The sequence below is a fragment of the Lethenteron reissneri genome, chromosome 50, assembly GCF_015708825.2.
Source record: "Lethenteron reissneri isolate LAM-NWPU_2019-01 chromosome 50, ASM1570882v1, whole genome shotgun sequence".
Lineage (NCBI taxonomy): Eukaryota > Metazoa > Chordata > Hyperoartia > Petromyzontiformes > Petromyzontidae > Lethenteron > Lethenteron reissneri.
The window spans coordinates 665,907-810,085 of record NC_083828.1 but is presented as its reverse complement, the minus strand read 5'-3'; the positions used below and the strand labels follow the sequence as shown (position 1 = coordinate 810,085).

The window sequence follows — 144,179 nt, the reverse complement described above, 5'->3', positions numbered from 1 at the left end:
GCAACCCAAGGGATTGTAAGTGTTGGCAACCCAAGGGATTGTAAGTGTTGACAACCCAAGGGAGTGTAAGTGTTGGCAACCCAAGGGATTGTAAATGTTGACAACCCACGGGAGTGTAAGTGTCGGCAACCCAAGGGATTGTAAGTGTTGGCAACCCAAGGGATTTTAAGTGTTGACAACCCAAGGGAGTGTAAGTGTTTCCAGCCCAAGGGATTGTAAGTGTCGGCAGCACAAGGGAGTGTAAGTGTTGCCAGCCCAAGGGATTGTAAGTGTCGGCAGCCCAAGGGAGTGTAAGTGTCGGCAACCCAAGGGATTGTAAATGTTGGCAACCCAGGGGATTGTAAGTGTCGGCAGCCCAAGGGAGTGTAAGTGTTTCCAGCCCAAGGGATTGTAAGTGTCGGCAGCCCAAGGGATTGTAGGTGTTATATTATCTGGGGACATCCAGCAACGAGCAGGTCGAGGCGGAGCGGCGGGGGGAGAGGGGGCTGCATGCCGAGTCCACGCTGTGCGGCGCAGAGAGTCGAGATTGGACTTTCTCAATGTTGTTTTCATTACGCAGCCGGAACGTGCATGGAATAATCCATTGCGTGCGAGTACGTGTTAAGAAAGTGAATAATAAAGAAACATACGCTTGTGTGTGTTGTTTTATTTGGTATCTGTATGTATATAGTAGATATTTAATGTGTGTATTTTTGTAAAACTGAATTGGATCATGGAAGAGCAGGACGCCGCTGTGCCTGAAGGTGGGGGAGCCAGGAACGCCATCAGCTATCACTCGCCACTGATGTTGGCCGTTGCTCCACGTTGGCAGGATGTTAACTACTACTACGCCTGGTATGCAGGAGGTCGTGGATTCAATCCCAACCCTGACGCCTGTATATTTGGAGTTTGCATGTTCTCCCCATGGTCGCGTGGATTTTTCCTCAACATTTAGAATCAACATCACGCGTGTCGCGAGTATTTGGCTATTTTACTGCTACGAATCTCCACGTGATGATGATGATGAGTCACTTCATGGTGCTTTGCGGGGTTTGCTTTGCAATGGACCACTAAGATCCCGTGATGTAATTGGCAAGTCGCGTGCCGACGTCACGGACCAAATCTGACAAATTTTCCAAGACGGCAGCCCGCATGAGTTCTAGTCAACATCGCAGGCATCGCAGCCCCCTTTGTTTGACAACTTGGCAGGGACCTGCTGAAGAAGTCACGAGACTCGGTGAGGATTCCCCGGGTAAACAAGTCTAACAATAACTAATATATAAATACTGATGGAATGTTCACCTGATGAATCACATCACTATTTGAAATGTCCGAAACACAGTTAATTATAACACGACTACTTGCCTGCTTCTAATCCGTCACAAGCACTCCGTATATTTGTGTGCCATTTGAGAGCTCCTGCCGACCTATCCATCCATCACCACATGCCAGTGACAAGTGCAATTCTGTTCTCAGAGTTGATGCCCATGATAATTGCTTCTCGTCTCTCGTAATCTTCAGCGTCTCTCATGGAGAGTCCCGTCCAGTCTTGTATTGTCCATACTATAGACTAACACAGAGACATCTAGACTCATCTAGAGGCCCACAGACTCACATAGAGGCCCGGATACTCACATAGAGGATCTGAGACTCAGTGTGCGTTTATAGGTATCTGTGCGAGTCTGTGTCCCCGTGTGAATCTCTGTGTGAGTCGATGGGTCTCTAATATCCACGTTGCCAGGCTTGTGAGGCCAGCAGGGAAACAAAACATCGTCTGGATCAACAGCGCCTGGGGTGGAGGAGTTTCCCTCCATCACTCAGAGAGGCCGCTCGATGTGCTTGCTGCTGTCTGCCAGCCCGTCGCAAGCCAACTCTTTTGGCCATTGGAGATGTTTTCCCGGCAGCCTCCACGCTGCCACGACGTGAACCGGAGCCGGTGCACGGCTCCTGTCCCGAGTCTGGGGCGCCCCGTAATGCTAAACCCGGGCCCAGGTCTCCGCGTGTTTATGTCTGCGTCGTGGCACTGGGGAGGTGGGGTGCAGCGGTGGGGGACTGGGGGGGGTGGGGAAGTTTTGATTGGCAAACGCTTCTGACAGTTCATTCGTGGCCTTGCCAATCGTTCAGTCGAATTTTTTTTTTTGCGCGGACTATATAAAAGTCTAGCGTGTGCATTTTAATCACAGAGCATCCGGAGTGCGGAGCCCCCACTCACAAATCCACAGAGGAACCTCGCAGCCCCCCACATTCTCTCCCGGCCCTCTGCTCTTTAGAGGGAACAGCTGGAGGAGTTGGCCGGCCGCACTTTTGTTTAGTGGCTTTTTTCCCCTTTCCTCCCACCCCCAACCTCTCTCCTCTATTTAGACTGCAATATTAAAGCGGGGGGGGGGGGGGAGGATGAAAAGTCATTGTGTGCACACACCAAGCGATGCCGACTTGCTTCAGCATCAAGCGGTTCGCTGCATTTGGTTTGCTGCCTTTGCCAGCAGTTGTTGAAGTCAATTTGGATCCTTCCTCTTTGCACTGCTTATTGAACATTCCCGCCTCCCGCATCTGCACGTGATACATTATATGACTATTATTACATTGCAAAGGTTATGTATGTATTTATTTAATACATTATGTATTTGGTGATACTGCTGTTGCTGCTGCGTTGGCAGTAGTGGTACGAGCACAATTAACAACAAAAATGTTACTCAACGAGTTTGTCAGTAACAGTGTGTGGCCTTAAAAGAATGAAACAAAGTAGGCAACTCATATTATTTTGTTATTTCGGTAAAGTCACGTAGATAGAAGAAAAATCATAATAAAAAGAAAGTTGATAAAAATAAAAAAACACTAATGTAGACTGTAGCCTGGTTCTTAATCGGAGTGAGTGTACTGGCAGTCTAATGTAGACTGTAGCCTGGTTATTAAGCTGGGTGAGTGTATTGGCAGTCTATAATGTAGACTGTAGCCTGGTTCTTAATCGGAGTGAGTGTACTGGCAGTCTATAATGTAGACTTATTCTTGTTTTTTTCGGTAATAAAAATAAAAAACAAAAACCACGACGTTTCGATCACAACACAAGCAATCGTCTTCATGAGGGAAGATGGGGAAACGATAACTGAAGGCAATCGTTTTTAAGGTTTCAAAAAATTAACCCGTAAAAACAAAGTTTTTCACTATATATCTCCGACAGCTATCGGGCCAGTTTGTAGGTGGGTGAGCCAGTGGTGGAGACGATGGGACGAGGGGGTGTACCTTCTTCATAGATTTTTGGTCAGCCATATAATCTGGGTGGTCTAGCAGCAGAAGATTTTAAGGAAACCCGTTTGGTCTGTTCAATTAATGAAGCTGAATCAGCGATGATACTGTTCGTTTTTGTGACGAGGCTGTTGTTGGGATCTCTTAAATTTTTTTAGTTTTTGTGTAACTACCATCATTAAGTAGGTCCTGAATTTATGTTATTGTACACGGTTTTGTCCATGATGACCGTGGCATTGCCCTTGTGGGCTGAGAGGATGACGATATCCCTCTTTTTCAATAGAGATAACTCAAAACGCTCATCCTTACTGATGTTTCTGACTGGTATCTTCGCACGTTTGAGGGTTGCAGCTATTTCAGATCTTGTCACGTCTGCAGCGATGTGTCCCAAACCCTTAAGAGTACCTGGTGTAGTCTGTAAACATCGCCACTGGGGAGACAAAGGTGGTCGGGTCACCCACCCCCTCGTGTGCCATGCCGACCTTCATCGGTGCTACTTGCTAACAGTACTTGCCGCTACAGGCTATAAAGGCTATACGGGGGATCTTTGTCTGTGTATATTCTTCTCCGGTCCGTCCACCCCATCCTCCACCCCTCGTCTCTCCCGGTCGCACACCAGATGCTGCTAACGCGACGCGATGCGTTGCCCGTGTTTACCGTGGCACGGCTGAGTCTCGTGGCTGCCACAATGGATGTAGGGCGGCATTACCTCTGTTCGCGGCAAACTGAATGATACAAGCGGAACATTGTGAAATTACATTAGTTGGCGGGGACTTAAGGCAATGTTTGCGGATGGTTTCAGAGTGGAAATGTGTGCTGAGTGCCGTTAGGATGGTTGGAGGATGGAGGCGGGGTGATGATGTGTAATACGCACAGCCCAACTGACCCTCTCCCACTTCCCACGTCTAAAATGGAATTTCTTTGTTTCTTGGGAAATTCCCTCGGGGTAGGGTGGGGGGGATTGTTTATGAACCAAACTGGATTGAACTGCAGTAAAAACACTGTTGTTCCAAGGCGAAGACGAGAACGATGCTTATGAAACACAATGAAGAATTGTATGTGAGAGGAGACGTTGATGAGACTAAAATGAATCAAGTGGAAATCATGCTGGGGCAGGTCGATTCGTGAGAACAGCTGACGAGAGACGGAGGGTCAATGACGGAGCGGAGGCCGAGAGAGATTTGGGAAGAGACGCAGTGGGAGACGGTGCAAGAAGCGACTTCACATAGTTCGGAGGTCACGGCTGGAGCGACTGGGGAATGAGGATGTCGTTGTCCAGCAGTGGGACGTTACGGGTCGTCAACAACAGCAACAGCAGCAGCTAAAGATGATGAAAGGATGCAGCGGCAGAGTGTTTGGCCGCTATACATTTCCACACGATAAGCCACTTTGTTGAGCTATCATTTATGGCCTGGTCGCTCCTGAAAGAGAGCTACATAGCTTAGTGGCCCTCACCTGGTCGCGAAAGCCTCCGTGTTCAACTGCATGCAGCGCTTAGCGCCTTGCTCCATAAACCTGGCAGCCTGAGTTAGATTCCCGGCCACGGCTAACACCAGTGGCGAGTCATGTGTTACTTGGTCCTGGGGCCTTCCTTTTGCCAACTACACAGTCTAAGTATGGGGAAGCCATTGACCCCTACCGCCAAGACTTGGCAGGACCTTCGTGAAAAAGAGTCACGGGACTCGGTGAGGCTTTTTTCGGGTAAAATGAGCGGAATGAGTGATGCAAACATCGTTATAACAATGATTGTCAAACAATGATTGTCAAACAACCACCATAACCGACACGAGGTGGGAAGGCCTTCATCCAGAAGTGGATTCACAAATGGCTGCAAATGTATTTTTTAAAATAAAAACCGTTATAATGACCAGGACTGGTAGAACAGTCATTCATAATCGTGGTTGCTTAAACAAAAAATAAAAAAAACACTGCACATTTTTGTTCTTGAGCCCAATGAGAATTGTGTATGTGCTCTGACCAGTGCTCTGCATCTGCTGATGCTTATTGTCTTAAATAAAATGTTTAAGCACTTTGCCAAATTATCTACTCATGGCTTATTATTATTTTTTATAATTTACATTAGCTCATATATACAAACATTTAGACGGTCCTTTCTGCGCAGTTTAAAGACTAAAGGCGTGCACAGATTCGCCTTCCTCGCAATTCGATTCAATTGTCAGGATTCACGCTCACGATTCACGCTCACGATTCCATCAAAAACAATCCTTGACTTTTGGTTCGCGATTATGGTGCAAAGCAGCAGCCTCTAGTGGCTGTAGGGTTTACATGAACCTGATTAGCAATAATCAGCCATGCTCTCTCCACTGCTGGATGAAGGCCTCCCGACTAGGTATTCAAGGCCTCTATGAATACATCTAGTGTGGCGTGTAAGCATGTTTTTTCATACTTTCCTGTACATTTGTAATGACAAGGTGTCACCTGTCGGCCTAAAGGGGTAATCGCAGTTATGGGCAAGTGACGTAATGTCTCATTATGAGGGGGGCGTGTCTGGGGTAAAGATGAGAGGCGGAGTCAGTCGGGAAGCTGCTCGAAGGTTCTGGAAGGGGTGTGGCCAGGGGCATGGCTGGAGGCGGGGCTTGGCCGCGCCGGGGTGTATATAAGGGAGACCGAACCAGAGGTTCGGTGCTGTTGCGGGTCCTGGGTCCTGGCTGGGTCGCTGCTCGCCGTCATCTCTCTTCGTCGTCCGCCACGTGGTCGATCTCCTGCAAGGCTCTCATCGTCATCGTCGCTGCGCTAGGTGGACAGCTCAGTAGTTGGACGCCGACGATGGGGTTGTGTGATAGGGTCGGCGATGTGCAGCTGTGTTACATAAATGTATCGCCCAGTGTGTTCCTAATAAATAAGAAGCCTTCTACACGACGTGTCTCGGAAGTCGCTCGCTCCACATTTATTTATTTATTCAGGAAAACCACACCGAGTCACGGGACTCTTTTGCAGCAGGGTCCCACCGCGTTGGGTTTTTATTTAAAAATATTTGCAGCCAATTAATGATGTGTGTGTGTTTATACACGTGGGACGATACCGGAGGACTCGGAGAAAATCCCATGCCTGGCACAAGGGGGCAATGCTCTATCCCCGTACAGATGGAAACAGGTGGCGATAAGTGCACTTGCTGTATTGCTTTCTCCTGGCGAGCCGGGGTATGGCACCTCCTCGGCGCCGACACGAAGGGAGTCTCACGACATCTGCGTGTGAGCCACCAAACCTCGCCTCCACAGTGCTGCGGTGTGGGGGGCAATACATGCAATGTGTAACTCCAAAAGAGTACTTTAAGTTTGGATGTAAATTTTTCTTAAAATTAGGAAAATTTTGGTCCATTACACTAGCACACAATAGCCTACTCTTTTGAATTAAACAGGTTTCTGTTGCGGTGAGCAAACATCAGCACTTGGGAGACAAAAGCGGCCGGGGGTAGTTCCCGCCACAACACCACCTCGTGCGTGTTCCAGCCTTCAGAGGTGGTCGCTAACAGCGCTAGGCCCCAACATCCTACAAAGACTATAGGGGTATCTTTGTCTTTGTGATATTTTGTTGTTGCAGTGGTTCGTGCCCTGCGCTATAGACCCAAGGAAACATATTCCCGGAGTCATGTTTCACTTTGCTACGAGCTGCCTGTTTGCCGGGCGGCAGTGGCTATGCACGTGGCAGTCTGTAACCCAACGCTGTGGAGGCAGCAGCAGCAGCGAAGATTGGTGGATCACACACAGATGTTGTGAAACACCCTCCCCGTGGGCGTCGAGGATGTTTCCATACCCGTGCCTCTCAGGAGAATGCGGTAAAGCAAATGTTGACTCCACCTCGCATGCGTGGGTCTTCTCCGCGTACTCTGGTTTCTTCCCACTCATTAATTGGCCGATAACATCTTCATATGTAGAGCACCGCAGAGCTTGGGCAATTGTTGGCACTGGCTCATCACGTGGCTGCAGTTCTTCTGTGAGTGAATACTGTGGTGCACGTTATTAGTTGGAATTAAGATACTATTATATGATTCTTACCTGGTGCTAACTTCACATCAGCACCCCGAAGTCACGCTTCCGTACGCTTTTTCAACTTGGATGAATGCACGGGTCAACTCAGACCGGAAGCTCACTAGTGTGGGTAAATGAGGCGATGGAATTATAGTCATGTTTCGAAACAAGTTGACAGGGCTATCGAGAAGAATGTTTATATTTTTGTTTCATTGATTGTCTGTTATTTTCCTTTTTTTTGTACTGAGAGCGCCGACGTCATTGAATCTCTCACAAAGATGTTAGGCTGCGGCCACAGATGGTGCGTCCGAAATACCAACAATTGCCCAATCTCTGCAGTCCTCTATATATTGAGATGTTTTAAATTAGTGCTTATACGCGTGGGAGGAAACATGAGCACCTGGGAAAACCTAAACCCAGACTGATGGCCACTTGCAGGCCAGGCGCTGAGCCACCTTGCACCGCACAGGGACAGCTGCCACTGGGGGTGCCCTTCGAATGTTTGCGATGCGATGTAATGCGCTTGTAATTTGACGAGGCATTGAAAGTGCACGTCGTAGAAATGCAAAGCCTACAATTTTTATAATTTAATTCCCCCCCCCGCCCCTTCTATCCCCTAACTTGTGTCCCCCCCGCCCCCCATATAAAGACGCCGTCGTCTTTACCTGGGTGGAGCAGTGAGCCCAATGTCCTTCCCTCCCATAAACCCAGGAGCACTGAGCTCGGCCTTTAGCCCGCCGAGTATCTGTGCCCCATCCCCTTGTCACAGTTTGTGCCGGGCTCTTATTAAGTAAATAAATATAGCATTGTTAACGAAACAACACCGTTCACGAGTCGTGTGCATGCGACGGGGCTTGTTTCACAATCACTGCCGTGGGTGCGCAGGAACTCTGAGCTTGCCGTGGATCCGCATGTGTCGTTACGGGGATGGCTTCTTCCACCTCCAGAGGTGAGGTGCCGGCAGCGAGCACAAAGCCGCGAGATTCCGTCTCAAATTCCAGCATTCCCCGTCGTTACGCCAGCCCCTCTTGTTTACGAGGCAGTATAAATAACTCCAGGGGTGAATGTCAGTCGTGTTGATCAGAAACGTTGTACGAGTTTGACCTCACGATCGTTTAGAATCGGTGGCGCCGCTCATGACGCTGCCATGGGACGGCCATCCGTCATTCTCCGCATTACCGTAATGGCCAATGGGCCATCATCCATCTTTATCAATACCCCTGGCAGAAAGTGTTGTGATCACATATCTTATAATGTTACTTGGTTAAATGCCACACTTGGTTGTCCGTTCTGCGCTGGGCTTTTATTCTCAGACGTTTTCAGCCAATCAATGTTGAGTGCGTTTATTATACAAGTGGGAGGAAACAAACGCCCTTGTGCAAAGGGGCAACACGCGATCCCAGTACAGATGGAAACTTGTGACGATTAGTCCACGCGGTGTTCCACCTTCTCCTGGTGAGCCAAGGGGATGATGGCTCCTTCTTGACGCCCTCGGGAAGGGAGTTTCACATCATCTGTGCGCGGTGATCCACCAACCCTCGCTACTGCCTCCACAGTGCCTGACTACAGGCCACGTGCAGCCTCGCCATCACTTGTCTGCACTCCGTTATCAGTGAGCATTTGTGCTCAAATAGGTGGTGGGGAGGGGGGTGGCGCTTAATGTCAAATAAAAAGCTCAGCAAGCTTGTTTGAGGTACGTCTTCATGGACTAGTAAGGAGAGTGGCAGCCACGGGATGGAACGCAGCTGAGAACACGCGCACCTAGGAAATGGAGCGACGAATTCATCTCTTGGTGCCGGTGCTTCGGTGGATTGTTATATCGCAAGTATCGTGAGAGATGGTGGTGGCGTCGGCTTGGGGATGTCTTCATCCAGCAATAGACTGGCCATGGCCGCTGCTGCTGCTGCTGATGATTATGCGGCATCGATGAGGAAACCCAGTGAAAGCAGCGCCGCCCACACGGTCTCGTTACCCAAAGGAAACAAGAACGCGTTTTGGTAAAGGTGCAGCCCAGCAATTACCGGCTCATGCCCCTGCTGGCGGAAGGGGCCTTAACTAGAGAGAGTTCCAGAGAGCCCATCTCTAGAGGGTATTTGGCCTACTCTTCCACCCTAGGTAGTACGGCTTGGAAGAGGTGGAAGTACCCACGCTTTATCCCACCATGCACGACCTGACGATCGACTCACAGTGGTGTATCGATTTATACTGCAGGGTGGACAGAGGCAATAGTGGGGGATTTAAGAGAGGAGGGGAGTTTCAGAGTGTCTGTGCCATGATCCAACCACCCCCTGCCATGCCGGGAGAGTGAATGGAACTGACGAACTCCGTTAATACTTGTCGCAATTTGTCTGGAAGCGACGCATGAAGGCCACCCAGCCACCTCCCGCGGCTGTGAAATCTTTAACAAATGGTAGACGTCGCCTGAGGGATGGGATCCCGACAGGCGAACTCGGCGGACTTTCAGATTTGGCGGGCTCTCTGTCCCGCTCCGTGCACAAAATGGCGGCCGCATGCGCGTGCTGCGCCACGGAGCTTCCCCGCTGGCGGGAAACAGTGACGGAAGACTCGGCTCCGCGCAGCTCCGGTGCTTTCTCCTCCACCGCTGGCTCCCCGCGGTCGAGCTCGGCGACCATCGCGGCCACGGCCTCGAGCAATTCACTCATTCTGTTTGACTTGGTTGTCCTTCAGTAGGACCGAGGTCACCTTCTTGGATGTCTGGTCTGCTCAACTGCCACTTGCTGCACACTTGGAGTGTCACAAGGTACTCGTTTTTCCAGCGACGCCAGAACGTGTTGGCGAAGCTCTGCACTTGTCTCCATTGACATCTGCAGAGGTCTGCAGTGCTGACCTCCTCGGTAGGTGCTGTGAGCACGTCTATCTTCTGGGTAAGAAGTGTAGCAGGAGTCAAGATGAATGATGACTCCGGGTCGGTTGAGACGGGGATCAGGGGTCTTGAGATAATTATGGCTGAGACCTCGGCCATGAGAGTGGTCAAGACCTCGTGAGAGAGCCGTGTGGACCCGACATCACACAGCATGGAGTCAAAAATGCGTTGAGCAATCCCGATAATGCGTTCCCAGGCTCCACCCATATGCGAAGAGTGAGGAGGATTGAAGATCCACGTGCAGCCTTGGTCACTAAGGTATTTCCCTAACGTGATTCAAGCTCCATCAGAAGATCTCCAAGCTCTCGTAACCGTTTATTGTCTCGACCAGAGATTTTTGGAAAGTTCTGCAACTTCTTGAATAGAGCCTTCTCAATGTTTTCTGGGCTACCATAGCACTCCTCGAGCCTCTCCCACACAGCATGCAGGCTGGAGGCAGAGTCGTCTATGTTTGCCGACCGGATCCTGCTTGCGTACTCTGGAGATTCGTTTCCTAACCATTTCACCAACAGGTCGAGTTCTTCATTTGCAGAGATGTCTGCATTTCTGATTGCATTCCTGAAGTTAGATCTCCAGGTTCTCAAAGTGGTCTTCAAACTTTACGAGCCCTGTGTTGATTAGTTTGCGGCGAGCCAGTTATCTAGCAACGTCCCCAATGCTGATCCAGGGTGTGTCCATACTGGCGCTTGTGAGGTGCCATAATTGGCTGTATTGCCTTGCATGCCGTCATTTATGATGGCGTTGGAGTGTGGGCCCAACAGGTTTCTGTCACGTTGGTTTGATCCCTTTATGTGACTGTCTGCAATGTGGGTCTGAGTTGATGCATCCTTGTTTGACCCCACGTGTCCGACGCTGAGTCGGTGACTAACTGCCAGAGCAGGATATGCATTTTCACCATTCCCGTAGACAGCATTCATGTTCACTCGGCATGGAGGCGGCGATGCCTCAACATCCACCTTTTGTTCAGTATCGGTTGGAGGAGGAGCATTGGTGCGTTTTTCAGACCAGTCCAAAATATTTTTTCTGGTAAGTTGATCATGGTCCTTGACAGGCATCTGAGTGCCAAACTCACTCCAATTCTCTTCCTTATCCAGATTGGCTGCTGCTTTGAGCACCTCTGCCTCGGCCTTTGCAGCAGCTGCTTCTTTTTTGAGCTGTAGCGTGCTTAACTTAGCATCCAGCTCAATTTTCTTCCATGTGGCAGTGGCTACTAATATACTATCTTGCTCTTCAAGCTCTACATTCTTACATGCGGTAGCAGTTGCTATGTTCTCTTGCTCTGCTTTCTTCCGTGTGGCAGCAGTTGCTATGCTTGCTTCTTCTTGTATGCGGGCCTTTTCAATTAGCATGGCTTCCACTTCAGCCATGTAGGATATACGAGCATTTGCTGATTCTGCTGCTGCCCATGCCTGAGCCACTGCCATACTGGCAGATGATACCCGTGAGTGTGCTGAGCCTTTAGATCTTGTGGTGGACTTCGGTGAGGTCGAGTGCTGAGATCGTGTCTCTATTAAGCCCTCCACATGGTCCATTGCGTCTTGTATCACTGCCTTCACATTATCAATCATCGAGCAGTTCAACGAAGTGCTCTTGAATGTGCACTCCCTCGATACCCTTATCTGTCTTCACCTTCTTCAGGAGGGAGATGTATTTATTTTCCAGCAGCTTGTAGCTTGAACTGCTGACCTTCACATGATGTATGGACACCGTGTCTGAGGCGTTTTGAGCTTCAGATATGTCTGCTTCAACCCGGTCCCATGCCCTTTTTATCCTGGCCTCAAAGTCTTTCAATACAATTAATGAACACTGCAGCATCATAACATTATCTTAGATAACATGAATCTCAAAAATAGGTCCTGGATGGACCAGGTACCTCCATTACACTGAATTAGCTATACAACAAGAGAATAAGCTGCTGTGTTAAATAACGTCACTTTGTGCAATCACCATACTGCAGCCCAAATGTACATCACTGCACATAACACTGAACTGTGGATGAGATACTTCTTCATCCTTGCTCTCAAGAACGCATTAAAGATACATGGGCACAAGTCTGGCTTGACTTATCCAACTACAAATAACATTCACAATAATGCAAGGGGCAGGCTTTGTTGTTAACTAGGCCTCATATTTATCATAACAATTTAACAGCATTATAAATGCATTTATAGCATTACAACGGCAATCCTAACATTATAACAGCATTCCCAGTATTATAAGAACATAAACGAACTTACAGACAATGCTTCTTCAAGTCCCACAATGAACAGATGCACCCGTCTTCACTGAGACGCTAATTGTGCCTCCATTTTGTGCTCTTTGTAATGGCTGACACCCCTGCCTTGCCTCATGGCTTCGAGACCCTTACCTCGTAACTTCCTGGTGACCAAACTCAACACCATCATATCAGGAAGTTCCTGTGTAAACACACCCCCATATCTGCCGTGGGGCAGAACACCCTCCTGTGGTTGGTCAACCTATCGTAGGGGTCGGCAACCTATAAGAGACATTTATTAGAATTAGGTAAAAAATCCTCAATATATCAAGAGTCGCAATGCACTGTGGGAAATACGAGACGGTGGTGCGTCCTTAATAAATGACATCACGAAGCTGTCCTTAAGGTTGCCGACCCCTCCCTGAGCTATTGGATACATATGAAACGTCGGTCAAGCTATCGAACGCCACGTGTACTGTGGGGATTCCCTGCTTCACGCTGTGAGAGCTGCCGCCTCCTCCTCATCCTCCATCGAGCGAGAGATTCACAACTCCATTGGGAGAAAGACATTAACGTCGCAGCTTCGGCATTGGATGGGTGTGTCACTTGAATCGCACTGTTTGCTCGCTCAGACAATAATGCTATTTTTGAAAGTTGATTTAAGTTTTAATTCTCCTCTCTCCGTCAGCTTCCAAGTGAAGTTGCGAATTTATTGCAGCAGCAGAGGTGCTCACAACATTCGTTGTGTAGCTGGACCGGCATGGCGTCAGTGTCGGTCATCCCGACACTGACCATGCCATTTAGTTCTTCATTGAGATTTACCGGTGAAAATGCATTACGTGTTTTTATTTTACTTATCCAGACTCTCACCGGTCCAGGCTCTCACCTGTCCATGCACTTAGCTGTCCAGACTATCACCTGTTCCGGTTTGGCGTACAAGGGACTTTGAGCTCTGCCTCACCTCCTCCGAGTTGTCTATCGAACATTGCGTCCAATTTGCGACATATGAGCGCTATAATTGTAATTATTATTATTGCTACTGCAAAGAGGGGAGGGGGAGCGGTAACCACTAATAGCAATGGATTGTGTTCTTTAGAAAATCTGTGAACACACTGAGCCTGGGTCTACCTGCCTTCACGGGGCACCTGGGCTGTGTTCCAAATGCAAATTCACTCGTATGAATTAGTGACCCGTTCGGAGGTCTGCGGAGAGCAATTTATTAGCGTGCAGCTGAGGCTTTATAATGAGGGGGAGGGCCGAAGACAGATGGTCCAAGCCAAAATAGAGCAGACAAAACAATGTGTGCCAGTGCACCGAGAGCTTCAGCGGCGCGCTGACGCGCGTTTCAGCTGTCAAACCGCTTTATCGACCAACTCAGTCAAAACCCCAACCACGCCCACCGTCATTGTTACTTATTTCTGTCTCAGTGTCGTCGGCAATCTCATCATAATCATCATCAGCAGCAGCCATGCTCAATCCACTGCTGGACGAAGGCCTCCCCAAGCCGACGCCATCATGTCTCATGACGCTGCGGTGTTAACGATCCAGCTCGCACCGCACACGGAGCCCATTTAACGACTCCGTCTCATGAATGGACGTACCTACTTCCCAACACGCTCTCCACATTGGCTGCCTCCCTGTCACGAAGTGTGACCATCGACCCTCGTCCCTTTTCTGGCGACGTTTCCTGCCTAAGCACGCTCACTGTTCTGAGCAGTTTGAATGATGAATGTAACCTGCCTACGTTTCTGTATGTATGTGCGTTGGACTTCTTTCGCACCGTACGTAGCCAACCGTGATAATCGGAGGTGCGGGGAAAGACCAAAACAAACTAAGCACAAAAAGCAGTTCTAAAGAAATTAGTTTTTAATCTATGTTATTTAAAAGTGGATAGCTCCAGTGGCTTCCGAATATCGGAAGAGCGTTCCAGACGGCCGCAGAAGCGCGTCTGAAAGCGCCCCGCCATGCTGTGGCCGTCTTTGTTCGACGGCTGGCAGCCAGAAGCCGCTACGGCGAGGATGAGCGGAGTTCGCGTGATGGTTTATGCTCTATGACGAGATCAGCAAGGTGTTGTGGTTCATTTGTGGCAAGCACTTTGTGTGCAATGAGTGTGTTCCTCGTTCTCTCGGTCTCAGAAATAACAAAACATATAACGAGTTACAAGGCTGGTTGGGGGGCACAACCAGGGCTAGGCTTGTTCACGTTACCATGTCCGAGGATGAGAGGGAGGACTGACTCTCGAAACGTGACAGAACCTGAGGTTAATTTAAACAATGGTCGACCAACACCGCCATTGCTTTCCATTTGTAGCATCAAATTGTGGCATGTCGGGCGGGTGGCTGTGGGCGTGGGATTCAGTCCAAAATAAAGTTTTCTATTTTCGTACCGCGGCGGTACCGAAAATCTACAGTAAAACATTGACGACCTTCACTATTTTAAACAAAGCCAGCGGTAAGCTCTTGGCGCTACGCACCTGCAGGCCCAAACTTGATTCCCAGCCATGGCTTGAATTGGGTGGCGAGTCCTATCAGAGGCAGTCCTGCCATGCCCCACCAACAGCAGCTCACACTGACCAGCGTGGTGAAGTATGGTCAAAACCCCTCCCATTAGTATTACGGTGTCGGTAGGACTTTATCCATTAGAAATGTCTTGGCTTTCATACAACAGCAGCATTGGGCTTTGCTTGACGTGGTTTGGACGTACAATATGTCTCTCTCAGCACAAACCGCACCTCCAATAATCACGGTTGACAATGTAGGATGCGAAAGAAGTTCAACACTCATACACACATATACTTTATTTTTCCTTTTTTCAGTTCTGAAAATTGTTGGTCTCCGAAACGCCACGTGGCCGACGGTGACTCAGCAAGCCGGTGCTCGGTGGGAGGGACTGCGTCTTATCAGCTCCCGACAGAGCTGCCTGTGCGGTACAAACGCTTTGGCCGTACGCCACCACCGCCGCTGCTGCCGCACACAGATGGCCAGTGGAAATCCGGGAGGGTCGGAGCGAAAATCTGTGGAAGCCTCGTCAAGCGGTTACTGGAAGAGCGCCCGAGGCCCTGACTCCGTTGCTGATCCTCGTTCCTAACCCTCAAATCGAAAGTGGTTCTCTACCGGGGGTACGCGAACCCCTGGGGGTACGTCAGGTGATTCATAAATGTGCCTTCGTCTATCTCATTCATTGTGTTTAATATGTTGACATTATTAATGTTCAATATTCGTACATTTATTTCCTAGAACCGTGTTGGGCCAGGCAAGGGGGCACTCGGTTGAAACAGAAGGTTGAGAGCCACCGCTGTCGAGCGAGGCCTGCCGTGGAGGCCCGGCCACTGGCAGAGTCAGCAACCGCAGGGCCCGGGACCGCTGGAGCAGCGTCAGCAGAGTGCGGTCCTGAAACGTATCTTCATCACCATTCGTACGCCAAGCATTTGCTTAAGCCACGTGTTATCCCCGCCGGAGGACATTCAGCTCGGCACTGCGAGTCCCCGAGTCAGAAGGCACTGAACGAAGGGGCGATTTGGCATTTGTAAGTGATCATGGCGCAACCCTCGGAATCTGACCACAGGGCTCACACGCCACGGCTCACGCTCACGTCAAAGAAGCCCCTCAAATTACTCATCACGCATGATGCATAATTAGTTGATTTTGGCTTGGATCGTCCCAGTATAATGTTTGCTCTTTCATTTAATATTATATACCTACACGACTATCTAACCCAAAGTAAACTAATTTTAAATCATAATATTGGCCGTGAAAGCCGACGAACAAGATGGCTCCTCTGTTCCTAACGCCTGAAAGCGATGTTGATAAGTAAGTGCATTGACTTGGTGTATTTAAGCTAACCTGGCATGTTTGTGATTCGTTCATTATTTTGACTGAAGCAAGATCTAGATCAAAGAAATCTCTTCGCTAAATTGCCTCTGACTGATGCAAGTCAAATAAAAATGATGCCCTTTAATTCAGAACCAGAATCTTAATTTATCCTGGAGAAATCCGATGAGGTATGGAGCTATTTTCACCGATGTCCAATAGGGACGGGTCAGAAAGGTAACAATAAGCAATACAAATTGCCCAGGAAAGCCTCACTGAGTCTCAACACTCTCTTTCGGGAGGGCCCTGCTAGTTTGGGATCTTTGGCTAATTTAATTGACGAGTCATTCACTTGGTGTAGGTTGAAAGCGCAGTGCGTGCAGACAATTCCAGACGTCTGAGCTCCACACAGATAGAGGCAATAATCATTGAGGATACTGCTTACCTGCTGGGTACCTCGCAGCGCAAGCGTAGGCGAGAGGAAACGAGTCCCTGTAAAAGAGGATGACGTGAAAAGTTCTACACAGATATATTATGGGACCTCCTTTGCCTGTACCAAATATGAGAATAGGGTTTCCACTTTTTCTGGCAACAAAACAGGTGTTAAGATGTTAAAACACCAAACTGAAACCTTTTACAAGGAATCATGTCTGCATTAACCACATTACTTGTGGTCAGAAGGCAAAAAAAACATCCTCTGGTAATATATGCATTGTCTTTGAAACTGATTGGTCTAACACCGGCGGTGAGACAAGACCATGAAGAAGGCTGTCTCTGGTGTAGACCACACAGTACAGAGACAACGTATACGCAGTGTCATTATCAGAGCGTGTTTGTCTGCATGTTTTGTCACAAGTGTGTGTGCTCAATGCAGACTTGAGGCCTTGCAAGAGGTGTCCATTTGGTGTTTGGAACATCTCCTCCTGTGTTATTGCCAGGAATGGTAAAGAGGAGTCATATTTTATTTCATCACTGGGATATTGTCCAGGTGCAGCTCCTTGTCCTCGCATTCTGTCTTGGACCTGTGAGCGTGCTCTCTAACCCGCGTGTTCCTCTTCCTGTGCCTCAGTCTAATTGTAAGCACGCACATCTCTCAGTGCTTCTTTGTGCACTGGTTCTCAGGGTCCTCCGGTTTTGCTCAGTGGGCCCTCCTACCTGGTAAAATAAAACATAGTTTTGTTTAATAATTTTGAATGATATGTTTTAGTGTTCTATCTTCTTCTGCTCATCTTGAGCCATGCCACTCTTTGTCCATCTTGGGGACTTCCATCCCGGCATCCTTTCCCATTGCCGATCGATTTTCCTTTTACCATTCATTCATTCATACTCTTGACTCGCCTTGCATCGGGGTGAGTGAATAAGACGGAGGGCGGAATGTAAATACTGACATCGGTTACGCACAGCAAAGTAAATTGACGTTCATGGCAGTATATTTAATGCGCCATTTCCCCTCTTCATTCCCAAATCTCCGCCAATTACACGGTGAAACTTAGAGTTTAGTTTATGTTTTAAATGCAAGTGGGCTTTGGCAAGGACACGTCGCTTTACGGGAATGATGGGCGATGGTCGAGGATTGCCAAGGAGCGGTAGCCAACGAATGGGACGCGTCTGAGGGGACATCCTCTGAAGGTACGGGATGTCAGACAAAAAGGCCAGGAAGGTTGCTTTAGAATGAAATAAATAAATAAATAACCAAAACAACTTTTCCAAAAAAAATCCATGAAAATAATAATGGAAAGGGGAACGAATCCGAGTGCAGGGCCAGCCGAGGGGGAGATGGAGCGGTGAAATCAGCGCGAGTGCACGGGCTCTGTGGATCGCTACATCGCTGGATCGCCGGAGACCTACATCCAGCGTGTGTGTACGTGCACGTCGAACTTCTTCCGCACCGTACGTAGCCGAGCGTGCCAATCAAAGGTGGATTGACCCTCTTCTTGGTTCTTTCGGTAAAGTCACGTAGAAGGGAAATAATAAAATAATAAACATAAAAACATAATAAAATACAAATTTTATTTAATAAAATACAAATTGTATTTTATTATGTGACTTTGTATTTTATTATGTGACTTTACCGAAAGAACCAAGAAGATGAATCCCTGCAGTCACGAAAGCTTTAAATGGATTGACCCTGGCTGGCGATCAAACCGAGCGTCCCGCAGCAAGAGCAGCTCCGTGGAGTTTCGATCTCCCCTCGTGCCACCCTGACGCCTCTCTGGGGTCGTCAAGCACGCTGGGACCGTTGATGCGTTTCCTTTGTGTATTTTCAACAGTTCGGCATTTGCATGTTGGCAATCAGCTGCCTGCTGGTGGGAGCAGGTGGTCTTCATTTTGTGTTACATCATTCAAAACTTGGCTCGGTTATCCGAGCGGTATGCGAGCGCATTGCATTCCTCGTTTATCCGCGAAATGTAAAGGAGCCTTGATATGTTTACATAATGTATATATATGTGTAATCTGCGACCTTCATATAACAAACCCTCGCTGGTGCTGACCTCGCTCGAGCGAGACAGCTGTGCTTCCTCTGTTGTATCGTGACAACGCGAACCCAACGCTGTTCGCAAGCATCGTAGACGGCGCAGCGGATCGTCAAGCCGCGATTCGTAGTCTACTCCCTTCTCTCGTCATTCGGCGTCTGCAGATCGCGAGCTTTCCGCATACAGGGCACTGGAGTGGCAGAGTGACGAAGGCAGAAACTTGAAGCTTGAGGGTGCCGTACTTCAGTGCCTCTGAGCAATATCAAATTGGTGACCCGCACAGCAAACATTTTGAGCAGTGAAGTGGTGATGCGGTGGATCGCACACCACACCATGAACCCAGGGAACGGAGGTCTGATTTGTAGCAATTGCGCCCCCTTCACCAACCTGCACTGACCAGCATGGTGAAGTATGGTCAAACAACGCTGAGGGAGGCCTTCTGGTAGTGGGTTGACAAACATCAGTACATTATTATGATTATTAACGTATCATAGTTGTGTTGATACTGTTGCGTTGACGGTGGTGCACAAGCCAGGTAACAACTAAAACTCAACACTTTGTCAATAAGTCTGTGGCCTTAAAAAGAGAGATCATATCATAGGCGACATTTTGCGCAATGGCCTTCTTTACAGCACACATTTAACACCACCGAGACTGGGCACACAGAGGCCAGAGAGGTTTAGTAAAATGTAATATATTGTATTTATTATGATCAATCGTCCATCGTTAGGGTGCTAATTATTGACTTTAATAATTAAAACTCATTGTCATGCCACTGGTGGATGATGGTCTGTATGCATGTTGCACTTCTTTCGCAGCGTACGTAACCAATGGGAGGTGCGGTCTGAGCCATGGGAGTTGTGTTGGCTATACTTCACCACGCTGCTCACTGTAGGTCGGTGCAGGGTGTGGGGCGGGCTGGAATGAAGCTCGTGGCCATGCCGCGCTAACCGGTGCACCGCAGCTCTTGGCACGTGAACCGATAAGAACGCAACAATTTATATGAATGGCTTCATAAATACAGCACTTTGTTTATCTCGGAGAGCTTCAACTATCTCTCTAATAGTCTTTGTCAAGAAGCACTTACTTAGGATATCGTACTAATCCCTCCCTAAATACTTGTCTTCGTATTATTTTGTACGATTATTTTCATTATTTTGCAAGTGCAGCAGTAGCATTTGAAGCGCTGATTTTTTCCAGGGCACAATGTATATAAATATATAAATGTGTTGCTGTGATTGATGGGGACTTCCAGCTGCTCATAGTCAGCGTCGTGACCAGAACTCAGAGACGTGTGATTGTGCAGGTGGCCGTGTTGCTTGCCTGAGAGCCAAGCCCAGGTGCGCGCACGCAGACGTTGACTCTTCTTACAAACGGGACCACGGCTTCTTGTGGGATGTTTAACGTCCGCCACTTAAGCGTGCGTTTTTAAGTTCACTGCTTAACCACGGAGGTGCTTGGGTTTGGGATTTGAATCTTGGCAAAACTATTCGTGCAAATTAAAGGCCCCTTTCTCTGAGCCGTGTGCCCCACCCCCCACCGCTCTGCCACCGCAGCTTTCAACGCAGTTTTTAGAGAGTCCGGGAAGAAAAAAAACCCATTAGCGCTGTGGGTGAAGTGCGAACTTTAATGAAACCGTCAAATTCACATCAAGGTCCCGTTTCTCATTCCAGATGATTCCCCTGATGAAATATTCCGGCTGGGTCGCTGTCACGGGCCGCGACTGCAGCGAGCGGGAACTTTCTTCTGCGAATACTTGAAACACGTGGGCCCTTTTCACATCTTTCAAGGGATCACCGTCTTCTCTCTCTCCCTCCGTCTCTGGCTTTGCTCTCGCAGGCAAGTCACCTCAGATGGCACGGCCAGCTCTGAGGTTGGCTTCTGTTCGGGGGTCGGCTGACGGCACGCATGGGCGCGCCACGGTGGCTCGGAGATGTTAACTACCTCGCCTGCTATACAGGAGACCGTGGGTTCGATCCCGAGCCTGACGTCTGCTGCTGTATATTTGGAGTTTGCGTGTCTGTCTCCCCGTGGTTGCGTGGATTTTTCTTCGGGTCCTCCGGATTTTCCCTCCACATTTACAATCAACATCACGCGTTTAGAGTGTTTGGCTGCTGCTCTACATTTCCACGTGATAAGCCACTTCGTTGACCTATCATTTGTGGCCCGGTCGCTTCTGGAAAAGAGCTATGCAGTTCAGTGGGCATTACCTGATCAAATACAAATATGTTAATAGTTTTTAATATAAATCTGCTGCTTTGAATCGTATTATTAATTATTAATACTATTGCATGATAAATATTGACTTAAAGCTTTCGTGACTGCTGAAACTACGACGTTATAGTTTTTTCTTTACTTTATTTTTTTATTAATTAGAACCTATCTACGTGAATTTACCGAAAGAGCAATTTTTCCATCCTGATGACGATCGCTTGTGTTGTGATCGAAACGTCGTAGTTTTTTGCTTATTTTATTTCATTAATTTGAACCTATCTACGTGATTTTACCGAAAGACCCCAAAAATATTGCATGATCTTGAATCCTCAAGAGAGAGAGAGGTAAGAAGACGAAAAAGCAAGGTTGATTTAATTATTAATATTCCCAGCTCGCTGTCAGGCCGCGTCACAGTGACAGGCACAGTGTGTGCGCTTGCAGCACCGCACAAGGACATCTTCTTATGTCACACCGCCTAATGGACAACGCGGGCTATAATTATATCCTGCCCGTGCGTGTGAGTGGGTTACAGTGACGAGCCGTGCGCGGCGCCCTGCCGGTGTGTGAGTGCGCGCGCGCGCGTGTGTGTGTGTGCACGTGAGTGTGTATGCACGTGTATGTGTGTGCACGTGTGCATGTGTGTGTGTGCACGTATGTGTGTGTGTGCACGTGTGTGTGCGCACGCGTGTGTGTGTGCACGTGTGTGTGTGTGTGCACGTGTGTGTGCACGTGTGTGTGCACTGCGTGTGTGTGCACGTGTGTGTGTGTGCACGTGTGTGTGTGCACGTGTGTGTGTGCGGTAGTGTAGCAGTTAGCGCACTGCGCTATGAACCGGTGTACCGAGTTCGATCCCCGCTCACGACAAACACGAGTAATAATTATATGAACCGGTCCTTGGTCTTCCCTAGGTTGACTCAGCCTCAAATGAGTACCTGGTGCGGTGTGTAAACATTGTCACTAGAGAGACAAAGGCGTGGTGTTAACCACCCATCCCCTCGTGTGCCGTGATAGCCTTAATAGGTTCTAGCTAACAGCACTTTCCCAAACACTTTGATAAGGCTGTAGGGGAATCTTTGTGTGTGTGTGTGTGTACTGTCCACGTGTTTTTGTGTGTACGTGTGCATCAGGCGGCGGCAGCGGTGGGGAGCGGTGGCGCAGTGGTTAGCGCGCTGCGCTACGATCCCGACGACCCGAGTTCGATTCCCACTCGCGCTTAACATTCTTGAGACACGTTTGCACCGGTCCGTTCTGGGCCTCTTCTCGGCCTTGCGGGCCACGCCGAGACATTGAGCCCCGTGCCGGTCTCAGTCGGTGGTCAGTAAAATCACTCGCCCAACCAAAAGTCTGTGCGGGAGAACCCGTTTGCCTTTGTGCTACCCGCGGTGAGTTCGTGCCATTGCGAGACAGCGAGCGAGCGAGCCAGCGAGCGCGTCCTCTCATTAACGCTCGTTCTATTTGTTTTTTTTTATAAATAATCTCCCTCGTGCCAAATTCTGCGCACAGGTGGTGGACTGCCCCCCCCCCCCACCGCAACCATCAACGCGTTCGCCGCTGTTTATTGCGTTGCGTGGGAGGTGACAGGCTGCGTGGGCGCGCAGACGGCTGTCTGTCAAACCGTGGCCTCGTCCGTGGCTCGCCCCCCGCCAGCAGCCTCCGTTGACGGCCGCGGGTGTTCAAAGGGGCGGGCGCGAGCGGGATTCACGCCCAGGGTCACCCCGCGCCAGCTGCTGGGCGCGCCTCGCATCACTTCGGCAGCCCCCCGGTTTTAACGCGACCTAAGCCCCCCCCCCCCCCGGAATAACAATGTTACAGAATGTACGATGTGGATCTGTAACGCCGCGCCGCCACCGCACGGCATTTGCTCGCTGTCGTCGAGAGAGGACGACTCGGGGGAGCGAGGTGGAACCACGGACGGAGCAGGAGAGGCAGCAGCAGCCAGGCGGTGTGAGCCGGCATAAAATTCTGCCACTCCCCCCTCAAAGCTCTGCAGTCCTCTACATATCAAGGGGTTATTGGTCAGCGAATGAGTGTTTAGACATGTAGGAGGCAATACTTTATCCCACGCCGAGAGGACAAGCTGGAGTCCACACTTTGCTGTGATTCGTTCTCCTGGCGAGCCATGGTACGGCTCCTCCTCGACGCCCACGGGGGCAGCATCAGGCAACGTCCGTGTGTGACCCACCAGCCCTCGCTGCTGCCCCCGCGGTGCCGGCTTACAGGCGCGTGGAGCTACCACCGCACGTCGATCAAAACTGAAGTTTGGCCAAATAAAAAAAACAACATTCCACGAGAAATGATTCCCTGCATAACATCATTATCATCATATACATAACGTCCCGTGCTGAGTCGATCAATCGTGCATTAGGGCGGTGGGGTGGTACAGTGGTTACACTTGTGCCTCGCAACGAGAAGAGCCTGGGGTTGACTTCTGACTGGGGCGTCTTTCGACGTGGAGTGTGTGTGTTTGATCTCGCCCCGTCCTGCACGGGCTCCCTCTGGCTTCTCGGGGTCCCTCCCGTAGCTATAAACAACCTGTCACGAGGTGTGTCTGTTGAACTTCTTTCGCACCCTACGTAGCCAATCGTGCTCATCGGAGGCGCGGTGGAAGGACAACAAACTGAACACAAGAAGCAGTTGTAAAGAAATGAGTTTTACATTTAGAAATTAGTTTTCAATTCAGAATGAGTTTTCAAAGAAAGTCATGTAATGTATTTTCTATGGTAAATAACAATAAAACACCAATTTGTGAGGTCCGGTGTCGGCTAAACCCGGGCATGCAGGACAGTGTCCCGGGTAAAGTCAAGTATATGCATGTACTGTACACAGGGTGGCACAGAAGTCAGGACAAATAGGGTTATTTCATTTATTTTAACACTGCCTGTTTATTGTGTAAGTTACAATTGTATGTATTGTCATTATTAATATAAATCGTGTTCTTCTTATTCTTCCTGTGGGGTCACCTCAGATCAGTGGTTTACAAAACTCCACCAAAAAACCCCGAATAAATTGAGACAAATTATAATTGATGAATGTTTTCAAAGATTACACTTGTAAGCGTTTTTTAAAGTCCTGAATTAATGAAACAGATAAATCATGCATGCAGTAATCTTAATGGACGTCAGCTTGAACATTTCTTTAAAATACATTAATTACATAACCCTATGTGATTCGTTAAAATAACTCTAATCACCCTATGGGTCCTCCCTTTTGGGCCACCCTCTTTATAAAGTAGCGGGCAGCTTCCGCAGGCTCGTGGTAGGGGAAGGGCACGCTGCTCGAGTCGCCACGATCGCTGTCCGAGCTGAGACGCACGTGACTTGCTATTCTGGCCCCCAGCGGACGACACCGGCTCCCTTCTCACAACAGCAGCGGCAGCAGCAGCGGCAGCAGTAGCAGCAGCAGCAGTTGCAGCAGCAGCGGCAGCAGCGAGCAGCAGTGAGCAGCAGCAGCGAGTGGCCGGGCCCGTGTCCGGCAGGAGGCCGGTGAACGGTGGCGAACCAAGCACCTCCACCCTCCACCCTCCACCACCTCCAACCCTCCACCCTCCACCACCTCCAACCCTCCACCCTCCACCACCTCCACCCTCCACCCCTCCACCCCTCCAACCCTCCACCCTCCACCACCTCCACCCTCCACCCCTCCAACCCTCCACCCTCCACCACCTCCACCCTCCACCCCTCCACCACCTCCACCCTCCACCCTCCACCCCTCCAACCCTCCACCCTCCACCACCTCCAACCCTCCACCCTCCACCACCTCCACCCTCCACCCCTCCACCCTCCACCCTCCACCACCTCCACCCTCCACCCCTCCACCCCTCCACCACCGCCGCCGCCTCAAGGCGGGGGGCAGAGCTTGAAGCGCTGCCCAGCCACTCCGAAAGAGCTTGGCGGCAAAGTCTTGACGTGCGAGGGGGTGGGGTGCTCGGTTTCCTTCAATAGTCTATGTGTATGGGCCACCCCTAGGTCGACTCGGCCTCAAACGAGTACCTGGTGCGATGTGTATACATCGCCACTGGGGAGAGACAAAGGCGGCCGGGCGTGGTGCTGTCCACTCCACCCCCTCTCGTGCCGTTCCGGCCATCATAGGTGTAACATCACTGGCTTCAACAGTCTGTTGAGGCTATAGGGGCAACCTTTGTGGTGCCGTGTTTGTTGTGTGATGATTTACCGCTCCATGTCGATCCACTGCTGGATGAAGGCCTTCTTCCCCCTCCTCCCCTCACCTGTGCCACGCGGGTGAGTGCGGGGTTGTGTTTAACGAGAATAGTCAGTTCCGGTTGATCAAAGAACTCGCCACTGATAACAATCATCGCCAGGAGTCGAAAAGAGGTCAATAGGTTGAGAGCGCGGTGTGCTAACCACTGCGCCACCCACCGCTCCACCCTGGTGTGTATTTGTCGTAGAATCATCATTTAGAGCTCCTCTCCAAATCCACTGCTGGATGAATGGCTCCCCCAGCCCGTGTCGGCCACGGGGGGTTGTTTGACCGTCGCTAACCACGCTGGCCAGCGCGGTTTGTTGAAGCGGTGGGGGGTGGGGAGACCCGGGCAGACAGACCCGCCTCTCACGTCGCTCGCCACTCGGCCTGGGAACCCAACTCAAGTTGGGTCAGGCTCACGGCGCAGTGCGCTAACCCCCGCGCCACCGCTCCGCCCGATAAATATTGTATGCAGCGCAATTAACGCCGTGCATGCTTATTAAAACAATTCAAATGATTGCATTAATTGGCAGCGACAAGCCGCTCATGATATGCGCTGCAGATGCCAATGAGCGCATGTGGTGAACGTGGGCGTGTGTGTGACTCGCAACCACCACCACCACGATTGCGAACGAACTCTGTGCAAATGCGAAACAGCGTTCGGTGTGTTTAGCTCGGCAGCTCTTTGTCCTTGTTACCGCAGTGCAGTACTGCGCATGAGACTCGGGGATTTTGCACATTTATTTGTTTAAATATCAAGGGAGCGGGTTTTTTTTTATTTCGGCAGGAGGCTGTCGAAGCGAAAGAAATCCACTCGCAAGGAGGCGCGAGGGCGGCTGAGGTTACCGACCGCCGCCTAATTCTACCCCCGTCCCCCGCCCCCACCGCCGTGCAGCAGCAGCTCCTCTGCCCGCCACAACCCCACGCAGCTCTCGCTACCCCCCCACCACCACCACTCCCCCTCCGTCGGACCCCATCTTGCTCCCATCGTCTCAACCCCCCCGCCCCACCCATCAGCACGACCACTACGACCATCACCCTCAACTCCAACCCCTGCGAACCCAACCCCAACCCTCGCAGGCTCCCACTGCTACAGGCATCCACCACCCCACCTTCCTCCGCTGCTCCCCGTCAGCCCCGAGCCCGCCGCGTCTGAGCCCACGTTCGCTGCTCGTTAATGGAAGCCAGATGAGGCCGGTAACACGCAATCGTTAGCGGGGCTCTCCTGCGCTTTCTGAGGTTAATTAGAGCCGAGGAATGGGCCCCATCCTGTCTCGCACTGCTGAGAGGGTACCTGCGGATGCTGTCCTCTTGTGTAATGGAAAACGACGTCCTAGTTAACAACGGCGCTCGCGTGTCCACAGTCCGAGTTGTCATAACGCACAGCCGGCGCGCTGTGGAAACACAGAGGCTCATTTTCGGTTTTGCACCATGCCGCCTATAAATATTCTATTTTTTTTTACCACAACCGTTAAGCACACAAGGTTATTTATGAAAACGCAATTTACATTAGCAGTGGTCCAAAGCTGATGACTCGGTAACCTGAATTTTGGACTGTTGGATTCTCTTAACAGCATTTCCTTTGGCCCGGTTGTTGTCCCTTTAAATGACGGGCTCTGCCATCTGAATGTTTTGGAAAATTCGCAGTGTTCGGATAATTAAATTGAACAACGAGATTCAGAACCCAGCAGTAAACGTGCAGGACTAACTTTTATCCATGCATATTTAATAGAATGTATAATACGTTTGTTGTGAGCAACAGCGTTTTTGGCATTGGGTGAGGGTTTGAAACGGTCGTTTGAATTTTAAACAAGTGCTCTCCTTTTGAGCACATGCACATAACAAAGACAACGACCCCCGTGTAGCCTTCACCAGACTGTTGGGGAAAGTGTTGTGAGCGATTAGCTGTGAAGACTGTCAAGGCAGACGAGGGGGTGGGTGGCCAACACTCCACCTGGCCGTCTTTTTTCACCCCAGTGCTGATGTCTGTACACCGCACCACGTGTTCATTTCAGGCAGAGTAGACCTCGGGGAGACCCAGGAACGTTTCAGATATTCGTGACTGATGTTAGCCCGTGAGTGGGAATTGAATTCGGGTTACTGGGTCGGTAGTGCAGTGCGCTAACTGGTACACTACCGCTCGCCATAAAACACAACACACATAGACATAAGCGCAGCGCGAAATAGGCCATGCCTCTTACGCAGCATGCGTAACTAACGCGCCCGTGTGAACACACCAGGCGCACGCGCGCTAATACGAACGTGAATATCGTACTCGACAGAAACTCTGGGTGCAATTGCACGGACAATGTGAACACACAGAGCCGTGTACATACCGGTGCATGTAAGCAGTTGAAGGTGCATACATAAAACATATATGGTAATGCATTGCGCATATTTTCAGAGTTAACCTGCTGTGCTTGTGCTTTGTGTGGCTTGGAGAGAAAGCGTGAGATGGCCCAGACGTGACTCTAAATCATCGGGCCCTGCTCCCGCCCTCTCCACCACCACCACCACTGCCACCACCCAGCCACACAGCACCCCACTCACACCCTTCCTCCCAGCCTCTCTCAGTGCGCAGCCAGCCCCTCCAAGCACCACAACCACTCCTCCTCCTGCTCTCACCCAACAACTACCCCCAACCCCACCCGAATCCTGTCTCCCTGCCAAGATCAATCCAGCGACAGAAAGTGCTGCGTCTAGACACAACCCGACAAAGAAAAGAAGAAAAAAAGGAGTTGGGGGATGGGGGGCGGTCTGGGGTGTGGGATCGGGGAGAGCGCCACTCCGCATCAACATCCAAGCCGAGCGACTCCTCCAGCCTCAATGTCAGCGCCCCTGGCGGAGCGCAGGGCCTGCCCCCCCCGTTCAGGCATCCGCTTCTGATACAGCCAGAGAGACTGTGAGCCACACACCAGAGAATCTGTGAGCCACACACCAGAGAGTCTGTGAGTCACACACCAGAGAATCTGTGAGCCACACGCCAGAGAGACTGTGAGTCACACACCAGCGAGGCTGTGAGTCACACACCAGAGACTGTGAGTCACACACCAGAGACTGTGAGCCACACACCAGAGACTGAGTCACACACCAGAGAGTCTGTGAGTCACACACCAGAGACTGTGAGCCACACACCAGAGACTGTGAGCCACACGCCAGAGAATCTGTGAGCCACACACCAGAGAGTCTGTGAGCAACACACCAGCGAGTCTGTGAGTCACACACCAGAGAGACTGTGAGCCACACACCAGAGACTGTGAGCCACACGCCAGAGAATCTGTGAGCCACACACCAGAGACTGTGAGCCACACACCAGAGAGACTGTGAGCCACACACCAGAGACTGTGGGCCACACGCCAGAAATTGTGAGCCACACACACCAGAGACTGTGAGTCACACACCAGAGACTGTGAGCCACACACCAGAGAGTCTGTGAGCCACACACCAGCGAGGCTGTGAGCCACACACCAGAGACTGTGAGCCACACACCAGAGAGTCTGTGAGTCACACACCAGAGAGACTGTGAGCCACACATCAGAGACTGTGAGCCACACACCAGAGGCTGTGAGTCACACGCCAGAGACTGTGAGTCACACGCCAGAGACTGTGAGTCACACACCAGAGAGACTGTGAGTCACACACCAGAGACTGTGAGTCACACACCAGAGAGACTGTGAGCCACCCATCAGAGACTGTGAGCCACACACCAGAGACTGTGAGTCACACGCCAGAGACTGTGAGTCACACACACCAGAGACTGTGAGTCACACGCACCAGAGACTGTGAGTCACACACACCAGAGACTGTGAGTCACACACCAGAGACTGTGAGTCACACACCAGAGAGACTGTGAGCCACCCATCAGAGACTGTGAGCCACACACCAGAGACTGTGAGTCACACGCCAGAGACTGTGAGTCACACACACCAGAGACTGTGAGTCACACACCAGAGTCTGTGAGTCACACACACCAGAGACTGTGAGTCACACCCCAGAGACTGTGAGCCACACACCAGAGACTGTGAGTCACACACCAGAGAGACTGTGAGTCACACCCCAGAGACTGTGAGCCACACACCAGAGACTGTGAGCCACACACCAGAGTCTGTGAGTCACACGCCAGAGACTGTGAGTCACACACCAGAGAGACTGTGAGCCACACATCAGAGACTGTGAGTCACACACACCAGAGACTGTGAGTCACACGCACCAGAGACTGTGAGTCACACACACCAGAGACTGTGAGTCACACCCCAGAGACTGTGAGCCACCCATCAGAGACTGTGAGCCACACACCAGAGACTGTGAGTCACACGCCAGAGACTGTGAGTCACACACCAGCGAGTCTGTGAGTCACACACCAGAGTCTGTGAGTCACACACCAGAGACTGTGAGTCACACACCAGAGACTGTGAGCCACACACCAGAGAGACTGTGAGTCACACACCAGAGACTGTGAGTCACACACACCAGAGACTGTGAGTCACACGCACCAGAGACTGTGAGTCACACGCCAGAGACTGTGAGTCACACACACCAGAGACTGTGAGCCACACACCAGAGACTGTGAGTCACACACCAGAGACTGTGAGTCACACCCCAGAGACTGTGAGCCACACACCAGAGACTGTGAGCCACACACCAGAGACTGTGAGTCACACCCCAGAGACTGTGAGTCACACACCAGAGACTGTGAGTCACACACCAGAGACTGTGAGTCACACCCCAGAGACTGTGAGTCACACCCCAGAGTCTGTGAGTCACACACCAGAGACTGTGAGTCACACACCAGAGACTGTGAGTCACACACCAGAGACTGTGAGCCACACACCAGAGACTGTGAGTCACACCCCAGAGTCTGTGAGTCACACACCAGCGACTGTGAGTCACACCCCAGAGACTGTGAGTCACACACCAGAGACTGTGAGTCACACACCAGCGAGTCTGTGAGTCACACACCAGAGTCTGTGAGTCACACACCAGAGACTGTGAGTCACACACCAGAGACTGTGAGCCACACACCAGAGAGACTGTGAGTCACACACCAGAGTCTGTGAGTCACACACCAGAGACTGTGAGTCACACACCAGCGAGTCTGTGAGTCACACACCAGAGTCTGTGAGTCACACACCAGAGACTGTGAGTCACACACCAGAGACTGTGAGCCACACACCAGAGAGACTGTGAGTCACACACCAGAGGCTGTGAGTCACACACCAGCGAGGCTGTGAGTCACACACCAGAGACTGTGAGTCACACACCAGAGTCTGTGAGTCACACACCAGAGTCTGTGAGTCACACACCAGAGTCTGTGAGTCACACACCAGAGACTGTGAGTCACACACCAGAGACTGTGAGTCACACACCAGAGTCTGTGAGTCACACACCAGAGTCTGTGAGTCACACACCAGAGTCTGTGAGTCACACACCAGAGTCTGTGAGTCACACACCAGAGACTGTGAGTCACACACCAGAGACTGTGAGCCACACACCAGCGAGGCTGTGAGTCACACACCAGAGTCTGTGAGTCACACACCAGAGACTGTGAGTCACACACCAGCGAGACTATGAGTCACACACCAGAGACTGTGAGCCACACACCAGCGAGGCTGTGAGTCACACACCAGAGACTGTGAGTCACACACCAGAGATACTGTGAGTCACACACCAGAGACTGTGAGCCACACACCAGAGAGACTGTGAGTCACACACCAGAGGCTGTGAGTCACACACCAGCGAGGCTGTGAGTCACACACCAGAGGCTGTGAGTCACACACCAGAGGCTGTGAGTCACACACCAGAGACTTTGAGTCACACACCAGCGAGGCTGTGTGTCACACACCAGAGGCTGTGAGTCACACACCAGAGACTTTGAGTCACACACCAGAGATTGTGAGTCACACACCAGAGACTGTGAGCCACACACCAGCGAGGCTGTGAGTCACACACCAGAGACTGTGAGTCACACACCAGAGACTGTGAGTCACACACCAGAGACTTTGAGTCACACACCAGAGACTTTGAGTCACACACCAGAGTCTGTGAGTCACACACCAGAGTCTGTGAGTCACACACCAGAGTCTGTGAGTCACACACCAGAGACTGTGAGTCACACACCAGAGACTTTGAGTCACACACCAGAGTCTGTGAGTCACACACCAGAGTCTGTGAGTCACACACCAGAGTCTGTGAGTCACACACCAGAGACTGTGAGTCACACACCAGAGACTGTGAGTCACACACCAGAGACTTTGAGTCACACACCAGCGAGGCTGTGAGTCACACACCAGAGACTGTGAGTCACACACCAGAGACTGTGAGCCACACACCAGAGACTTTGAGTCACACACCAGAGACTTTGAGTCACACACCAGAGACTTTGAGTCACACACCAGCGAGGCTGTGAGTCACACACCAGAGACTGTGAGTCACACACCAGAGACTTTGAGTCACACACCAGAGACTTTGAGTCACACACCAGCGAGTCTGTGAGTCACACACCAGAGACTGTGAGTCACACACCAGCGAGGCTGCGATGGTCTCAGCTTGGCCACCGCTCCGTGTAGCTCGGCGTCACGTGACCCTGCCTGTGTTGCAGGTTACAAAGCCATCCTGATGAGTAATATTTGACTTTTGGGGAAGGCCATGTAATTATCTGGCCGAATTATCTATTGCAAGGCCCTCCGCTCAATTCCAGTCGGATAAATTTAATTGTCACGTGGTGTACTCCAGATCATTTAACTGGCCAAACCCAAAAATCCGTGATAAATAATAAATATTGGTTGAGAAAACCGACGTGTCTGTGAAATAATCATCATCATCGTTTGTGACTCGTCGCACTGCTTCGCAAGAATAATGAACACGAGAAGTCCCGAAGTTGTCACCGGATTTGCGAGTCACAACCAAGAGGGAGGGCCTTGCTCGCGGCGCCTCGTGATGGCACTCAGCAGCTGAAAGTCGCGCCGCGTTGCCACGACAAGCGGTGACGCTGCGCACGGCGGAGTGACGCATCACCCCGCAGCGCTGCGCTCAGCTCGTGCAGAGTGACAGCGACACTCCCGAGCTCGCCAGTCGCACTGCCGTACTAAAGAAAAGGGGGGAGGGGGGAGAGGAATATATCTCTAAATATGTGGTGACGTTTCGGGCAATGTCTCTTCGTCAGAACAGAGAGCAGTGTTATCATCGAATGTGTTGAGTGTTTTGTGTTTTTTGCACAAACACGACTGCCAATATAATGTATGACAACACAAACAGCTCGGCACAACTCCCCGTCTGCGTAGTATTGAAAGCAGACAGGCAGCTCGGTGGCAGAGCGAGCGGCTCGGGCGGTCGGCTACGTACATACATATGTTGTGTCGTAGAACCACGCGGAGACGAGGCATACTACAAGGGCTGTTGCCGTTTATTAAAACACTCTCACACTCGGCATCCTACACACCAGTGTAGGTACACTCTCTCTCTGTCCTTCACACGGACACTGACTCACTAATTGGACCCTACCCCGGCTATCTCCTTGGCTCTCTCACTCGTCTGCCCGGAGCAGGGGATCAGCCAACACCGCCCCGCAACGAGCAGAGAGACCCTAGTCCAGCCGCTCCTTACCCTGACCCCCAAACGACGACCATGCCTCCGTCACGGGGTCTCCCTTAAGAACCCTTTGAGGGGCTCCTCCCCCAAGCTCGGCCCCGCCCACTTTCCCGAAAGTGCTTTCTGGAAGCCCCTTGCGTAACCCGTGATGTGACATCATCATTGGCCCCGCATAACTCTCAACCCGCTCGCTCCTCCTTCCGCTCGCCCCCTCACTGGTTACTCACAATACTCTACATCACCCCCCCCCCCATGAAAAAAAATCAGCCATCCTGGCTGCTAATCAGCAAGAACAACAGCAATAATATCAATAACAACAACACGGGAAATGAGGAGGCAGGGCCGTCTGCAAGAGAATAACAAGGGCAATAAGGCTGAACGGTAAGTGCAAAAGAAGGCCTCCATCCCTCGGTCCATTGTGCCGACACACCGTCGGCGACGACGGACGTCTGCGGATAGGGGCCCAGAAGGAGGTGCTCAGCGGAACAGCGCGCCTCTGGACTGTGTCCGTGACGCCGGTCCACTCCCACGAGCAGTATCTTGCTTGTGCAAGGGCGGTGCGTCCTCGTGTGCCGGTTCTCCTCCTGACGACGGTGCGGGCGGCTCCCCGGGAGCTCAGTGGTGGGGTCCTGTGGGCGGAGAGATAGAAACCCTTTGACGCGCCGCTTCCCGGCCTTGGTGGTCCGGCTCGTTGGACGCATCAGTTACCGGCCACTCCGGACTTGGAGATGAATCGTCGGGACAGGGCAACACAACATGGACGTGAGGGTGCGATGTAAGCGCTCCACCATTCCATCGGTTTGAGGGTGGTCGGGTTAAGTTCTAATCTTCCTTGTGCCCAGGAGGTCACAGATCTCTTTGAGCAGTTTCTGAATTTTTTTTTTTTACCCCGGTCCGTAAGGAGTTGCTCAGGGCCCCCTTGTCGAATACATATCCGTGCAAAAAGGCATCGGCTATGGACGTGGCCGACTGATCAGGCAGAGGCCACGCCATGGGCCAGCGGGTGAGGTACTCCACCCCGACCAAGAGATACCTGTGGCCCCTTTGAGAAATTGGAAATGAGCCCAACATGTCAGGGGCCACAAGTTTGTTAACGTGTGATACCTTGATCGATTGCAGTGGGGGCTGATCATGTAGAACCTGGGGGCTTCTGGCGGGCACAATCCTGACAGCCCTTGATGAGCAGTGCCACATCGTCCTCCATGCACGGTCAATAATAGTTACGTTTGAAAGTTAACAAAGTTTTCCGAACACCCAAGTACGTAAATTTCTCGTGCATTAAGTCAATTTTTATCGGAGGTCTGTGGGCACCACACGACAGTAGCCCTGTAACTCAGCGTCCCACCGCATGAGGAGGCCATCATGAAGGGCAATGTCTGCAGCGGTCCTATGGTCGGCCGGTTTAATGCGGCACCGTGATTTCAACAGAGAAGTCTCCTCCATGTGTAGGCGGGACCATTCACTGTGAGCGAGGCCCAGTCCGCAATCTGCGGTCATTGGCGCTCCCTGAAGAGGAGCTGCGCTGGCAGTCGCCACCAACGGAGGCGCGCTCCCAGCCTGCAGCGACTCGCGCCCATCGCCCATGTACATCCGCCGTGTCGCTGGCGTCAGTATCCAGGACGAAGGGCGGTGAGAAGTCGTGGTAGCCCATGGGAGGCGCGTCAGCAAGGGAATCCCGAAGCACGACAAACGCTTCCTCCTCCTCCTTGCCCCAACTCAATTTTTGGCCCTGAGCGGTCAGCACGTGGAGTGGCTTGGCAATGGTCGCCAGAATCTCGGACATAACGGCGGTAGTACGAGGCAAACCCGACAAAACTGCGAACCTCAGCCACTGATGTAGGGGTTGGCCATGCACGAACACACGCAGTTTTGTCAGGGTTGGTAGAAACACCCGATGCGTTCACCACGTGATCCAAATACTTTACGGACGACTGCAACAAGTGGAACCTTTGGGGTTTAAGTTTGAGGTTAGCAGCGGGCACCTTAACGAAAACTGATCTCAGGCGTTGCAAATGCTCTTCAAATGTGCGTGTCTATATGATGAGACAACAGGGAAGTTCGGCCTATGTAAACATTTTTCCTGACTAAAAACGTCGCCAAATGTATTTAAAAGGCCCCGAAGCCGATTCCGCTCATCAAAAAATAATTGCTGATTCCCCGAGCATAGCCTGTCAATCCACGCTCCGTCCGAATCATCAGCCGCAACTACGCCACCCACAAGACCGTCAACAGGCGCGGCGTCCTCTGCAGAATGAGCAGGGGTCGCGTGCGCCAAAACTTGTAAAAAGGGCTCCTGGTTTTCCGCCACAATGTCAGGGCCCCGGGCGTTCAACTCAAGAAACTTGAATTTCCACGGTCGCTGGCTCTGCGAGGCTGTAACCAGGGCATGAGCAGCCATGCCTCGAATCACTTCGACTTTTGTGCAAGGTTTGAAAACGGCGATGTTCTCAAACTTGCCTTAAACTCACCCAGGGGTCGGTAACCCGTGGCTCCGCAGCCGCAGGCGGCTCTTCAAGGACCGCTTCGTGATGTTCTTTATTAAAGACTGTCTCATATTCACAAGCAATGCGGCTCTTGAAATACAGTATTGAGTTTTTGTTTTTACCAAATTAGATTTTTTGTTTAATCTTCTTGTTATTTTGGTTGTCGACCTCTGAACTAGCGGCTGCGAGTGAGTCATGCGGAGGTTGTCGCGAGCAGCGGGGGAATTGCCGGTAACCCCGCACGAGTTTCTGCCACGAAAGCGCTGCCGTGAGTGCGGCGCGAGAGACGCAGGAGGGTGCGAACATTGACTTTGTTTTTTATTGCTCGTGGCGGGCAAATTGCTTTGGTTTTCTTTCTCTCTCTCTCGCTGGGTTCAAATGTATTTTAAATATTTAGTTTCGGGAAAAAAAGACCAACATTTATTTATTTAATAGCCTCTACTCGTACGATAATTGTTAAAAGAGACGGCGTGCACTTCATGCGGAGATTCGGTTTCGTCTAATTGCGCGCCGCAGAACAAAAAGCAAAGCGGAGCAACGAGAAGTGCCTCGACACATTTGGAGGGGATTAGCGGCGCTTGCGGAAGCCTTTCGGTGCGAATATTAGAGCCGCGGTGCTGTTTAGACGATCGCGCAAAAGCGGCTCCGGTTCACTGGAACGCGCGAGCGACGCGGCACAAGACAGCGCGACTCGGCGGGGCTTGGGGCGCATTGAGGCGCCCAGCGCCTTCTCTTTCATGCGCGGTCGGTCGACGCCTCGTCTATAACCCGGAGACAGTCCACCGAAGGGGATTGAAGAAAAGCTACAAATTCAGCAAAGAAGCATGGAGACAGAGAGAGAGATCCACGCTCGGGATTCGACTGAGGGACAGGGCGGAGGAGCACGTGGCGCATTGTAGGACGCCACGCAAGCTGCGGACACCCTCCTGACTGATGGGCGAGGCCACGTGGGTGCTGGTGGGACGCGTCGCTATGGGCGAGAGGGACCCTCACGCGCGTCACGGGGAGAGGGAGCGGTGCCGAGGTGGCTCGCGAGCCGGCGCTGGGGGGGGGGGGGGGCAACGCGCGACCGTGAGGGGCGGGGCGCCTCGGCCCCCACCGGTGGCCAAAGCTACGAGTTGGGGTCCCCTTGACAACCATTATGAGATCTGTTTTCAACAGCAGTGTGAAAGAACAGCAGCAACACTAATTTTGCGAAGACGGAGCGCCCCTACAGCGTGACTTGTTCGAAACCGTGAGCGTAATGACGATGTGATTAGGTAAGAGGAGATATAGAATAGCCTAAGCTGAGAATGTCGTCACTACGCCACGGATAATGTCGTCATTGATTATGTCGTCACTACGCCACTAATAATGTCGTCACTGATAATGTCGTCATTGATAATGTCGTCATTGATTATGTCGTCACTACGCCACTGATGATGTCACTACGCCACTGGTGAAGGGTGACAGAGGCTTGGGGAAGCCGTGACACAGTCGTGGATTGACCACGGCCGATGCGCCTGCTGCTGATGAAGAGGGCCCGTTGAGACTAAATATCTTTTTATATATTTTTGTCCAGGGAGACCTGGGTTAGAAACATGTGCAGCGTGAACAGCCCAGTGTAGAGCACAATGCAAACTAAAGTAGAGCTTGCACACATTGAAACGTGGAAGTAACTTAGTGTGTGCGGGGGGGGGGGATATTCGGGGTGACCAGGAGAGATGACATCACGGCAATTGATTGGTGGGTCTGTCCGAGTCCATCTGTGTGGAGCTCTGAGTGTTTACCGCCTCGTGTGCACGGGGGTTGTCCGATTACTCCAGTTTTCTCCACAATGCCACATGCTCGTGACTGGAATTGGCCAACCATCCCAATACAGGGACCCTCCTTGAAAGATACCCTAAGACTCAGTGAGGTTTTCCTTGGGATACATGAAAGGATATTTTAGTTGGACAAAAATGCGCAGCTCGTCCTTGAGTCTATTAAGATTGTCACGTCGGAACCCTTGCTTTGCATGTCCCCTCTGAGTGAACCATCAGGCACAATAATCACGGTGGATCGAGATGCACCCATAAGCCACTACGGGTGGGCGAAAACGTAAAATTTGAGGACCTGTTAATGGCATTGCCACTCAAAAAAATAAATAACAACTTAAAAATAAAGTACAGCAAGCGTGGACTAACGAGACCGGCCCCGTCTGTTTGGGATAGAGGGTTTCCCTCTCGAACTCGTTGGCTTTCTCCTCCCACTTGTATGAACACTCAATATTTGCCCATAACTCCTTCATATATCGAGGACCGCAGAGCTTTGGGCGATGGGGTTTGGCGCTGGCTCCTCGCCACCTCGCGGCAGCTGCTGCCTTCCCGCTCGTCTCGCGACTCTGAGTCGTCCTCTCTGGATCTCTCTCGAACAGCGAGCGGATACTGTTCGGTGACAGCGGTGCGTTACAAGTTGACATCATCATCATCGCTATTATAATCATTTCAAGGTGTCACCATTTAGCCAAGCAAACGTGTTTTTCTTGTAGCTCTCTGACGTGATGTTTGAGTCGTACCACGTGATATTCTGGATGATGTCCGACGTTTCGTTCCACATGCCGGGAGCGTCCTCATCGTGTCGCATCACACGCGGTGCGAACTGAAAAAAAACCCATCGGAGAGTTGTACAGCACGGCCACAAAAACCCCCACAGTCGTTCTTATCCGAAAGTGCTTTGAAGAAGGGCCTTTGCCCGAAACGTCGCCGACTTTGTTCTGTCGATACTTTCAGAGCCGTGTTAATGATGTTGAGTGTGTTTTAATATTATGAATTGTTCCTACGCAGTAGTAGATCGGGCTTCCTTGTGAAGAGTCTCCTGCATGGGGCTGCGCCGTGTCAACATATTTAACAACTGTGGCGAGGGAGGGCAGCCGGGCGGCTGGCTAATGCCCTGGATAGATGTGACCCCGATGTGCATTGGACGCGTAAATAAATAACAGGGGTTCCGTGCTATCGCCGCCGATCTGACGCCCTTTTCCTCCTCCTCGTCGTCTCGACAGAGCGTCCCCCGGAGAGGCAGGGAGGCAAGGGGCCTGATGTATGGAGACACAGCGCGGCTGTTTCGAAGCCCAATTTATCAGCACGCTGCAAAGCCGAGCGGATTGAATGCAAGCTAAATTGCAGAAAGCAATAACTGCATTCCGCAGACGTTCAGTGTTTAAAACACTGAAGATGCATGACGCCTTGGCTCAGGCTAATGTCCCCACTGTTGTCAGGTTGAAGTATATTACTTGAATCTGTACGAATTAAAAACAACGAGGAAATCATCGACAGACCTCTGTCATTCTACTGCAGGATGAAGGCCCCTACGCGACCACGGGGAGAACACGCAAACTCAACATATACAGCGGCAGGCGCCAGGGATTGTATGGAAACTCTCGACCTCCTGCACACCGGGCGAGGTAGTTGACATCTCCTAGCCACCGTGGCGCCCCCAGGCTCGCGAGCTGTGAGTGTGCCCACCGCTCCTATCGCCCTGGCGCCCGGCAGAGCAGAAGCGGCGGCGTGGCAGCACTCGGCGTGCGAGGTGGCCCCGAAGTGGCTGCTCCTCGCTCGAGCCACCGATACACATCGTGGGAGAGGCTTCACGTGACACTTTCAAACATTCCACGGTTCGGCGGACAAAACGGGCAGCAAAACCGTCTTGACAGGTTGAGCCGGGCAGTGAGTTACATGAAACAAAAACACGAACAAACTCCACCCCCCCCCCCCACCATCACTGAAACCTATCCTTAAAACAAACATAAAAAATAAGTAACGTAATGCAATGATGGCTTGGCAAGTGGAGCTGTAAGTGACCGCTGTGGGTCTTTTGGAGTGTGATGTAAGCTGGAAGGCATCCGGACTGCAGGAGCTTGGGAGGGGGTCCATGCAGGGGGGTAATGGGGTAGAGATCGTGTTTAGGGGCGCACGTGTTCCTATCTGCGGTGTACGCACAGGGTCAGATTAGGTTTGAGGGGGGCCCCAGGGCTGGTATAGTGTTGCCCCCTCCCCCCTTTGTAAATTAAATTCCATTTCGTTGACTGTTCACCGCCACCCGTGCCCGATGCCAGGTTATTTTCAGCTCTGTTTTTTTAGATGCTATACACAAACCGCGAATCTAAACCAACGTTAAAACGAACAACACTTTTAATTTCGGTATGTAATTGGCAGTGAGTGATACACATATGGTAATGCTGTGTGTTTAATTGCCAAATTACCCAGAGCGTTTATTATAGAGCTACAGTATTGGGTTTCAATCATTAGAGTAGGTGAGTGGGTGGGTGAATGAGTGGTTAAATTAGTAAATGGGTGAGTGGGTAGGCAGAAGAGTGAGTGAGTGAGTGAATGAAGGGGTGAGCGAGTGAGTCGTAAGTGAATGAGTGAGTAGCTGTATGGGTGAGTGTATGAGTGAACGAGAGTATTAACTGGTAATACAAAAAATAGTGATGCTTTACTATTAATTGCCAAATTACCAATGGCATTTACCACAGTGCTACAGTATTGTGTTTCAACCATGATGAGGCAGAAGTCATCTTGAGGGCCCTTAAAATCCGAGGAGGCTCCGAGCGGCAGCCTCTAAGGCCCCTGCACAAGTCGGGCCATGTGCAGGTGTCTGTCCACGTGTTCGTGTTGACGTGGGCAGCGGCAGTGTAGCGGTTAGCCCGTTGCGCTATCGCCACCAACACCGGTGACGATTATCTGAACCGGTTATGGGCTTCCCCTAGGTCGACTTAGCCTCAAATGAGTATCTGTTATGGTGTGTAAACATCGCCACTGGGGAGACAAAGGCGGCCGGGCGTGGTGCTGGCCATCCACCCCCTCGTGTGGAGTGCCGGCCCTTCGTAGGTGTTGCGAACAGCACTTGCCCCAACAGCCTGTTGACGCTACACTGGGGCCCTTTGTCTTTGTGTGGGGGTGTGAGCTGCTGGTGGAGGGGCTTCCATGCGAGACGCGATCTCAAATGTCAGCAGCGGAGCGCGCGCAGGGCGGAGTGGCACAAGGCGGAGTGGCACAAGGCTCTGCTGACACGGCGCGCTCACAGGCCGCGATTTACCGCTAAAGTGACAACGCTCGTTTCCTTCTTAACACGACATAAACACTAGTTCCTGTTCTTTCAAACCTAAGCGTTTGAAAGAACGTTTCAAATCGTGTGCCTGGCGGCCCGGGTTCATTGTCAGCCCTTGTCGGCTGTGTGCCTCTGCAGGTTTTCTGCGTCTTACAAAAGCGTCGCCGTGGATTTCCACCGTCGCCCCGCGCCAAACATCTGCCCAGCCGCCCGCCTTCTCTTCAATTCACCTCCTGTTCTCACGTTTTGTCGAGCGGGTCGCCTAATATCATATATCCCCCTCTCCTCCCTCCCCCCAGGAAGGTTATACACATGTGCCCCTTTTGTGCCGATGCAAAGCAACTCAAAAATGAAGTCTGTTTGGAGTGTGCCGTCACTCACTGCCCGCGTTCCACTTTACAGCGCTGTTACATTTTTATTGTGTAAGTGTACTTTCGTGAGTGGCTGTAACTCGAGATTGTGCCACTCTGCCAGTGCTTCCATCGCGGGCGGTGACATGAAGGGAGCATCCGTGAGGGTGCGCTTGGCGGTGGTGGATGGGCTGTGAGCGTACAGTGTTCGCTGGAAACGGATTATTCCGTCTTGATTTGAAGCTTTCGTGACTGCAGCAATCCATACTCTTTGGTTCCTTCGGTAAAGTCACGTGGGTAGAAACATAGTAGATCACACGACGTTTCGATCGCAACGCAAGCAATCGTCACCTTCCGCCTGATGACGCCTGATGTCGATGGCTTGCGTTGCGATCGAAACGTCGTGATCTATTCATTTTTTCTACCCACGTGACTTTACCGAAAGATTATTACGTGTCAATATGTGCAAAGAGTTTTGTTTTCATCTGTTGGACATTTTGACTTGAATTATTAAAGCAGTAAGATTACAAAAACGTGTTACTCGTGAGCTGTAACAATAATAATTGGCGCGTTGTCAAAAAAATTGCACACTACGTGACACGTTCATTTGTTTGGCTGAGTCGGGTGGTGGAGGGGCATTACGTGAACTAACCCCCCTCCCCACAATAAATAAATTAATAATCATATTGGCCGCGAAAATCTACGCGTTCATATCGTGAAAAAGTGCTTTTGCACTCAGACATTTGTAATACTAACTATTCTGCAGCCTTCAAGCAGCGATGGAAAGTCCACATTGTTGTCGTGTGTCTGTCCGACAGCTGTCACCAAGCGGCAATCTTTGCGAGTGACCCGACTCGCGGGCGGTCAGCTGATTTAGAAGTCAGAGCCTGGCAGTGAATACAGGCAGGCCAGCTGGCCGTGCGTGAACTGCCGTGAGCTCATGGCCTCAGCCTGATCACTCGAGAGCTGCACACGATCACCACCGCATAGCACGTGGGCCTGCACTGTAGTCTGCGCTCAACTCCGGCTTCTAAGGATACACACATGGGATTGACTCACACGTGGTGGATATTCACTCCGTGCGGCAGCGATCGCCAAGGTGGCTCTGTGAGATCGTGACGTGCCGTCGATAGTACAACGGGGATCAAGTTTGACACCCCTCCCGTAACAATACGAATGACGTCATACAACGAGTGACCTGAATCCACGTAGCATCTCGCGACACGGAGTGAACGAGTCTCACTGCAGTGCTCATCGTAGCCGCACCTGTGCCTCGCGTGTTTGTATAAACCCACCGCTGTTTTCAGAGATCTGCGCTGCTCAACAACAGAGCACGGGTCCTTGCAGTCACCCCCCCCCCACCACGCTTCACTAACTCGCACTTACCAGCATGGAGAAGTATGGTCAAATAACCCCCACAACCAACACGGTGCGGTGCGAACTCCGTCCCACCGTGGATGGACGAAGCTCTACGAATTGTTATCATCAACAATGCTCTCGCCGCTTTGTGGACATGAATACGAAGTCGATTTGTTCGATTGCGATTGCGTCGATTGTGGCCATCGCTCTGATGCATTTCGCGTCGTCCCGCGTGTTGCTTCGTGCGATGTCCGAAGTTTCGCTCCACGTGCCCCGGTGCTTCTTCGGGATATAAATTTCTACTAAAACGTCGAACATCGCACCGAACAGCACGCGATAGAACCCGGAAACACATTGTTAGACACGAATACACAAATCCGCGTGTTCTGTATCAACTTCTACATTACATTTGCCATCATTCGACGGGAGTGCCCCAAGGTCGACCACGAGCTCGCACGCGGTCTCCAGGAGGGCATTGCGACCCATGCCCCAGCGTCGTCTGCCACCTGTTCAGCGCCTTCGAATGTGTAACAATGGTAACGAGTGTGTAACAATGGTAACGAGTGTTTAAAAATGGTAATGAGTGTGTAACAATGGTAACGAGTGTTTAACAATGATAACGAGTGATTAACAATGGTAACGAGTGGTTAACAATGGTAACGGGTGTGTAACAATGGTAACGAGTGGTTAACAATGGTAACGAGTGTTTAACAATCGCCACGTGAACGTCAGGATTGATGCGGGACGAGTTTCGGGGGCCCTGGCTGTCGATGCCCTAGAGGAGTTGCACGCCCCGAGCTGCCACTGCTATTCAGTGGCCTAAAACCAAATGTTTTCCTTCCGGATGACAGCTGCAACGTATGATCTTGTGTTTGTATTTAGTGTGCTGATCTTTAAAGGTGCATTTGAAAAATGTTGATACTCCTACTGATGCTCCTGCTGTTGTGGAGTGACTCATGCAGCCAGCTATGGCTGCAGGGTTTGGTGGTACATGTTGTTTATGTCGTTTATTGTGAAAATTCTGTCACAGTTCCTATGATCACTGTTACGTTGCTTTTATGGCTTTATTTTGGTGATTTCGAAAGTTTTTTGGTTTGGCCATGTGTGTTTGTTGTAGTACAGAGTTAGAATGATGGCTTTAATCTAAGTTGTTTTGTGGTTGTTGTTGTTGTTGTTTGACTTGCATCCCACTGGGATTTTTGCACAGCGTTTGCACAGCGTTTTCTGTTTGCGCATAGTCACTTTAATATGTTTTCTTGGTCATGTTTTTGTTTTTTGTTTGTTGCGGTTGCACCCAATTCAAGAGCCGAATGGCTCACAGAGCGATACCTCATACATGAAACTGATGAAGATCGCCATCTCACAGGTGTCGACAATTCGTAGCCGTGCCAATACGATGTTTTAACTATTTTTTTCCCCAGGTAAGGCCCAATGAGCTGTAGAGCTCTTTTTTCATAAGCGACCTGGCCACAGATGATAGCTCGACAAAGCGGCGAATCACGTGGACATGCATCGCAGCAGCCATTTACTCTAAACGCGTGTTTCTGCATGTGGAGGGGAAACCCGAAGAAAAATCCACGCGATCACGGGGAGAGAGACACGCAAACTCCAACTATACAGCAGGCGTCAGGGTCGCGATCGAGCCGACGACTTCGTGTGTAGCAGGCGAGGGAGATGACATCTGGCCCTTATCACAGCGCCCTCCCCTCTGCGGAGTGGCGGGGACGTGGCACGGCGCGCAGCGTCGCCCCCGCGGGTGTCCACGCGGCGCGGCGAGGGACCAGAAGGGCCGACACGATCCTGCAGACTCCATTGGGGGTGGGGGGGGGCGTCGCCTTCTGTGCGAGAAGAGGTGAAGGAACCAAGTCAAGCCGCGGGTGCCGAATGATTCAATAAGAAAGTTGTCGCCTCGGCAGTCGACGTGGCGAGCGTTACGAGCGGGTCCCCGCGTGTCCCGCACCTGTCCAGACGTCACGTGCCGGACCGCCGCGGTGTCTGGATCATAAAACTCAGACGACGGGGGAAGGAAACGTTTTCGAACTAAATAAACAGGCGCGCGGCTCGCGCTCGCGATCCGCTGCAATGCAGAGGGGGGGGGGGGGGGTTAGATGCAGGGCCCGGGTCACAAACAAGATAAAGAGCAGCGCCAATGTCGCGTCCCGTCGGGTTTGGCCCGAGCCTTGAGCGCAAAACGATGGGCGGCCGCCTTTGTTTGCCTGCCAAGAATGTGCAAATGCCGTGACCTCATTCCAACTACGCCACTCGTTGTCTCTTACATGACTGCAGGATTTGAAAAGTTCATGTTTTTACTTTCCTAATGGTTAAGGGATGCGGCCTTGGTGTGAACTCGTTGCTTTAGAGCTGCTTTTGTGGTTGCGTCGTTGTCCCTCCCGCCTTTGGCAACCATTCCGAGCAAATTGATGATAACTTATTTATAAATAACGCGATCTAACCCAACAACATTTATTATGAAGAATAATGGTTGCGAAAGCCTTCGTGCTAAATTGCCAGCATAGCCAGACAATTCCTCTTCACGTTCGCGACGTCGCCGGGACTTCTACGGCCAACTGTGGCTCAGCACAATCTCACCGCCTCCTCCTCGTCAGTCGTCAAGTATTCCTCACATTCTGTCGGACCTCCGCTGAGCACGGTTGGCTACGTACGGTGCAAACGAAGTTCAGCATACATACGTAACAGTCAGCGCACCGGACTTGCATTCCAGACGGTCGCTAATTCGATCTCCTGGCGCGGCAGTGTAAACAGCAGCGCTGTCCACCCAGTAGTGTGCCTGGGTACAACGGTGGGGTAAAGTGTGACGTCTGGCCAACTTGGAAGAGTAGGCCAAAGCACCCTCTAGAACCCCCTTTAGTCGAAATCCTTCTGCTAGCGTTGGCATGGGCAAAACATTGCAGGGCTGCACATTTATTTAGTTTATTTCACTTCGGGTCTTTAGTCTCGGGGGGCGCACGCCGAGTTCTACAGCTCACGCGGGGCTGCAGTGCGGCTCTCGGAATTCAAGTGAGACGTCTCTGCTTGTGACGCATTCCGTCTCTGCTTGTGACGCATTCCGTCTCTGCTTGTGACACATTGATTCCATCCATGTGGAGCGAGTCATTCAGAGACACTATTTAGGAGGCAACAACGTTTATTCTACACTTGATACAACACCGTTACACATAGGACCACAATCCACACATCTCTCTCGCATACGGGATAACTATAATCGGGTCAGAGCAGCCAACTGCTGCCTGACCCACGATGTCGAAAACGGAGATGAAGACGTGGCACTTGGGTTCCACTTCACCTGCAGACAGCCCCGATATTCGATCGGAGCTTCCCTTTTATCCTCATCGGCGCGGCCTGGCTCCAGCCTCGGCTGCTCCCACCTCTGGAACATTCCCGACGGCCCCAGGCGACACTTCACACCGGTTCCCTCTCTGGCTCCGCCCTTAGCCACGCCTCCTTGGGGAACTCTCCAGACGTTTCTCAGCGACTCGTCCCGTGTCCCCTCGTTCACCTTTGCCCCACATTCCTCACCCGCCAGCCGCCCCCACCGCACTCCCCCAGTGACCGACTCTGTGGCGAGTACCTGCGGCGCTGGCGGAGGCTGCAATCCCCGACTCTGCTGGTGGACTCATCTGGCTCTCTTCTGCCAGCACCCAGCACCATGCCCCGAGTGGCCCACCGCGTGGTGCTGCACGGCGTGTTCGCCTCTGCGCACACCTCTATGGCACTTGGCGCTCGGCGCCGTCGTGATCCATGTAACATCACCCCACTTGAATGCTCATATGTAAGTGGGGGGCGGTCGTGTAGCGGTTAGCACGCTGCGCTACGAACCCAACGACCCGAGTTCAATTCCCGCTCACAACCAATTACAGTGGCGAATATTCCAACCGGTCCTGGGCCTCCTCTAGGTCGACTCAGCCTACAATGAGTGTGGTGTGTAAACATCGCCACTTGGGAGCCAAAGGCGACCAGGCGTGGTGCTGGCCACCCAGCCCATCGTGCGCCGTGCCGGCCTCCATAGGTGCTCGCTAACAGCACTTGCCCCAACAGTCTGTTAAGGATATACGGGGAATCTTTGTCTTTTCATAATAAAGGTTTGTGTGATTGGCCGTGTCGCAACCCGATTCACAAAACGCCAATGAGTTACTTCTTCAGCGCACTGTTGTGTTTGAAGAGTCAATCCACTACATTTAGAATTTGAGTCCTGTGACGTGTCGCTGGTAATTACATCCAGCATCGTCGGGCGATTTGCCAGAACAGTGAAGCCCTCCACCTACGTCCGGTCTTAAGTAGTGCAGGATGACGTCATCATTGTTTTACTGATTGGCCGTGTCGGGTGGTGGAGGGTTGTGACACATCTATAATAACGAGATCTAACCCAGAAACCTTTATTATGAATAATACTGGTCGCGAAAGCCTTTGTGTTGATCTTTGTCTTTGTTATGTAAGTGGGCATTGACGGCCCACGTGATTAGAAGTCATGGTTGCCGATGGTGTCACGGCTCACGATGGAGTGGCAGCCCAAGGGGGCAACTTGCCCGAGAGGACGACGACCCTGAGAGAATCTGACCGGTAGGGGCAATTATCATTTGTACCGTCGCAATTCTAGGAGGGATGCCGACGACTTTGGAAAACCTTCATCCAGCAGTGGATAGATCAAGAGAATGATTGATTAATGTTCACGGTACAAAAGGCCATGTAGGGTTTCCCACCTGTTTGTCCCAGACCGAGATGTGGTACCAATATTGCATAGACAATGACCACAGGACAACGCCCAGTTCTGATCGCCTGTTACCCAGCACCTTGGAGGCAGCAGGGAGGGTTGCTGGGGTTTGTGGATCGCACAGATGTTGCGAAAACTCCCTTCCCGTGGGACTCAGTGCTATAAAAATATACCCTGGCGTGCCACGAGAAGGCGGTACAGCAGATGTGGACTAACCGCATCTCTCCTATTTGTCGGGAATAGAGCGTTGCCCCCTCGCATGCGTGCGTTTTCTCCGGGTGCTACAATTTCCTCCCACACGTAATTGGCTGAAAACATTTGAATCTATGTGCCTCCATGTGTCGTGGAATGCACAGCGTCGCGTGATGCAGTCGCATAAATGACAATAGAAATGTAATATTGGTGTCAATATTTATAGGCCTCGTTTGGCTGAGCAATTCTGTCCGGGTTTGGTCCACAGTGGCAAAGGCGGCGACCCTCACGCTGCGTGCGAGACGGTCGACCTGGGGGCGTGACGCCGAACAGCTGCTGCCGTGTTTAATCTCGGGCAAAATAAACATAATTTATAAAATAGAATAATTATCAAACAAATCATAGCACTGCCGAGTAAAGAGCGAGTTCGCCTAGTCGCACCGGAATCTGGACAGATGAACAAACCTTTGTAATTTGTAGGTCATTCTTTGACTGTCTCCACTCTGCTAACGCGAGAATCTCAATCGCTCCAGTCACGCGGTGATCGTCCTCGGTAAAGGTTCACGCAGCAGAGGCAGCAGTTGTCACATCGGTGAAGTTGTTTTCACATTCACAGGCAGAGAGAGCTTGTGGAGCCCAGATGATATCTTTCGCTGCTCGGCGGTCGTGTGTTTCTCTCTCTCTCCTGTTCACTTGCCAATCGCAAACCGATTTGGCCAACGGACGTCGCCGCATCGAGCGCGTCAGCGCGTCGGCCGATACTCTCCTTCTCGTCCTCGTCAGCGTCTCCTGCGGCCCCCAGAGAAGCGGCGCTCTGAGTTGAAAGACGACGCCGCTGAGACGTCGTCACGCGGCTCCCCAACAAGCACGGCCTTCCGTCGGTAGCATCCGGGGAAGCTGAATGTTGCTTCGAAGGTCAAACTAGTTGTAGTGTCTTCTCGGCGGTCTTCCTCGCGAATCAGGAAAGGACAATCCACATTCCGATGGTAATGTCAAGGGACCAGTTTCTTCATCGGACAACGCCGTTGAATGTCCGTTTAACAAGAATCATTGCCTCTGGCAATCAACGGCTGGATGAGGGCCTTTCCACACCGTGTTGGCCACACGGGAATGGTTGTTCTGGCATTGCTGTTAATTATTAGCTCAGTCGGTCAACGCATGGCACCTGCTTGCGTCCCGTATCAGCAAGCCGTCCACGATTCACGTGGCCTCCGAGTGCATCTAGCCTGGTACAAGCGCAATGGTGACGTCACCACCACTTCGTGGCGAATGTCGGCTGCTGGTGTTCATTACCATGATTAAAGAACACGGGAGCACACAACGATTGACTGAACTTGAGCTTCGATGTAAAGCTTCTTTCGTGACTGCAGGGATTCATCTTCTTGGTTATTACGGTAAAGTCACGTAGAAGGGAAGTAATACAATAATACAAATAAAACATAATATTACTTCCCTTCTACGTGACTTTACCGAAAGAACCAAGAAGATGAACTTGAGCTTTTAATCACCGTTGTGGCCAATAAACTTGCGGCAATGACGAGGATGGCATGGGCCTCATAGCGTGAGCGAGGAAGAGAGGGGGGAGGCGCTTCGCTGTTGAGATGCCTCACGCGGCAACAACGCATCGACACGCATCGCCCTCTGCTGGTGCAGCTCAATAGGCGAAGACATTGACGTTGCATGGGCGGCAGGGTGACACAGTTGTGTCACACACAGCAAGAACGGCCTGGGTTCTATTCCCGACTGGGGCGCTCTGTATGTGTGGAGAATGTTCTCCCCCCTGTTTCTTGCCATAAGCTAAAAACAATTCAAGTGACAATGATAATGGCCAAAACAATCCACTGCTGAAATAATTACCTGCGCATTACCTAAAGACGTTCACTGCATCGCGCTTACAGATGCGCTTCTGCGACCGTCTGGAACGTTCTTCCGATATTAGGAAGCCGCTGGAGCTATGCACTTTAAACCCAGTGCAGCGTTCTTCACTAATGTTCAGAGGGGGAGGCCACTTTCGCCGATAACACATCACCAGCGTGAGGGCCGCCACACATTTGAAACCATTGGGCGTTTGACAGCAGCACCAGGGGCCGCTAGTAGCCCTGGGGCCTTGCAATGAAGAACACCGATCTGGATTGAAAACTCATTTCTTGAGAACTTTTTTTGTGTGCTTATATTGTTGTCCTCCCCACGCACCTCTGATTAGCACCGTTGGCTCCGCACGGTGCGAAAAAATTTCAACATCCACACATACACGTGGCAACATCGTTCCCTGCTGTGAAAACGTGGCAGGACCCTCCTGCAAGAGTCGCGAGACTCAGTGAGGCTTTCTTCGGTAAACAAGCGTCATGATAAAAGTGTCAATTTTACACGATTGAAGCTTTGCTAACCGCTACTGAAAGTTGAGAATGCAGCTACGGAGATGTTCACGCTCGTGCTGTCGCCGCTGCACGACGTCCGACGCTTCGCTCCACGTGCTGGGAGCTTCCTCATGAATTGCTTCGCCGTTGTCACGGGAGACGCTCCAGGCACGGGGAGCGAAACGTCGCGACGTCGTGCCGAGCATCGCGAACGTTTGCTGCCTCTCAGCGGCGTTGACAGTCGCAGGTCATCGCTCATGACATCATTACAAATCAAGTCAACTTGCAAGGCGCCACACAGCATCCGCTCATTCTCGACAACAGAGGACGACTCGGAGGCGCGAGAAGGAACCAAAGACAAACTCAACTATTCAACTTTTTTATTATCAGCTAAGGCCCGCTGAGCTGTATCGCTCTTTTTCAGCAGCGACCTGGCCACAAACGATAGCTCAACGAAGTGGCTTATCACGCGAACATTTATAGTAGCCAAATACTCTAAACGCGTGTTTATTAAGCGGTACAGTAGCTCTGCGGTCCTCTCTATATTAAGATATTTCCAGCCAAAGAATGAATGTTTCTACACGAGGAAGGACACAGTGCTAAAGAGCTTCAGCACGCACGCGTGACGAGGGAAGAGATGGAGTTGGCACCGCGCCGCCTCTTGTCGTGGCGAGCCCGGGCGCGGCTCCCCGCTACGCGCACGGGAGTCTCACGACGCGTGCCCGTGTGCCATCCAGCAACACTCGCCGCTGCGAAGCCACGCCATGTCATCTGGGCTCCACAAAACTCTGCCTTTCAATGTGAACGCAACTCCGTCGATGCGGCAGGTGCTGGCTGACGTGAGGGCGGCTCTGCCGTGAGGACCCTTACCCAGGGCGCGAGCCGCACACCTGGAGCGACTCGAGTAGCGATTGGGAATCTTGTTAGCGGAGTGAGAGACAAAAACAAATGACCTGCACATCACCAAGGGACGCGGTTTGTTCGTCTGTCCAGTTGGTGTGGCTATCGTTGCTGCTGCTGTGCCCTTCTCTGTGACAGACCTCACTCGATCGAACTCCCGCTGGTGGGTACACCTCCTACACATCATTCGATGTGTATGATCTGGTAAATATCAATACAATATAATTATTTAAGACCGAAACAGGAATACTTTTTCACAATTCTGGACAATCTCCTGATGAAGCTGTTGTAATCACCTGCGAAACGTCGTACTCAAATTGAAAATATTGTGATGGCAGGTTAACGACACATGTTTACGCAATCTAACCCAAAAATAAAATCTGTATTGTGGATAACACAACATCACTTTGCGATGTGTCGAGTGTGAAGTTGAGGTGGTGGGGGAGTGGGGGGCGATCACCCACCTCTCTACCACCCGGAGATCCGCTGCTACCCCCCCCCACCACCGCCACCACCGCCGTGCAACTTTTAATGAAGAGGACCCAACGCGGCCAATACCGTGCCGCTCGCTCCGAGAGCCCCCCCCTCTCTCTCACCCAACGGCGGCGGGAGAGACGGGGCGCTTGGCGAGGCGGAGATTGCCGATGAAAAGGCGTAAAAATAGCTGACTTCTATGCGAGCCGGGGAGCGGTTGCCGGGGCGACGGGCGAAATGGTGTCATGCGGTAGGCGGCTAATTGGAGACACGTGTCGGCTCGAACACGGGGACCACCGCTGCCGCGTTAACTCTTTCACCTGCGACGGCACCGCGCCCGTTACGCGCGGTGCGCGTGCCGTGACGGGCGCGTGCCGTGACTGACTGGCGCGTGCCGTGACGGGCGCGTGCCGTGACTGACTGGCGCGTGCCGTGACTGGCGCGTGCCGTGACGGGCGCGTGCCGTGACGGGCGCGTGCCGTGACTGACCGGCGCGTGCCGTGACTGGCGCGTGCCGTGACGGGCGCGTGCCGTGACGGGCGCGTGCCGTGACTGACTGGCGCGTGCCGTGACTGGCGTGTTCCGTGACTGGCGCGTGCCGTGACTGGCGCGGGCCGTGACTGGCGCGTGCCGTGACGGGCGCGTGCCGTGACGGGCGCGGGCCGCCACCGGGAGTCTCTGGGGGTGGCCCCAGGGGGGATCGGCAATCACGAGAAGGGCCACTTTTTGTTTTCGAATTCGGTAAAAAGAACCCACCCCCCCTTCCCCACCGTATTCCAGGAGCCGCACCGCGCGTGAACGTCGTCGCGAGGCAGTCCCCGAGAGAGCCACGCGCCGCTTCGGAGCCGCAGGCTGCCGACCCCGGGATTAGCCCCCCCCCCACCGCCGCCAATGGTGTTCCACCACCAAGTTGCCTGGCGCCGTCCCAGAGCCGGGCAGCCACGCGGACGCCGTGGAAGTCGCTCTTCAGCAAGGCCGCCGACGGTGCCCCCGAAGCAGTGAACACGTCCGGCACGGTGGGATTCACGTGATGCTTGTGTCGGGTGGAGGAGAGTTGACGACACGACTATCCACACGACCTAAGACCTCACCCAAAATAAACCAATTACGAATCATAGTATTGGTCGTGAAAGCCTGTGTATAACATTTTACACGCACCGTCCCGGTGAACATGCCAATGTTGGGTTAACGTTGGCAACGTTTCCATGTGGTGCCATGTTGACTGCAGACTCGGAATGGAGGGCTTCGGAGGCAAGGGTTGGTGAGTCTCGTCGAGATTTGTGAAAGTCCCCAACGTCCCCGCGAGAAGGCGAGCTGGTCGTGAGAGGCAGCAGGAGAGGAAGTTAGGCTCGTGAAGTTGTCCCTGCGGGGTGCTGAGCGGTGTCGCCGTCACTCACACAGGTGACAGTAAAACGGTAAAAGGTGCAGCCCTGCAATCGCTCGCTCAAGGCACTGCTGGCAGAAGGGTCTCAACTAGAGACAGCTCTTGAGAGCCCCTCGAGAGGGTATTTGGCCTACTCTTCCATGCTGGCCGGACAGCGTAGAAGGGGTGGGAGTACCCATACTGCTGGCAGTGGCAAACCCATGGTGGGGCGTTTAAGGGGATTGCTCCCCCCATTGAGAACCGGAACATTCATATTGAACTGATATCAGCAGAATATGTATTTAAATGTTGTTGTTGATGTAGGGGACCCTCTTTAAACATCTTGTAATGTCAGGATTGCCCCCCCCCCTACCACTCTGCTGGGAAGTTTCAGGGTCCGCATCTGGCTGCTGAGTGGACAGCGACGTGGGGGGGGGGGGGGCATTTAAACAACTTCCCAGGGTTTAATACACGGCCCCGCTGGGAGATCGAATTACACCGGAAACCTGCAGACTTGCAGGTGCAGTGTGCTGACTCACCATCGCAACATGGCCGCACCCAAGACGATCACATCGCCGCTTCTGAAAAGCCACTCTGAGTGAGACTTCAACGTGGCCTTTTACTTACACGACACGGACAAGAATACAGTCAACTCGTAACTCCACGCTGCCGCCGCAGGACGACTCAGAACCGCAGACGAGAAGGCAGCAGCAGCAGGCACGCGTGACGGGAACCGGCGCCGCCCACAATTGTCCAAGTTCTGCGGCCCTCTATAAATGATGATCGAGTTTCATCGTGATTCTTGGTGCGAACACAGATCGATCTCAGGAGTTGGGAAGTTGGGATTGCGACCTGCGATGTGGAGGCCTAATGGACTAAGTTGTGTGTTGTGATCACGCTTTTTGTTGTTTGTGCTGGTTTATTTAGTGACACTTCTTTATTTGTGCATTAATTATTATTTTTATTGCTAGTAGGATTTTAATTTGCTTGATAGTGGCTGTATATGGGATTTGTCCTGATATATAATTAATGTAAAGCTTTATGGGATGCTATTAGCATGAATGACACGATATAAAACGAGAGTATTATTATTATTAACCAAACACAAAGACACACCGAAGTCAGCTCCCATCGTGTCGCCCCGGCTCCCCTCCCTGCACCTCCGATGAGCACGGCTGGCTACGTACGGCGCGAAAGAAGTTCAACATGCACGTACATATATCATTCGCTCGACATGTCCCGCTCATTGCTTGAAGCGAGGCCCGTGTCGGTGTGCCACTCAGTCCCACGCCCGCCGAGAGCCGCCGGCGTCGCAAGGACGTCGCAAGGGAAACATTTGGGTCAGCGGCGCGTCCCCGTGACCTCACCGCCACATTCTGACCCATTTCATCCCCCCCACCCCCTCCTGTTTAATGGTCTCCGCTTAAGCTCCCTTATCAACCATGAAGCAGCCATTGATGAGCGTGTAATCTGCTGTGAGGATGAGCACCAAGATGAACTGTGCAGTTATTGTCAGTGAAGGATGCGAGGAGAGGTGGAGGGGGTGACGTTTGTAATGCATCTGCTGCTTTCAATGGGGCCACCCTCACTCGCTCTCTCTCTCTCTCTTTCGCCACACGACAATAAAAGCTTCTCTCCCACCCTCCGCATTCATTCCAGGGCCCAATGTACACTCCGCGTAACCTCACTGCCTCTATTGCAATTATAGCTAATGGAAGAGTACAATTGATAATCATTTACAGTCTTGTCAATCTACTGCTGGATGAAGGCCTCCACATGGTGGTGGTTGCGAAACGTTACATTTTTTGGCCGTACTTCACCGCGCTGATCGGTGCAGGTCGGTAGGAGTGGCGGGGGGGGGGGGGGACTAGTTCAGATATGTTGCTCGCCACTGATGTTGGCCTTGGATGGGATTCTAACTCTGGTGCGCCAGGTACATGGCGCAATGTGTGTTTAGCCACTGTGCAACTGTTGGCCCGTGCCTCACGTACAATGATTTCCGGTGAGACATTGACGTAATAAGCATCACAACACTGCCAGCAAACCTTGTCATGACAACATTACAAAATTCTGTTTTGACAACAATAATTTTATTTGAATTTAGTATAAATCTCAAGAAGTGTATTATTATTGCTGTAATCGTTTTTGGAATGTAGTGCGTTTTATTTTCAAACAAGATAAATAACGTGGCCATTCTGAAAGCATAAAGGAAAGGGTTAATTAACGTGTCCTCTCACATGTAAACACTCATTAATTGGCTGATAACACCTTACTATATAGAGGGCCACAGAGCTTGGGCAATTGTTCATATCGCCAGTTCATCGCGTGGCTGCTGTTGCCTTTCCGCTCGTCTGAGGTTCCTCCTCGAGCTTCTGAGTCATCCTCTCTCTCTCTCTACAAGAACGGGCGAATACTGCGCAGGTCAACACAAGTTCACATTACTACCCTCACATCATACAAAATACGGCCATCTTTTCGGGATGATGTCTATTCACGTAACAATATTCCATGATTGTTTGTCTTGTAGATTCAGATCAGGGTGCAATAACGCCAGAACATTCTATAGCGGCAGAATATGAATTGCTTGTAGGGTCACACACACTCACACACGATTCATGTTGATTCATATGATGTTTGTCCTGGGCTCACATCCGACCATTCTGGGCCATGTTCTTCCTCTTGCGAAAGTAAGCGTTGAAGTTACGAGGAAGCGTGTCTGAAAAGAGAGAACAAGCAGGAGAACTAAAACACGATACATCGCCAGTAGCCCTTGTCGCAGAGGTTCGCTGTTTGAATCCAGCGGCCGCCCTGATTACTACTGCGGTGTATACAAATGTGTATAACACGATGTGCCATCTGCTTCACAGCGGACATTAAAGCTCCCCCTGACGCCATTTTCCAGAGTAGGCCGCTGCGTGCTGGCGTCACAGGGAGAAATCAGCCAAAGATGGCGCCGCAAATGACTCAATGGGGATCAAACGCGTGGCAATCATCGCCCCCTACCGCCAAACTACCGCAGACTGTGTCTGTCAAACAGCAGCAGCGCCTTCCTTAATCATAGCCTTGCGCTAGACGAATGGCGTGAATACCAAATGCACTCGCTTATTAATTTAAAACGTAGGCTTTCATAGCCATACTACATTTTATGATAATATAATTGCACTGAACTAACCAAATAGGTGCAATCTACCATCGCTTCCCCTGGTCGACAGGAGCACTTCCAACAGCAAGATCTGTGATTCTTTATAGCTTAGAGTGTACAAAACAGGAACTGCATAGCTGTATCCGTGCCCTCTCAAGAACGGGAAACGTTTCGGCATAAGTGACGGTAATTTATCGACACTTGTGTCCAGAGGTCAAGAGAGTAATGTGATATCTAACGATGAATGATTTAATCCGCGGCAGGTCTTGACAGGTGTGTTGTGTTGTGTGGTGAGCGGAGCGGTTCGTGGTTAGCTTGCTACGCTACGGACAAACGGTGTGGGGGCAATGGTGGTGATTCCCCCCCCCCACCCCCTTCTTTGAGACCATGAAAATGGATATGTTATTGATATTTACCAGAGTACAAACACTCTGTTTTTCTTTTTGTCTTGAATGAAGTGCCTTGCTTCTGGAGATACACATTTCAGACCTGTTTCTGGCTATAGAACCAGCGACCTGAGTTCGACTCCCTGGCTTCGCCTAACGTCGGTGGTGATCATCTGAACCACTCCTGGGCCTCCCCCATGTTGCCAAGCCAGCCTTAAGTGGGTACCTCATGCCGCTGTGTAAACATCAGCACGGGGAGACAAAGGCGGCCGGGTGTGGTTCCGGCCACACCCTGCACCCCCAGTCTTCGTAGGTGCTCGCTATCTAATAGGGTAGTCGATCGGCTGTTCACCTGTGGTGGGGTAGAGTGTGGGGACTTCCACCTTTTTGCAATTTGACTGGCCAACGTGGAATAGTAGGCCAAACGTCGTTTACGAGGGGGCTCTCTGGAGCTAATTGGGAGTGGAGGGCTTGCCCCGACAGCCTGAGTAGGCTACACGGGCAATCTCTGCCTCTGTCTTTGTGCGCGTGCAGTGCCAGACAGCGGCTCTCACCGTTGCAGCGGAAGTGCATGTCGGACCAGATGACGTTCTCCTGGGAGAAGCAGAAGACGCCGAGACGGCCACCCCGCATCGTCGTGTCAATCACCACCCCGGAGTCAGCCACCACCTCCGAGCCCTCGTACAGAACCACCCTGTCGCACGCACACACACGCACACACGCGCACACGCACACACACGCACACACACGCATACACACGCGCACACGCGCACACGCATACACACGCGCACACGCGCACACACGCACACGCGCACACGCACACACACGCACACGCGCACACGCGCACACACACGCACACGCGCACACGCGCACACACACGCACACGCGCGCACACGCGCACACACGCGCGCACACGCACACGCGCACACGCGCACACACACGCACGCGCACGCAAGCACACGTTACACGCACGCACACATGCACGCGCACACACACGCACACACACGCACACGAACGCACACGCACATACACGCACACACGCACGCACACGCACACACACGCACACGTACGTCGCTATCCTCTACAGACAACCCTGGGTCGGAGCCGTCGAATCAACTCACGAACGCTCGACAACGATCATTGGACCCACTCGGTTTGTTTACGTCAACTTTGTTGCAGGATGGGTAACTGCGTAGAAAAAGCCGGTAAAAAACCGGTTAGTACCGGTTTAGCGCACGTAGAAAAACGCCTCGAGCAACGAACACGACACGAGGCTGCTGGTTAGGGTCGCACTCGACTTGCGAGTGGTAACCGGTTTACCGGTTAGTAAACTCCGTAATGGACCCTCAGTTTAAGTCGCGAGCCAATGTAAATCATACAAAGTCATCCAATTCATCAATAACACTGCATCCCTTATGATGAAAAAAATATATATATACAATGTAACTGGCCAAACATCACAAAGCTGCACATTAACAGCAAATTACTCCATTGGGATGACACGGAGAAGCAACGTGACCCCGCTCTCCTCCCTCCTGCGAAAACTTGGCAGGACCCTCCTGAGAATGTGTCTTGATACTCAGTGAGGCTTTCCTGGGTAAACAAGTGCGGTGATAATAATGGTCCCTTCTTTATTGTTCATAGATAAAGTGGCCAAATAGTTGGGAGACTGCACTAATACACCATGGATGGATCTCTGATCATCTTGCAGTCTCTGACAATCGTTCACTCTCTGGCCTCTCTCTATCTCTGCAATCCACGAAAGCCACAACAAAATTATGATGAAACGCGAGTGCCCTATCGCTATCTCGCTGACCCACCCATACTTGCCGACCCACCCATACTGGACATCTGTGAAACAGAGCTTCATAGCTCATCGGATTCCTCTAGGATAAATAAAGATGCTGATTCTGAATGAAAGGGCATCATTATTACTTTACTTTCATCAGTCAGAGGCAGTATAGCGAACAGGCTTCTTTGATGGAGCTCTTGTTTCAGTAGCGATAAAGATTCAGATTGTGATCTTGCACGTGGGTCCTCTCTCCCCGCGATGGCCCCCCCCGCCTCGCTGATCGTCGGAGGTCACGGCGCGTCTCACCGGATGTAGCCGACCTGCGGACGGTGCGTCAGGTGCCAGCGGTAGGAGGTGCGGTCCTTCCAGCCGACGCCGCGCGGGTCTTTCCAGAGGAGCGCCACCTGGCCGTCCGTGTCGCCCGTATTCCACAGCGCGTTGCGGAGACTCTCCCCGGGGCCCGTCCGCGACTTCACTGCCTGTGGGCACGCACGCAGCACGTGGGCACGCACGCAGCACGTGGGCACGCACGCAGCACGTGGGCACGCACGCAGCACGTGTGTGGGCACGCACGCAGCACGTGTGTGGGCACGCACGCAGCACGTGGGCACGCACGCAGCACGTGGACACGCACGCAGCACGTGTGCACACAGCACGTATGCACGCAGCACGTGTGCACGCACGCACGCTTACATGCCAGATCCAGTGGGGGTGGTGGCGATGACGTTGCTGCGCGTAGTTCCAATTGAGTAACATGTAAAGTGTGTATGTTGAACTTCTTTCACACCGTATGTAGCCACCCGTGCTAATCGGAGGTGCGGGGGAAGGACAACTAAAAACAAACCACAATCCAACAGTTACAAGACAAGGACAGCATACTCACACAAAAAGCAGTTCTGAAGAAATTAGTTTGTAAAGCGAGATGATGATGATGACTTAAAGTGAATAGCTCCAGTGGCTTCCTAATAACGGAAGAAAGAACGTTCCAGACGACCGCGGAAGCGCATCGGAAAGCGCGTGATGCAGTGGCCGTCTTGGTTCGATGACTCGCCAACATGCAGGTAATTGTCCAGCATGAGGGTGTTTTGAGCCCACATGCAGGCTACACTGTTTTAGCTGTGGTCGGAGACCCGACAAGTCGGAGGAGCCCGACGCAGAACAGGGGACGGACACAGAAGCCCCGCACAGGAAGGCGCCCGGCCGCCCTGGTCAAATTGCTAATTACAGAGACGCCCCAGACATGCCACGAGAACCAACACCTTTCGTGTTCTCCCTTTTGGTTAGAAACAAACGAAAGAACCCGACGGCTCGTTCGTTGGCCGCGACGCTGGCTCCGTGCAAACCAAGCGCCGGGCTGTCTCCTCGTCCACGAACTGGTCTGACCGCTCACGCCGAACGCCCCCCCCCCCCGCCCTTCCAGCCCCCACCAACCTTGAGCTGCAAGCCCGGCTCGGCGACGGCTCTGAAGGGCGTCGACTGCCAGTAGGTCTGCTCCACCTGCTTCCACATGACCACGTAGAAGCTTGCGCTGTCCTGGTAGCCGAAGACGACGCCCACGTAGTCGTCGTCGGCCACCGTGTTCACGTGGAAGGTGCCCTCGAAGTCCACGCCGTTGAAGGCGGTGAAGCCTTGGCGGGGCACGGTGGGGGGGGGGGGGTCCGTAGTGAGAGGATCGCACCCGGCGGCAGTGCGAGGTGCTGCTGGAGCCGAGGCGCGGCTGTGCTGGGATCACGGCGCTGTGTGTGGACGTCTACGTCGAACTACGATTCACACCGTACGTAGCCGGCCGTGCAAACCAGAGGTGCGGGGGAAGGACAACGAACCGTGAGGTAGCGCGACCTGTGCTCGCCCTCATTGATCTGCTACATTGTGGGGTCGCGCTCATTACACACAAAGCGCTTGCCACAGATGAACCACCACGACTCGCTGATCTCTTCAAGGAGCATAAACGAACTCCGGCCGTCCTCACGGCGGCTTGTGGATAACCAGCGAACAAAGAGGGCCACGGCTGCGTCACGCACGTTCAGACGCGCTTCTGCGGCCGTCTGGAACGCTCTGCCTTCCCATATGAGGAAGCCACTGGAGCTGTGATGCACTTTTACATTTAAACCGAAAACTAATTTCTTGAGAACTGCTTTGTGTGGTCAGTGTGTTGTCCTTCTCCCGTACTTCTGATCAGCACGGTTAGCAACGTACGGTGGGAAAGACGTTCCACACACACACACGAGCTGAGCGTGCGAGAGCTACGGTGTGCTTCAAGGTTGCCTCAGCAGCACAATCAGCATCGATGTCTCCTTGCCGAAGAGAGAAACACACGGACTCAACAATCCCAAGGCTTTTGTTCAAAATGTCGCAGGTGCCTCTTGTCCGTCCCCTGACATGATGACGGGGGAGCTGTCGGCTCGCCCACGACGGGGAGTGCCCCGAGCTTACATCCGTGGCAAGCCAATGAACTCACCGTGGCCTTTCGCTGATGATTCCTGTGTCGACATTCTGATGTTCTTCTCTGAGAGCAGCGTGTGTATCGCCCGCGGCTCAATCAGCGGCGATGGCGTGCGGATCGCTCCGTGCCCATAACGCGGAGAGGGGGGGGGGCAGCTCACTTACCTACCGCAAGTCCAGGGTCACTGTTTCTTGTTTGCACAATTTCCCGTCCCTGCGGCGAAAGTAAAACAAAATATAATCGGGCATTAATGCACACAGCAGGTTCGTGTGCTAAAGATATAAATAATACGAGCAATGATTACATAGGAATGCGCAGCACTTTGCCAATCCACTTCTGGATGAAGGCTTCTGCCCACAACTAGCACACTCGTGCCTCTCCAGAGGGTACCACTCACTCAATCCATTACTCACTCATTCACTCAATCTACTACTCACTCATTCACTCCTTCAATCTACCATCCACTCATTCACCCAATCAACGACCCACTCATTCACTCGTTCAATCTACCACCCACCCATTCACTCAATCAACGACCCACTCATTCACTCGTTCAATCTACCACCCACCCATTCACTCAATCAACGACCCACTCATTCACTTGTTCAATCTACCACCCACCCATTCGCTCAATCAACGACCCACTCATTCACTCGTTCAATCTACCACCCACCCATTCACTAAATCAACTACCCACTCATTCACTCGTTCAATCTACCACCCACCCATTCACTCAATCAACGACCCACTCATTCACTCGTTCAATCTACCACCCACCCATTCACTCAATCAACGACCCACTCATTCACTCGTTCAATCTACCACCCACCCATTCACTAAATCAACTACCCACTCATTCACTCGTTCAATCTACCACCCACCCATTCACTCAATCAACGACCCACTCATTCACTCGTTCCAATATACCACCCACCCATTCACTAAATCAACTACCCACTCATTCACTCGTTCAATCTACCACCCACCCATTCACTAAATCAACTACCCACTCATTCACTCGTCCAATCTACCACCCACCCATTCACTCAATCAATTACCCACTCATTCACTCGTTCAATCTACCACCCACCCATTCACTAAATCAACTACCCACCCATTCACTCGTTCAATCTACCACCCACCCATTCACTAAATCAACGACCCACTCATTCACTCGTTCCAATATACCACCCACCCATTCACTCAATCAACGACCCACTCATTCACTCGTTCAATCTACCACCCACCCATTCACTCAATCAACGACCCACTCATTCACTCGTTCCAATATACCACCCACCCATTCACTAAATCAACTACCCACTCATTCACTCGTTCAATCTACCACCCACCCATTCACTAAATCAACTACCCACTCATTCACTCGTTCAATCTACCACCCACCCATTCACTAAATCAACTACCCACTCATTCACTCGTCCAATCTACCACCCACCCATTCACTCAATCAATTACCCACTCATTCACTCGTTCAATCTACCACCCACCCATTCACTAAATCAACTACCCACCCATTCACTCGTTCAATCTACCACCTGCTCAGGTGAGACAGGACCATGGCAGCATGGCGTGAGCTCTGTTCTGCAATTGGCAGTGATGTTCTTTTCAATATCCGCGAGTGTATGTGTGTGTGTGTGTGTATGTGTGTATGTATGTGTGTTGAACTTCTTACGCATCATATGTAGCCAACTGTGCTAATTGGAGGTGCAGTTATGAAACAAATCGTTTTTAATCTCGATTTTGAAGTGTGCGTGCGTACGGTCCGAGTGAGTCCCTAGTGCGATGTGTGAGCATCACGACTGGGGAGACAAAGGCGACCGGCCGTGGTGCTGTCCACCCACCCCCTCGTGCGCCGTACCGACGTTCATAGGTGCTACTCGCTAACAGCACTTGCCCCAACATTCTGTTGATGCTAAACGGGGCATCTTTGTCTTTGAATGCGGAGAACAGGGCCACAAGAATATATTCTAGCCCGGGACAAGCACAATATGTTAAACCATGTTCAATATCTTAAAAATGTCGCTTTAAATATATAAACACTCGCATGGGTACAGGGGGCAGGGGGGACGCGGATGGGGGCGGGGGGTTCGAGAGGCCGCTCCCACGGCTGCCGCACGCGCCTCGGGCCTCGCCTCCAGTGTCACCAATCGTGGGCCAGAGGCGGCGCGCTCGCCGCGTGCTGCAGAGATCGATTCCAGCGGCCGCCCTGGTTAATACTGCAGGTGAATTCACCGGAAAAGTATCGCGCACTGCCTGCTTCACAGTGGACGTTCAAAGATCCTGTGACGCCATTCACAAGGGTAGGCCATTGTGTGCCGACGTCATGATCAACAGTGGCTACATTTAGAAAGAATGACGCTGCTAATTACTCAATTGGGACGGTACATAGCAACAATCGCCCCCGACTGCGAAAACTTAACAGGACTCTACTGAAAGAGTCAAGACACCCAGTGAGGCTTTCCTGAGTAGACAGGCGTGCTAATGATCGTAATGAAGACTAAATATACAAAGTGTTTCTACCATTGTCTCACCCGCTAAGTGGAGGAACAAAGTGGTCACAACAAAATGTAGCAATAACGCACGTGACGTATCGCTTTCAGCTGCACCAAGCGTCTTCGATGTAATGTTTGTTAACCTCAACACCTCCGTGATACAGTATATTACTGTTTAATACAGTATATTACTGTATAATACAGTATATTTCTGTATTATATAGTATGTTTTTGTATAATACAGTATATTACTGTATATTAAAGGTTTTAAGGGTGAGATCGCATGGCTATAAATGTGTCGTCCAACTCGCTCCCACCCGACACAGCCAATTAGTGAGGGCTTTGCCACGTCAACAGAACGTGCCAATTCGATACGACTTGAGCAGCCCGCTCGTGCGTTCGAGAGTAAACCCACAACCTTCACAATTCCCGCAGAGTGGCAGCTCACGCAGCCAGGTTGAGGGACGCTATGGCTAAGCAAGCGTAATCATAGTATTACATGAGAAGCAAAGTTTGACTGGCTGGCTGGCCTGAGGCCACGTGCTGCCCATTGCGCAGAGGGGAGTGGGGGTGGGGGCTTGTGGGTTGTTACGCAAGAGGTTGGCACTTGCCCTACGAGTGTGTGGAGGCTACCGAGGGGATCTTCGTGTTTGCGGGTGAGCGCAGGGGAACCTGGTTGAGCACGAGCCACTGGGGGTCGATTTGCGCGTCGCCCTCCGGGTCGAGCACGACGGTCTGGAAGGCGCGGAAGTCGGTGCGGGTCACGTGCTCGTCCTCGGGGCACACGTCGAGCGCGTCGAGCACGCGGTCGTTGTCCAGGTCGCCCTCGCACGCGTCCCCCACGCCGTTGCCTGCCCCCCCCCCCCACACCAGCGCGGGACGCACAACGCCAAACAAGAATCAGTGTCAAGCTCCGATTTGATTTCATTTCCTGCCGCGCTGATTGCGGCGTGGACATTAACGGCGCCCCGCATCGCCCCCCCACCCCCACCCCTCGAGACCCCGAGAGTTTGTATGATATTGATACTCATCAGAGACAAAACACTGAGTGTTTGTATTTATCAATGTAAGGTTCTAATAATAAGGTTTTTCTACTTTTTACAAGGAATCATGTGTGTATTAACCACAATACGTGTGGTCAAAATGCCAAAAAAAAAAAACTATAATAATATATGCTTTGTCCTGGAAACTAATTGGTCCACACCAGAGACGGCTTTCTTTTGAGCCTTGAGCCTCGTCTCAATTGGTGCTAGACCAGAGGACGCCAATTGAGACGAGGCTCAAGGCTGGCAAAGGAGGTCTAATGATGTAAGGTTCTGTTTAAAAATATAGAAATTTCAGGACCGATTCTATCTGTTGGGTCTGCTTTGGGTGCTCCTGTTTCCTCCCACATGTAAACACTTATGAATTGGCCAATAAGACCTTCATATTTAGAGGACCGCAGAGCTTGGGCAATTGTTGGTGCCGGCTCACCGCGTGGCTGCTGCTGCCTTCCCGCTGCTCGTGTGTCGTCCCCCCACCCCCCTCCGAGTCGTCTCTCTCTCTCCCCATGAGTGAGTGACTGAGTGAGTGAGTGACTGAGTGAGTGACTGAGCGAGTGAGTGACTGAGTGAGTGAGTGACTGAGTGAGTGAGTGACTGAGTGAGTGACTGAGTGAGTGAGTGACTGAGTGAGTGACTGAGTGAGTGACTGAGTGAGTGACTGAGTGAGTGAGTGAGTGACTGAGTGAGTGAGTGACTGAGTGAGTGAGTGACTGAGTGAGTGAGTGACTGAGTGAGTGAGTGACTGAGTGAGTGAATCCCGTTCGGCGACTGCGGCAGCAGCACCAACATTCGTGCAGCAGGTGGCGCTACGCTGCACTACGCTGCGCTATGAACCCAGCAAGCCGGGTTCCATTCCCGCTCACAGCCAACACCAGTGACAATTATCCGAACCGGTCTCGGGCCTCCCCTAGGTCGCAACTAGGGAGACAAAGGCGGCCGGGTGTGGTTCTGGTCACCCACCCCCTCGTGTACAGTGCCGGCCTTCATAGGTGCTCGCTAACAGCACTTGCACCTACAGTCTGTTAAGGCTATACGGGGGATCTTTGTCTTGTGTGTGAGAGTGTGTGTGAGAGTGTGTGAGAGTATATGTGTGTGAGAGTGTGTGTGCGAGTGTGTGAGTGTGTGCGTGTGTGAGAGTGTGTGAGAGTGTGTGTGTGAGAGTGTGTGTGAGAGTGTGTGTGAGAGAGTGTGTGTGAGAGTGTGTGTGAGAGTGTGTGAGAGTGTGTGTGAGAGTGTGTGTGAGAGTGTGTGTGAGAGTGTGTGAGAGTGTGTGTGCGTGTGTGTGCGTGTGTGAGAGTGTGTGTGAGAGTGTGTCAGTGTGTGTGAGAGTGTGTGTGCGTGTGTGAGAGTGTGTGAGAGTATATGTGTGTGAAAGTGTGTGTGTGCGCGTGTGTGTGTGCGTGGCGCTCACGGTTTCCGTCCTCCTGCCCGGGGTTGGGCACCAGCCGGCAGTTGTCGGGCCCGGGCTGAGCGCCGTCGTCGTCGTTGTTACTGTCGCTGTCGAGGACTCCGTCGCCATCGTCGTCGTCGTCGCACTCGTTGCCCAGGCCGTCCCCGTCCGTGTCCTGCTGCGAGCTGTTGGCCACCTCGGGGCAATTGTCTCGGTTGTCCTGCACTCCGTCCCCGTCGCTGCGGTGCAAGTTTCGCCGCACAACGACGATGAGTACGACAGTGACCGGTGCGGTAGGGGCGCCGTCATTCCAAAAAGCGCGGGGCGATCGCCACGAAGGAAGGCACCGCCGCTGTGTTCCACAGTAGGGGGTGATTTTGCTGTGTGTGCATAATCCCAATCAAGTGATTTTCCACGTAATTTTTTTAATCTGGCAGATTTTGGACCATGCCAGTGGCATGCGATGGTCCCACTCGTCTCGAATGACATCACGGGATCTTTAACTTCCACCGTGAAGCAAACACCGCGTAGTATGTGACGGGTAACGCCGTTGCACTATTAAACGGGGCGGCCTGCCGGAACCGAACCGCGAACCTCCGCAACAAGCCGTATGTTCCGACGCCGCAGCGGACGAAGGTCATCGGAGATGAAACAAGGGGAGGAAGATTCGTCGCACGAGCGTGTGGCTTCAGCAACGCTTTCCTCCACGCGTTTGTCTTCAGATGGATTTAATTAGCGGCACGGAAGCTGACGATTCAGCTGTTGGGGCTAAACTCCTGTAAACCACAAAGTCCCACTAATGTATGGGGTCAGCATTTGCTCTGACAGGGTAAGAAGTTGTTAGATTGACTTGTCAAGAATTGAACTTAGCCCATCGGGTTTCATTGTGCAGTGCGCAAACCACTCTGCCACTGACTGAAAATATTTGACAAGCAATCCCGTAACATTTTGTTTAATTGCTAAGGCAGCGTTAATAACGATCGTGAAAGAATCCCAAAATACATCTCCGCGCCTCCGAGTTCGATTCGCGAAATATGCGCTCGTTACGAAATGAGAATTATTATAATTGTTATCAATCAGTTGAAAACACGAATACATTCCCAATTACAGCCCAATCACGTCAAGATTACACAGATTCATATTTTATAGCGTGCCCTACGAAATCGCAGAGGAAAGAGCAATCTTGATGATAACGCGCAGCCTCCAACTGAACAGACTACCGGCTCCTCGGCCGGATGCGGCGACATCCATCCACGGCTACTGGCGGATTAACAAAACAGACGCTCGCTCGCCTTCCCCCCCCAGAGAGACAGAAGGTTGGGGGGGGGGGCCTCAGAAATGCAAAGCACGTATGTGGGCTTGGAAGGGCATAGGTTCATTAATAGCACTTCATGCCTAGGGCATTAAAAAATGCATTATGTAATTTGCCCATTGCCTGCTGCTATAGGGTTGCAAATGAGCTGCTTTGCTTCATTTGCTTTGCACTGAGCGCGTGAGAGGCGCGTGAGAGGCGCGTGAGAGGCGCGTGAGTGAGAGGCCGCGTGAGTGAGAGGCCGCGTGAGAGGCCGGGCCTCAGACGCGTTCTGCTCGTCCCCGCCGCAGTTCGCTCTGCACGGGCGCTCATGCGACGAGCGCGTCATGGAATCGGGCATGAAGGCCACGTCAACGCGATTTCCAGCTCAGGTGATTATCGAAGTGGCGCTCATCTCCGGTTTACAGTCCTTAGCCGGTGCGGGAAATTCCACAGAGGACAACCCCACAGTGTGGTGCTCATTTTATCGACCCGGAGGGATTATAGCGCCGAGTCATCGTCCGCACACCAGGATTTGACCTTGCGACCTTCCAGTTGCGAGCCGCCCGACCGCCTAGCGGCACTGGGGGCCCGATTTAGAATGAGGATGACCACGAGAAGACAGCGCTGCTGCTGCTGCTGCCTCTCACCTCGACTCTAAGAGGGGGGGGGGGGGGGGGGGGGTAGAAGCAGAGTGCCGTGTGGGCGAGTGGGGACGGATAACCTGCGCCCGCATTCTCTTCCCCAGTCGCGCCGCGTGGACAGAATCCGAACCTCGCCGCAGCAATGAGGGCTCACGTTCAAAGTGAACTGGCCAAGTGAGAGAGGGTTGGGGGGTGGGAGTGGGGGTGGAACCGGTTGTGCTTTTCTGGCAGGAAGGGCCCTTTTAGCAAAGGCAATTAAGGCCAATGCACCAGCAGCTGGGGCCCATTTAAGGAAAAATAAAAAAAATATGCAGTCCCATTCAAGTCTTGACCACGACGCGGTCATTAGTGTTGGGCTCACAAAGACATCCGTGCCGCATTTATTTTGAGTTATTCAATTACTATATATATATTTTACCTGTCCTCGTTTGTGTCGCAAATGTCTCCGACTAAGTCGTCGTCCATGTCGGCCTGCAGAGACGCGAACAAACAACAACAACAACAAACAACAACTGCTGTCAACGTTTAGTGCCTGCGAGACGATAATTCCCTTGTGCGGCGCGGCGCGTGGGGCACTGCACCGCGCTTGCGTGGAGCCGAAAACCGGGAATCTGAGCCTTGGGAGGCAACGTCCGAACGAGGCTCAATGGCTCCGGTGACCCCGGTTCTATCCATTCATCTATCTCCAAAGATCGATGAGCTTTCTCTCCGCGATCGATCATTTTGGTTTCCAGCGATCGACAAGTTTGGTTTCCAGGGGCACAACATTTGCTCCGTGCTTGATTCGCGCGCCCGCGTGACTCTCGCAACGCGTCTCTCGGGCGACGCCCGCGACGACCGTGGACGTCGCGGCTCGTCGCTTCGGCCGGACTACCCAAATCTTCGCGCCCGGTCCGGCGGGGCCGGCGAGCAGCGGCTGACGCGAATTGACGTAACGAGGCCGTGGCAGATGACGGCGCGCGGGGCGCACGGGAGCCGTGCCGGCGGCCTCGCCTGCCACCACGGCTCGCGTTGCAGGCGTCAAGGTGGTGGCCACGTGTCAGTCTGACCGGCTCTGGGAGGTGGGGGGAGTTGATCTGAAACTAGGAGGGCATGACCCTCCCCGCCTCCTCGTTCGGGGAAATCTTGACACCGTGGTTAGAACGAGGAAGGGTGGGAGGGAGGGGAGGGTCAGGTGGCAATCATTGCGCTCTCGTTTACTTGGTCGTGTCACTGAAGAAGACGCCGCTCCTGTGCCTCGCTCAGCGGCGGGCGGCGCCTCGTTCAGCAGAGCGGCGCTGAGGCCGCGGGAGCTGGGACGGGCCCCCCGGGCAGGACGTTGCGAGCCTCGTTCAATGAGGAACGAGGAACAAGAAAATGATGCGCGCGTATGGATTGCCACGTGACGCTTTCGATCATGCCATTGTCGCTGGAAGCAGTTAATTAGCGGTGCTGAAGTCGGCGGGTGCAGCTGTCAGCGCAAACATTAGTTTGCATGTTTGCGAATAGTTACAAAGAGTTACATTCGTGCCGCGTTGTCTCTCCAGGTTTCAGGCAAACTATTGATTCGGTTAGCTCCGAACAGCAACACAAATCGACACTGAGGTTTTATCGGACTATCTTCACGAGAGTCATCGGGTCCCCTCCGCCCCCCACCCCCCATTCCCCCGAACCCCATCACAGACGGGCTGACAGACAGATGGGCAGAGCTAATGCATGGATGCTTTCACCCTCAGCTGGAAACGTTGGGAAGACGTTAAAGCCACAGCCAGTTCCTCCACCATGGCACCCGCAGACGTTGCTGTGACGTCGCTCACGTTTACCAACATTATCAAGGAGATTTCAGAATATTTTGCGTTTGTAATAAATGAGATGGCATTGTAATTATGCATCTACTTGTCGCTTACAAAAATGACAGGGCGCGTATGTGCAGCGCAGTGCGTGGGTGTCGCGCGGTGTGTGTGTGTAGCACAGGGTGTGCAGAGCAGTGTGTGTGTAGCACGTTGTGTGTGTGTAGAGCAGTGTGTGTGTGTAGAGCAGTGTGTGTGTGTAGCGCTGTGCGTGTGTGTAGCGCGGTGGTGTGTGTGTCGCGCGCGGTGCGCTAACTCCTACGCTGCCTCCTCTCCACCCACGCGTGCGACCCACGCGTCAAACCCCGGCGTGCATGATAAGTGCCTTTGAAGGTTTCTGCTCGACGATCAGCACGCGCCTGTTGAATTCACGGTTTTTTTTGTTAGATTTTAGATGCGTGAATATGCTTTTTGGTCCCTGTGTTTGTCGAATATGTTTGGTAATTAAAATGTATGTTGGATTCTTCGAACATATATGTATTCATTATAACCATATATTGTTGATAATCAAACGCAAGTATTCAAATGGAACATGGCAACAAATATCACGCCATATAATTGTTTAGAAGATTACAGAACATAAACTATTCATGTAAACACTATGAATGTAAACGGTATTGATGAAAACAATATGAATGTAACTATCATGCATGCAAACAGCATTAATGTTAGCAATATGAATGTTAACAATATTAATGTAACCAATAACAATGCATACCATTATGGATGTAACCACTACTCATCTAAGCAGTATTCACGTTCACAATGTGGCTGTAAACAAACGAGGAGGTGAGCGAACTGCACCGCACCAGTCAAGACAAATGAGGAGCGGTGGATCCAAGGGGGCCGTACGGCGAAGGGGGTCACCAGCCCCCCACTTGAGACCACAAACATTGGCCTCTTACTGATATTTAACCGATAAATTGCATCGGTTTTTTTTGTGACGTAGGGTTGGAGGTTTTAGTTACTGAGTAATGCAGAGCCCGATTTAAAGAAGCTGAAATATACCGGCTCACCCCCACCCCCCTCCCCGAGTCGAACCCCCCCCCACCAAACCTGGGACGTCTCGAGACTGCCCTCTGCAAACGAGACAGGATTCAAACGATACGGCAATAATCACTCATAACCCTGACTCGTAATGCATTCACCATATTGCTATAAGGGTTAAGCAATCTATTACAGCACTTTGTCATTCCACTGCTGAATGGAAGCAATCATTTGTGGCGAGATCACTTCTAAAAAAAGAGCTACTTAGCTCAGTGGACCTGGTAAAATATAAAAATATATTTCTAGTTGAATAGTCTAAGCGGCCCTCGCCTGGGAGGTGACGGCACCTGGGTGGGATTGCTGACGTTGGGGCAGCTGTCGCACCGGTCGCCCACGCCGTCCGAGTCCCTGTCCAGCTGCTCCGGGTTCACGTCTCTCGGGCAGTTGTCCAGAATGTTGGGGATCCCTGCGCAGACGACCCCAACCGACCACCCGGCAGGAGCACAATTCACAATCCTGCCCCACGGTAGGTGGCGATGCGGCCAGGATTTAAATATTAGATTTTTTACCCGATTTCATCATAATCACTTCAACTTGTAACACCCCGCATAGAATCAGCTCACCGAGAGGACAACCCCGAGGCGCGAGGAGGAACCGCAGATGAGCGGGGAGGCCGCAGCAGCAGCCAAGCGGTGAGGCGGAGCCACATTTCCCTCCCACCCCCAACAAGCTCTGCAGTCCTCTACATATGCACGTGTTTTCGGTTAACCAACGTTTACACGTGGGAGGAAACTGGAGCACCCGGGGGAAACCCACACGTGCGAGGGGGAAACACTCTATACCATACAGATGAAGTAGATGGAGTTCACATCTACACCGTGCCACCCTTCCTCGTGCGGAGTCCACATTCTCGTGCGGAGTCCTTCGCAGGGCTGGATTGCTGCTGAATCTCTTAAAGGCGTCGAGACGTGAGATGAAGCGTTAGGCAACGGTGGAGCACTGCAATTGCTTTGCTCACTGCCTCTCTGGAGGGGGCATTTAGCCCACTCGGCTCAGCTCGACTCAGCTCGACTCGGCTCTGCTCAGTTCACTTCGGCTCGGCTCGGCCTAGCTCGGCTTGGCGTGGCTCAGTTTCGCAGCGCTCTGCTCGTCTCAGCTCGACTCAGCTCGACTCAGCTCGGCTCAGCTCGTCTCAGCTCGACTCAGCCCGGCTTGGTAGGGCCCGGCTTTGGCCACGCACCGTCCCCGTCCACGTCTCTGTCGCAGGCGTCGCCGTGCCCGTCACGGTCCGCGTCGCGCTGGTCGCGGTTCGAGACGCCCGGGCAGTTGTCGCAGGCGTCGCCCAAGCCGTCGTCGTCGGTGTCGCGCTGGTCGGGGTTCGGCACCAGCCGGCAGTTGTCCTGCGGCGGATGCGCGGTCACATTTGTTAGGTGCAAAATACAAAATAGACATTTGTCAAATTTCCACGTTCGCCGTTTGAGATTCGCACGGGACGTCGCTGCAGACGCGCCGCTTGCCTCTCCACCTGTCTGCGTCTGTCACGTGGGGTCTCCAGGTGACCAAGCGAGGGTGAGCAGGTCACGTGGGGTCTCGAGGTGACCAAGCGAGGGTGACCAGGTCACGTGGGGTCTCCAGGTGATTAAGTGAGAGTGACCAGGTCACGTGGGGGTCTCCAGGTGACCAAGCGAGGGTGACCAGGTCACGTGGGGTCTCCGAGTGACTAAGCGAGGGTGACCAGGTCACGTGGGGTCTCCAGGTGATTAAGCGAGAGTGACCAGGTCACGTGGGGTCTCCAGGTGACCAAGCGAGGGTGACCAGGTCACGTGTGGTCTCCAGGTGATTAAGCGAGAGTGACCAGGTCACGTGGGGTCTCCAGGTGACCAAGCGGGGGTGACCAGGTCACGTGGGGTCTCCAAGTGACTTAGTGAGAGTGACCAGGTCACGTGGGGTCTCCAGGTGATTGTTAAAGGTCCTGATGTTTCCGATGATCCTGACCAGAACGATGACTGATGAGCGGTGACAACCGATCGACTACCGGGATCTACGACCATGGTCAAGATGTTCACCGACATCACTGCGACCGAGGCCTGTAGCGCCACCTACCGAGCGACGAATCGCCGCCACACAACAGAAAGGGGCCTCATGCGGCCGACTGGCGGCTGGATTCGGCACGACTCCGGTTGCTTTTCTTGCGAGAATGAGCCTCCCATCACCGTCACTCATTTCACCTCTTCGTTGGTGATGCCATCACCATCTCCATCGGGGTCACACTGATCTCCGACGTCATCGCCATCCGTGTCCTCCTGTCCCGAGTTGGGCGTGAGGCGGCAGTTGTCCTGAAACGAGTGAAATGAGAGGCGCTCTCTGGGGATTTGTTTTTTTTTACGACAAAATGTTTGGGCACAGACCCCCGCCCCCCCAAAAGGGTCCCAACACATTAAGCGGTCAGCAACAAGCGGCGCTATTATCAAAGTTGTAACAGATGAGAGTCAACAGGGAGTCTTGAATTGAGCGAGGTTATTGCTGCAACAGAGACGATGGGAAGAGGGCATTTCTAAGTAGAGCAGTGCGAGGCAAAAAGCAGAGGCGTCGTGACCTGAAGCGTGGTGAGTGGGTGGGCGAATGAGGCAGAGTGATTGAGTGGGTGAGTGTCCCGTGACCTGCAGCGTGGTGAGTGGGTGGGCGAATGAGGCAGAGTGATTGAGTGGGTGAGTGTCCCGTGACCTGCAGCGTGGTGAGTGGGTGGATGAACAAATGTGTTGTTGTGATCCGCAGTGCGATGGTTGAATGAGACGAAACAATCTGTGCAGAGTAGGTGCCTCCACAGTCCTTTTGCAATTCCACTGCTGGATGAGGGCCTCCTCTACTCATTGGTTTGCCCAATTCTACGCCACACTGGCTCGGTGCGGGATGTTGTAGGCAGGCAGCATAGATGAGCGGGAGCATGGAAGGACAAGATTTTGCTGCTCTGTCCCTCTACCGCCCGCCACGTGGACCCACAGCCTATAGCACCTGCTGTGCAAGGTGGTCGCTCATACATACAACATCCAGGAGCCGACGAGGCCGGGTGCATTCTGGGTGATACGGGTTGGATACTTGCCTTGATTATGATGATGTATAACTTTGCAACAGTCAAATGTATTTTGTAAAACTTATTTTTCATTAAATAAACACTGATTTAAGTATCACCAGGCCGATTGCAGACATCTGATTCATAAATGGACATTCATAAATGGAGATACATTAAAGACAAGTCACAGCAATGCAATTGTGACCAATGCAACCCAAACTAGGGACCACACCAAGCCCGTAGCCATGGAGTCAACTTTGGGGGGGACCAAATCTTCCAGCGTGTCTGGGGGTCCCAACCCAGAAACATATCTACATTTGAAAACGAATTTTCTGCCTAAAATAGAAAAAAATTCACTAACACATGGGATGGACTTTTAATTTATTTTTTACAATAATGTCTAATAGTGTATTATATTACATTGGTCTGTTTTTACTTTTTTACCATTTCTTGTTTCATTCTTTGTAATGGCAGAGATTAGAAATTGATAAAGTACAACCAATCATATAAACAAAAATCTATGCATTGATTTATATGAAGACAAGTTCAGATATTGTGGCTTAGCAAATTGTTATTTTTTTATTTACATAGCATAGCAATTATTTATTTTTATAGCAATATATTTGAATATTGAGCATATTTGAATATTGGGGCGGATGCGTCCCCCCCCCCCCAATATTCAAATATGCCCAATATTCAAATATGCTCAAAATGTATATATTGTAATTACGGCCTTGGACACAGTCAACCAATGTCGGAGGAGGAAGAGCGACACGACACGAACTCTCTCTCTCTGCTGAAGCCCTCTCGCCGTGGCGACATTGGCGTCGAGCTCCTGACCGTCTTGCTGCTGCTGCTGCTGCCGCTGCCACGATGCTCGAGAATATCACGGCAGGGTTGCTCATCGCGTCGTCAACAAACAGGAATCTGCGGCCGCGGAGAATTCCGTGCGGTTTCAGTTTCGAAATTTGTGACCACCAGGGGGTGCTCGGCAAACACCGGAGAACGGAAAATAAAATGACACACGACGATAGTTCAACAAAGTGGATGTTCACTGTGGAAATTTCTAGCAGCAAAATCATCTCAAGGCATGTTTTAAAATGAAAGAGCACCGGGCAGAAAGGGGAGGAGGGACGAGATGTTGATGATGAGAGGGGAGAGATACAGAAGAAAGCAGCAGTGGGCTTCGTGGAGGAGCAGCAGCAGCGGCGGCGGCGTGTGTTCGCAGGGGGCGACGTCATGTGATTTACTGGAAAATGTAGATGCTGCTATAGAACAACACTCATGGTGATATTGCGTTACACAGAGGAGAAAAGAGAGAAAAGATAGGACCTTTCACCACCAAAGCTGCTCTGGCAACTTCAGCTTATGTAAATGTTTAGTTTTTGTTTACGAGATGAGTTGCTTTGCTTTCATGTCAGCTGAAGGCATTGGGTGGACGCGGTGCGTGTCACGTGGGGCGGGCAGCTTTTACCTTCCTGCAGTTGCTGTCCTTGCAGCTCAGACCTTCATCAGGATAGCTGTCCAAGTCCGTGTCGATTCCACAAACGAAGCCATCTCCAGCCCAGCCCACTCTGCACTGCCCATGCAAATAACAGCAAAGTTCAGGACGGGCGGGGTGGCTACGCCCCACGTGGCCGCCGGTGATGCAGCGGCACTGGAGGCAGCGGCGAGAGTCGGTGGATCACCGCACAGATGTGAAACGTCCTCTCTGTGGGCATCCAGGAGGTGCCATACCCTGGCTCGCCAGGAGAAGGCGGTGCAGCAAATGCGGACTCCCATATGTTCCATCTGCATGGGATGGAGTGTTGCTGCCCTCCCACGTGTGCTACATGCCAACAACCTTAATAGGTGCTCGCTAAAGCCACGTTCCCCAAACGGAAAGGATACTGTGGGGATATTTGTCATATACTGTGTGTGTATGTAGCACTCGTGGCCAGTGGTAGCCTAGTCGTTAGCGCCCTGTGCTATGAGCCCAGAGGCCTGAGTTCAATCCCCGGGTACAGCGAACATGAGTGGCAATGATCTTAAACCGTCTTGGGTGTCTCCTAGGTCGATTCAGCCTTTAAACGATTCACCTCGCGTGTCGTGTGAACATCGGCACTGGGGACACGACGACGGTAGGACGTGGTTCTGACCACACCCACCACGGTGGCGAGACGATAACGACCTTCGCCTGCTATGAAGGACGCGTGGGATGAATTCCGACCCTGGCGCCTGAATATTTAGAAATTGCGTCTCCCTCTCCCCGTGGTCGCGTGGACTCCGTTTTTTCCCCTCCACATTTAGAAACACGCGTTTAGAGTATTTAGCTGATATAAATGTTCACGTAAGCCACTTCGTTGAGCTATCAAAAGAGCGAAATAGCTCAGTGGGGCCTTACCTGGTAAATGACAATTGTTTACACCCATCCCATAGGTGTTTGCTAACAGCACTTGCCCCTGCAGCCCGTGTCGGCCACTCGGGGGATATTTGTCTTTGTGTGCACTGCAGCACGTGGGTTGAGCGAGGCATCTCGGAATCCATAATGATAATGAGCTAGAATAACGACGGTTGAGCATGATAAACGGTATATTACCGTATCGCTAAATCAAGTTTGTCGATTGACAACCGCGCCACTGTTCTCAGCGAGATCCCCCTTTGGGAATGTGGGATTAAATATCACGCTTAGTATCTGCGGCATTTGTCACATTTGCAAAAAAAATCGCACATGATTTATTACTTGCACCGGACGAGATTTGATGAAGTAATTATTTTAGTGTCAAATGGAGGTGACGGCTTAAAGAACACTTGGGAGCTGCGGGCTAGGTCGGTGGGGGGTCGTGGTTTGGAGTTTGGTGACCCTGGTTACATTCTCGTCAATTTGAAGTGCGGTTTAAATGGAATTCACATTTTTATTAAATTTTCACGTCACCCATGAGCATGACCATCGTGCGGGGCTGCCTCCCCATCTATCCGCACGCGCAGCCTTACATTGCCAGAGCTGGGTTCGTTGACAATCAGGATGTGTATTGATACTGGGGGAATCACATGAGCTACAGAGCTCATGTTCACGGATGTCCGGTCGGGGCGTGTGAGAACGCGACAACAATACACACACACCATAGGAGTGCAAACTATCGGTAAGGTACAGCAATTCACTAACACGAAGATACAAATCTGGTTCTTTCGGTAAAGTCACGTAGATAAATAAAACTGTTTTATTTAACCAGGTAAAGCCCACCGAGCAGAGGGCCCATACCACTGTATCCTGGGTTCAAATCCTGGCTTTATCCACCGACTGTAACGAAATTGAGTTCCCAAGTGCAGTGAGTTGCTAGTCTCAATCGGTCACCAATGAGCACTTGTACATTTGGTTAATGTGGTGATAGCAATTCTAGCGTTGAGAATTTAAAAACGATGTAATTCGGTTTGATTTGCATGCGATGAACGTCTCGCTAGCACAACAGGTGAGATCGAGCAGCATCTCCAGTGTGTGGAAGAGAGTTCACTGGCAGGGATTTCAGCAGTGGTTCAATGATACATTCTTCTGCAGACCGTACTTCAGTCTGAGATGTGATGGCAATGGCACAATTGGAGATGAAAATAAATATGTTAGAGCTCACGGATATGGGAAATCATTCTCAGAACCAAGGGGGAGTGTTCCTCTCTTTGCATTGTGTGCATGTCCGTTTGTCAGCTATAGTCACGTTTCAAGTTTAGTTTCTGTTGTTTCACCAGGTGAGAACTCGCGAACAGGACGGAGTCACATTTGCGAGAGTGCGGTGTTCGTCTGCTGCCAGTAGGGGGCAATGATCGCTGTTGTGTGAGTGTGGGGAGCGGTAGTGTAGTAGTGGTTGGCGCGCTGCACTCCAAACCCGGCGACCCGAGTTCGATTCCTGCTCACGGCCAACAACAGTGACGATCATTTGAACCGGTCCTAGGCCTCACCTAGGTTGACTCAGCCTCAAATAAGTAGTTGGTGTGCAAACATCGCCACTCGGGAGGCAAAGGCAGCCGGGCGTGGTGCTGGCCACCCAACCGATAGAGACTGTGGCGCACCACTCGAGACTTCGGGCCGGACAAAGAGTCGCGCGACATTTGAGGAAAGTCGCGCCGCTTCGCCCCAAGTGCCACGGCGGGAGATGACGCGGCGGGGGGGGGGGGGCAGCATCCCTGCCCCTGCCGTCTATCGGGATACAGGGAGGGGGTCGTTGCCTCTGTGTGCGGGCGGACGGACGGGACCTATCAGCGGGCAAAGGCGGGCGCACACCGGCTGGGATGATCGGGCTCGGATGTTCCGTGTGAGCTGCCGTGTGGGCGCTGGATGTGCCGAGGAGGTCGCGTGAGTTGACACGCGGAGAGCCACGGCTGGCTGTAGACAGAAGGTGATGCTCATTGACCTCACTGGGCCCGGGGAGCTGCCACGGCTGCCACGGTGAGCACGCGGAACTTGCACTGCGGGGGTCGCAGCTTCACTTTCTCGACTGTGCAAGTTCATTTAGCCTCGCACGTGTCCACCAGGCAGCGTTAACGAATAACACCGCACACTTAATCGACTGGTGGGCCGCGTGTGGTGAAGTGTGGGCGATCTCACCACGCCCCCCAGGGGAGACCCAAGCGCGACTATCCAGGCTCGGCCCTGCTTAGCTTCCGAGATCTGACGACAATCGGACGCTGGCTGATATTCAGTGAGAAATGAGGCCGTGGTGGTGCTGATGATGATGGCGTTGCTGCTGACTGTGATTTGCACTGCAATCTTTACTTGGCAGGAGGTGGATCCGTTGTGGGTGGTGACGCACACGCCCTGCTCGTGGCAGGGCGCTCCGTGGGCCCCGGAACAGCCGTGCCCACGCCGACAGCCGATCTTCTGGTCTCCCACGAACCCGTCCTGGCAGGGCCCACACTCGAATGACCCCTGCTCGCTCGCGACGGGAGGGCGAGTGCGGAAAAGCGTGGCCTCGTTAGCGTCCTTCACCCTGGCCCCACGAGCTGCCGACGTCTACCACCCACGATTAGCACGGTTGGCTGCGTACGGTGCGAAGGAATTCCAACATACATTCATATATACATTACACTATCAAACCATGTCTTATGTCATCAGGTGAGGCCCACTGAGCTACATCGACCTGGCCACAAATGATAGCTCAGCAAAGTGGCTTATCACGTGGAAATGTATCACAGCCAAACACTCGAAACATCTACAGGTGTTTTGTGACCTCCATTTCATTCTCAAAAACGTTATATATCCTTTAAAGTAAGGTTTATTTAAAACAGACATTAATATGCAAAGGGAACAAATGTTAAGAGTCAATTAATTGGGGGTCACAATAAATCTGAACCACCCTGCACAGTAATGTACCAGAGAGGTGTAAAGTTAAACGTAATTCACATCCCGATGTCCTGGATTCTCGCGTGACATGTTGCACGTGCCTGAGGACGCTTGGCACAGCTCCACGCAAAAAGGCCGCGCGTCGTGAGCATTGTTCTTCAACTTAGCGGTGAGCTGAAACAATACGAGCTGGCGCGTTGTTAAACGCGTAGTATATTAATTCATTGTGGTCATTATACATTTAGATATATATTCTGATAATTGTTGCTCTTGTTCAGCCAGGACTGCTTCGTTGAGCTGCAGATTGTCGGTGTCCCGGGAGCTTCCTGCCAAGTTTTCGCTGTGGGAGGGTGATGATAGTTGTGTGTTTCCTAATTCAGTTATTTGTAGTTGTTGTTGTTGTTTGTTGTTGTGTCACATTTGGTTCGCGAGGCTGGCACACGCAGCCCTCGTCTTGTTCGAGTCACGTCACGTGATCGTCAACGTCCGCGGTGAGGCAGACGGCGCGTACCGCACGCAGGGAATACGCACGCGGTGCGCGTCTCTTGACTCCGCGTGTTTGCATCGAGCACAAAACAGCACAAGACACGCCGCGACAACAACTGCGTCTCGCGCTAAATATCGGGAATGAATGGCGCGTGCGGGGCAAAGAGGCCGTGCGGGCCATGTACACCCGAGTAGGCCAAGACTTGATAGGGGCACCCATAGCAGCAGCCCCGTGCTCAGTGAGACGCGAGACATCAGGCGCTGACCAGCCTGCTGAAGTATGGCCAAACCCCACCATGTTCTATTGGCCAGCCGTCCAACAAAGACGGTCACTGCGCTTCTGCGGCCGTCTGCACTGGAGCTCTACATTTTAAAATCTAGATTGAAAGCTCTTTTCTTGAGAACTGTCTTTTCGTGTTTAGTTTGTTGTCCTTCCACCGCACCTGCGATTAGCGCGGTTGGCTACGTACGGTGCGAAAGAAGTTCAACGTACATACACCATGATCGTCGCGTCTAAACCACAGCCGCCAGGTCGTTCGAGGAAGTGAAACGTTGCATTCGGTTCATATCAAATCGGTTCATGTGCAGGAGCTGGGTGGGTTGTCCCATCGCGGGAGAGGTGGCGGCAGCTTGGGCAGGCGTTCATGCAGCAGTGGATAGGTCACGGCTGACGATGCTGATGATGTTGAACACAGCAGCTGCGGTCAATCGTTAGGTCGCGAGTGCACTGGTGATTGTGAATGCGCGGGTCGGGGTTGAAGAGCGGTTTGTGTAACCAGCGAGAGAACTCCAGAGGGAGGGTTCGAGTCGAATTCGCGACAGTGACCTGGGGTCACTGAAATGGTGAAAGTCAGACGACGCGATTGGAATCTCTCACATTTTAGCATTGCCGCATTTTCCCCAATGCTCTGGTTTTTGCGTTTAATGGCATTTGATTACGATTAATTGTTAGCTTAGATTACTGTGTAGGTATCACGCCCCTATTTAACGATAACTTTTCACCACCCGACAGAGCCATCAAATCTAATTTTATATTTCAACTTTCCTCCCCCGGTTTCGATAAGAAACCAAATACATTTGCATATTTGTCCACCTAATAATAATAACTTTATTTAATTGGCTTTGTCGGGTGGTGCAGGGTTTTAAACAAATTGGCATTAAACCTCCACGATCTAAGCCAAAAGAAACCAATTATAATAATAATATCTGTTGCAAAAGCCTACGTTTGAAAGTGTATTTTTATATTATAGGCTTAAATGACAAGCTTCGGATAAGCAATTGAGATGAAAACAAAAATGCGCACAACAAAGCAACGCTGGAATTGGAAAAAAAATTGCAAAGATAAATCACCGTTAAATCAAAGCCAAAATTTTAATTCCCTGGGACGCCAATCGGCCCGTCGAACCCCTCTGAATGATCTAAGCCGTGGCCCTCTGGCAGGATAATCTGGGCCCTTGCGGAGGAGAGTGCGAGGGCTATTAAGACCTCAGGATTCGGTGCACGGCAAACTCCCAGGAGGAGCACATGCCGCGCTACGGGCGAGTGCGAGTCCGCGTTGTCTACTTGCCCTTCCCCCGCACCTACAATGCTCCTTGCTCCGCACCTCCCATTAGCATGGTTGGCTATGTACGGTGCAAAAGAAGTTAAACATACATACGCGTAACACCATGCATTGCATCCTATTGACTGTAAATGTTAATTTAAGCACGAAAACATAATTTTAGGCAATTAAATTAAATTCACTACTTAATTAATAACGTGTTTTAAAGTGTTCCTAGAATACAATGGGAACGTTCGTCATCACTATCATCAGCGAAGACCAATCCACTGCTGGATGAACGCCTCCCCAAGCGCGATGAAACAATCCATCCATAACCACTTGCACATTCATTCTCATCCTTCCACCTCCACATTGTTTGCGCTCTCGGATGCATTCCAATCCTTGGCCACCGCTTCGTTATTACTCTTGACCGTTGGCCATCGTCCCTCAACACCAACATCATCGTCCCTCCATCATCTTGGTGATGGTGAGTTCACTCACCTTGGTGATGGTGAGTTCACTCACCTTGGTGATGGTGAGTTCACTCACTTTGGTGAGGGTGAGCTCACTCACCTTGGTGATGGTGAGTTCACTCACCTTGGTGATGGTGAGTTCACTCACCTTGGTGATGGTGAGCTCACTCACCTTGGTGATGGTGAGTTCACTCACCTTGGTGAGGGTGAGCTCACTCACCTTGGTGATGGTGAGTTCACTCACCTTGGTGATGGTGAGCTCACTCACCTTGGTGATGGTGAGCTCACTCACCTTGGTGATGGTGAGTTCACTCACCTTGGTGATGGTGAGTTCACTCACCTTGGTGATGGTGAGTTCACTCACCTTGGTGATGGTGTTGGTGAGCTCACTCACCTTGGTGATGGTGTTGGTGAGCTCACTCACCTTGGTGATGGTGAGTTTACTCACCGTGGTGATGGTGTTGGTGAGCTCACTCATCTTGGTGATGGTGATGGTGAGTTCACTCACCGTGGTGATGGTGTTGGTGAGCTGACTCACCTTGGTGATGGTGAGCTCACTCACCTTGGTGATGGTGAGCTCACTCACCGTGGTGATGGTGAGTTCACTCACCGTGGTGATGGTGATGGTGAGTTCACTCACCTTGGTGTTGATGCAGATGGAGTTGTCGACGCAGCCGCCGTTTTTCCCGTCGCGGCACTCGTCGACGTCGTGGCAGACCTGAGCACAAGACGACAAATCAAAGCGAAGAGACGCAAACGTCACGAAGTTGCGCTTTTTGTCAGAATCAGGATGTTTATGTCTAATCGAGGAATTCCATGAGCTATGAAGCTCTTTTTCACAGATGTCCAATAAGGGGCACAGGGTCAGAACGTTACAACAACAACACAAACACGACAGGAGTGAAAATTATAGAAAAGGTAAACAAATCACTTAAAAAAATATATAAATACATCTAAACAATGTTTTATCACTTTTTCAGAAGCGACCTGGCCACAAATGGTAGCTCAACCACGTGGCTTATCACGTGGAAATGTATAGCAGCCAAATCATCAAAATAATCTAAATCCATGTTGTATCTAAATGTGTAGAAAAGAAACGGAGGACCCGGAGAAAAAAATCCGCACGAGCACGGGAAGAGAGACGCGCACAAACTCCAAATAAACAGCAGCAGCAGCAGCAGCAGCGGCAGCAGGCAGCAGGCAGCAGCAGCAGCAGGCAGCAGCAGCAGGCAGCAGCAGCAGCAGCGGCAGCAGGCAGCAGGCAGCAGCAGCAGCAGCAGGCAGCAGCAGCAGGCAGCAGCAGCAGACAGCAGCAGCAGGCAGCAGGCAGCAGCAGCAGCAGCAGGCGTCAGGGTCGGGATCGAACCCCCCGCCTCTTGCCTACCAGGCGAGGAAAGTGACATCTCGCCAGCGTGGCGCCCCTTAAATAAGTGAGAACTTAAGAAAGTTTCTCGGTTCACATTTTCTTCGCATGGCTGATGTTGAAGCAGAGCAGCAGCTGCCATCCCACACCGAGAGGTGGAGAATGGGCCGCGTAGAGCGTCAGGAGTGGAGTGGGGTCGCTGGGACGACGCCTCCCCCCCTCCCCCCCCCTTCGGATTTGTGAATCGCCAATTTCGGTGTCGTCACAGGGCCCCAGAGGTTTTAAGAAAACTTTTTTTTATTTTAACTTGCGCTAATTACCCGCCGGTTCACTTCTAGATAATAACAAAACCCAGTGAATGACCACGAGGCAGTGAAGACGCGTTGTGGCTCGGCGTTTCGCGATGCCGCCATCGCTCGCCCACTGCTTGTTGCGCCGTTTTGTGAGAGCGGCGGTGCGTGGTGGGTGTCGTTCACGCTCGTCCGTGTGCGGTGTACAGCACGGGACTGCAATTCAATTGTGCGGGGTGGAAGTGGGTTTCTTTTAATCATGGAAGGAAACTGGATAAATCGGAGGACAACCATGCAGAACATGGGGAGGGATCATACAGACTCCACTCACACTCACTCAGACACATTCACTCTCTGCAGAACAAGGGGAAAACATACAGATTCCATATTCTTGGCTCTTACGGTAAAGTCACGTAGATAGAAAATAAAAAATAATAAAATATAAATATTAAAAAAATGTGAAAATAATAATAAACACGACGTTTCGATCGCAACACACGCGGTCTTCATCTACGTGACTTTACCGAAATAACCAAGAATTTGAATTCCTGCGGTCACGAAAGTTTTAAGTCAAAAGTACAGATTCCACTCACGCTCTACAAAACATGGGGAGAACACAAAACATGGGGAGAACACAAAACATGGGGAGAACACAAAACATGGGAAGAACACTAAACATGGGGAGAACACAAAACATGGGGAGAACACAAAACATGGGGAGAACACAAAACATGGGGAGAACACAAAACATGGGGAGAACACAAAACATGGGGAGAACACAAAACATGGGGAGAACACAAAACATGGGGAGAACACAAAACATGGGGAGAACACAAAACATGGGGAGAACACAAAACATGGGGAGAACACAAAACATGGGAAGAACACAAAACATGGGGAGAACACAAAACATGGGGAGAACACAAAACATGGGGAGAACACAAACACTCCACACGCATGAAGGCCGCCGAGTCGGCAACCGAGCCCAGGTGCTCGTAGGCTGCGAGGTGCGCGTGTCACCACTGCTCCAGGCTGCCGCCCCACACGCTCCCACATGGTTGCGACACTTGGCCACTTTACCCACACGAGGTGAAAACCTTTAATGTGCCCAGCTGAGAGTGTTTATTGCATATCAATCAATACTCTTTTAATTTCTAATTTAATTAACCTAATTAACTTGACAAAAAAAACTATCTTAATGCGATCTTTTCATGTACAGAGTCAATGATGTCTAGCATGGAAACATCGATTGATTCCACTCGATTTAATCACGGGCGGCTGACAGCAGGCTCGCTCGCTCGCTCGCTCGCTCCCGTCAGCTCACCTGGGGCCGGGCGCTCGCCTGGGCTAGGCCGAGCCCCGAGGTGGCCGTGCCCGTGTAGCCCGCGGGACAGGGCCCGCACTCGTAGCCCGGGGACGCGTTCGAGCACTCCACCCCCACGAAGCAGGGCTTGGCCCCCGCGCACTGCGGATTAGAGGCACCGCGGCGTCGTTCACATGGGCTTTTAGCAGCGGACATCAATTCACGGTGGGTTGGGTTGGTGGGGTAATTTGGCGGGTGGGTGGTTAGATTGATGAGCAGGTGGGTGGTTGGATTGATTAGTGGGTGGGTGGGTGGGTGTGCGGGTCGTCAGGTGGGTGGATAGATTGATTAGTGGGTGGGTTGGTGCTGGGGTTGAGTGGGGGGGTTGTGGGTGGGGGGGGTGGATGGGGGGGGTGGTGGGTGGGGTGGTGGGTAGGGGTGGTGGGGGGGTGGTGGGTGGGGGGTAGCGACCTCGTCCACATCGGTGCACCGCACTCCGTCCCCGGTGAGGCCGTCTGGGCACGGTCCGCAGCGGAATCCGCGCTCCGTGTCGGTGCACGCGACGCCGCGGGAGCACGGCCGCGTGTCGCACCGCGGCGGCCTCCCCGCGGCAACCTCAGCGTCTGCGACATGAGCGGGGCCATCCGGTCGGCCACGCATTCTCATCAATCATCATCGTCATCATCAATCACCGATCATCATCGTCGTCATCATCGTCGCTCACACCGACGTTCCCATGCAGGGCCGTCCATATGGAGTGTGGGGCCCGTGGCAAATCACAGCTTGTGGGACCCCTCGAAGCCATCTGACACCGTGACGTTGAAGCGCGGGTCCCCTGAAAGCGCGGGGCCCGGGGCAGTCGCCCCGATTCGCCCTACCCTAGAGACTGTTCTACTCCCATTGACCGTCTGGAACGCTCTTCCTTCCGATATTAAGAAGCCAGTGAAGCTATGCACTTTTACATTTCGATTGAAAACTAATTTCTTTCTAACTGCTTTCTGTGTTTAGTTTGTAGTCCTTCCTCCACACCTACGATTAGCACGGTTATCTACGTACGGCGCGAAAGAAGTTCAACATATATACATACACGATGGACTAAAATAAAATAAAACAATTAAGCGGAGAGATGACGGACAGAAGGGCATTCTGTTGTCACCTTGCGCTGCGACTCCTGCGCTAGCGCACGTGGGAGGGGTCAAGGTGACGAGAGAGGAAAGGGAACGCGGCAAGGGGGCGATGCCGACGACGTTTGCCGGGCTGCGGTACAAGCGGAGGGCGAGCGCGGCGAGCGCGCAGGATCACAGGGGCCGTTTAAACCTCACCGCACGCTCTGCACCCTTGGATCGCTTTTTTTAGCAGAGCCATTTCTGTTATCTGCACGGAGGAGGTGGGGAGAGAGAGAGAGGGAGATGAATAAAAGCGGCACGTTATTAAATACGACGACAAAAACAACAAAAAACGCAAACACAAAGAGAGGCATTCCGAGCATATTCAGCGCCGGCTTTCAATCCATCCATCACCTCCCTCCACCTGTCCATTATAAACATTTACTCGCATTGAGCCAAGTGACAAGGACTGCAGCTCCCCGCTGCCGACCCGAGTCAAATGTGTTGCCTCAATGTAATGGGATTGCTTTCTCCCGACTCAGGACTGCCTCCGTGTGCACGTAGCGCCTCAATTTCAACTTGATGTGCTTCGGTGACGGCTAAAGATAAAGGCGCAGCTCTGAAATTGCTCGCTCACGCCACTGCTGACGGAAGGGGCTTCCACTCTAGTGGGCATTTGGCCTACTCTTCCGTACTGGAAATACATCCTGGAACTCGTGGGATTTGCCACACATTACCCTACCACTACAACCTCCAAATCGATGAGCATTTATCCTCCTGGGTGGACAGAGACGGACGGAGTGATTTTGAGAAACTTGCCTTATTGTTTCAAATGCCACGCCAGGAAATTGAATCGAACCATCGATTTCTAGCCTGCAAGTCCAGTGCACTAACCACTGCACCACCACTCCCCCCACAGACACAGTGCGCTAACCACTGCACCACAGCGGCCTCCGAAAGTGGTATAATACGAGCACCTAAGCGCCGTACGCTGTTGTATAATTCAAAGTAACTTGCTTTTTGTCATACTGTGCTTCTATGTCCTCACATACAATGCTCTGCAGATTCAGCAGCCTCCAATGACCAGCGTGGTGAAGTATGGTCATTGGGGATGGGCGTGTTGAAGTTGTATCGCTCAGGAGTGGCGCTAAGAGATGTCTTACTCCTGTAGTGAGCGACTTCCGACCCACGTCGAGTCGAAGGCTTCTGGTTGACGAGCGTAGCGGCGTCGACGGAGCTGGCCTTACAGAACAGCCACGTGGTCGAAGATGAAGAGATGACGACGGCAGCGACGCAGCCAGGAATCAGACCCCACGCTCACAGCCCCGACGCTCTGGTTCGGTCCCCCTTATATCTGCCTGGCGAGGCCAAGCTCCACCTCTGGCCACACCCCCTTTCTAGAACCTTCTAGACCCTTCGGGATGGTTCCCGGAGCTTTTCGACTGACTCCGCCCTTCACCTTTACCCCAGACACGCCCCACTTTTAATAAGGCATTATGTCATGCAGCCATAACCGAAATAACCCCTACAGGCCGGCAGGTGTCACCCTGTCACTACACCACTATGAAGGGGTTACAGCGACAGCAGTGAGCTGCACGCAGGACTCGCAATCCGGAGGTCGCTGGTTCGATTCCATCTCCAGGCGCGGCAGTTCAAACAATGGGGGCGAGTTTCATAACCCCCCCCCCCTCGCCTCCTCTGTCCACCCACAAGAGTTAAATGGGTTCTTCACATTTCGATTTAAAGAACCAAGAAGATGGGTTCTTCACAGTTCATCGATTTGGTGGGGTTGACCGTGGGTAGATCCGTCTCTTCCCACACCTTCAGTCCACGTGGAGGAGTAGACCAAGTAACATCGAGAGCGTTCGCTCTTGCGGAGGCCTTCCGCCAGCAGTGGCGTGAGCGAACATTTGTGGAGCTGCACTTTTACCCCGATGATATTGATATTGCATCAATAGAAAGCAGCCATTCTGTTACAGGAGGGCGGCCGGGGAATTGTGGCATGCGTGGCGGGGTGTGTGGCGAGGTGCATGGCGGGGTGCGTGGGTGAACACGTGGTGGGGTGTGTGGCGAGGTGCATGGCGGGGTGCGTGGGTGAACACGTGGTGGGGTGCGTGGGAAGGTGCATGGCGGGGTGCGTGCCTGTTGCTGGACGTCTTCTCGCAGCTCCCGCAAGACTTGTGTGAGCTTCGCCATCTCACTGATCAGCAGTCGGGCGCTATGGTCGTCTGCAAGAGAGCGGCGGATGACAGAGAAGCCGGCCCAGCCAGCGCCGTCGTCCATCAGTTGTCACTTCCTAACGCGGCTCGCAAAAGCAGAGAACGGGTCCCGCATCGCCGATAGAATCACGAATTGAACAGAGCGCAGCACACCGGTAATGGCACTCGCGAGCCTGAGGGATCATGCAAAAGAGGAATACACTTTAGGCAACGCCACTGCGTTCAGTTCCAGAGCATGCGATAGATTGGCCCGCTGGAAAAAATCAGACTCGTACCACTTGAGTCTTTGACAGCTGGATGACACGCTCGCATTCAGTAAATATTCTTGTAGGAACAGGTGACGATGTGAGATGGGAAGAGGATGCGGTGGAACGAGATATGAGCGGAGTGGATGTGAGTGGAGACGAGGCGCAGGAGCAGGTGGAGAGAGAACATGCGAGCAACTGGCCCCATGCAACAATGTCTTAGAAGAAGATACACGTCCTTTGTTTCTCTATGCAAGTCTGTGCGTCTCTGTGTACGTCTCTGATAATCTCTGTAAGTCTGCGGATCATGCACGTGCATGGGTCTCGATGTAAGAAGACAGTGCATGCCAATAGAGAAGAGACAGAATAGAAAACCCACGGAGATCTAAACTCGGACCAGCCGACCCCACGCTACAATGGGGCTTCTGTCCTAGGAGAGGAAGAAGCGGCGGTGATAGGGCATTTTAAAATGAGATTGTACATGTGTTCCTCACCTAAGGTCCGTGAATTTGATGACACTGTGAAAACAAAGAAAACGTCAACGTATAAGACGGGTTCAATATAACACCGTGTTGCATGCAAGGATCAACGCCACTCTTTAATATCGCATTGAGAAAGTCAACACTACGATGACCATTGGGTCATTAGGGTCTTGGGTGGAAAAGTCAAGAGTGATTCCCGCTCCAATGAGCATAGAGGCAATGGTGCTCATCTCCTCTTTACAGCCCTGAGCCGGTGGTGTAAATTCCACGTTACTATGGCGGGGTTGGAGCGAGGCGAGGCAACTCATAAAACAACCGCTGTTAACTTTCCTACAACGTGGTGATTATTATAACGACCCCAGAGGGATGATGGGCCAAGTCATCCACCCCAGAGGGAGTTGAACTCGCAACATTTCCAACTGCGAGGCTGAGAGCCGAGCCCACAACCACACACACATACACAGCAACATTAGGATCGAAGGTTATCAAATAGAGGCGAAGGGGAGCAGGGTGGGTGCGCGTTTTGATAAACCGAACTGGGCAATGAGCCGCAGCGAACCGTGGTGCCGCGGATCGCAAGTTCTCAATGAGCGCGCATTGCCAGCTGTGGCGTACGGGTCAGAACCATCGGCGCTGACAGTTAAAATGTCACGACATGAAACGTAACGCGGGTACAAAGTAGCACGCTGGCCAAACGCTCGCTCGGAATTACACCGGGAGCCAGAGAGGGGGGGGGGGGGGGGGGCGCAAGTCCGTACGGGTGACCACGTGCACATGGGAGACGTCACGTGTGGTGATGGAAGGTGATCAACAGCTGTAATGTCCCACCTGTGTTGAGCAGCGTGTTGTCATCTGCCTGTTGCGAGCAACCTTGCAGACTGGCAACAGTTGCGAGGGACCCTCCCAGGACCAGCTTCATCTCCTGCAGGGAGCCCTGCCAGGCAGCGGTCGAGGTCAGCATGCCGAGTCACGGCGCCCGCAACGCGAGATCGATTCCCGCGGCGATTATCAGAACCGGTCCCAGTCTCCATGCTGACTAAGCTTTCAATGAGTACGCACGTTGAACTTCTTTCACACCGTACGTAGTCAACCGTGCTAACCGGAGGTGCGGGGGAAGAACAACAAACTGAACACAAAACGCAGCTCGAAAGAAGTCAGTTTTCAAACTCAGCACTCGCTACGGTGTGTAGTAAACATCAGCTCTGGGGAGACAAAGACGGCCGGCGTGGTGCTGTCCACCCACCTCCTCGTGTACCGTTCCGGTCTTCATAGGTCTCGCTAGCAGCACTTGTTCCAAGAGTCTGTTCAAGGCTATACAGGGGATCTTTGTCTTTCTTTCGTAGAGGGTGGTGGGGGTGATGAGGGTGGTAAAGTTTGTAGATGTTCGTGGTTGTGCTAAGTTGAGTTGGTGCTGGGCGATGCGAGTGGGTGGCAATGGGTGATGGTTGTGGCGATGATTAGTGGATTATGAGTAGTGGTGGTGGTGATGGTAGATGATGGTGGGTGGTCACAGCGGTGGTGGTCACAGTGGTGGTGGTGGTGGTCACAGTGGTGGTGGTGGTCACAGTGGTGGTGGTGGTGGTGGTCACGGTGGTGGTGGTGGTCACGGTGGTGGTGGTCACAGTAGTGGTGGTGGTGGTCACGGTGGTGGTCACAGTGATGGTGGTGGTGGTCACAGTAGTGGTGGTCACGGTGGTGGTGGTCACAGTGGTGGTGGTGGTGGTGGTCACGGTGGTGGTGGTCACAGTGGTGGTGGTGGTCACGGTGGTCACAGTGGTGGTGGTGGTGGTCACAGTGGTGGTGGTGGTGGTGGTCACGATGGTGGTGGTCACAGTGGTGGTGGTCACAGTGGCGATGGTCAGAGTGGTGGTGGTGGTCACAGTGGTGGTCACAGTGGTGGTGGTCACAGTGGTGGTGGTCACAGTGGTGGTGGTGGTCACAGTGGTGGTGGTCACAGTGGTGGTGGTCACAGTGGTGGTGGTGGTCACAGTGGTGGTGGTGGTGGTCACAGTGGACGTGGTCACAGTGGTGGTGGTGGTGGTCACAGGGGTGGTGGTCACAGTGGTGGTGGTGGTCACAGTGGTGGTGGTGGTCACAGTGGTGGTGGTGGTGGTGGTCACAGTGGTGGTGGTCACAGTGGTGGTGGTGGTGGTCACAGTGGTGGTGGTCACAGTGGTGGTCACAGTGGTGGTGGTGGTGGTGGTCACAGTGGTGGTGGTCACAGTGGTGGTGGTGGTCACAGTGGTGGTGATCACAGTGGTGGTGGTGGTCACAGTGGTGGTGGTGGTCACAGTGGTGGTGGTGGTGGTCACAGTGGTGGTGGTCACAGTGGTGGTGGTGGTCACAGTGGTGGTGGTGGTCACAGTGGTGGTGGTAGTGGTCACAGTGGTGGTGGTCACAGTGGTGGTGGTCACAGTGGTGGTGGTGGTCACAGTGGTGGTGGTTACAGTGGTGGTGGTGGTCACAGTGGTGGTGGTGGTCACAGTGGTGGTGGTCACAGTGGTGGTGGTGGTCACAGTGGTGGTGGTGGTCACAGTGGTGGTGGTCACAGTGGTGGTGGTCACAGTGGTGGTGGTCACAGTGGTGGTCACAGTGGTGGTGGTCACAGTGGTGGTGGTGGTCACAGTGGTGGTGGTCACAGTGGTGGTGGTGGTCACAGTGGTGGTGGTTACAGTGGTGGTGGTGGTCACAGTGGTGGTGGTGGTGGTCACAGTGGTGGTGGTCACAGTGGTGGTGGTTACAGTGGTGGTGGTGGTCACAGTGGTGGTGGTCACAGTGGTGGTGGTCACAGTGGTGGTGGTGGTCACAGTGGTGGTGGTCACAGTGGTGGTGGTGGTCACAGTGGTGGTGGTGGTGGTCACAGTGGTGGTGGTTACAGTGGTGGTGGTGGTCACAGTGGTTGGTGGTGGTCACAGTGGTGGTGGTTACAGTGGTGGTGGTGGTCACAGTGGTGGTGGTGGTGGTCACAGTGGTGGTGGTGGTCACAGTGGTGGTGGTGGTGGTCACAGTGGTGGTGGTCACAGTGGTGGTGGTCACAGTAGTGGTGGTCACAGTAGTGGTGGTCACAGTGGTGGTGGTCACAGTGGTGGTGGTGGTCACAGTGGTGGTGGTGGTCACAGTGGTGGTGGTGGTCACAGTGGTGGTGGTGGTCACAGTGGTGGTGGTCACAGTGGTGGTGGTGGTCACAGTGGTGGTGGTGGTCACAGTGGTGGTGGTCACAGTGGTGCTGGTCACAGTGGTGGTGGTGGTCACAGTGGTGGTGGTGGTCACAGTGGTGGTGGTGGTGGTTACAGTGGTGGTGGTCACAGTGGTGGTGGTGGTGGTCACAGTGGTGGTGGTGGTGGTCACAGTGGTGGGTGGTGTTCGTGATGGGTGATGGTGAGTGTAGCGAGTGAGAGTTGTGATTGAGGTGGTGGTGGTGGAGAGTGCACAGACTTAAACACACTCTGGACATAAATGTCTCCATCGTATGGGGATTCTATCGACATTTGACACTCAGTCTTTCCCGTTGAATCCAAATAAGAAAAATGCACTCTGGAATGTTGCTTCTGGCTATGAACATTAAACCGAAACCGCACACCGGTCTCTAAGACGCAACGTGCTCTCGCGTTGCCTCGATCCTCTCGTCTCATTCCACACCCCCCGGTCGTTCACGGCCCCCATTCAAGTAAGGCCCACGGAGCTATAGAAGCTATAGAAGCTATAGAGTGAACACGGCTACACGTGCTGCACGTTAACACGGCTGCACGTGAACACGTGAACACGGCTGCTTTGCGCGTTTCCGACGACTTCTGTTGCCGTTGTCGCTGCGCGCGAGAGAGACGTCGCGCCCCGGGATCAGCGGCGCTGGGGGGGGCCCCGGAGGGGGGGCCGAGTCGTGGGGGCGCGTGGGGCCCCGGGGGGGGGGGGGGCTCTAGTCGTGGGCGCGCGGGTCCCGGCACGCCCGGGGCTCGATGAGCGGTCCCTTGAAGACGCCGCCGAGCCACGTCTCGTCAACCCACGCGCGGCGCGCGGGTTGACGAGACTCGGACGACGGCGACCTCTGTCCGGCCTTCCAACTGAATTGACGCGCCGTCGATATTTATTTATTTATTATAAGAAGTCCGGGCACCGCAGTGCGTCTGCAGCGCTGCCGCGGCGGCGTTGGCGCCTGCGAGCGCGTCTCTCCGTGCCGCTGTGGCGCGGCGCCACGGGAGCGCGGAGAGACGAACGGAGCGCGGAGCCATGCGCGGGTTTGTGGCTCCGATCTGCTTCGACAGCCCGAGAGGTGATTCGAAAGCATCGCACGATCCAAAGCTTCACCGCGCCGCCGATACGCAGCCAATGTCACCGACATCCCCCAAGCCTCAGCAGTGGCCGGTGACTGGCTTCGTGACCTCAACGTGCACACGTACAGCGTGTACACGTACAGCCTCAACGTGTACACGTACACTGTGTACACGTACAGCGCGTGGCTGCTGCTGCTGCTGCCTCCACAGCAGCCTCAGCGCTGTGGAGGCAGCAGCAGCAGCGGCGGCAGCAGCAGCAGCGAGGGTTGGTGGATCACTCCCAGATGTCGTGGAACTCCCTTCCCGTGGGCGTCGAGGAGGTGCCGTGCACCCACCCCCCCCGGCTTGCCAGGAGAAGACAGTGCAGGTGAAGAGACAAAGCGGCCTCCCACGTGGTCCATAGGCATGGGCCAATGCCTGGAACGTCACCTCTATGACGTATGTGTTGAGATGTGTTGGTTCGTTCTGCTTGTGCACAACTGCCAACGCAGCAGCAGCAGCATCACCAGACTATTAAAATGAATATTGGTAATGACCATGTACATGCAACATGTACAGCAGTCGTGTCAATCCACTGCTGGATGAGGGCCTCCCCACGCCTGTGTGGTGGTCATCATCCATCCAAATGCTATCCAGGCTCAAACCCGCTTAGCTTCTGAGCGCTGATGAGACCTGGCACGTTCCGAGTGATTGTGTCATAAGGCGATCGCGGTTTGTAAAATACGTGATGTATAACTCTATAGGCCGCAGGTCTCTGCATATAGCGTAGATCACCAACGGCCATAGATACCCGCCACGGAACTTTAAATGGGCCACATCTGTAGACCAAGTTTCTCTCAAACCATGGCTGTCAACTAAGGATAGAGAATGATGTCATTGGACCTGGCGGGGAGGGGGGGATGGAGGGGGCTGTCATTCTACAAGGCACACATTGTCGAGGAATGCACGACAGCAGACGGGAATTGCGTCGTGCCTGCTTGTTTTTAGACATTACGATAAGATTACCCGGGTGACTCTTGGCATTGCACTTTGGGTGTGGGCGCTGGAGTCTGGAGCAAGGCAGGGAGCACGCGAGACGGCTGGACGCGTCCCCTCGTGTCCACACGTTCTGCGGCCTCGCTGCTCGACCCCTAGCCCAGGGCCTTACATTTCAGCCGGGTCCGTCCGCGGTGGAAATGGTCACCAGCACAACCGGACTGAGATTGGCAGAGATCGCCCGTTCGATCTAATCTCCCGGAGCGACGAGTGAAACGATGCGGCGAGCTTCTTCAATCGCCCCCCGCCTTTTGTCAGGCCACGAGCAGTCAGCACATCGGTGCACCACAGTTGGTGGATGGGCAGGCCACGAGCAGTCAGCAAATCGGTGCACCACAGTTGGTGAATGGGCAGGCCACGAGCAGTCAGCAAATCGGTGCACCACAGTTGGTAGATGGGCAGGCCACGAGCAGTCAGCACATCGGTGCACCGACAGTTGGTAGATGGGCAGGCCACGAGCAGTCAGCAAATCGGTGCACCACAGTTGGTGAATGGGCAGGCCACGAGCAGTCAGCACATCGGTGCACCACAGTTGGTAGATGGGCAGGCCACGAGCAGTCAGCACATCGGTGCACCGCAGTTGGTGGATGGGCAGGCCACGAGCAGTCAGCAAATCGGTGCACCGCAGTTGGTGGATGGGCAGGCCACGCCATGGTGGGTGAGATATGTCGCTCCGGTGGGAGGGAGTCGGCCACACACCCTCGAGATGGGCCCTCGAGATGGGCTCTCGAGATGGGCTCTCGAGATGGGCTCTCGAGATGGGCTCTCGAGATGGGCTCTCGAGATGGGCTCTCGAGATGGGCTCTCGAGAGCTCCTTCTAGTCGAGGCCCTTCTGCCAGCAATGGCCTGAACAAGAAATTGCAGGACTGCACCTTTTACCTTGTACCTTTCCGGATCAATAATACAATAATTATTACCGTACCCGGCACACCACATACACCTTCCGCTGTGATGGTGGCTGCCAATCACATGCCATCCACTCCAGACTACCAGCGACCCAGAACAATCTTTTTAAGTGATATCAATCAAACCCTGACCTGCCCTGACCCGCACCACCCTGACTCACGCTGCCCTGCCCACCCTGACCTGCCCTGACCCGCACCACCCTGACCCCCCCCCATGCCCTGTCCTTCCCTGACCTGCCCTGACCCGCACCACCCTGACCCACCCGGACCTGCCCTTCCCGCCCTGACCTGCCCTGACCCACACCACCCTGACCCACCCTTCCCTGCCCTTCCCTGACCTGCCATGACCCACACCACTCTGACCCGCCCCCCCCTGCCCTGACCTGCACGCGAAAGGCCGAGAGCTGCCCCGTGCGGATGGTCAGCCGACTCGCGTCGCCGGGCAGCGAGCGCAGGATCGGGGGCAGCCCCGCGGCCGAGTCGACGAGGCGGCAGTCGACGAAGAGGCTCACGGTGGCGTGGCCGCCCCGCAGGCCCTCGAGGCGCACGAGCAGCGAGTGCCGCTCGCCGTCGGCCACCGCCACGCGCTGCAGGGTGACGAGGTGAGGCGTCCCGTCGGCCTTGAGGTAGCGCACGGCCGCTGCGCGACAATTGGGGGAGAGATGCGGCCACGAGTCGCCCGCGTTGCGCCCGATGATTCGCGCTTAAGCTATTTTCATTTTACCAGGTAAAGCCCACTGAGCTATGGAGCTCTTTTTCAGAAGCGACATTTATAGCAGCCAGAGTCTGACAGCGAATCTTTCGAGATGTGGAGGGAAAAACCGGAGGACCCGGAAAAATACACGCGACTACGGGGAGAACATCCAAATATACAGCAGACGTCAGAGTCGGTATTGAAACCCACAACTCCCTATATACCAGGCGAGGTAGTTAACATCTCACCACTGCAGCACCCTCACAACGTGAACGAGCGAGCAGTACGCCACCAACACGTGACTCGCCCTTTCACGTAACACAAATATATCCACAGCAAACCCCCAGTTAGCGTCGGGGATGCATTCCTGAAAGGTACAACGACGAATATCGAAACAACGTGAATCAAAGCTGTTTAGAGGGTGAGGTGGAGGCAAAGCCTAAGAAGCGACGGATACGAGAAATGATGGATGGTGCTGTCAGCGACGTGAACTCGGGGTTGAGGCCACCCAAACCAGACAGCGGTGTTAGTGACGACGTAGTTGTGAAACGACGTTGAAGGGGGAGCCGTAGATCGGGGTATCGCTGTGCATACGGGATTTAGACACATCCCGTCAGCCACACGGCCTTCTGAGAGTGCATCATTGCAGCAGAAGTTGGTTCCAATATAATCAAATCAAACTCTGAACCGGCTTTGACACGCATTGCCACATCCGTAGAGTCGGGCGTGCTGATGAGAACCAATACTGCATACTGCGAGTTGTATATATCATAGGGCAAGAACCGCTCTCTGCTATCTTAGTTCGATGCAAAGTCTAAATAATGCAGGACGCAGAATATTAATTCAGCGTCATTGTCCATATAAGTAGCAACACAGTCGTCGGATCTCATAAGCCAAGCAGGCACGAGCCTGGTCACGACTTGGTATTGCGGAATTTAGTTTAGTTTTTATTTTCAAAGCACCTCGTCGTCTTTCAAAGCGATGCCCTTCCAATGTTCCAAGTTCCATGTTCTCGGTGCAAGTGGATTCATGCCGGAACGGGCTGATTCATTAACTCACAGGGGCACCTCATCATAATTCGACTCGCGTCGCCATAAATGTTGGAAACTGATTTATAAAAGTTTATGGAAGGTGGCTTTCTCAAGGTCAATACAGCTGCTGCACTATTCTCACTACGTGAATGTTACCTTTTTTTGCCTTGCACACCAAAAAAAGGGGCTGTGTTTTTTTTTTTATAGAGGCAGGCTATGCAGCACGGTACGTGTCCATTTTTTACGATGGACTTTGAAATTGATGCCGCGATGTTATTCTAACCATCAATCTCGCCGCCTCGTGCGGTGTCTGCTACGGGACCGCAGCCACTGCAGCTGTCGTGGCTGTCCAGACACCACCAATATTTCATTTTTTGAACGGATAAAAATATAGAATTTTTTGCCCGTATCAAAATTATTAAAAACTAAACTATTTTATTTTTATGCTACGCAGCTCTTTCTCAGAAGCGACTGGTTACAAATAATAACTCGACGAAGTGGCTTATCGCGTGGGAATTTAACGCAGCCAAATACTCTAAACGTATGTTTCTAAATGTGGAGGGGAAAAATCCACGCGACCACGGGGGGAACATGCAAACTCCAAATATACAGCAGCAGGCGTCAGGGTTGGGATCGAACCCACAACCTCCATGCATACCGGGCGAGGTAGTTCACATCTCGCCACCGCGGCACCCCTATTGCCAGAAAGTGGAAAGACTCTCCTTTTTTCATCGGATAAAAATGGTAAAAGCGCAGCTCTGATATTTCTTGCTCACGCCACTGCTGTTTTGGCCTACTCTTCCACGCTTTAACCCACAGCAGACGACCTGCCGATTGATTAATTGCGGTGTATAGATTTATACAGCTGGGTAAACAGATGGCCGGTTTTAATTCAAGACATTAGCCAATAATTCAAACTGCTGTGCCAGGAGATGGAATTGAACTGGATTGCACTTTAAGCAGCAAGATATATGCAATATTTTGAAATCTCCAAGAAAGGAAAAAAAATATTAACATACCACTGAATCACCGATCAATTGAGCTCCACACTTCTCACCTTTGTTGACCCTGCCGGCCAGGATAACCTCCAGGTGCTTGGTCCCATTGGCTCGCGAGTAGATCCCGACCAGCGAGCCCCCGGCGTGCGGGGAGAGGCGGAACGCGGTCGCGAAGTTCACGACGTCGTGGGAGCGGATGTCGGCGAGCGCCGCTGCTACGCTCGCGGCCTGGCCCGCGCCGGTCGACAGCAGGTCCACCACTGAGGACGTGGGCACGGTCATACAGGTCCGTGATCACATAGGGTCGGTCCTACATATCCTTCACTGCATTGAGAATATTACATCAATCCCACAGGTTCACTACTGCATTGTCAACATGAGGTCAGTCCGACAGGTCCACCATTGAGAACGTGGGCACGGTCATACAGGTCCCTGATGAGGTCAGTACTGCAGGTTCACTACTTTATTAAGATATGAGATGAATCCCAAAGGTCCATCACTCTAGCAGGAACATAAGAACAATTTCACAGGTCCAGCACTGTATTGACAACATGTGATAAATCCCACAGGTCAACCACTACATTGATAACTTTTAAACTGTCCATAAGGTCCACCAATATCTCCAAAACATTGGAAAAGGCATGAAGTCCACCACCATATTTACATTCTGAAAACCATCCTAGCTGCACAACGACTTTGAAGTCACGAGAACAGACCTTGAGCTCCACCACCGTGACGACATTGAGAACACAACAATCTCAAAGGTCCGTCGGGGATCCCCTCCACATTTAGAGACATGCCTGTAGATTATTTGGCTGCTATAAATGTCCACATAAGCCACTTCTTTGAGCTATCATTTGTGGCCAAGTCGCTTCTAAAAAACGCCTTACCTGGTAAAATAAGATTTTAAAAAGTTTGTATTTAGTGATTTGTTCACCTTTCCTATGCTTTGCACTCCAATCGTGTTTTTGTGTTGTTTGTTGTTGTAACATTTTCACCTGCCCCGACTTGGCAACAGTGAAAACCAGCTGTATAGCTCATCGGACTCCTCCTGTCTAAACTAATATTCTGATCCACCTTGAAGTTCGCCGCCACAATAAGGAGGTGGGGTGGATCCCACGGGTCTCCAACCACGGTGTCGAGGACACGCGAAGCGGTCTCGCGGGGTCAACCACGTGATGAGAACGTCGCGGACACTTTAGAAAAAGGCCTCTCGCCGTCGCAATTCTCAACCAAATCTCAAAACCTTTTTCTTTTTCATCAAAATCTATTTTTTAGTTTCCCGTGACTGACGTAGTTTGCGGAGAGTGAAGGTCGTGGGTCCTGGGGATTCATGAGTGAAGGTCGTGGATCCAAGGGCTTCATTGTGTTCCGCGTGCTCGCGAGAGTGTGCCGCCGTGTGTGTGTATGTTGCCGTGTGTGTGTTGCTGTGTGTGTTGATGTGTGTGTGTTGCTGTGTGTGTTGCTGTGTGTGTGTTGCTGTGTGTGTGTTGCCGTGTGTGTGATGCTGTGTGTGTTGCTGTGTGTGTGTTGCTGTGTGTGTGCTGCTGTGTGTGTGTTGCCGTGTGTGTGATGCTGTGTGTGTTGCTGTGTGTGTTGCTGTGTGTGTGTTGCTGTGTGTGTGCTGCTGTGTGTGTGTTGCTGTGTGTGTGTGTTGCTGTGTGTGTGTTGCTGTGTGTGTGTTGCTGTGTGTGTGTTGCCGTGTGTGTGTTGCTGTGTGTTGCTGTGTGTGTGTGTTGCTGTGTGTGTCTGTGTTGCTGTGTGTGTGTTGTTGTGTGTGTTGCTGTGTGTGTGTGCTGCCATCTGTGTGTGTTTCCGCTGCCGTGAACGCTCGCGGGCCAAGTGACAGGGGACCCTTCAGCCACATTTGAATGCCACCCTTTCTTTGTCCACGCCTCAGCAGAACAACGCTCGCATCCCCCCCCCTCCCCCTACAGGGGGTGGGACGGTCGCTTGGGTACTTATACATTTACGCACGCAGTCTTTACAACACACAATCACAAAGACCCCCCGTATAGCCCTTAACGGATTTTGGGGCAAGTGCTGTTCGCGAGGAGTACCGATGAAAGCCGGCACAACACACGAGAAGGTGGGTGGGCGGCACCATGCCCGGGCCGCCTTTGTCTCCCCAGTACTGATGTTTACACACCACATCACGGACTAATTTTAAGGCTAAGTTGACCTACTGGAGGCCACGGACCGGTTCAAATATTTGCCTCTGTTTTGTCCCGTGAGTGGGAATCAAACTGTCCACTCCACTGCCTCTCTCTCTACAATACAACACACACACGCATTATCATCATCAACTATGATCAATCCACTGCTGGACGAAGGCTTGAGCAAGCCACCGCCATCTCTCATGGCCATGAGACGCGGCACTCCACCTTGCACACACGAGCTGATGTTCTCCTTCCATCTCCCAGGCGGACGTCCTCCTGGGCACGTTCCATCCGTGGGCTGCCACCCTCTCACTATGCCAATCGTCATAATGATGTCCATAACCTGCGCGTGTGTTCTCTCAGCGTACATCTCTCCACGCTTCTCTGTAAACTTTACATTCTTAGCAAACTTTACGAGAGAAGTCACAACAGCAAATGTGGACTCCATCTGTTCCACGTGTATGGGATAGTGATGCTTCTGTCGCACGTGTGCGTTTTCTCCACTCATTCATTAGCAGGAAACATCTTAATATGTAGAGGACCGCAGAGCTACGGCAACTGTTGGTCGCACTAGCTCGTCTGCGGTTCTTCCTGTGCGCCGTTGCGTTACGCGTTTACATTACTATCATTATTATCCAGCAGTAATTTTTTTGAATAATGCATTCTGCGGATGAAGCCTGTTATACAATTCCTGCTGAGATGCCATGCAGATGCTATTGGCAAGAGCACTTTGTTACTGCACAATAAGGCAGAAGAGTCTTTCACATATATACATACTGTATATATTACGATTTAAACTGTGGTTTGTTTCAATTTGCGTATGAATGCTTCCGAAGTATACAATGCGTGAAAACTAATTGTTATACATCATATGCGTGTGGGACAAGAGTCTTACATCTGAGCCCCGAATCGGATGCATCGCACCTGCAGTGGAACCCCCACAGAACACTGCATCGGTACCGTTCTCACTGACTGACGCCACCACATCGCACTGACTCACCCTCTTAAAGATCCCTCTCATCTCACTCGAGTCCCCTCCACGCACTCTCCTACCTCCCCCCTCTCATCTCACTCTACTCCCCTCCACGCACTCTCCTACCTCCCCCCTCTCATCTCACACAACGCACTCTCCTACCTCCCCCCTCTCATCTCACTCTACTCCACGCACTCTCCTGCCTCTCCTCTCTCATCTCACTCTACTCCCATTGACATTCTCGACGTAAAACAACATGGACACAACATGTATACAACATGTATACAACATGTAAAACCACATGTAATACAACATGTAAAACAATATGCAGCATGCAAGTATTCTTACACAACCCATCGGCCGCCCGGCCTTCCTCCTGGGAGTGGATACTTTCAGCGGCATTGATTCAAGACAAGCAAACGCTGTGGATGCCAAGCGAAGGCCGAGCCGCGAGTTCACGCGGCAGTGTTGGGGAGAGAGAGAGAGAGCCGCGCGCCGGCTCCTGGCGCGTGCGGGACGTTCAGAGCGGAGCCGGCGACGTTGTCGATTCCGCCCCCCACTCGGTCATTCACCCCGGACGCGGTGAGCGGGGAGCCTCCCGCCGGGTGACGCGGGGAGAAAAACACGAGACCCTCGTGCTTGCACCCCGACACACTTCACCCCGGGAAAACAACAACAACAACACGGGAACAACGCTCGACACACACAGCACACATCTCCTGCACGCACGGGACGAGTCGTCGCCACTCCGAGGATGGATTTCCGTCACCGCTAAAGCCGCTTAACACAGAGAGAGAGACCGAGAGAGATCTCGTGCTTCCCGTGTTGAAGCAGCGCGCAGGCAATGATCGTGTGGTGTGTGTGTGTGTGGTGTGTGTGGTGTGTGTATGTGTGTGGTGTGTGTGTGTGGTGTGTGTGTGGTGTGAGTGTGGTGGTGTGGTGTGTGTGGTGTGAGTGTGGTGGTGTGGTATGTGTGGTGTGAGTGTGGTGGTGTGGTGTGTGTGGTGTGAGTGTGCACGCGGCAGATTTAAGCTACAGCTCCATTCGCAGGGACCTGCGACCTCGTCATGTTGGCAGAGACACGACAGCGCCACACAGGAGTGCCACTCACCGGAGAAGTTCACCTCCGTGGTTGTGGTGACCCGGGAAAAAGCTGGGCAGGAATGGATCAAAAGCGCCAGCAGGAGATACATCACCATGGCCTCAAGTTTAGAAGTGTCTCTGTCGCTAAATACACAGCGAAAAATATATGTGAGTAAAATTATATGAATATTTAAATTGACCGACAACTTCGCCTGTCACTGCTGGACTAGCAGAGCAGCGGAGTTTGTCAGACACCATCAACATTCCACGGAATGCTGCCGGGAGACTGCAGCAGCAGCAGCAGCAGTTCTGAGCGATGTTTGCAAAGATCAACAAGGCTCGAAGGGAGGTTATAAATCAACTGCCGAAAACCGCCAATGGATTTTCTCTCTCTCTATATACATACGGTATCTCTCTATATATATACGGTATCCCTGCAACAGCCCATATCTCACTCGGAAATATTAAAAGGTGGGAGGGATCAAGCTCGTGAGTGAGTTGAGCTTGATACAAAATAAAAAAAATTCCGACACCCACATAAAGGCGAGGTCTGTGTCTGCCGTGCGGGCCGCGTGGGTGCGACGGGGCTGCTGCTGCGAGAGGCGCATTGCCAGCGCCCCCCCCCCGCTGCCGTCAGGGCCCGGGGGAGCAGAGCCCGGCCAGCTGGCACGGCACGGCGCGCATGCACAGTCGCGATGGCTTCGTCAGGAGGGCGAGATGCGTGCGGCGTGTCCACTGCGGGCCGCTCGGGATTTCAGGTGTGGCCTTGCCGAGCTAATGGATAACGGCGCAGAAGACGAGAAGGCTTCATGTGTGTGTGCGTTGAACTTCTTTCGCGCCGCACGTAGCCAACCGCGCTCATCGGAGATGCGGGGGAAGGACAACAAACTAAACACAAAAATCGGTTATATAAAAAAAACGAGTTTTCAATCAGGAGATGCATTTACGCGCTGTGCCCTGGGGTAGCACAGGAGGCATTGACATCCGTCCGGACGGCGTAAAGACCACCGGCCGGGTTGGTGCGAGGGCCACGTGTTGGGAACACATGCGGGAGAATCGACAGGAATGCTCGAATTGCGTGGAGGCTTTTGCGGAGGTTTAATTTCACCGCTCACATTTACGCCACAGTCGGTGCAGCGACCTGGCAGCAGATGTGGTGGGTAGGACAAGGGAGACGCACGGAGGGAATGGCAGGTCACTGCAACAGGATTCGGAGTGGCCTCCACCAGTCCGGCGGTCACAATGAGAAGATCTGAGAGCAGATAGTGGAACGAGACCGTGGAGGCAGAGCTTGGAGGTGGCTGTGTGTCTCCCGTGGGATCTGGCAGAGGGCGGAATGAGTTGGTGGTGGTGAGGTGGTGGTGGTGGTGGTCTCGATGGCTGGGGGCCGTGATGATGGCGTGATCGTGATGTTGAGCTGCAGCTCGGCTCCCCTACGTAGAGGAAATGTGGGGGAACTTTTGTCTGGGATGCCGCACAGACTGTTGAGGTGTCACTCCTGTCGTGGCGATTGCTCTGATTTTGTCAGATGTTTCACCTCCGACTAGCACGGTTGGCTACGTGCGGTGCGAAAGAAGTTCTACATTCATACATCAATATGTAACGTGGTGTCTCCCTGAGTGGCAATGGAGGGGGCACTGCCACATTTTGTTAAGATAATATTCCGAAGAAAATGATTAAAATGCAGTCGCATGATCTCGACGCCGATTGCATTATGCTTAAATATACAATCGTCGTACCAAGTTGCCGTAGTTGCTCGTAGTAACAAGTGTTTCTGGTAACGAGTGAATGACAACGATTGCCATCAAAGAGCCCCGGAATGGCACCACGGGCTCGAGGGCCTGGCACCAAGCGCGGATGTTGGCCGAGCTGAAGCAGTGGCGGTCGTGCAACGTCCGCCACGGTGATGATGGACGGTGATGATCATGATCATTCTCGAGCGTGGTGGGCCCTGGCTAGTCGACTGCGACTGCCGCGTCCACTGCCGGGGACGATTTGCGAGCAGCCATTGCCCTGGAATAGCCGCCAGGCCTCTCAACGCGCCGGTCACAGGGATTGCTTGGCCATGCTTCACCACGCTGGTCAGAGTGCGAGAAGAGTGGGGGGCCCCGGACATGTTCAGATGTCACTACCACCAGTGGCAGATCCACGGGGGGGGGGAGGGGGCAGTCGATGGGACCCCCAAAAATTGCTGTTTTATTAACACGGCAATACCCCGTTTACGTCTCTCCCTTTAACGTCGTTTCTCGCAAATACGTCGTCACTTTAGTAGCACCGCGACCTGATTCGCGTCGCCTCAGCCCCACACTTACATCGCTGACGGCACCGTCCGTCCTTTCTCGTATCCGCCGCCTCTCAGCCTTCGCCTCCGCCACCACCGACCGCTGTAATAGCTTTATTTGACGTCGTTTCGATATTCGTAATCGCACCTTTCAGGGACGCATCCCCGATGTAAATCAGGGTATTACCATAGTGCATTTACTACGACAAACGCATTGACGTGTTTCATTATAAAAATTTAAACAGCTTAACATTTCCCGACCGTCTGTTGATGATGCTGCTACTGCTGATGATGCTGCTGCTGGTGCTGATGATGCTACTGCTGATGAGGATGCTACTGCTGATGATGCTACTGCTGATAATGCTGCTGGTGCTGATGATGCTGCTGCTGATGATGTTGCTGCTGTTGCTACTGCTGCGGATGATGCTGCTACTGCTGATGATGATGCTCATGATGATGCTGGTACTGCTGATGATGACGCTGCTGCTGATGCCTGCCTGCAGTGGCAAATGCAATTCTACATAGGCTCGACACCGCTGAACTTGCCTTTGGCTCTAAGTATTTTGACATTTTCTTAAAATAGGCTACATTGATGGCGGCATTGAATGACCCAATGGAGCTGAAACATTACAATTAATTCGTATCAATGATACTCACATTCCCTCGTCAGCCAGTGTGTTACAGCTATAAGAGTATTATTCATAGTTGTGTGTGTATGTCGCCGTGTGTGTATGTCGCCGTGTGTGTATGTCGCCGTGTGTGTATGTCGCCGTGTGTGTATGTCGCCGTGTGTGTATGGCGTCGTGTGTGTATGTCGCTGTGTGTGTATGTCGCCGTGTGTGTATGTCGCCGTGTGTGTATGTCGCTGTGTGTGTATGTCGCCGTGTGTGTATGTCGCCGTGTGTGTATGTAGACATGGGCGGTGGCTACGCACGTTGCCTGTAACCCAGCACTGGTGGAGGCAGTGGGATTGGTGGATCACACAAATGCAGTGAAACCTCCTCTTTGTCAGCGTTGCGGTGTCATGCCCTGCGCTTGCCGTGTTCAGGAGGCACAGCAAGTTGACTCATTTCCATCGGTATTCTATCTGTACGGGATAGAGTGTTGCCCCCTGGCACGTGAGGGGTTTCTCCCACGTGTATAATAAACGACTGAGATTATGGACTCATAGATTGACTGAAAACATCTTGACATGAAACCCCATTGTTGCTGGATCCTCAAAAGGAGTAATTGGCCTCGGTTTGGCTTTGCTGGATAAATATATTAATACTGTTCGTATTATATAGACGGGATGAATCCTGCTTTTATCGTAGGAGAATGTCTTTCGCATGTGCAGCGGCGTGTCGACGACGATGATGATGATGGCTTTGCCGCGTGTGGTTAGGCAAGAGAACGCTGCTACTGCTGCTGGCACATCGATGAAATTCCTGGCTTTCTGGCACGGTTATTTATTTATTTATTACGTTGATACAAACCATTAAAAATGGGCCTTGTATCTCACACGCACGTGTGCGCTGCAAACGCGAAACTAGGAAACCACTTCCCACGCCACGAAGATCGTGTATCTCGAACGACTGCGCGTCTCCATCGCTGGGCGCAGGGAAATGATCTCGGAAGCTGCTCCGCTTGTCTTTGGAGACTTGTGATGTTTAATGTAGCCTTGGGGATCCGTTTAGCGATCAATATCAAGCACTGTCGCTAATGGAGTGGGGGGAGGGGTTAATTGGAGTGATTATTTCTCCCCTTCTGGGATTAAGGTGGAGAGATTATTGAAATCTGTCTCACTGCAGAAAGGGGCTCAGCGCCGATGCTCATATCGCGATCTCGTGTCGGTGCTAATTAAGTTCGAGCTCAATCAGTGGAGGGGGAACAGCGATTCCGATCTCTGACGAGCTCTAAACACTTCGCCTCCATCATTACCATCTTCTTCATCGAGAGATACCGACACCTCTTCAGGGTTGGCTGCGTCAGCGTGCAGCCTCTGTGCGATTGTGGCGACGCGCTTTGCACGGTGGTGACACTTGTGGTGGCTCGCAGCAAGACGCCCCTGGGTTCGAGTTACATCTGCGGCGACTTTCTACGTGGAGTTTGTTGTATGCGAGGGGCGACACCTTATCCCAGAGAGACGGAACAAGTGGAGGCCACACTTGCTGTACTGGGTGCTGCACCTCCTAGACACCCAAGAAAGGGTGAACGATGACCATCGCTGTGATCCACCAGCTCTCACCATCGACAGTGCTCGATGACGCGCGTATCATCGCCACCACCGCCCGGCTACAGACATCGGTAAAGCCGTTTATGAAAGGATGAGGATGGAAATCGGAGAACACAGCACAAAGGTTATTGAAGATATCATAATAAACAGTGGGAGCATGAACGCCGAGAGAGGTACATTGATAATTGGTAAATCACACAAGTTGGCTCTAAGGTGGAACCCGTTGTTCATGAGTGAGCGAATCTCAAAACGATGCCGAACTTTACAGAAAGAAAAGTTCTCGTACGGTGCAGGAGAAAAGAGATTTGTTATGCGAGGGTGACGATGGCGCAGATTGTGACAGCTGGACACTACCAACACATTGGGACTAGCTACTGAAACAGGCTTCGCGTGCCCACTGCGGTGATACATCATTGGTTTGTTGAGTTTGGTCGTGTCAGTAGACGGAGACCCTCTGCCACCGGACACAGGCAATCGGTAAAGTTGTCACGTGAGCATGGACAAGTTCGTGCTGCTCCAGCGCACCGGTGAATGTTGGGGGGAAATTCACAACATTTGGCTCTTTTGTTGTTGCTTTCGGAGAAACGTTGTTTCACGGCTTTATTTTAAATGTAATGCAACCCCCACTCGAGGGGTTATCAAAAGCATTGATATTTCTCTCCAAAACACCGGTGGTGCTGCTGAAGTAGTCACACATCGGCCACATTTGCTTATCACGTGACAACTTTATGAATTGACTGAGTCTGGTGGAGGAGGGATTCACGACATACATTTTACGTATGCGGCGATTTGACCAACACAACTAATTATGAATCGTGTTGGTCACGAAAGTCTGCGCGTGTTACATTGCGCCTACGACGGTGTTAACAAATTATTTGTCCAGAAATGAAATATCTCAATACTTGCACGATGTTCAGTCGCCAGTGATGGTGCCCCATCGCAGGGACTCGAACTCAGGCGGCTAAGGTTGACAGTGTGGCGGGACGACCACCGCGTCGCCACGGCTCCAACGCCTTCTGTTGAGTTGCGTCAATGTTATTTAGTAATCGTCGCGTGTCACTTTCCTGCTGCTCGTCGCAATGTTAGCCAGAGTGGTCTTGGGGCTGAGCTCCAGAAAATATCCCCCCCCCCGCTCCACAGTGCGCTGTGTGGGTTGAGGGTCCCTGGGAAATAATCCATGAGCAATTATTTCCTCTCTTTATGTTTTGGAATGTGTCACATCGGTAACATTTGTTTTATTCTGGAAATACAAGCAGTTTATTTACCTTTTAACCCTAAATTATAAAACAGTTTATGTAATTTTGATTTAAAGCTTTCGTGACTGCAGGGATTCATATTCTTGGTTCTTTTGGTAAAGTCACATAGAAAGGAAATAATAAAATACAAATATAATTGTTTTATATTATATATATTATATTTATATTTTATTATTTCCCTTCTACGTGACTTTACAGAAAGAACCAAGAATATAGTTAATGTAATGTATATTTATTTATTTATTTGCGAGTGAGAGTAATGCTACCACGTGTTTTTATCGGTAAGAAAAAATATCTTGCAAATGCCACATCAGGATTGCTCTTTTCCAGCTGTCAACTGCAATTTCCAAGATTCACCAAAACCCCTTCTCCAAGTCGAGTATTGGGTTTCCCACTGTCAATGGCATTACGCCCATTACTGCGGCAGCAAGTGAGTGCTGCCACTTGACGGACAATGCATCTGTATTTGTTTATAATGAGGCCTCGGTGGAAATGGATCTCTTTCCTATTCAAACAAAGCACCGGGGCGCATGTGCTGAGGAGATGGAGCCATGGAATCCGCTTATGTGCAGGTGCTAGATGAACTACTACATCGCAGGATCGTGAGAGAAGGTGGCGGCTTGGGGAAGTCATCATGTAGCAGTTGATTGACCAAGGCAGATGATGATGATGACAGTAGGTGCGAGCCGACTTACAGTTAAAATTAGTCGGTCAAATTATTATAATTGAAATAGACAGTAAACGAAAGAAACAAATGTCCCCTTTATTATGGGCATCTAAGGTCTGAACCCTTACACGATGATCCAAAACGCTTAACAAAGTAATGTGGGTGGTGGCCGCGTGGCTCAGAAGTCAGAGATCACAGCCCTGAGCTGGTTTTGCTGAGCTCCTGAGTTGGAATGAAAGTTGTCGCCATCTGTGATTAAACAGAGTTATCAAGTGAATGAGTTAATGCTCTCGGCCCAGGCACCCATGAGCAAATGATAATACATAAAATGGGTTTTACGATTAATTTGTCTACATTCCAGCAATGAAAACTCAAAATATCGGGTTGACTGTGGTGTGATGAACATCGCTGCCATACGGCAGGGCAGGGAGAACACGTGCTTCCCTCATCGGTCGCTTGAAGGGATCTCAGAGGTAGCTCTCTGACATCGGCTTCAGTGGACCCTTGCGCCGGTGTGCGAGACGTCCCGATGGATACTACTCCATATGCCGCCGATTTAGTGATCGTATTGTTATAGCAAAATAAACACACGTGTTCAGATTTGTCAGAATACAGAACTGTTTTGTGCGCCTCGCGTTTAGAAAAACAGTTCAGGATAATTAATGTCGGCTCCACATTCCGTTTGGCATGGAACATTGGATGAGGGGTTTTTCAAGTTCCGTATCCGAAACGAAACAGATGAAGCGCCAGACAAAACACAGACAATTGGAATTACATTTCATGGCCCTGTTAGGCGGACGATTGATTATTATTATTCAGACGGGCGCTGATAAAGCTCGGCTGTCTCCCTCGCAGGCTGCACGGTGACGGCGCTCGGCTTCAGCAAACAAAGCCAAAGATTTGCATCTCTAGTAGCTCGATGGGGGCTTCGGATTCATGAAGAAACACATATATATAGGGGTAGCATCAGATGTCAGCTCAAATTCAAATAATAGTAAACATAACGAGTTGAGTTACATAAAAGCCGATTAATATCTCTCTTATCTGTATCGTGTCCACGGCTCAGTTCTCTCATCTCACTACATCTCTAACTTTGTCTTTTAATTTCACTACATTTGTGTTGTCTCTTGTCTTGCAACGCCTCCATCGTGTCACCAGGATGTTAGAAATTGAAAGGGGCGGGGGGGGGCTTACATTTCTGCATTCTCCCAATCGCGAGCACCACCAAAATCATGATAATCGGTCAAGTCATTTATTATTATTATTCACTTCTACGGAGTGGCACAATTCACAACATGTATCATCAGAATGCTTACAAGCCAAACAATTATAAACAAATCAGAATTTAAATATGAGTCTCAAAACATTTTTTTTCTTATTCCACACAATCGTCAAAACACCGTGGCCTTAAAATGGAAAAATGTCTCTAATAGGCGATGTTTTGTTGTCAAGGGCCCTTCATCGAATGACTGGCTCATCGTACCCAGCACCCAGGGCTGTCCTGGCTGTCCAGCCTCTCATTCGTTCAGGCTCTCACCTAACCTGGATATAACCTGGTTCAGGCTCTCACCTAACCTGGATCTAACCTGGTTCAGGCTCTCACCTAACCTGGATCTAACCTGGTTCAGGCTCTCACCTAACCTGGATCTAACCTGGTTCAGGCTCTCACCTAACCTGGATCTAACCTGGTTCAGGCTCTCACCTAACCTGGATCTAACCTGGTTCAGGCTCTCACCTAACCTGGATCTAACCTGGTTCAGGCTCTCACCTAACCTGGATCTAACCTGGTTCAGGCTCTCACCTAACCTGGATCTAACCTGGTTCAGGCTCTCACCTAACCTGGATCTAACCTGGTTCAGGCTCTCACCTAACCTGGTTCAGGCTCTCACCTAACCTGGATCTAACCTGGTTCAGGCTCTCACTTAACCTGGATCTAACCTGGTTCAGGCTCTCACCTAACCTGGATCTAACCTGGTTCAGGCTCTCACCTAACCTGGATCTAACCTGGTTCAGGCTCTCACCTAACCTGGATATAACCTGGTTCAGGCTCTCACCTAACCTGGATCTAACCTGGTTCAGGCTATCACCTAACTTGGATCTAACCTGGTTCAGGCTCTCACCAGGTGAGGCTCTACTTTTGGAACTCGCTGACCCGTCCATAGTGGACATCTGTGAAAAAGAGCTTCATAGCTCATCGGATTCCTCCAGCCTAAATAAAGATTCCCATTCTAAGTTGTCCAGGCTCTCACCTGTCCATGCTCTCACCCGTTCAGGCTATCGATCACCTGTTCAGGATCGAACCTGGCTCAGGCTCTCACCTGTCCAGGCTCTCGTCTGTTCAGGCTCTCACCTGTAGAGGTTTGCGTACGAGGGACCTTGATCTTTGGCCCCGCACCTCCGAGTTTTCGATCGAACATTGCGTCCGATTCACTCAATGTTTGCGCGTTGTGAATTGTGATGATGCTTATTATTCACGGCATTTCATATTAAAATACATCAGCTTAGACCACATGATTTAAATCTCAGACAAATGTTGGGCTTGAGTGCAGATTTACAACGTTAAATGGAGAGATGCTCCCCTCTCTTTCTTGCTCTCTCTTTGCCTCTCCGACTCATCCGACGAGGTGAAGGGGGGCCCGGAGGGTCGGAGCCACAAATGCAGCGACTCGCGTCGGGTGAAGGACCTTGTGCAGTTTTATCTCCGACGACACGGATCCTCGACTTGCAAGGATAACGGCGCGGTTGGCTGCCACCGCTTGAGAGAAGCAACAGCGGCAGCCTGCGGCGCGGACACGATCACGGGCGCGCGCCTGAGAGCGCAGCAGCGCGCAACTCAACAATGCGGAGGCAGTCGGCTGGTTTTTGTCTATGGGTCTCGGACGCTGCGTTCCGCTGGCCATTTCAACGACCCACTGAGCGCTGCTCTCAGTCGCGACCGCATTGCTGCAACTCACAGCTCGTACCGTCTGCTCATACGTGAGCTCTGTCCATCCATCAGTCTGTCTGCAATGGGCGTGTGGTGGCAGGTGATGGGGTGGCTAGGAGATGTTATCTCCCGCACCAGGTATGCAGGAGGCCGTGGGTTCGATCCCGACCCTGTATATTTGGAGTTTGCGTGTCTTTCTCCCCGTGGTCATGTGGATTTTTCTTCGGGTCCTACGGTTTCCCCTGCACATTTAGACTCGTCACGCGTTCAGAGTATTTGGCTCCAATACATTTCCACATGAAAAGCCACTTCGTGCCCAGGTCGCTTCTGAAAAAGAGCTAAATAGCTCAGTGAGCCTTACCTGGTAAAATACAAATAGTTGAGCTTTTAGTGTAGTTTAATATAATGATGATGGTAAAGATGACCCAGTCAGAACTAAACTGGAGAGTGAGGTTGTGTTGCTGTTAAGGACCAGGCCTCGGGCCGGGACAAAACGCAGCCACGTTGATCAGAATGTGGCCAAAGCTTCGCCACTTGTGAGAACACGCGGCGACAGGATCCACCCGTCTCGACGCGTTTCGATTGTTCTTCCTTTGTCGAAGTGGGGGGGGGGGGGATGTTGAACTCTTTCGCACCGTACGTAGCCGACCGTGCTCAGCGGAGGTCCGACAGAATGTGAGGAATACTTGACGACTAAAGGGGAGGAGGCGGTGAGGTTGTACTGAGCCACAGGTGGCCGTAGAAATCTCGGCGACGTCGCGAACGTGAAGAGGAATTGTCTTGCTGGCAATTGTTGCCAAAGACAATCCAACCCTCATTCTCTGCCTCATTCTCTCTATGGCTCTGCGTTATATATTCCGGGGTAGAAAGTTGATCCAGTCTTGAGTTGTACGTTGACAGTATTGAGATTCACTGACAAGGCTGTGGATCAGGCAGGTGATCGATTGCAGGGCTGATGGGAATTGATGACCTGTTTTCACAAACTCGCCTACGCACACTCGTGGCCCTACACACAGACTTGGGTAGATTTATTCCAGTTGTGTTGAATTGGCTGCTAACATTGTATTCATATTTTTTCATTACATGTTTTTTAAAGACAATTCTTGTTGAAAAAAACCCACAAACCTTTACTAGGTAGACGGTGCGTTCGCAAGCCCAGGCTTTTTGAAGTTGTTGTGCAAATTCCTTAATAATTCCCAGATGTCTCCGCCAGCGCCGCTTTGAAAGAGGGCGGCTCCCGGCTCCTGCGCAGCCGGCGGCGTCAGGCCGCTCATCACGTGATGTTGTTAGCAGCATGGAATGTTTGGGAAGGTGCTTGTAAACTACACTTGCAACTAAACTCGTTTTATTTGACCAGGTAAGGCCCACTGAGCTAAAAAGATAATTTTTCAGAAGTGACCTGGCCACAAATGACTGCCTAATGAAGCGTCTTATCACGTGGAAATTGACGCGATTCTAAATGTGCAAAGAAATACCGGAGGACCTGTAGAAAACACCTCGTGACCACGGGGAGAACATGCAAACTCAAAATGTACAGCAGGCGTCAGGGTCAGGGTCGAACCCACGACCTCCTGTACGACCTCCTGTACACCAGGCGAGGTAGTCAACATCTCGACACCGCATGTCGCCTGGGTTCGCGCTTCTAACCTGGCAGGCCTCCCCGGTTATCACTGTGGTGCTTTTAAACGGTCAAATAATACTGCGCCGCCGTCTGCTGAACAGTGAATGGTAAAGAACCAGCGAGGTCATTCGTCAAGAAGAGTAAAAGCCACTGCGTGCCGGCGTCACGATCCAATGCTGAGAAATGACGCTGCAAATTGCTCAATTGAGGTTACACACAGCAACATCGCCCACGACTGCGGAACTACTGCACACCGAGTGTTGTGAATCATAGCGTCTTCGTGATGATAGCCTTTCACATTAAGAATGGCTTTAATACCAAGTACAATCAATTACCATTAAATATTTAGCAGCCCACAAGGTACAATGTTCTTTATGATATCTTAATTCACTCCATTATTCATTTTCAGAGGCCGCTTGTTGTTTTAGCTCCTGTATGATGCAGAGATGGGGAGCAGTAGGTTACGCATTTAAAAGACACCTAATTGAAAGTTTAAAACATTTGTGGTGGTGTCGTGGCCTCACGGTACATGTAACTTAAATGTGTAATGTCATTACAAGTGTAATTTGTAATCGATACCTATATATTACACACCTCACAGGTAATTAGTAACGAAGTCATCGCCGAAATTACACGGCGACTCAAGCAGTCGTATCCACATGACGTCACTGGAATTGTCATTTGTAATTGTGACGTCATTCGTCATTGTGAATTTGTGTTGCTCATCTGAGCCGACGAGGATATTAAATCAGGGGGAAAATGCCAAATTGAAATGGATATAAAGACATCATGATACCAGAGCCAAGAATTTGTTTACATTTATTGATATGAAGTTGAGCATTTCACAAATGATATGTCAAAAGTAGAATACAAAATGGTAAACGTCACGTGCATGAGCTTCGATCGCAAGACAAGCAAAGCAAAGCCATCACGGAATGTGCCAGCACTCATCAGTGATGCCAAGACAAGTCAGCTGATTGTCACATCATCAGCGTGACTTTGAAACATGAATAACAGACATTAAAATCCAATACTTATGTAATATGGTGCAGATTTTAATACATTGTGTGCTGAATTAAACTAAACCAGTGGTTCTTAACCTTGACTGCAGCCTGCACCGCTTTGGTTCCCAGAAAGGGCATCTCGCACCCCCGGCGTGCACCTAAGATTGAGAACCACCGAACTAAACGATCACATTTCAATCTGAAAGTATCCCACGTGTTTGGTGCAGGAAAATAATCAAGGGATTTTAATCGGTAAAAATTCCAGCCCTTTTGTATATTCGATGCTGGATGCAAGCCATTCCCACGCTATGTCGGTCATGGGAGTTGTTTGACCATACTTCACCACGCTAGTCAGAGCAACTTGGTGAAAGGGTTAGGGACTGTTTCGGATATCACTCGCCACTGATGTTGGTGGCGGTCACCCATCGCACTCAGGTCTTCACCCCCCTCTCTCCCCACCCAGGGACGTGATGAATATAACATTCCTGCATTATCACTTTGGTTGTATTACGCTGAAATTGCCGCACAAGTGCAATTAACAAAACATCTCGACACGTTCATCCGTAACACTGTGGACTTAAAAGACAAAGTGACGTGTTGGCCAACTGCCCCTTCTGGCCAAGTGGCCCTTCGTCAGAGCACAGGGAGGCCAGGGAAGCCTCTCTCCACGCACTCTGATTTCTCTGGCCTCGCTAGTTGCTGTGAAGGGCCATTGCCTGCAATGGTGCGAATTATTTACTTTTTATTTTGAAGGCCACAGCGTCATTCACGAACGTGTCGAGTTTTTGTTTTAATTTGAACAACTTCTGCAGATATCTCCTAAACTGGCAGGATTTTCATTGAACAAGTTGCGGAATGTTTTTGTTGTATTTACTCGCGTAGCTGTGGGTCACAGTCGTGACAAAAAAGTCGACCAGGACACTTGTTAGCTGTGGCCAAGGGACAGTTTGTCTTGGAGGGAATGTTTCGGGCCTGAACAAAGGTTGATGAACAGGAGACGTAAACACGGGAATATATCGAACAATTATTTTTTTACGAGAAAGCTTTGAGGTGTTGTGCCAGGGCCGCGGGCGCTCGCCGCTAAGCTAAACCAGTGGGTAGCTGGCAGCCGACGCAATTCCACAGTTGTTTTTTCGGTCACGAGCCATTAGGATGTAACCTTCATCTCCCCAGCTGGTGCTCCAGCTGAGCGAATCACACAAGGGAGGGAGGGCGGTGGGGGTGGGTGGGGAGAGTCACATTCATTATTTGGTAAAAGCCACAAAAGCAACATCGCCCCCTAGTGGTAGGTTTGCGGGCCATTGCTGCATTTGCCCTGCGCCACACAGGGACAGCTGCCACGGGGAGTGCCCTCAGCTTGTCTACTGCAACCTCGAGATGTACCGCATGGGAGGCATGGTGTCATTCATAGTTGATGAAGATGATGTTGCGTTAATGAGCTCCTTGGCGAGATGTAGGAGAGGGCTTGGTTAAACGTATGGCAAGGTCGCAGAAAATACTTCCTATGATCTTGCCACCCATTAGCATTCAAGTCTCATTTTCAGCTCGTCGGCTCATGCACTTATGAAGATAACGTGGCTGCACTGGGATTGCATAAATGACAAATCATAAGAGGAGTCAGGCAAGGAGATATACATTCTCAATAACAAGGCTCTATGTTTGTCGCACGAAAGTCTAACCAATATTACGTTTTTGATTTCTCAGAGCTGGAATTTTAGCAAAATCAGGTACATCATCATCATCATCCCACGTGAGAAGCCAGTGCAACCACAGGCAGCTGTACCGGTGCCAACCCAGCAACTGAGCAGTGCCAGCAGAGCGCCCTCACCTCTGAGCCACCACCATTACGTGGGCCTCACCTCTAAGTGCGAGCTGGTTACAGTTGTATAATCTTACCAATTCCAAATCATCTCTTAAACATACTTCATCTAATTCACGGCAGACTAGAAACTGCAAGTTATTTGGCGACCGTTGCACACACGTCCTCCACCACAATGTAAGCCTCGCCTGTTCTTGACGATCCAGAACTTTTTCCCATTTTCTCCGCGACCCTTCAGCCCGAAGCCCACCACCAGCACCGCGTGGTCCAGCTCGGTGCTGTTACACTCCGGCTCGTAGTAAATGCCTGCGCGACAAAAACATTTCACCGCACATTGCGCTCCACTCAACGCCGACTATTTCACCTGCACCCGTTGCCGTGGCGAGGCGCATCAATATTTCAAGGCGTCTCAAGGTCGCGCTCACGTGTGCAAGTTGGAACGGTTCTCGGAATGAATGACATCGCGTTCATATGACCATGCAAAATTGAGCATGTTGTTAAAGTTGTTTGCACTCAAAAAAATAAATATATTTCCGAAACAGATCAAAAACTTCTACCTCTGCCGGATGCATTGCTGATCCCCCAGCGTGTTTTTTTTCCCGCGGATCTTTATTCATTGTTAACGTACCGATTTGGTATTCGCGCCATTATTATAGCGCGATGCTGTCACGAAGGCGCTGGTGCTTCACAGCGGTCGTTGCTGTGTGAAATTGTATCCTGACGCCGGAACACAATGCCCTACCCCCATTTTCAACAACACGTCGGGATCTTTAAATGTCCACTGCGAAGCAGTCAGCGCGTAGTATTTTATGGTTAATACATACCGCGGTCATAACCAGGGTGGCATGCCACACTTTGTCTGGGCGGTGGTGGCACGTGCCTGTAATCAGCACTGTGGAGGCAGCCGTGAGGGTTTGTGGATCGCACAAACATTGTGAAACTGCCTTCCCATGGCCGTTGAGGAGCTGGTACCCAGGAGGATGCAGTAGAGCAAAAATGTGACCTCCACCTACTTAATCTGCATGGGATAGAGTGTTTCCCCCTTGCATGCATGGGTTTTCTCTGGGTGCTCCAGTTTCCTCCTGCATGTAAAGGCTCATTACTTTGCTGATAACACCTTAATATATAGAGAACCACGGAGCTTGGGCAATTGTTGGCACCAGCTCATCGTGTGGCTGCCTTCCTGCATGTCTGTGATTCCTCCTGCCTCTGAATTATTCTCTCTCTTCGAGGGCGAGCAAGTACTGTGCTCGTTATATGTTGAAATTATTATTCAAACTCAAATGTTTGTCCCTTTTCTCAATTCTAGTACAATCGTGTTATCAGCATCTTGTGATGACAATAACTATCCGTTCAGAGCTGGAACATGACCCACAGAAGCAGATGTTGCAGAACTTCTGCTGAGGTCCTGTCACGTTCGTAAAAAATATCCACTCCCGAGGAGACATGCTGTCCCAAATGCCCTGCTGCAGAGAGAAACGTTTCATCCAAATGAAGTCAAAATCCAAATGTAATGTACATTTATTTTTGTATGCAGTTACCAAACTACTTCTGATATCTTCTCAAATTGACAGCTGTTCAAGACAGAAGGGTGCTGCACTGTCCGACCTGCTGCTCTGCCATAAGAGAGTAATGTGTTCGTCACGTGACAGTCTCACGGATATTCACATTTTCAGAGCTGGGATTTAGCCTAATGAGGTGCAGAACCAAATCCAACGTGAAATGTTTTCTTGGTGCAGTCATCGGCGACAGGGCTATTCTATTCTATTTAGGATTTATATAGCGCCGTTTCCAGGCCTGGGCGAATCAGCATCGCCACTACACCTGATACTCCGGTTGAACTTCGGGCAATCCAAGCCGGTTTCAAAACTTCACTTCTCAATGTCGCCGACTCAGCGCTTGGCCACCTCCAATGCCCACGAATCTTGCCAATGTCGGTCAGCGGTCACCTGACCGCTAGAGCTTAAAAGACTGGTGATGTGCATCGCTATATCCCACCACATCCCCACGCTTGAGACTCTAGTCAGATCACGGATGGCTCCAACTCGGCTTCCAAGCCACGAACCTGGGCAGTCCCGGCTCAGCGCCCCGATGCTTGGACCACCCGGCCGCGTTGCAGGGCGCTGGGTTACCTGACTCGTACAGCTGGAAGGACTGGTGGCCTGCGTCGATTGCGACCGACACGGGTCCCACCGAGGCCACGGCCGTGATCAGGTCCTTCTCGCTGCCCTTGCGGACGTCCACGAAGCCGGACATTTGCGCCACCATCCTCGAGGGGTCGTAGTGGCACGAATCGACATCCTGTCCGGAACGGGTGCGGAGCGACTTAAAAAAATGTGAAACACGTAGGCTTTCGCGACCAGTATTATTCATAATTAAGGTTTTTGGGTGAGATCGCTTTATTATAGATGTGTCGCAACCCTCCACCGCCGGACACGGCCAATCAGTAATAAGTGTGTCACGTTACACAACGCCAATTAGTCACTTCTTCAGCCCACCGGTGTGTTTGAACTATTCTAGCAAATCGCCCGAAGATGCGGGATGTAATTACCTGTGAAACGTTGTACTACTCAAATTCTAAATGTTGTGGATTCACTCTTCAAACACACCGGTGGGCTGAAGAAGTAACTAATAGGCGTTTTGTAACGTGACACATTTATTACTGATTGGCCGTGTTGGGTGGTGGAGGGTTGCGATTCATTTATAATAGCGCGATCTCACCCAAAAACCTTTTATTATTATTGAAAAAAGTGGGCAAAATGTAACAGGCATTGACCCTTTCCTGTTCCGAGACGTCTGCAAGTTGCAGGGTGGGTGTCCCATTCACCGCTGAACCTCGGAACGCGCAGGCGGTTCAGCGTAAATGTTATTTAGAGAGGCGTAGTGCTGCTGCTTTTAAAGACAATGTACTCACTGCAGAGAAGTGTAGCGACACGACTGCACTCTATGAATGCTGCCGCCAAACTGTGCCACACGCCCTCCAGCATGGCCTTGCGGGAGACTCGATATCGATGAAGTTATGTTTTTCTTCCGATTTTGTTCCGATGACATACACTTATGTACATGTATGTCATCGAAATGGGAAAGGGTTAAGAGGGCATGTTCACGCGTTTTTTTTAGACAGTTGTCCGCCCTTGTTCGTCGTCATCATCATTGTCTTGTCGTGATCATCATCATCGTCGTCGTCATCATCGTCATTATCACTGTCATTATGATCATCATCGTCGTCCACAACCAATCTACTGCCGGATGAAGGCCTCCCCAAGCCATTGCCATCTGCCGCAGTCTTGGGATGCAGCCAATCCATCGAGGACCTTCTGCTGGCAGCGATGCGAGCACGCAATTGCAGGGCCGCACCTCTACCTGCCAGCAAGGCTGAACGTGGTCGTACCGTGGCCGTGTAGGGGTAGTCGCTCTCCGAGTCGATGCCACCCTGATCGAGGACGTACTGGAAAGCGTCGTCCATCCAGCCGCCGCCGCAGCCCTCCGTGCCCTCGGGGCGCGAGCAGTCCAGCAGGTTTTGCTCGCTGAGCGGCACCAGCTCGCCTGAGCGGCGCTTCCACTGCCCCTCTAGCGCGCCCGTCGAACTGAAGGCCCAGCAGGAGCCGCACTGGCCCTGCGCGGACGCACGCGCGAGCAATACGCCGATGAACAACGATCGCTTCCGTCCGGTTCGGCGCTCAGGATTGGCGGCGACCGCCGTGCAGGCGTGGGGAGGCGCTTATCCAGCAGTGCATTAACACGACTGCTGTATGTGTTAAACGTACGCGGTTATTGCCGATCAATCTTTATATTATTGTCTGGTGATGCTGCCGTTTCTGCGTTCGCAGCGGGGTGCAAGCACAATTAACAACAAAGACAGAAACTTGACACATTCGTCAATAACATTGCGGCCTTAACATAAATTAAAACAATATAACATAGAAATTAATTCTTTAGTGAATGTGCTATGAAGACGGGCCATTGCACGAAGCATAACCTGTTATATTTATTTATCATATTAAGGCCACAGTGTTACCGACAACGAATGTGTTGGATTTTGTTTGTTAACAATACACGGAGTGGCGGCACACGCACACCATGGACCTCGTCCCAAAGAACAAGCTGTGCAAACAGCAAACACAGCGGAAAGCTGCACAAAAGTTTGTGCTTAGGTTGTTGTCCTTCCCCCACACCTCGGATTCGCCCTTTTGGGCTACGTACGGTGCGAAAGAAGTGAAACATATATATGTATCGCTGCACAATGCAGTTAACAAAAAAAACGCAACACATTCTTCATAGCACATGAATGGTGAATTAAGAAAGTGCTTTGTGCTAGCACACCCATTGCCAACGCAGCATCACCAAATACTTTGTACTAAACAGTGTTATCTCTCTTTCGCTCTGTGTGTGCCACAGTGATGTACAGCGTCTCATTACAAGGCCGTCTCATGAGGCTGCACGGTGGTACCATATACGCATAAACTAGTGCATGCGCAGGATGGAGGCATCCCTACACCCACGAGGGATATTTGACCATACTTCACCACGTTGGCCAATGCAGCTCAAATGAGCAATGTGGGGGTGGGTGGGGGGCTCGTGACTATCTCTACTGACAACCCTGAGCCAGTAACGGAAATTCCACATTCTCATGACAGGGGCCAGTTTGTATGCATGATGGCCACGGTTAACTTCCTGCAAACTGCTGTTTATGTTATTGACCGGGCGAGTAATGATGCATCGATTCGTCGACTCGTACGCTCGTGAAACGTGCCTCGAATTGTGTGAGCGAGAGTCAATTATTTATAATTTGTCCAAATTCTGTGCCAAAGATGTCGACGCTACATTGAAGCTCACGGAGCGAACGAGGCTGTACAAGGGAGACATAAAAGCAAACGAGATGGGAAAAAAGAGACAAAGCTAAAAACCAGAACGAATTCTTGAATCGGATGACCGCAAATTGTGATAATTCAAGTAATCACCAGCAGGTAACTTTAGCGTTTATTGTCCACCATAGCGGCTGACAAGCTGAGTTAACCCACGATCAGAATGAAATTAAAACATTTTGTTAGTTAACAAGACATAGCTACAGGCAACTACCATATCTGCTTATACATTGATTATTTTTTACGTGTTTCAGTAGTTTCTGGAACTTGAACTCTAGATTGAGGCCACACGTTTGAGGTATTTTGGGCCAGTTTTGTGCATGTGCTTTCATTTTCCTGGTACCAGTAGACAAATGGTCTGCTTATTCTCAGTAGCTTTGTTATTTCTCTGGCATTCAGCTGTGGTACTGTGCAAACAATTGGCTCCTTGTGAAGGATGGGAGCTCCAAATATAATGATGTTCCTGCTACACAGCAGCACACAACATCATTAAACCGGCTTTTGAACTTGATAGGCAAGTGTCGGGGGGGAGGGGCGTGGGGGGGGGTACGGCGATGGTGCCATCTGTGAACATTGCTTCTCCACTTCCCAGAGTCAACAACTGAGAGCGCCTCTCTGCACAGACAAGAACGTGCCAGGTCGCACAACAGGCAGATAATTATCTTCAAGTTCCAAGGTACATGCCGCTGATGGCGCTGTCGCTACATGCAATCGAAGGGCTTTGTACAGTTTAATTGGATTGCACATGGGCTCAGCCAACACTTGGAAACATAATAAGGGAGTGGGGATCGTGAAGGTCGGTGGGGGGGGGGTGTTAAGAGACGGGGAAATTTGACCCAGCCAATGATCGACGAAATCTGTCGGAGCCAATCAGTGAGCCGGAGTTGGCTGCCGTTTGTAATGAAAGTAAGGAGAGCACGAACCGCTGTCGTCATGGATCATGCTTGTGCACCGCCTACGAGGGATGTTGCCGTGGAGTAATGGTGAGCATCGCACCGGACTTGGAATCGAAGGGTTGCCGGTTCAGTCCATGGCACGGCAGTTAAACAATGGTACAAGTTTCTTTAGTTGACCCCTCCACCGCCTCTCTCCACCCGACGGTTGACCGGCAGGTGGCGTGTGGTGTGGTAAAGTCTGGGTACTTCCACCTCTTTCAAAATGTTTGGCCAGCATGGAAGAGGAGGACAACGACAAAGCCTGTGGTTGTTCTTCTGGAAGAGCGGCTGAGCTCAATGAGCCTTACCAGCAGAAATAAACGAAACAATTTATATTTTACCAGATAAAGCCCACTGAGGAATGGAGCTCTATTTTAGAAGTGACCTGGCCACAAATGATAGGTCAACAAAATGGCTTATCACGGGGACATTTATAGCAGCCAAATACTCTAAATGCATGTTGATTCTAAATGCGGAGGGAAAAAACGGGAGGACCCGGAGGAAAATCCACACGACCATGGGGAGAGAGACGTGCAAATTTCATATATACAAGCGTCAGGGTCGGGATATAACCCACAACCTAATGCATACCAGGCGGTGTACTTAACATCTCGCCACGGTAATGCTCCAAATAGTATATCATGAATAATAAAGGCGGAGTCTGAATGCATAGTTCGTGATCAACACAAGACAGAGGGTTGCACAAACCTGGTTCTTGATAGGTGTGACCAGTCCTTGGTCCCGCCAGTCCATACTTTGGGGAACTTCGTAATTCTCTGGAGCCAGGAAGGTGGATGTGTGGTGGCCTTCATGGCGTTCTCTTGAGCCTCTCCTGTAGCCGTTCATCGTCTTGCGAAATTCATCCACGGTCTGAACACACCATTGTAATCATTATGCAATATCACAGCATTGTAATCATTATGCAATATCACAGCATTGTAATCATTACGCAATATCACAGCATTGCGATCATTACACAATATCACAGCATTGTAGTCATTACGCAACAGCACAGCAATGTAATCAACACACACTAGCACATTAGAAACACCCTCCAAATAAGAGGTGCTAATTGTTCACTGTAGATTTTTTTCCAGAAATAAACCTTTTACTTTGAAAGATTAGAAAAGTGTATTCTGTTGCATCTGAGTGCTTCCTTTGGTATAACTCCTCTGCTGCCAGTTAAGAGTGTTCGGAGCACGGGCTGCACGATTGATTTGTACTCTTCATTCGAAACCCGCAGAGATCTACAAAGCTATGAAGAACCACGATTGTCTAAATGATTTCGTTCTCTTTGTTCACATGGCTCACTGTTGTCATCTCTACAGTGAGTTGTTTTTTTTTCCTTTCCCAGAGCTATGATAAAACTTACAAAAGTAATACCACGTAACGCAATATTTCAGCACGATTGTTAAACCTTGACTTTTTCATTATTTTTTCACACCGAGATTCTCAGCACCAAAGCGCCAAATCTGCCCTCTGCAGTTTCGCAATTTCATAATGCAACCTTTGCGATGTGTTTTCGCGTTGTGCCATGTACGGTTCGGCATGATGTCCGACGGTTCGCTCCACTTGCTGGCGGCTTCTCCAGGAACCAAATCGAGTAGGTCACTTTCTCTCCCGATTACACGTCACTTCCTTTTGGCCACTGCTGGTGTTGGCCGGGCCGCTCACCTTGTCCCCCTCCACAGTTCAGTTCCTGAAGAAGCTCCTGGCACGTGTAGCGCAAACGTCGGACGTCGCGCCGAACAGCACGCGGTTCGACCAAAAACAAGCCCGTCGGTGGAGAGCCACATGCAGGCAACGCAACGGCAACGCAACGGCAAACACCGACGCAGCACGCGATTCCATACCAGGTCCGCAAGGTGGTTCATGCCCAGGGTGTACGAGTGCAGGCCCATCGAATGCTCCAAGTTGTGTCTGTCGACAAATCGCATGTTTTCCTCCCATATGAGCCGCCGTTTGATGCCATCTGTCTGGAAAAGGTCACAAAGACACACACGTTGTTTATGCCGTGACAAATATATAACGACATGGAAAAATAGTAAAAAAGTCACATTTCGTTTTCTGCCAAAAACCAACGGCGTTTCATCTCCTGCTTACAGCCTTCAACCAGTGGTGGAAATTCCACATTCTTATGGAGGGGGCCGGCTTGTTAATCAACATCACTCGGAATTTGCCTTAACTTGTCAGATCTCAGAAGGTAAGCAGCGTTGAGTCCTTAAGAGAGACACTGTCTGAGTACACCAGCTGAGAGTGCATCAATGGATTCTTGAATCCATCTGTGTGGAGCTATGAGTGTTGATCTCATTAATTGCGTGCAGATGTTTTCTGGGTTCTCTGGTTATCTCCTGCAAGAAAACAAATACTGCTGTTCCTGGGGAAATAATTGGACTTATAATTGCTGTATTATCGTTGATCAATAGCACAACCACTGCAGCTTTTAACAAAGTTGTAACTCATTTTATCAATCCTGACTGATGGGCCGAGTGAAACCCCAACCATAATTTGGATTCACAACCTCCCGTTGTGAAGCAAGCACTCCAACTACTGTGCCAAGCAGCTTTTTAGAAAGAAAAATTGCTACACAGCAGAATCAGCTCAAAGTCAGTTCCTGCTCAAATGGGCTTTGAGGGAGTGGTCATTTCCTGTTTACAGCCCTCAGCCACTATGAGATCTCTTTTACCAGTGGCAAAATATAATAGTAGGTTTTTACCCTTTTAACTGGTACAAAACTGACACCTTTATTCAAGGCATCATGTTTGCAATGACCACAACACAATAGTCAAAAAAGCAAACAAAAAGAAGCAACTCTGATAAGGATGATAATATGCACTGTCCTTGAAGTTGATTGGCCCACACCCGAGACGGCTTTCTTTAGAGCCTAGTCCCCATTGGTGTAGGGCCAGATGACACCAGAAGGCGTACAACTCAAACACAGTGCAATATCAGAGTATTGAGAGCTCGGGGTAAGCATTTACACTATGAGATCTCTTTTACCAGTGGCAAAATATAATAGTAGGTTTTTACCCTTTTAACTGGTACAAAACTGACACCTTTATTCAAGGCATCATGTTTGCAATGACCACAACACAAGTAGTCAAAAAAGCAAACAAAAAGAAGCAACTCTGATAAGGATGATAATATGCACTGTCCTTGAAGTTGATTGGCCCACACCCGAGACGGCTTTCTTTAGAGCCTAGTCCCCATTGGTGTAGGGCCAGATGACACCAGAAGGCGTACAACTCAAACACAGTGCAATATCAGAGTATTGAGAGCTCGGGGTAAGCATTTACACTATGAGATCTCTTATACCAGTGGCAAAATATAATAGTAGGTTTTTACCCTTTTAACTGGTACAAAACTGACACCTTTATTCAAGGCATCATGTTTGCAATGACCACAACACAATAGTCAAAAAAGCAAACAAAAAGAAGCAACTCTGATAAGGATGATAATATGCACTGTCCTTGAAGTTGATTGGCCCACACCCGAGACGGCTTTCTTTAGAGCCTAGTCCCCATTGGTGTAGGGCCAGATGACACCAGAAGGCGTACAACTCAAACACAGTGCAATATCAGAGTATTGAGAGCTCGGGGTAAGCATTTACACTATGAGATCTCTTTTACCAGTGGCAAAATATAATAGTAGGTTTTTACCCTTTTAACTGGTACAAAACTGACACCTTTATTCAAGGCATCATGTTTGCAATGACCACAACACAAGTAGTCAAAAAAGCAAACAAAAAGAAGCAACTCTGATAAGGATGATAATATGCACTGTCCTTGAAGTTGATTGGCCCACACCCGAGACGGCTTTCTTTAGAGCCTAGTCCCCATTGGTGTAGGGCCAGATGACACCAGAAGGCGTACAACTCAAACACAGTGCAATATCAGAGTATTGAGAGCTCGGGGTAAGCATTTACACTATGAGATCTCTTTTACCAGTGGCAAAATATAATAGTAGGTTTTTACCCTTTTAACTGGTACAAAACTGACACCTTTATTCAAGGCATCATGTTTGCAATGACCACAACACAAGTAGTCTACTTGTGTTGTGGTTATTCAAGGCATCATGTTTGCAATGACCACAACACAAGTAGTCTACTTGTGTTGTGGTCATTGCAAACATGATGCCTTGAATAAAGGTGTCAGTTTTGTACCAGTTAAAAGGGTAAAAACCTACTATTATAGCCCTCAGCCAGTTGTGGAAGTTCCACATTTACATGGCAGAGGAAAGTCTACTCATCGGTGAGATGGCCCGGTAGTAGCACGTTCACCGCTTGTTGCAGACGTTTATAGTTCTACTCATACTACTATTCTTATTTTAGCAGGCAAGGCCCACTGAGCTATAGAGTAGCTTCTCATGCGGACATTTATAGCAGCCAATCCAGTAGGCCACGCCGGTTATGAGTGCGATTGCATTAACCGTAGTTATACGTGCCGACTGCTTCCATCCCCTGACATTGTGAGAAGCGAGTAAGTAGGGCCCATCGTGTGCCGGCGTCATGGTCTAAATTATCCAAATTCAAAACAGTGACCTGCAGATGACTCACTTGGCAGCACTGCACATGGCAAACTCGCCCCCCGCTACTGGCCGACCAATGCCTGCTTGCAGGCCAGGTGACGATTCACGTCGTTGTTGCTGCGCCGCACCGGGACAGCTGCCACTGGGGGTGCCCTTTAAACTGTGTTGGGATGTTGGGATGAGCTGTAATAAAAGCCGCTTATATCGCGTCGAAAGCGCTCCCGAGACGCCCCGGCGTGGAAGGAGGGTGGCTCTATCAACGGCAACAATTATTATAAAAGGGAAAACACATGGGCAGTATCTGCATTACTTGCTGCTATAAAGCAAAGCCTCCGTGCTTTAAGACGGTGTGCGAAAAATAAACAACTGCTTGACAGATGACATTCTCATTCAATTCCCACTGCGTGTAGGTGTAAAGGGAATCGCGGAAAATAAATATATATTTGTGTTTCAGTCATTGTGATTTCCTCCGCAATGTTTAATCTGTCGTGCGTAAAAAATAAAACGGCACCGCATTCTTGACATATCGCCTCGTCGGAGTCGAAGGCGAAGATGCTCCCATTGGCCACTCGGGAGATAAAGAATGTAACTGAAATATTTATCGGGGCTAATACGGTGACTCGTGCAAGCGATGGTTCTCATATATTTTCAGCTTTCATCTTGTAAATTGTGCCACACCACGATTTACTTTCCATTAAAATCCTTTAGCAAAGAGAGTTGAGCTCCATAAAATCTTTATAGGTAGTCCTAAATGTGAGTATATTGCTTAAAACGTTATTGTTGTTCATTTTACAGTCATACATTAATAAGATTTAAATACTGAGGTGAGCAGTGGCGCGATGGTTTGCGTGCCGTACTATGAACCTGGCAGCCAGAGTTCGATTCCAGGCAATGGCTAACATCAGTGGTGAGTGATATATAGTTTTGCATCCAACTAGGACCCATATCTATCAGAGATAGAGTCTTGCCTTTAGACATCTGGCAGGTCACCAGCAAGCAAGCTGATGAGACGGTGAATGTGAAAACTGCTCAGGTCTGCTTGTGTTGAACCAATGCTGCTGAATTTATGCACTCCAAAGAGACTGTGTGGCTGATGAGATGTGTAGGGAAAACTTAAATTTTTGATGTGTCGGGCCAAATACGTGGAGGCGTATTGTCTGCTTATATATACAGTATTTTTTTTACGTCATTTCGCAAATACGTTGCCAGTTTGTTAACACAGCTGCCTGGTTTGCGTTTCAAAAACCCCACACTTACGTCGCTGACAGCATCGTCCATCCTTTCTCGTATCCGCCGCTTCTCAGCCTTCCCCTCCACCTAACCCTATACATGAAGTACTTTGCGTCGCACATAGAAAAATGTACTCTACCGTAGAGTACAATATATTGTTTGTGTACAGTATTTTGGTGATTTTTATAGTGTACCGTATCTTATTGTACCCTGAATAATGTGTGTTAAAGTTTACTGTTGTAAACTCATGTTGAGTACAGTATTTTTAGTATTTTAACGTAACGTTGTGGGTACGTAATCCTTAAGCACCATGCCTCACAAGTGTGTGTTTAAGTGACATGAATGTATTTGTGGCCAAGAGTCAACGTAACAGTTTTACGTACAATTGTTTTGAATTCATTTCGATATTCGTCATCGCCTCTTTCAGGAATGCATCCCCGACGTAAACCGGGCTATTACCGTATTCAGTGTACAGAGCCACTGATCTTAGTCTCGCTGTCTTTGTCTCTGTGCGTGTTCTCACTTGTGTGTAAGCCTTCTTGAAGTAGGCCGTCCATGCCTCCCAGTGCCCATCCAGGGCAGGGTCGGGGCGAGACACAGCCAACGCGCCCACCAGCGCCACAATGCATGCCAACAGAACAGCCACGCGGCTCCAGCCTGTCCTCTGCATGGTCTGCGCGCACGGACGGACGGGGCAAGTGACGCGTGGCGTAACGCATCCCGTGATCTTCAACATATGGCAGCGCGCACAGTGTGCAGCGCTGGGCTCTGTTGGTGTTTTTCTCTGTGTGTGTTTTTCTTGGTCTCTGTTCGGTCCGTTATGCAACTCTTATTGACTCGGCCGCAGTTGTGAATCACACTTTATGCTTAGTTTGCATTTCTTGGAATCAAGTTTTGTTTTGTAAGATTACTTTGTTGTACATACGGTGTTCGACCAACAAGCTCCAGGTCGAAACACTTCTCTTTCTGCTTCTTTCTTGGCACTGCTCCACTTTGTAATATCCTTCCTTCTGTCTTTGTCTCCATGTTCTTACATCCTCGCTCAATTTAAGAATAGAATGAACTCTTGTCTATTACACCTTCAATGGTACTGTTTATTGCTGGCCACTGGGTGTTTTGGCCCTTTTCCCTTGTGGTTGGCAACGTCGATAAAAAAATACATATATCCTTGTAGAGCATAGCATGGCACAGTGGTGTAGTGGTGATCACACTGGATTCCTGGCAATGTCTAACAGCAATGGCGAGTAATGTGTAAGCCGGTCCTCCCCGTCACCAAAACACACTGACCAGCGTGGTGACTTATGGTTTACTAACCCCAATTATAAAATTAGCACTCATCACTTTTTTAAGCTGATGTTGAAAATAGATCAATTTAGTTTCCTGCCAATGTCTCTATTGATTTTAGAACAGCAAGATTCATCTGTGTGCAGAATTATGCTCGATTGTTTAATAATTTGTATATATTTCTTTATAATAGCAATTATTTTTCCAGTGTGAGCTTAACATCGTACTTTCCAGGGCCCACCCAAACCGTTATATGATATAATAATAAAATGTACTTGTACGTGGGGAGGAAACCGGAGCACCCAGAGAAAATCCACTCACGTGACAAAGCAACACTCCATCCCCCGTACAGATAGAAACAGATGGCGATTAGTCCACTTGCTGTACCGCCTTCTCCTGGTAAGCCAGGGCATGGCATCTCCTTGACGCCCACGGGAGGGGAGTTTCACTCCATCTGTGTGTGATCCACCAACCCTCGCTGCTGTCCCTACAGCGCTGGGTGCCAGGCCACGTGCAGCAGCAGCAGCAGCAGCGTCGCCACCACCACCACCCAGCTGCTCAATCCAGGAAAATACTTCAGTAATGACGTGGATGGTTATAAAAACATTTAGCGCTAAGAAGGAATTAATCCTAATTGTCTCAATCATATAATGTCTCTTCATACGAATCACAATGATGAGGTGAATGTGAGGTGAATTGTATTTATTTGAGTAAATGCAGTATATATGTTCTTTTTTAAGAAAAGTTGGTAGCACAGACAGGAGTATAGCTTCACTTGAGAGCTATGCATGCATGTTGGACTTCCTTTCTACTTCATGTAGCCAACCGTGCTAATCAGACGTGCAATGTAGCAATGAAAACCCTGTAGTAAGGTCTGGAGGTTGGGTTATCATGTGCCGGAGAGACCCCTACTCCAGAGCACTTCATTAGATGGGCAAAGCTGTGGAGGCCCAATTAAGTTTACGAGGTCTGGAACTCGAGACCAAACATGAATGAACTACCCTTACCTCCGAAAAAGTGAGCATGGATTTTTGGCCAAGCTGTGGAGGTCTGGTTAACGTTGTAAGGTCTCCATTGTCTCAGAAGAGAGGGCATCAATCCGATAATAAATAAACGAATAATACTAATACACTGGTCTGTTCATACAATGAGTCTATTGGTGGGCTACGTGAGAGGAGGAGGAGCAGAGGAGAATGGGATGGCCGAGGCACGGAGCGCAGCGAACGCCCAGAGGGTCCCTTGGAGCCGGCGGCTGCCCTGGCGTTCACGATGACCGGGTGGCGTTCACGATGACCGGGTGGCGTTCACGATGACCGGGTGGCGTTCACGATGACCGGGTGGCGTTCACGATGACCGGGTGGCGTTCACGATGACCGGGTGGCGTTCACGATGACCGGGTGGCGTTCACGATGACCGGGTGGCGTTCACGATGACCGGGTGGCGTTCACGATGACCGGGTGGCGTTCACGATGACCGGGTGGCGTTCACGATGACCGGGTGGCGTTCACGATGACCGGGTGGCGTTCACGATGACCGGGTGGCGTTCACGATGACCGGGTGGCGTTCACGATGACCGGGTGGCGTGAACGCTGCTGTCTGCGCCGTTCGAGGCACACCGTGTGCGTGACGGCTGTACATTCACCAGCACAGAAGATTCCTACATGCCTGCCGTGTCACCTTCTCAACCAAGCGTGACAGACCCGTTTGATACAGACTGAAAGCTGATTGCCTTTGTTGCGTTGTTTGCCTTCTCATACACATCATATTGTGCACTGGGCGATGCCTTATGAACCTAAATTATGAATTAAGCCATTGATTAGGTTTTTTTTCCATCTGTATAATAGTATCATGTATTCTTTGCACAGTGTCAGTTGCCTATTTGATGACTGGTGCTCTGATTTTTTTTTTATATAAGAGACTTATTCGTGTTAAAATCTGTGTGTGTGCGGTTGAACAGTGTGTCAAATCCATCCGTTACATGCGAAGTATCTAAGAATCTTGAGAATAAGATTGTTTTTTGTCGTTGTGTATAACGAATCAATCATACCATAGACAAATCAAATATTAAAATGACAGATACCTGCCAGAACTAGAATAACATTAACAGTTATGGATGATCTTTGAGGACTTAAAAAATGGGATGTAAAATTTTACATGGACTATGCATGAATATTAGAAAACTGCATATTTTGAACAACACAAGTGCCACCAAGTTATAGAAATGTTAAGGCAAAGTGAAACTGTTGCACACTGTGAAAAAACACATGGCAAAGCCCTTAATAAATAGCTGAATACAAACCGAAATATATAGTTTACGATTCATCACATATTTTATGGATGAGGCCATGTAATGATCTCGTCATATCTGATTAGCACGGTTGGGTACGTACGATGCGAAAGAGGTTCAACATACATAGAAACATATGCTGTAAGACCCTCCACCACCCAACAAATGAAATTGTCAGATTTGCTAACGTTTAGCACTGCCACTATAATTGTTTCAGCTCAGCGGTAAGCTGAAGAACAATTCTTACAACCATATTATTTTATTATGTTATTATATTATTTTATTATGTTGTATTTTTATTATTTTATTACTTTCCTTCTACGTGACTTTACCGAAAGAACCAAGAAGATTCTTACAACCAATTGCACAGGCGACGACGTTTCACTTGAAACGGAGTCGAGCATTCTCTGGCAACGTTGACGTCAGAATAACCACGTCACGTGACCTGGCTTCTTAAATCCGTGTCACGACATCACATAAACAACCAAGGAGATTTGAACTCGATATGAAATGCTGAAAATTCATTTATCAGAAATGTATTCTTATTTTTCTGCTCCGAAGATTAAAAGATGCATTTTCATGATAGACACTCGTTATGCTCCACCCTGCCACAGGATAGATATGTAATAATAGTTCAAGGTTGATACCTATCACCTATTTGTGAATACTATATGGCTTCCAATTCACATTTCATATGTTACTATCGGTTTGATTGAAACGTCTTTTTTATTCTCTATCACAGTCGAGTTCATTAATGTCCTTTGACAATCGAGTACATTAGATAGGTGGTGGTGGCGGTGATGCTGCTGCTACTGCATCGCCAACGGTACACAATTCACAAACACAAACCTTTGTCAATGGCACTGCGGCGGACTGTATATATAGTAGGCGACGTTTCGGGCAATGACCCTTCTTCAAATCACCTAGTAGATAATAAAAGTTTGGGACTGCACTTTACACCGCGTATTCTATCTAATGATTCGTCTTTGACGACTTTTTAAATGGGCATATGAATAGTTTACCGAATAGTAGCTATTAACACCCGCTTTGACAGAAGTTGATTTTACACAACACTTACACATTTATTAAAGGCAACTTTGCGGCCCGTCCCTCTGAAATAAACTCACAAACACAACTTCAGCGACTCCAATGTGGAAACCTCGAAGACGTGAACATCGCAGGGGAAACATTTCATCTGTGTGCATGCGGTTTACTCGCTGTAAAGTACAGTAATATAAACTTAGCAGGTTCACCTTGTGGCTGTAGTATTACTATCCAATCTCGATGGCATCTCTACATGCTATGAATAAGGACCACTGCCCGAAACGTCGCCTGTTACATATTCCTGTTAAGGGCCACACAGTGTTATTTACTAACCTGTCGAGTATATTTAATTATTATTATGATGAACTCTGTTGTTCACGCAAAGACTGAATCACTTTCCCCGCCAATGTCATCATCACAGGCGGCCACTGCCGCTTTCAGAAGCGCTTCAGCGGCCGTCTGGAACGCTCTCGCTTCCGATATTAGGGGTCCACTGGGAGCCATGCACTTTTAAATCTAGATTGACAAACTCGTTGCTTTAGGACTGCTTTTTGTGTTTAGTTTGTTGTCCACCCCACCCCGAACACTTCCGATTATGACGTTTGGCTACGTACGGTGCGAAATAAATTCAACGTACACGACGATCGGCCGTGAGTGTTTGAGAAGATGCACCTCACCAGACTTAGCAGATGTCTCTCTCTCGCTGTCTCGCTGTCTCTGTGTCTCTGTGTCTCGTCTCTCGTCTCGCTGCGTGTGGCAGCGAAGCTGATCACTCCCGCTGCTGCTTCTCTCGGTGGAGGCGAGCGAAGTGTGGCGGCAACTCTTCTTGAGACAACTCGTCTTGAGACAACTCGTCTTGAGACAACTCTTTCTTCTTGGCTGTTTTCTCTCAAGGAATGCGGTGGTGGGGGTGGTGGGGGTGTTGAGGGGGGGGGGGTCACGTGACGGTGTCGTCACCTCGCCCCACCACCACCGCCCGGCCCTTCACATTTGGTCCCGCGCACAAGTTGGGCCGCTCCGCTTCCTGGGCGAGCGAGCGGGAGTCGGGGGATCACATTTCCCAGCGCGCACAAGCGAGGCCACTTCCTCTGCACGTCTCGCCTTGTGCTGCTGCTGCTGCTGGCAGTGTTGCACTCGGCAAGGGCCTCCTCCTCCCCCTCCACCACCACCACCAGGACCCTTCCTTCAACACGAGGAGGAGGAGGAACAGCAGCCCACCGACGCGAACTGGCTCTGCTGTAGCAGCAAGCCCTCTCTCCACGTGGCTGCAGCAGGCCTCGGACATTGGAGTTTGGTTCCCTGAGAATTGGAATCAGAATCTTGATTTAGACTGCAGGAGGAGAAAGAAGGTGCATTGCCCGAAACGTCACTAATTATATGTCTGAGTGTGGTTTTGACGTGCTGCGTTATTTAACCGATCTACGTCACTTTACCCAAAGACCCAAACAATGTGAATTCCTGCAGTCGCGAAAGCTTTACGCCGAGATTTTACTTCCCAGTTTAAGGTTTTATAAGGGGGGCTCGCCCCTCACACCGCACCACTCCCTCTCTGTCACTGTATGCGGTTGGATTTCTGTTCGACTTTACCCTCCACAGAAGTGCTAAACTAAACTTGGTTTTCTTTAACCAGGTAAGGTCCACTCAGCTCTTAGCTCCTTTTCAGAAGTGACCTTGCTCCACATGGTAGCTCAACGAAGTGGCTTATCGTGTGGAAATGTATAACTGCTAAATACTCTCAACGCATTTTGATTCTAAATGTGGAGGAAAAAACCCTAGGACCCAGAGAAAAATCCACGCGACCACGGGGAGAGAGAGAACATGAAAAACCTCACACATACAGGCGCCAGGGTCGAGATCGTATCCACGACCTCCTGCATTCAAGGCGAGGTAGTTAACATTTCCTTCAATGTTGGCCAAGGAGCCTTACCCAGGTTTCTGAGATTCTGCAAGAGGTGTATTGCAGCCACAGTGGTGGCATGATGGTCGCACAACTGGGCTTGCGATTCAGAGGTCGGTGGTTTGATTCGTTCTCCCGGCCTGGCAACTGAAACAATGGGGCAGCTTTCTTAAATCCCTCTCTCCACCCACCTCTGTCCTTTCAGCAATGATAAATATACACAAACCACAGATCGGCAAGTCGTGTGTGATGGAGTAAAGTGTGCGTACTCCCACCTCTTCCAGGACGTCTGGCCACTATGGAAGAGTAGGCCAAAACACCCTCTATAACTCTGGTGGGGGCCCTTCTGCCAGCAGTGATAATGAGCAAATAAAGTTTGTCATTCGTATAATAAGACATGTAACGATAGGACCAATACCTCGGCCGTGGCTGATCATTGTTTTAATGCTGTGGGCTCACATGAAATTGATTTTTCCAAGACGAAAGTACTATGCAAACCCACTGACTATCATCAATGATTTGTCCATGAAGCCATCCAGATATATAAACACAGGCACAACTTCAACCGAGAAGATTGGTACAAATTGAGCAATCATTGGAAGGACGTGATTAACCAGGTAAAGTCTTAATCTGCTGTGATGTTTCCATCCTCCTGCCGATGTTAGCTGACTCTCTGAATTGCATTACTGGGTTTGATGTCTTTGTATTGGCAGGCTGGATGTCCGACTCGATCTGCCCCTGAAGCATCATTGACATGCTAATCTCTCACAATACAATGGCCACTTCCACAGCACCAGGGAGACCATCCCTAGCCCCGCCCTCTCACCCTGATGGGACTCCCATCTCAGACCTATACAAGACCTTGTTTCAGTAGCTTTCTCTCTCTCACCTGAAGACAATGGCCTATGTTTGCGATCGAAACGTCGTGATCTATTATTTTTTCTATCTACGTGACTTTACCGAAATACCCAAAGAGTAAGACATGTAACGGTTGAAATTGATTTAACCCGCACAATCAAACAGCGGGCAAGTAGAGTGCGCAATTAATCACTCGTGTGCAAAACATTACATCGAAAATTAATTTAGTTTTTAAATACCTTTCATGTGGAGAGGTGAACTGCCGTATGAGTACATTCCAGCAATTTGGTCAAACAGTAGGTGGCGACTTTTCGTGGCCTTCAGTTCTTTACACCCCCCCCCCCCCCACATGCCCAGCCCTGCTGGGCATATGGTGGGCGGTAGGAAATTAAATTTAAGATTTCTCCACAAACCACCGAGTGAGTGGCATAATTCATCGTAACCGAATGTCTGAAGGACGAAATTCCCCGTGCTCTTACAGATAATTTGCATGTTGGCTCCTGTGCACAGTAATTAGTTAACTGAATTACGAATTTAGATTTACCCGAAGCAAAATAGATGGGACGACACTAGACTTCACGTTTTTACAACATTCGTCACTTAGTCATATACGATACAATTGAGTCAAAGGTTTATGAAATTTTCAAGGATTCTCTATAAATGTCGACCAGGCATCTTGAGACCTCAAAGTATTCGTGGATTTTGCTGCACTCCTCTGTGCTGACGACCATCGGTGGCTAGGAGATGTTCACTACCTCGCCTGGTTTACAGGAGGTGCGGGTTCGATCCAGACCCTGACGCCTGTATATTTATTTCGTTTAAATGTTCTCCCCGTGGTCGTGTGGATTTTTCTTCGGGTCCTCGGGTGTTTCCTCCATATATATTTATAAACATTCGTTTATTTGGCTGCTATAATATTCCATATGATAAGCCACTTCGTTGGGCTAGCATTGTTGGCCAGGTCGCTTCTTTAAAAAATCCATATAGCTCAGTGGACCTTACCTGGTAAAATAAAAAAAAATAGCTCTAGTTTAGTTTTACCATCCGCGTAGCCCCAGCCACTATCCAGGCTTCACCCTGCTTAGCTTCTAGAGATCGTGCACCATCCGAGTGAGTTGGTAATACGCGACATTTGGAATACGAGCATGCCCTTCCAACACAAGCACGCAAGGGATTCACTGGGGCAAGACAGAGCAGGTTACAAACGGCACGCCAGCACCGCTGCTTCGTTTTGGGACGCTGGCGTCTAAAGCTGCCCAAACAGCAGCGACCTGACTAAGGACGGCTGGAATCTTTAAGAAGAAGAAGAAGAAAGAAGAAGAAGAAGAAACGGTTTTAATCGCCATGTAAGTTTGCACAAACAAGGAATTCACTATGGCGGGACGGTGCATACATTGAACAAGTAGGAATCTTAACTTATATAAAAGTTGATAATTGGTTCTTTACCCTTCTATCTGGCAACAAAACTGACACCTTTTTGCAAGGAGTCATGTTTGCATAGACCGCAATACCTGCAGTCATAAATACAAACAAAAGACATAACTCTGATAATGTGCACTGTCCTTGAAGTTGATTGGTCCACACCCGAGACAGTGCGCCTTTTGGCGTCATCTGGTCCAACCCATATGAGACTAGGCTCGAAGGAAAGCTGTCTCGGGTGTGGACCAATCAACTTCAAGGACAGTGCACATTATCAGAGTTATGTCTTTTGTTTGTATTTATGACTGCAGGTATTGCGGTCTATGCAAACATGACTCCTTGCAAAAAGGTGTCAGTTTTGTTGCCAGATAGAAGGGTAAAGAACCAATTATCATATTTTTACTGGCAAATGAGGTCCCCATAGTGTTATATAAAAGTTATACACTCTAACTATACTAACGTTACAAAGTATAAGTAATACCAAAGGGCTAAAATCTTTAAAATTATGAATAAGTAGACCTTATAAAATGCGAATGTAAAATGTTAATTAGCCGTATTAAACAATCTTAAAATACAAAAATACAAATAAGATTACACGTTGTAAGTATGGAAAGGTGTAATTATGTAGATAAAATGTTATAGTAAGTGTAACAGTCATTTGAAGTGTAAAAGTCATTTTAAGCCCTTGGCCTTGTTGAGGAGGCCAACAGCAGATGGGAAAAAACTGTTTTTATGACGTGAGGTTTTGGTCTTGATGGACCGCAGCCTTCTGCCGGAGGGGAGTAGCTGGAACAGAGAGTATCCAGGGTGCGAGGAATCGTCCGCAATCTTCCTCGCTCGCTTCAGGGTCCTCAAAGTGTGCAGGTCCTCAAGGGTTGGTAGATTACAGCCAATCACCTTCTCAGCAGTGCGGATGATACGCTGCAGTCTGCTCTTGTCCTTGGCAGTTGCAGCAGCGTACCAGACGGTGATGGAGGAGGTGAGGATGGACTGAATGATAGCTGTATAAGAAGCACACCATCATTGTCTTTGGCAGATTAAATTTCTTCAGCTGCCGTAGGAAGTACATTCTCTGTTGAGCTCTCTTGATAAGGGAGCTGATGTTCAGTTCCCACTTGAGGTCCTGGGAAAGAATAGTGCCCAGGAAGCGGAAGGACTCAACATTGGTGACTGGGGAGTCGCACAGGGTGATGGGGGTGAGTGGGGCTGTATTCTTCCTGAAGTCCACAACCATCTCCACGGTCTTAAGAGCATTAAGCTCCAGGTTGTTCTGGCTACACCAGGTCACCAGGTTGTCAGCTTCCCTCCTATAGTCAGACTCATCCCCATCAGAGATTAGCCCAATGAGGGTGGTGTCGTCCGCAAACTTCAAGAGTTTGACAGACTGGTGACTGGAGGTGCAGCTGTTGGTGTACAGGGTGAATAGCAGAGGGGAAAGGACGCAGCCCTGAGGAGATCCGGTGCTGATTGACCTGGCGGCAGAAACTTGTGATCCCAGTTTGACACACTGCTTCCTGTCAGACAGGAAGTCTGTGATCCATCTGCAGGTGGAGTCTGGCACGTTCAGCAGGGAGAGCTTGTCCTGAAGCAGGCTAGGAATGATGGTGTTAAAAGGCGAGCTAAAGTCCACAAACAGGATCCTGGCGTAGGATGCTGTGGAGTCCAGATGCTGTAGGGTGAAGTGGAGGGCCATGTTAACTGCGTCATCCACAGACCTGTTGGCTCTGTAGGCAAACTGAAGGGGGTCCAGTAGAGGGTCTGTGATGGCTTTGAGGTGTGCCAGGACCAGGCGCTCAAAAGACTTCATTACCACGGAGGTAAGGGCGATGGGTCTGTAATCATTTAATCCTGTTGGCCTTGGCTTTTTGGGCACTGGAATGATGATGGAGTACTTGAGACAGGCTGGTACATGACATGTCTCCATGGAGGTGGTAAAGATGTTGGTGAACACTGGAGACAGCTGGTCCGCGCAGTGCCTGAGGGTGGCTGGAGAGACAGAGTCCGGCCCAGCTGCTTTGTGTGGGTTCTGCCTCTTGAAACGTTTTTTAACTTCTCCCTCCTGAATGGAGATAGTTGTCTCTGTAGTGTGGGGTGGGATAGGGGCCTCTTGGGTGGGAAGGGGTAGTTCAGGACAGTCCAATTGTCTTTCAAATCTGCAGTAGAACTCGTTCAGGTCGTTGGCTAGGCGGGAGTCGTTAGTGGAGTGGGGGGCTCTGGGCTTGTAGTTGGTGATCTGCCTGAGCCCTCTCCAGACAGAAGCAGAGTCGTTAGCAGAGAACTGGTGTTTTAGTCTCTCTGAGTACAGTCGTTTAGCCTCTCTCACCGCCTTGCTAAACCTGTTCTTCAACTCCTTGAATCTGTCGCTGAGCATCGTCGATTTTACATCACACGTGTCTGACGAAATCATGATTTTGTCTGAAAGACGCACGCAGAAACGAGGCGTGTATGATGTTGTTTCGCGGTTCTGGTAGCAGAATTCGTTGAGCATTAAGCTTAAGCTGCGGGCTTGGAGTAAATCCTGTTTGCGTGTGAGCTTAACATCTTAGTAGGGCAAAGACGTGAACAATATTAAGGACTCTGATAAAAAAAATTCTCCGAACTTTATCTTGACTGTGCTATCGGCATCATGACATGAGACAAGGCGCCCATTCGGACCTCTGACAGCGCAATGTAATGCTTCGTGTGAGAGAGTGGCTGACAGAAGTGGATATGAAAGAGCTACTTCTGAATCCCTTGGAGTGGCCTCTCGTCCACACAGTGGGGCTGGCACGTTCTCACCCACTCTCGGATATTCCTCGCATGATCAGTCAAACTGATATTTTGAATTCTAAGAGCTGAAATGTATCCAAATGTAATACGGAACGAAATGCGATATGATTGCTACACCTGGGAACCTGGCGGCTTCCTGGATTCAAAGCGAGGTTTCTCAACAGTGCCATGGTCGACACATTCCAGGTGATTTAGTCAAAGCCATGTTGTATTGTTTCCTTCGTTTCCGGCCATCCTTGATCAGAGGGTTTTCTGCGCGATCCACTATGTGTCGCCACAGTGCTTGCGAGCTGTCCCACTCTGAGCCCTGTCTTTACGTAGGCATGTACATGTATGTTGAACTTCTTTCGCACCGTACGTAACCAACCGTGCTAATCGGAGGTGCGGGCAAGGACAACAAACTAAACAGAAAAAGCTGTTCTAAAGAAATGAGTTTCCAATGTAGATGCTTTAAAAGTGCATCACTCCAGTGGCTTTCTAATATCGGAAGGGAGAGCGTTCCAGACGGTCGCAGAAGCGCATCTGAAAGCGCCGCGCGATGCGGTGACCGTCTTCATCCAAGCAACAACAGCGTCCATCAATCCAAATCTCCTGGGTCGGCCTCAGCTTCGCTTTCCTGGGACACAGCTTTGAATTGCCATCTTCTCCAGACACTCTCCGGATTTCAACATCATAATGTGTCACGTGTGATATTATCAAGGTGGAATTAGATTCACGTGTTAGCTATGTTGATGATTCTAGATTTGAAGCTTTCGTGACTGCAAAGATTCATATTCTTAGGTTTTTTCGGTTAAGTCACGTAAGTAAAACATCAAAATAAAAAAAAAATAAAAAAATAAAAATAAAAAATCACGACGTTTCGGAGGCAACACAAGTCTCCGTCATCAGGTGGGACCGTCACAGCCGAATTAGCTGCATCAAGTGAAGCAATGATTCAAGATGTAATCCCTTATAAGCAAGTTGAAGGGAGGTGGAGAGGGGGGGGAGAGCTTATCAGACTGTGGTAGCCAATGAATGGAAACGTATCGGGAAGGAGGAGGAGCGATAATCAAAGACTGCACGCAGTGCTCAACACAATGAATGGAAACGTATCGGGAGGGAGGAGGAGCGGCGATCAAAGACTGCACGCAGTGCTCAACACAATGAATGGAGACGTGTCGGGACGGAGGGTGAGCGGTGATCAAAGACATCACGCAGTGCTCAACACAATGAATGGAAACGTGTCGGGACGGAGGGTGAGCGATGATCAAAGACTGCACGCAGTGCTCAACACAATGAATGGAAACGTGTCGGGACGGAGGGTGAGCGATGATCAAAGACTGCACGCAGTGCTCAACACAATGAATGGAAACGTGTCGGGACGGAGGGTGAGCGATGATCAAAGACATCACGCAGTGCTCAACACAATGAATGGAAACGTATCGGGAGGGAGGAGGAGCGGCGATCAAAGACTGCACGCAGTGCTCAACACAATGAATGGAAACGTGTCGGGACGGAGGGTGAGCGGTGATCAAAGACTGCACGTGGGGATGTTAACACTCGGTGAATTAAATTAAAAGTGCCTGTCAGATAAGATGGTCCAAAAAAGTGTAATTACGTCTTTTTTGCGTGGTTAATAACATCTTTCCAATGATTACTGAGTTTGTGATGATGGGTACAAACTCAGTAATCATTGGAAAGATGTTATTAACCACGCAAAAAAGACTTAATTACACTTTTTTGGACCATCTTATCTGACAGGCACTATTTTAATTTACTTCACCGAGTGTTAACATCCCCACGTGCAGTCTTTGATCACCGCTCACCCTCCGTCCCGACACGTCTCCATTCATTGTGTTGAGCGCTGCGTGCAGTCTTTGATCGCCGCTCCTCATCCCTCCCGATACGTTTCCATTCATTGTGTTGAGCACTGCGTGATGTCTTTGATCATCGCTCACCCTCCGTCCCGACACGTCTCCATTCATTGTGTTGAGCGCTGCGTGCGGTCTTTGATCGCCGCTCACCCTCCGTCCCGACACGTTTCCATTCATTGTGTTGAGCACTGCGTGCAGTCTTTGATCGCCGCTCCTCCTCCCTCCCGATACGTTTCCATTCATTGTGTTGAGCACTGCGTGCAGTCTTTGATCACCGCTCCTCCTCCCTCCCGATACGTTTCCATTCATTGGCTACCACAGTCTGATAAGCTCTCCCCCCCTCTCCACCTCCCTTCAACTTGCTTATAAGGGATTACATCTTGAATCATTGCTTCACTTGATGCAGCTAATTCGGCTGTGACGGTCCCACCTGATGACGGAGACTTGTGTTGCCTCCGAAACGTCGTGATTTTTTTTTTTTTTTTTTTTATTTTGATGTTTTACTTACGTGACTTAACCGAAAAAACCTAAGAATATGTTGATGATGTAGTAGAAGCTATACTTCAGCACGCCCTTGGGAGCAAGGCCAGCTGTGGAAATATCTGAAGTGTGCTCATATCATCATCATGAGCCGTCTTCACATAGAGCGCATCACCACACAATCATCTTCTTGGTTCTTTCGAAAAAGTCACGTAGAATGGAAATAATAAAATAATAAAAATAAAACATAATAAAATAATTCTCACGACGTTTCGGCCACAACGCAAGCAGCCGTCCTCAGGTGGAGAGCAGGTCTGTCGATTAGACAGCGTCTGAAATGAAATGCAGTCACGAAGGCTTTAAATCGAAATTTAACCACACAATCATCGTCATAATCAGCCACTATCAATCCACTGCTGGATGAAGGCCTACCCAAGCCGCTTCTGTCTCTCGCGAGCATGCGATGCAACAATACATCTAAGCAGCTGCACAGGAACTCATCTCATGGCTCCATCTCCTCGATGTACGTCCTCCTGGATGCGTTGCATTTCTTAGCTTCCACTCAGTAATTATTCTTGACCATTGTCCACCGTCCCATCTAGCCACGTGCTCTACCCAAGTCCACTTACTTCTCCAAATAGTTCAAGTGATGCCACTGACCTGCACACATTCTTGAATTCGCACATTCGTCTTCCTTTGCTTACTTTTCCATGTTTGTTCAAAATGCTTCATGAATGACTGCTTTTTAGAACAGTATGTGATATCAGGTAGTATGTGCTGATTGCAAACGTATTTGTTTATATACTTTATCATAGGTTTGCTTATATCCGGATTCTACTGTGTTGACTGCCACTGATATATCGTATGCATTATGGTTCCTTGGGTGAAATCGTGGCTCACATGGATTGTGTGGGTATATATTATATATCCACAGGATCTAGCCCAGAGGAAATTAATTATAAACCAAAATGTTGGTCGTGGAAGCCTGCGCATAAAATTGGGTGGTCACTTTTTATATGAAATCGAATGTAAGATTCAGCTGCTGCCGCCCACAACCGTGTGAATGGCACCTTCCCAATTCCCACTCCGTACCGGGTAAGGTGAGTTAATTTGGCCGGTTGTCAGCACATTCTCGCAGGAGGCGGTTTAAAAAAAAAATCTCTATTTATTTTCTTTGTTGTGAAACGTTCCCCACCGTTAGCCTCGCTCCGGATGAATTTGATGCATCATTGGAGAGGAGACGAAAAAGAAAAGAGGTCGAATCAATAATTAAAGGCAAGACATGACCAGGGAGATGATCGAGCAGGGATATGGTGTTGGGTGTTTAAAATATAATGCATTGAATCTGAGACCAAGCACTAAGCCCCTGTGCACTACAGAGAGAAAGATTACAATTCTAATGTATGCAATCCGATTATAAAATAATTTGCCCGACTGGCAAGCCTTCGTAGAGTTAGAGTTCGGAATCCACCGGATCCGACAATTAAGTATTAGATTTGCTTGTCAATTATCCGCAACTGGAAATACGCACGCGTTTGTTATGCCATTTGACTGTTAAGACAAGAACGAACGGGGCTTGGCCAGGAAACGTCGCTGGTGGTCGAGACTAGCATCAGAGTGGCAGTCAAAGGAGAGAAACATGGCCGAGAGAGAGGACGTCCATCGGGAAGATGGAGCGATTAAATCATCTCGATAATACAGCTTAGACGGGTTGCAGGACCGTGCGAGATGGCAACCGCTTTGGGAGGTTTTTATCCAGCAGTGAATCGAGCATGGCTGTTGCTACTGCTGCTGATGGTTGACCATGCATGATTGTTATTTACCAATTTCAGATTCTCGCATGAGCTGAGGAGTCGATGGGAGACGAAAGCAGAAGGCCTCTAATTCCCCCGCACTGGGCCGAGATGTAATCCGTATGCTGCAGGAATTGTTGCGAGATTCAAAAAAAGTCTCGCTCCACTGTGAGCCACTCCGCCGTCAACAGCATGTTTGTTTTTTTCATCCATTAATCAGCAGCGAGAGGATTAACCTAAGGGGCTCCACAACACTCATTTTCTGCTTAATCAAATACAGACGAGGAAGTTGCGGCTTTGCTTGTTTTCATCATCCCCATCTTCCTACCGTAGCTGTGAGTCATTCGCCAGCTCCATTAGTGCAGTTGGCAACCAGACGGCCACGGAATGCAGTCCAATAACAACTCCCTACGGGCAACATCACGGCCTGAAATATGAAATGCCAATTTTTTGCGCAAGGACAGAAAATTTACTTTTTCAATATCGCGTCCGTCGGACTCTGGCGAGCTTGAGAGGAGATTTGTGAAGTCCTCAACTCTTTGTTTGTTGTCAAAAATAAACCCAGATTAGAGGACGGTGTTTGGCGTAAGCAAACTTAACAACGAGCGCAGAGCGCCGAGTAGCTCAGGGGGCCCGGGGTTCAAGCAACACACTATCGGGTTATCAAGTGTCAGTTCAAATTCTAACCCGAATTTGCATTATAAGCGAATGTTAAATTAAAACCAAATTAATCTCCCTTATCCCTATCTTGCTGGTCTGTACCTCACTTCCGTTATGTAATTTTTATTAATCAATTTTCTTGTTTACCCAGGAATGCCGAACCGATTATCAAGACTCTTTTTCAAGAGGATCTTGCCACGTCTCGTAGGAGACGATGATGATTCTGTGTGTAATCCCAATTGAGTAAAATTGCATTCTCAGAATTGGGATGTTTTGGACAATACCAGTGACTGTGTGTGGGTTTTATTAGCTACGGGAGGGAACCGGAGAACCGGGAGGAAACCCACACAGAACAGAGAGAGAATATGCACACTCCACACGGAGAGGCGTCAGAGTTGGGAATTAAACCCAGACACTTGTTGCTGTGAGGAACAAGTGTTACCACTGCGCCACCTGCCTCCCCACCCCGCCTCCCCACCCCGCCTCCCCATCCCGCCTTCCCACCGTGTCTCGCCACCCCGCCTCCCCATCCCGCCTTCCCACCGTGTCTCGCCACCCTGCCTCGCCACCCTGCCACGTCACCCCGCCTCGCCACAATTTTCTCAATTCCACACATTTCTATTGCTTGCATCTATCTCGTTTGTCATCTCACTGTAAAATATAAAATCCCGTTAAGGGCCCCAAATGATTCAGCACCACCACTGACTGACTGAGATGTAATATACTGTAGCTTGTTTAATACTGTATATATAAAATGAGCACAAGACTGTTTAAACAGCTGTGTGATTACTCACACGAAGCCTTTAATTCAGCGTAAGTGCGGTTTACGGGATTCCAGCCGTCCTGTGTTTTTCTGTAAGCTTCCAAACATGGATTTTGTTTCCACAAATGAAGCATGGTTCAGGTGAGCATCACCTTTCTTTGCGAACACAGTGAGAATTGACTATGAATGCAATTTTTTTTAGCTGTCAATGCCACATTAAGAGCAAGGGACATGGAGGGCAATTAATTTTGACGCTGGTTCGTGAAAACATAAAATTGTATTATATTTTTTCCCTTCAGATTTTGCCACGATTGTGTAGCCGACGCCGAGCACTGCGACCCTTCCTGTTGAGAGAACGACTCACGGAGAAGCGGCTATCACAGAGCTCACCCTGAGATCCCTTCAAGTGACCTCTGGATTACAGAGGAGAGAGCAGCACTTTCCCCACTCGCTTCGCCTGGTCGCAGGGCAGTCACGTCGATGTTTTAACTCTCAAGAGTTGGAATTTGAATGCAACATCAAGTTGAGTATTGTAATGGGATTGGTGTGTACTCATTGGTGACCGGGGTGAGGCATGAACGCCGTCTCCACTCGAGAACCCGGTTTTAATCACAGGCTCATAATCACTCAGTTCATAGTTCAGTAAATGAACCACTGCACCACCCCTCTCCCAAACTAATTATTGTAATTAAGTATAATGACAGGTAAAGGGATGTTTAATGTATTGAACTAAATAGCATGCAATCAATTGATCTATGACTTTCACGGAGAAATTTTTTTATTGTCATGTGGTCGTTTTTTTGTCCTATTTTCACAATGTATTACACATGGAAGATGAGGGATGACGCCAAGTGCGACCGTGGCCATGAGTCCCAGATAATGGAGCCTATCGCATTAACCTGCCCACTGAAATCTGTTGGGGAGGCCACTTTCATTCCTCCACTCAGCATCTCAGTAAGCCACTGAATGGATCGCCAAACCAGACGTCTCATTGTAAGCTCTTCTCGTCATATGAAAGAAGAAGATTACAATTGTGCTGTCGGCATTTTGCCTTCAGATAAATAATCCATTCCATTTGAAAGTATCGCAGACGAATGCATCCCCATTGGATCGGAGAACAAACCCGCACGAGATGCAGGAGGCCTGTGGCGCCGTGATGTTAACTCTCTCGCCTGGGATGCAGGAGGCCGTGGGGTCGATCCCGACCTTCACGGCTGTATATTTGGAGTTTGCATGCTCTTTCCCCGTGGTCACATGGAATTTTTTTTGTGTCCTCCGGTTTCCCCTCTGCATTTAGAAACATGCGTTTGGAGTATTTAGCTGTTAACATTTTTACTTGATAATCGACTTCGTTCAGCTATCA

At 50.7% G+C, this 144,179-nt stretch overlaps 2 protein-coding genes across 4 annotated transcripts; both read right to left on the bottom strand.

Moving 5' to 3' along the window:
• Nucleotides 1-53,968: 53,968 nt before the first annotated feature.
• On the bottom strand, nucleotides 53,969-100,941 carry LOC133354977 (cartilage oligomeric matrix protein-like). Of its 2 annotated transcripts, none has more exons than XM_061572209.1 (23): nucleotides 100,392-100,941; nucleotides 96,208-96,408; nucleotides 93,809-94,065; nucleotides 88,045-88,150; nucleotides 87,229-87,252; nucleotides 86,413-86,498; nucleotides 84,487-84,538; nucleotides 83,636-83,787; nucleotides 83,186-83,326; nucleotides 80,849-80,926; nucleotides 77,143-77,295; nucleotides 73,873-73,977; nucleotides 71,557-71,664; nucleotides 70,569-70,728; nucleotides 69,676-69,794; nucleotides 66,931-66,983; nucleotides 64,599-64,816; nucleotides 62,817-62,995; nucleotides 59,796-59,844; nucleotides 58,620-58,816; nucleotides 57,495-57,667; nucleotides 55,951-56,090; nucleotides 53,969-54,584 (listed from the first exon to the last, which is right to left on the bottom strand). In XM_061572209.1, the coding sequence occupies exons 1-23, from the start codon at nucleotides 100,477-100,479 to the stop codon at nucleotides 54,514-54,516; spliced, it is 2,910 nt and encodes a 969-aa protein (XP_061428193.1). In that variant the 5' UTR covers nucleotides 100,480-100,941; the 3' UTR covers nucleotides 53,969-54,513. The 2 variants fall into 2 exon arrangements, with proteins under 2 accessions (XP_061428193.1, XP_061428194.1); XM_061572210.1 differs by having other exon boundaries at nucleotides 88,045-88,138.
• Nucleotides 100,942-112,131: 11,190 nt separating this feature from the next.
• Nucleotides 112,132-131,211, bottom strand: LOC133355250 (procathepsin L-like). Of its 2 annotated transcripts, XM_061572634.1 has the most exons (9): nucleotides 131,002-131,211; nucleotides 127,315-127,547; nucleotides 126,233-126,382; nucleotides 121,806-121,928; nucleotides 120,661-120,822; nucleotides 117,544-117,768; nucleotides 116,285-116,453; nucleotides 114,341-114,458; nucleotides 112,132-113,518 (listed from the first exon to the last, which is right to left on the bottom strand). In XM_061572634.1, the coding sequence occupies exons 3-9, from the start codon at nucleotides 126,377-126,379 to the stop codon at nucleotides 113,419-113,421; spliced, it is 1,044 nt and encodes a 347-aa protein (XP_061428618.1). In that variant the 5' UTR covers nucleotides 126,380-126,382; nucleotides 127,315-127,547; nucleotides 131,002-131,211; the 3' UTR covers nucleotides 112,132-113,418. The 2 variants fall into 2 exon arrangements, with proteins under 2 accessions (XP_061428618.1, XP_061428617.1); XM_061572633.1 differs by lacking the exon at nucleotides 127,315-127,547 and having other exon boundaries at nucleotides 131,002-131,210.
• Between the last annotated feature and the right edge of the window lie 12,968 nt (nucleotides 131,212-144,179).

Coding starts and splice junctions, on each gene's coding strand:
- LOC133354977 (XM_061572209.1), bottom strand. CDS start 100,479: ATGGTGATGTATCTCCTGCTGGCGCTTTTGATCCATTCCTGCCCAGCT. Junction 69,795..70,568: donor CAGAGACGTGGACGGGGACG/GTGCGTGGCCAA, acceptor TCGTCTGCGCAG/GGATCCCCAACATTCTGGAC. Junction 54,585..55,950: donor CATGCACTTCCGCTGCAACG/GTGAGAGCCGCT, acceptor CTCTCTTTTCAG/ACACGCTTCCTCGTAACTTC.
- LOC133355250 (XM_061572634.1), bottom strand. CDS start 126,379: ATGCAGAGGACAGGCTGGAGCCGCGTGGCTGTTCTGTTGGCATGCATT. Junction 121,929..126,232: donor TCAAGAAGGCTTACACACAA/GTGAGAACACGC, acceptor GACCTTTTCCAG/ACAGATGGCATCAAACGGCG. Junction 120,823..121,805: donor TGAACCACCTTGCGGACCTG/GTATGGAATCGC, acceptor TGGTGTGTTCAG/ACCGTGGATGAATTTCGCAA.